Source organism: Stegodyphus dumicola, chromosome 11 (genome assembly GCF_044657685.1).
Source record: "Stegodyphus dumicola isolate Sdum_Otavi_A_Nest chromosome 11, ASM4465768v1".
In the NCBI taxonomy this organism is placed as follows: domain Eukaryota; kingdom Metazoa; phylum Arthropoda; class Arachnida; order Araneae; family Eresidae; genus Stegodyphus; species Stegodyphus dumicola.
This window is the reverse complement of record NC_140778.1, coordinates 116,622,253-116,766,431: the sequence shown is the minus strand read 5'-3', so window position 1 is coordinate 116,766,431 and position 144,179 is coordinate 116,622,253. Positions and strand designations below refer to the sequence as shown.

At 31.3% G+C, this 144,179-nt stretch overlaps 2 protein-coding genes across 3 annotated transcripts; one reads left to right on the top strand and one right to left on the bottom strand.

Moving 5' to 3' along the window:
- Window positions 1–39,911: 39,911 nt before the first annotated feature.
- LOC146994360 (zinc finger Y-chromosomal protein-like) lies at window positions 39,912–98,220 on the bottom strand. Its single transcript, XM_085826345.1, has 6 exons — window positions 92,993–98,220; window positions 81,250–81,467; window positions 73,260–73,527; window positions 68,289–68,395; window positions 61,913–62,027; window positions 39,912–54,659 (listed from the first exon to the last, which is right to left on the bottom strand). Exons 2-6 carry the CDS (start codon window positions 81,329–81,331, stop codon window positions 54,365–54,367), a joined length of 867 nt encoding a protein of 288 aa, XP_085682471.1. The 5' UTR covers window positions 81,332–81,467; window positions 92,993–98,220; the 3' UTR covers window positions 39,912–54,364.
- Window positions 98,221–98,639: 419 nt separating this feature from the next.
- On the top strand, window positions 98,640–130,769 carry LOC118183564 (dual specificity protein phosphatase 14-like). 2 transcript variants are annotated; one of them, XM_085827129.1, is made up of 5 exons: window positions 98,640–98,841; window positions 113,050–113,196; window positions 116,577–116,762; window positions 118,844–118,982; window positions 130,371–130,769. In XM_085827129.1, exons 3-5 carry the CDS (start codon window positions 116,601–116,603, stop codon window positions 130,628–130,630), a joined length of 561 nt encoding a protein of 186 aa, XP_085683255.1. In that variant the 5' UTR covers window positions 98,640–98,841; window positions 113,050–113,196; window positions 116,577–116,600; the 3' UTR covers window positions 130,631–130,769. The 2 variants fall into 2 exon arrangements, with proteins under 2 accessions (XP_085683255.1, XP_085683254.1); XM_085827128.1 differs by lacking the exon at window positions 113,050–113,196 and having other exon boundaries at window positions 98,641–98,841.
- Window positions 130,770–144,179: the final 13,410 nt, after the last annotated feature.

The following is a 144,179-nucleotide window of genomic DNA, read 5'->3' as shown; positions in this document are numbered from 1 at the left end:
TTTTAAATCAGTGCTACGGTTTAATAACATTTATTTTGTTCAATAAATAAATGAACTAAGAATATAAAATAATTTATTATGATTTGATTTTGTAATTACTACACAAACTGTTTCATGTTTATAACTTTTATCACTTCTAGCTGATTAAGTATGCAGAAGCAGCAGACTTGTAAATGTGGACGAGCTGTCTGCTACGTTACACAGCAAAATTCACCACCCTGCGGCAAGTTTCATTTTAGTGTCATTACGCTGTGAACAGGCAAATTAACCATCTTCAGGGCAAGTGGCTGAACCAAGCAAACCCAATGATATTCCAAATAGGAATGTCAGTCAAAATAAAAACTTAATACCTAATCTCAGAAAATCAGACAATTTTAAACTACAAATCTCGGGACCAATTTTTCAGTTGCTGGGTGTGATATCTGGCGACTGTTTGGCGATCAACAGAGCATGCTTGGCGCAGGTAGCTCTTCTTCGAGAAGGGTTAATGTATTTATTAGGAGTTGCATGTTAGCCTCGGAAGAGGAAGGTAGTAGATTGTACTATGCGGTAGGAGCGACGTACTGCTCTGAGTAACTATTATATTATTATTTGAATTATATATTTAATAAATGTTTGTTTCGTCTTGCTAAATGGTGCCTTGTTAAACCACGAAGTCATCACAACACGCTCTCTTACGAGAAAACCAGAGAGGTTAGAAGCTTAGAGCGTTGAAAACGGAAGAGGCGTAAAGTTAAGCCTAACTAACAAAAGAAGTGTTCATTTGCAAAAGAGAGTAGAAACGTGAAAATTATTTAATCGAGAGTTTGAAAGGCTTGATTCTAAAGGAAAATAGAAGAAAATGTTCAAAAACGCAAAGAAAGAGGATTTAGTAACAGTTCTATTGGAAATTGGCGAAGAAGCATCCCCAGATTTGAAGCTGGTAGAACTGAAACACAAACTCCAGAATAGCAAGGAATACATCAAAGATGCTGATTTCGTGAAAGAAATTCTGATTACTACAGTGGAGAATAGAAAAAGAAAAGAAGAAGTGGAAAGAATGCAAATGGAAGAAGAAAGAATAAGAACAGAAAGAGAACACGAAATAGAACTAGCGAAGATTCGAGCAACTCAAAATGAAGGAAGTAGAAGTCCAACACCTTTAATACAAAACACAGAACGAGAAACCGAAATTTCCCTGGACAAGCTGATCAAAGGAGTAGAAACACTGACTATACCAGTACAGAAGAGAGCAGAAGAATGGAATATATTTTTCGATTCTATCGAAAGAGCATTTAAGCACAAGAAGGTTCCTGAAGAATACAAATCAGAAATATTATTGAAATTAATTGGAGAAAAAGCTTCAAATGTTCTTGTTTATATAAAGGAGGAAGATCTGCAAAATTAGGAAAAAGTGAAAACTCTTGTTCTGAAGGAATATCAACCTACTCCTCAAACCTGTTTAGAAAACTTCAGAAAAACTAAACGTTATTCCGGCGAAACGCATATCCAGTTCGCTTCAAGACTAACAGCTACATGGGACTATTACTGCAAGTCAAGAGAAGTAAAGGATTTCGAAACACTCAAGGAGTTAATTATTTCCGATAAATTATTCCAAGCATTAGATGAAGAAACAGCTGCACACGTCGCAATACGCCAAGGAAATAAATGGCTGAAGCCTCAAGAATTAGCTACAGAATGTGATATTTATTTTACGGCCAAAGGAAAATCTTTCGACGAAGTTCGAAATGGAATTAAGCGATCACCGAGATTCCTGGATACAACATGTGCACACGACGAATATATTCCACCACCCATGAGAAAAGAATATCCAAAACACGAAAGATTTCACGCGAGAAGAAAAGAATGTTATATTTGTGGAAATTATCAACACATCGCGAGAGATTGCCCAGACAAAAGAAGAAAGAACGAAACTGCAGTAAATAAGAAGGGAAAGGATGATTCCAAAACTCAAAAAAATTCAAACAGAACATCAAAAGAAGAAGCCATCGTAGCTAAAGTAGACTCATCCCATCTACGATCTGAATTCGCAGAACGCATCGTTCAACCACTGCAAAAAGTAGATATTTTTATTAACTCTGAGAAAATCAAAGCTATCGTAGACTCTGGAACGCAGATAACGATCGTACTTTCATCGCTCATTCCAAATTTAGAGGAGAGAGAAGGAGGTAAAATATTGCTAACACCTGCTTTCGGACAACCAATTGAAGCAAAAGTTTGCCGTGTACCTATTTACCATAAAGATCATGGAAGCAATATATTTAATTTTGTGGATACATTAATTGCAGTGACTGATAAGCTAAATGTGCCTTGCCTAATAACTCCAGAAATATACGAACTGTTGATTAATCCTGCGGCAGAAGAACCAAACACAGAAAGAAATAATTACGGAAGCGAAAACTTACAAACTTTTTTCGCCAATGCACAGTCAAACGACAGCGTCGATTCCCCCCCGCTAATGCTTATGGAGGAGAAAAACGAAGAGGAGGAAGGGAAGAAGGCGAGTGTTTATGTAAACACAGACTTATCGTCTGCTGAACGCCTACGCGAAGAGCAAGTTAACTGTCCCTCGCTGAGAGAAGCATGGAAGCTAGCAATAGAAAAAAAAGGAAATTATTTATTTATTGATCATCTTTTACATCACCAAGAAAAAATATTAGGACAGAATGTTTTTCAGTTAGTGCTTCCACTTAGTAGAAGAGCGCAAGTGTTGGAATTAGCACATAGTTCCATTTTCGGTGCACATCTTGGGATAAGAAAAACAAAGGAGTGAATACGATATTCATTTTATTGGCCTGGATTAGCACAAGATGTTGAAACCTTTTGTAAAACGTGCAAAGATTGTCAGTTGAAAAGTCCAGAAAAGCGATCTGACAAGATTCCCATCACACCAGTCAGAAGGCCAGGATTACCTTTCGAAACAGTTAACATCGACATTATTGGACCTATTGAACCTCCCTCTGGTAGGAAACATAAATATGTGTTATGTCTGGTAGATCAACATTCCCGATGGCCAGAAGCCATTCCACTGAGAAGCTTGACAGCAAAAGCCACTTGCGACGCGCTTTTGGAGATTTTCATGAGAACAGGAATCCCTAATACAATAGCTAGTGACAACGGAAGTAACTTCGTTTCAAAATTAACTAAAGAATTCCAGAAAAGACTAGGTTCTCACCCTAGGTTCTCTACACCTGCTTACAGTGCTTCAAATGGATTAGTAGAAAGATGGAACAAGTCCTTCAAGCAAATGTTACATCATGTCATCAGGACTGATCCTTCGAATTGGGATAAGCACATCCCATACCTGCTCTTTGCATACAGAGAAGTACAAACTGCACCACGGGTGTCTCACCATTTCAGCTGATGTATGGAAGACAACCAAGAGGTCCTTTAGCAGTACTGAAGTCTCCATGGTCAGGAGAAATACCTATACCACCTAATCTAAGTGAATCGGCAGTGGATTACTTACAACTTTTAAAAATAAGGTTAGAACAAGCAGCCAAACAAGCCAATTTAATTGCAAGTGATAAACAACAAAAATATGCTGAGTACTTTAATCGGAGATCAATACCAAAAAATTTCAAAATCGGAGAACAAGTTTATTTACTCATACCAGATTCAAATAACAAACTCTATGCACGATGGACTGGTCCAGGAGAAATCGTGAATCATTGCCCACCTCATTCCTATAAAGTAAAACTACCTGATGGAAAGATCAAACATGTTCATGCAAATAAAATTAGAAAATTCCAAGCTAGTGTCAATGCAGTTGGAGTGATATTTGAAAATGAAGAAGAATTTGGAGAAATTATAACTTTACCAGGAAAAGATCTCTCGACCCCCCTGGAAGATTTTAAAATAGATGCAAATCTGAATTTAGAAAATTTGAATCCGCAGCAGAGAAGAAAATTGATAGCTCTTATCAACAAACACCGAGCACTATTTACCGGAAAGCTGAAAATAGCTAAAGTTGAAGCTCATAAAATTAGATTAATACCCAATATGGAGAGGAAGAAACCTTACTTTTATAGGATTCCTGAAGCATTGAAACCCAAGGTCGATGAAGAAGTAGAAGAATTATTGAAATCGGGACTAATAGAAGAAAGTAATGCAGAAATAGCTCATCCAGTAGTTTGTGTAAGCAAAAAAAAATGGAGATATCAGATTGTGCTTAGATTATCGAGCTTTGAATGCAGTGACGAAGCCAGATGACTTTCCTATGCAAAATGCCATTGATTTAATGTACAGTATAGGAAGAGCCAACGTCATAACAACTTTAGATTTGCCGAAAGGATATTGGGCAATTCCCATGGAGGAACAAAGTAAAGAGTACACATCCTTCAAAACTCATCGAGGTCAATATAAGTTTAAAGTGCTACCCTTTGGATTAAGGAACGCAGCAGCAACTTTTCAGAGAGTAATGAATAACGCGCTGAAAGAATTTCAACAATTTTCAAGAGCCTATATTGATGACATAGCTATATTTTCCACGGATTTCGACACTCATCTCCAACATCTGGATAAAGTTTTTACCAAATTAGAATCACTTGGATTTACTATCAATTTGAAGAAATGTTCGTTTGCAAAACCTCAAATTAAATATTTAGGACACATCATTGGATCAGGAAAACATCAACCAGATCCCGAGAAAATAGAGGCAATCAAGAAGCTGGAAACGCCGAAAACGAAAAGAGATCTTAAAAGTCTGTTAGGACTATGTAATTATTATCGCAATTATATCCCAGGGTATGCAGAGATCGCCTACCCACTCACAGAACTCACGAAAAATAAACAACCGGAAATACTCAAATGGAAAGAAATTCATGAGTCAACATTTCAACAACTGAAGGAACGATTAGCGATGTCAACGGAGCTGATCACCCCAACACTGCAGGATCCGTTTGTCATTCATTCTGATGCATCCCAAATCGGAATAGGTGCATGTTTGTCACAGCAAAGGGGAGAGAAGCAATTTCCCATCTGCTACGCGAGCAAGAAATTATCGAAACCTCAACAGAGCTGGCCGACTATAGAGCGAGAAGCTTATGCTATAGTATGGGCATTGAAGAAGTTTGAACCTTGGATATTCGGTTCATCGGTGAAAATTGTGACTGATCATAATCCTCTAGCCTTTATAGTGAGAAATGCTCCGCAATCATCCAAATTACAACGATGGGCCATAGCTTTGCAGAAATATAATCTTGAAATAGAACATTGCCCTGGAAAAAAACTGTCAAACGCGGATGCATTATCCAGACTTCCCACTTGTGAACTTTGAACATTAATTTACTGTTCATCTTCACGAACATTTTGTATAGTTAATAATTAGATAGTTTTCTTTGCTTTTCATAATCATTTTACAATTTTGTGCAAATAAGATGTTTATGTAATTTGAAATAGATAGAGAAATTATTGGATAACAAATATTCGAGGTAAGTGGTAAATTTAGATATTTGTCTCCCAAGGATTTAAATCATGCTGCAGCATCATTAATTAAAAGGAATGTTAAGAATATAATTTTATATAAGAAACTTAATAATTTTACTGTCATCATTGGAATAATACTAGGGTATATTTTAACATGTTTATAAAAGAAAATATCAACTTGGTTTCTTTGAATTAAGAATTGATAAATTGTTACAATAATAATAAGGTTCAGAACAAGTGAAGTTAAAAATGATTTATCTATGTTTATATATAAAAATGTGTTATCTATGTTTATATAGTAAATTGAGGTATGTCTATAGTAATTGAGATTTGAAAATTAGGAAAGAATGTATAAAAGTATATGTAGTTTTTTTTTTTTCTTTTTCACGTTGATCGCAAACAGTTGCTAGATTTTAGTTTCCAGATTGCTGATTGATTTGTAAATAATATCAACAACAATCTTACGACGGGGGTGTGATATCTGGTGACTGTTTGGCGATCAACAGAGCATGCTTGGCGCAGGTAGCTCTTCTTCGAGAAGGGTTAATGTATTTATTAGGAGTTGCATGTTAGCCTCGGAAGAGGGAGGTAGTAGATTGTACTATGCGGTAAGAGCGACGTACTGCTCTGTGTAACTATTATATTATTATTTGAATTATATATTTAATAAATGTTTGTTTCGTCTTGCTAAATGGTGCCTTGTTAAACCACGAAGTCATCACACTGGGCTTAAGAGCCGTAAAGTTAGATGCCAATAAAGTGAAAAGCTATGACAGGTATTGTATCATATCCTTCAGTGAAATTATTTTTAAAGCTTATCAAATCATAAGCAAAATGATTGCATCATTGGATATGAAGACTATGGTAATGATTGCATTGCTGGATATGAAGGCTATGGTTCCTACAATAAGCCAACTGTAATAGCTCAGTATGCTGTCACTATTAAAATTTTAACTTATGTAGTATTATTACTTCACATTCATCAAGTCAGGTTCCAGAATGAATGCTCTTTTTACAAAACTTTATAAATGTAGAAAATCTGAGAAATTAATTTTATATAAAAAGCCTTCACACAAAATTGACAGCATATTGTTAGTTTCATATATGTTCTGTGACAGTAACTGCTGTTGAATCTAGAATTAATGCATCATCTGAGATTTGAGACAAAATTTGTTAAATCAGAAAATACTGAAACAGATAAATAGGAAATTAAACATGAAATTTATATATTACTAGTGAAATAAAAATAAAGATCTCAGTAAAGTGGCTGTATGCAAAGTATAATGATATATTTTTTGTAATTTTTTGCTAAAATACTAAACTTATATGCTATGAAAATTTTACTTTCATTAATATAATTTTTTACTCCCAAATTTTTTTCAAGGTGTCTATGTTTCAGCTATTTTAGATTTTTCCTGTTTTAATGTTAAAAACATTAAATAAAAATCCATCTCATAATCATTTGGAAATGAAGGAAATTTCATTCTTTTCAAAAGTTTAAGAATATTTTCACAAAATATAACTATAAAAGCCTCCAGATTTTGTATTATGCCCAAAGGGGCATTTTTTTACTGTTTTGTGTCTTTACTTATTAAATATTATGTTCTTCGCACTTAAACCATAAAATTCCATTTAACAATAATATCACAAAATATTTAAAAGAGTATATTTTTAAAATATCCGATACATAGTCTCACATGCTGCAAATAAAAAAAAAGTTTTTTGGTACAGTGTTGCCATTGCTCACTTTGAAATCATTGACTGAATTTGTTAATCAAAAATTCTTTAACATTTGACAACATATAAAATAGCTAATAAAACAAATTCCAAATTTGGGCTTCCAGATGTCCATATTTGAATGGAGGGCTACGTTATTCAAAATCTGATGTCTCTATGTATTGTTGTTTTCTCACAATTCAAAAAAGATACATACATTCATGCAGATTCTTTGTTATTTAACTTCTTTAAATATAATGCAGGGCTCTAACATTTGGTGGCAATAATTTGAAAAGTGAACAGACATTTATAGGTAACCAACACAAAATGCCAAAATGAAATTAATAGCCCTTTTGGGCAAATTGCCCCTTTGGGCGAAATAAAAACTTAAAACTATTTTATGAATTATTCTAAGGGTTAAAAATATCACTACTTCTGAAGTAGATATGTCTTTTAAAAACCATTTATGATTTACTTAAAAGATAAAAAGAAAAAATACAATTACACTACAGCTTTGTTAATACAAGGCATGTAGAAACTTTAACTATGAAGATATTTCGATGCTTTCTGATTAGATTACCCATAAGGCTTATAAATTAAAGAGGCATGCGATTATTTGATAAGTGTTTCTTTTGCTTTAAAAATGTCTTTCTGAAAATCACAGTCGTCTTGTACAAGTATTCGAATATTTAAAAATGCTTTGAAATTAATTATCTCTAACGCCCTTAATCTTTTATACTATAAAAATTATATTATTGAACATTGAAAAATGAGAGACCATAGAGATAGTGCTAATTATTCTAAGGGGTGTAGTCTTTTTTTTTTTTTTTGCTAGTAAGACTTTTTTTCATTGCTTCTCCCCAGACTAAATACTATTATGATCACCCCATAGCATAAGTTGAAGGCAGAATGATATTGATGGAAAGGAAAAGTAAAATTCTAATCCAGTTCCTCTAAATTATGATTTATTAATAATAAGCAACATTCATCAAATGGCTCTACCTAGTAAATATCATTGTAAAAAATATTTTAAGAATAACTCGAAATTTGATTTTTTGGAAATATTTCTCTTCTGTTTGTAATTTCTTAGAATCAAGACTTTCTAAGAATATTATTTAATTAATTCATGGGCTGGCGCGCACTTATTTGTAAATTGTATCTTTTAACTATTGACTCTACAATGCTACGTATTCATATTTAATTCACTTTGTATAAAAATAAGGTCAGCACTATGAAATCTACTTGCTGGGATTTATTTCATCGATTATTAAGAACTGACACAAATAATGCTTTATAACTGAAATAAAGTTTAGCATTAAATATGACTAGAATATTTTCAGCTAAATTTCGCATCATGAATCCTGACATAACAGTTGACGTTATTAATGATGCAATACAGTACAAAGTTCGAGATCCAGATGTCCAATATCCGGAATAATCTAAAATCCAGACCTCAATGCCACCATTTTTTTTTTTTTTTTTTTCTGTATGCTTTACGCATGTGCACTTGATTTTTTTTCCTTCCACAATATAACATGCAGAGAGTTACGATTCTTAATTTCACTTCACTAAATAAAATACCCTGTTTTTCAAGAGACAACCATTTTAGCAAAAAGTTGTGTGATCAATAATTTGGCTCCGTAACTGCTTGGCATTCATCTCAAACTGAAACATTCTACACAGAAACATCATTGACTTTACGCTACTAATATTTTGTATCTCTGATGCCAACATGGCGAATCATTATTATATTTTGCCTTCATCACCACATGACAGCTTGAGTAATGACCCATGCAGTGACGCCCAAACAATTTTTTTATATTAGTAGCTGAGTAACAAAGAATATGGAAACCTTTGATGTTGACATTACGCTTGGCAATGATTACAGATTTAAGTTAAATGCACTAAGTGTTAAAAAGGAAATATTTAACAAAAATTTCTTTCCACGTGCTAAAAATAGATTTTGTTAATGATACTCATAGGTCAAAAGATTACATTTAGTGCTATTTGAATTAAGAATTACAGATTTTTTATTTATATAAACCCAGAATCGACACCAGAGCTCGTATGTCCATACCAAGCAGCAGAATTTAGGGAAGACAAAATTTTTGGAATTTAGAGAAACACTGAGTAACAAAATCAAGGTATGATAAAATTTCTGGAATTTAGGGAAAGCACTAGGACCCAAAATTAAGGAGCAGCAAAAATTTAGAGCTTACGGAGGCACTTGGTAGCAGAATTTAGGACCCGCAGGAGACTGCATCAGGTAGCAAAATATCTAGCCCCTGCACTCAGTAAGCTTAAGTGTATGTGGGAATTTATTTAAGCATGTGCAAGAAATAGACATAAGTATAATAAATAACTAAATTAATAGAATTCATGCTTGATTGTCTCAATGCATTATAGAAGCAAGATAAAATTTAACGGAACAACTTGTCTTTAGTCGGCAATCTTATAAGCCAGTAATTAAGGTAAGCTAAAATTATATGTCACTGATTCCAAAGAACTTCATTTAATGTAGCAGATTGCACTGTTCCTTAACTTTTTGATTTGATACAGCTTATTGTCTTTTGCAGGATGTTATAATCACAGTCATTTTATGAAAATTAGAGTTTGAACTTTTGATTATGTCAAAAAAAAGTTTCTAATTATGGAGCCGCAACATGATCTACAAAGCGAAACCATGTTTCAATATCCGTTAAACAAAGAGTGGAATTACTGCAAAAAATGGATATAGGTATATCCATCTCAAAATTATGTGAGGAGTATGGCATTGGAAAGTCAATTGTATATGACATAAAAGAAAAAGGAACTTTATTAATTTTTTGTGGATTCCGACACTGCACTCACAATGAATAACAGTAAAATTATTCGTTATGCTAAAAGTGATGATTGAATGGGTCAAAAAGCATTGCAGCAAGGGCATGCAATTAACAGATCCAATGCTAATGGCTCAAACCAAAACATTTCATGAAGAAACGAATTTAAAAACTGAGTGCACATGTTCAACAGATTGGCCAACCAAATTTTAAAATTGCTCAGTATAAGGCAATCAAAAATTTCAGATGAAGAAGCTTCAGCTGATATTGAAGCTGCTGAACTATTTGCAGATGAATTCATTGAACTCATTAATAGTAAAAACGCAATAAAGCAGCTTTTGCGTGACATCTTTATTAAAGATTATTTTCTAATAATGAAGGGTCTTTACTAATTTTTATAATGATCAGGCAATCGTTATTCTATAAAATAACTAGTTATTTCATAGAATCCAATAAATTTTATATACTTTAACTGATTCATTATGGTAATTAATGAAATACAGTTATTTTATGAAATGTATCTACACTTTATTGGAAACATAAATAAGGTTCTAAATCTAACTGAATGCTGTGAACAAGTTGTTAGTCAAGGATGGATAAAATCATTTAGTTTCACAGCCGGTAATCATTAATATATTAGAGCCCCTTTGTCTTTTTTTCCGGGTTGGGGGGACCAGCTCTCAAACTGGGTCTGTTTCCAGAAAGACGAGAAACGAATCCATTTAAGAACAAGTGGGGGAGAATATACAGTTTTCCCATAGGCAGCTTGAAAAACCTTTCCAAATGACCTTGAGCTGACCAAGCTCAGCATCTTATGCTTAACACCTCCCTTACAAGAGCTCACTAAAACCCTGCTAGTTAAATGAGAATTTGGCTGCTTTCCATACTCCAATTGGTGAGATTATTTCTTCTGGGTGACTTTTTTTGGGTGCACCTTCTAAAGCATACCGTTAAAATATTTCAAACAATTTACACTGTTACTAGAACAATAGAAAAAACAATTAGCAAAGATTCAATTAGCACAGATTTAATGACAAGAAAAGGTTTAATCCCCAATAATAGAACTATACACAAAAGCAACCTAGTCTCGAATAACTGGCATAACGTCTCTAAAATTTAAAAAAAAAATGGTACTCACCAATTTGAAGATTCCTTTAATACTGGTACCAACTTGGGTATGGATATCACTTGCGAGAAAACTTCACTGCGGCACCAGATCACACTTCCTTCGGCGTTTTCTTCTGACACATGATCACTTTTCTGAAGAGGCCTTACCAAGCGAACTGTCTGTGCATGCAAAATTGGACCATTCTTGTGCAGAAGAGAAAATGTCTTTTGATTACTCACATAAAGTCCTTTACAACACTAACTTTATTGAAACTTCCCTTCGTCGATCCAAAGCACTCACACAACAAGATGTACGGAAAACAAGATACTACAATAGCTAAGTCCAAAGGCGAGATGTTCGTTCCTAAATTCATTTTCAGGAATAATCTCTAAATACTGCCACCAATTACAATATTACTGCTGTGGTGTAGCAGACGAGTCCTGCTACCTAGAGCTCTTGATGTAATCCTGGGTTGAAATAAACTTCTAACACTAACATGAATTTCAATAAAAACAACTTTAACAATTTTGGTTGATGTCAAAGTGGGATACATTCAGTCCCGTAATTTGTAACAAAAATGTCCATATTCCGACGTCGGTGAAACACTTCTCTTCTCTTGTGAACCATTGAAGTGACCTTCAAGGTTGCAACTATAATAATTAACAAAGGGACCTGGTCACAACAGGATTTCTCCTCTGGTGTGAAAGAGGTACCATTGTATTCGGAGAACCAGACAAAGAAGAACTATGCGATCTTGTCACATAACTAAAGAGATAAAGTCTATAACTGGAAGATAAGAACAATATAATTAAACCATTTTGAAGGCGAAAAATACACAACTTACCAACACATAACAATATAAAAAAAAACTGAGCTCACAGAGCTGAGTAGCAGAGCGAGTACATATATTTATTAATTATACTTTTTGTATGGCCGATTGTAACCAAAAAGGAAAGTGTACAACTACAAATTATAGGTTCTATTTAATACAAAAATTCAACATTCTGAGGCTACTCATTTTTGAGTTACAGGAGATATTTATGTATGTACAGATGCCACAAAAAAAATCTCTGTTGAATTTACTTTAAATCGTTTTGCAATCCGTTTTGAGAAAAAGAGTCCTTTTTTCTGTTCTTATGTACAGATGTCACAAAAACACCACTAAATTGTATTTAATAGATGTCAAAATGGATACTTTCATTAAAATATGATACCTGAAAATTTTTTGCAATTACGATACATCCTTTACTTTGTACAAGGAAGTAAAAATGGCAGAATAAAACATGTTATAACAACATACTGACATATTTGCTACACTATACTTGACACAGCTATCATAGTACACAGTCTAAACTTGATTACTATGAGAATTGAAAACATGATATTTTAAAGATTCATTGCGTGTGAAGCAACGAGAACAAATATAACATTTGAATGGTTTCTCGCCAGTATGTAGACGAAGATGCTGCTGCAAATTGCACTTCTGTTTAAATCCTTTGTTACAAAAATGACAAACCAAACGTTTTGGATTTTTGATTTTATCCTTTGAAAAATCATTAGCTGCATACTTTACATTCCGAAAATGACTCTTAGGTGGCTCATTCTTTTGATGTGAAAACAAAGCTGAAAGGAGAATAAATAAATACAAATCATTACATGAAAAACAAAAATTAAAATACATAACAGCCATGAAATAATGAGCATCAATATTGCAAATAACATGAAATCTTCAAATATGAAGTAATTAATCTTTTTTAAAAAACTGGTATGCTTCAGCTATAACCAGTTTTTGATAGATTAAAACTGGTTTAATAATTTTCAATGAGCACAAATTTAGTAATATTTATTGATCACATGTATCCATAATACATTATCAATTATAATGATTATCATCTACCCATTACACATTTGCATAAATATTTATAGCAATTATTAGTATCTATAATATTTATGACTGTTCTAATGATACAAATGTAATTTGTATGGGAAAAGTTATGACTTAAATGAAAGAATTATGGATACTTTTACATTAAAAAAGGTAAATAAATATATATCTATGAAGAAAATTTTAAAAAAATATATTCAACTTTAACCCTAGCAAAATACTAAAATGTTTTAGCTATGACTGGATCTAGATATGTCCATTTCAAAACTAAATTCTCAAGGGAAGGTGATCAAATTGTTTGTTTAATGATTTTAGTAGCATTATTTTAGTCAAGCACAACAGAATAAAATCAGAGGAATTTTCAGTCAAGATGAATTTAAAAAAACAATAAATGAGAAACGAATTTTGTTTCTATTAATGGAAACAACTAAATTTGGAATCCAATCAAAACTACTTATTTAAATAAATCACAAGTAAAGGTTAATAAATAAGCAATACTATGAAACAGATTGGTAACAAAAAAGAAAAATATACGATTCAACTAATATACTGAAATTTTTATAATAATGGGAACTGATATAATGCGACACATCTTGAAACTCGTTTTTAGAAGCAGGGCAAAATCTTAGTAATATGGCACACAATTGGATAAGACATTTTTATAAATAGTTAAATAATTCATTTATGCAGATAATTAACCCTCTGAACAGCATGACCAGCTTTATCCAATCATTAGATTTTTTGTCACCTGGTACATTATTAGCTTATAATATAAGATATTTTGCTTTCTTTAATAATGTAAATGCCATTTTAATAAATGTAAGTTTATGAAATTAGAGAGTAAAATAAACAATCACACAAATTTAGCTAATAAATGCTGTTTAAATATAAGTCTTCATGATGGATCCCAAAACCCTCACTGCTCAGAGGGTTAAAGATAAAAATATAATTTACTTTAGTTATTTTGTTTATTCTAACATGAGAGCTGCACATATAATGGTAATAATTATTAATTTTTAGTCGACATTTTTTCCTGGGGGCTGGGACATACATGTGCCATGTACTCACTACATTAAGTATGGCTAAAAAACTAGTTTTTTAAGATTCAAAATTTGTTACTCTATACAGAACAGGAAATTGCAACCTGTGGATTCCCCCCTCCCCCTTGCTCACTGAAAAGTTGATTAAATGGCTTCAATACATAAACAATTAATCTCTATAGCCCAAGTACAAATGTTAAAAAGATACCCAAGTGAAGACTTTTCTTATCCTTTGTGGTTATCAATAGCAATCAGTAGAAATCACTGCCAGCAGTGTGAAAGTTACGATATACTTTCTGACGATGATTTGAATGTAGTCTATTGCCTGAAGAATCTCTGGAAAGTTCAAAAATGAATGCCACAAAATGAAAAATTCATTTTACGAATTGATGCCTTGAATCCAGGGAATGCAGTGGATGGCACAGCACTTGTCAGCTCTTCTGAGTAAATACATCAGTTACAGGTTACACCACATGTACTTTGAGCACAGTTTTGCTAAATGATAGGTGAATTTTATACAAACTTTTTCTGCTTCTTTTGCAACAATGCTAGGACGCTATGCTTTAAAAAAAGATGGTACTACATGCTGACAGTCTATCTGAGGTACAGTATGTGCTAATACAATGTCATCATGGCTGGCCATCATCATAAATTCAACTGCTGACGTTCTTTAGATTTTCATTGTGAAGCATAATGTCACTTGTTCAATTAGCATTTCAGTTTTGGCGCATACAAGCTGGCCCATGTCTAAACCATCATAACAATACAGCTACAAAATGTCTCTCCTTTGCATGCACAGTGAGTCTGATCAATATCTTATAACCATTCTGCCATTTTCAATAATTCTACTGCTCCTGTGTCATAAATATGATGGTTCGACAACTTTAGACCACCAAACTGCACAAAACTCGATTATTCTCATCACTGCAAATGAACATGACAGAACACTTACTGTAAGGTAGATTAAGTTTTGAAATAATATGTAGTATATGCAAAAACATTGGTTCCATTTTATGACAAATATACAGCACAATTGACAACATTAAAGTTAACTTTAATTTAAGTGAAATATGTATCAATATTTACTATAAATATATTGACAACTGTTCACAATAAAGATTATTTCTGATATGTTTTAAAAAATTGTTAACAGTTGTTTATACTTTTTCATTGAATATAAAATAACGACATTGTTAAGATGTTTAAAAAATGCTTTCCTGCTATTTTGAACTCAGAGAATTATATTCATGCCTTCAGCAGTTTCTCTGTAGGATGGAGTATCTCATTATCTTCTGCAACAGAATTTCCACATTCTTACAACAGGAAGATCAATTGTCGGTTTCTGTTTAAGTTCTGAATGTTTATTTTTAAAATTTTGTCAATAACTGTCTGTTTGAACATGGAAAGACATTTCTTCAGGTAGACAGCAATTCCTAAATGTGATTTCTGTGATAAAATATGCCAAGAAGAATCTATCATTTATCTAGTATCATAATATTGATATTACCGTTCTCAATACAATTTGGGGGGAGGTAGACTGTTACAAACTTTTGAACATGTGAAACTGTTAAGCATTTCTAACATAAGAAGTCTCTAGCAGCAGAAATGCTTAACAGTTTGAAGAATGTCTGAAGTCAAAATAGCACTCATGTAAAATCAGATAGCAAAGCCATGCCTTTCTTTGAAAATATGCTTGACACAGGAATCTCATATTCACAAACATACTTAGCTAGGTACTTACGTATTAACGCAACCAGGCCAAAATTCGCATAAATCGCCAAATTTGGCGACCCTACTTATGGCAACCCTATGTGTTATGAGGCGTGTACTACCACAGCAATGGGTTTTCGGCGGAATTTGCCGAGAAAAGAAAGAGACTTTTTTGGTTACTGTACCTAACAGAAGCACCGTTACCCTCATGGAAAAAATTTGCAAAAATGTCAAGGAAGGAAGCATCATTTATTCGGATTGCTGGAAAGGATTACAATACAAGTGAGTTAGAAAATGCTGGATTTCTGCATAGAACTGTTAATCACAAATATAACTTTGTGGATCCCAACACGGGCGTTCACACACAACATGTAGAGCGCATGTGGGGCTCAGCCAAATGGCGCAACAAAAAACAGAGAGGAACAGCCCGTCATCATCTTGACTCATACCTTATCGAATTTATATGGCGCCAAGCTCAAGCTGTTAATGGCGAAGACGGTTTTCAATCAGTGCTAAAAGCAATAGCCAAAAGATTTCCGCCGAAAAAATAATTCTGCAACTTATTCAAATTCGAAACCGGAAGGGTTTAATTGCTATTTTATATTTTAAAACAAAATAATATAAAAAACTGTATTAAAAATTATCTGCAACTAATAAATGTACATTTTCTTTCTATTCATACTTTTTTACTCAAACTTACAAATCGTGCCAACCTGGTTGTGATAATACGTAAGTACCCTTAGCTAAAGCAAATTTGACTTTTCCAACTTGACATAAATCTGAATTCTACATCTCCCCCCCCCCACTCTGATGTTTAAGTTGCCTTTAAGAAATACGCCTCCCCTCGTTTAAACATTAAAGTGCATCTCACCATTTCTCCCCCTATTTTAAACACTACATTGCACCTTACAAATTTAATCCCCCCCTTTATTTTAGTTTCTGTTGATTTAAACTGAAACTTGAGCTATTTTCAGAAAAAAATTACCATTGAAAACAAAGTTGTTTGACTTTCCTTTTGCTTTAAAAATAGTTATTCAAGCAAAGCTGCAACTGCCAAATGAAAGCCATTTGCAAAGTCCTGTGAAATATTTTTTTCATGCCATAATGCTGAGTAAAGCCTTTATTGAAAAATGTTGGATAAGCCCAATTTTATGGAAACTTTGTATAAAATTATGTTAATTGATATTTGTTTTGTAACCCTCTACAGCAAAATACAATACAAGCACATTCTTCAGAAAAATCGAATGTTCTAAGGGAAAGGATTATGAGGTTCCACTGTAGCGTACTTAAAGCTTTTACTATTTATAATCACAAAGGGAGTAATAGTGGCAATTGAGAAAAGATGGCAAATGTTTGAAAAAGTATACTTTCAAGCAAAAACTTAAAAAGGAGTTTTTAGACAAAATAATAAATGAGAAGGAAACAAAACATTCATAATTTGCAAGTCATTTATTACATTCAAACTTAGTAGCATACCTTTAAACATACGAAATGAATAACAGAAAATATAAGGAAGCAGTAACAAATACATTTAATTCGCATTTACAATTCTTGCATGTTGTCATTCATATAAAAATCACAAAAATACAACAGGTTATCTCTTTTTCTTAACTACTCACACAGCATACATCTTGCTTACCTATTAATGCAATAACAGCCCCAGTTAATAAATTTGTTACATTAAGAAATACAACACAAGAAACTTAAGAAAAATCAGAAAATATGAACCCTAAAAACCGATAAGAAAATACCATAAATGTACCATAAAAAGGGTAAGAAATTATAAAACAGAACTAATTCATTCAACGGTACATCTGATGACTTGTCAACATATGATAGTTAAGGGCCTCTTTATGTTTGAAGTTCTCTGAACAGTTTTTACATTTAAAAGGTTTGTCACCAATATGGATACAGAGATGTTGTTCCAGATGAACTTCATGCTGAAACTGTTTCATACAAAATCCACAAACAAAGAGTCTCACAGGAAGATTTGCTGCCAAATGTGATTTCCTGATCACTTCAAAATGCTCTATAGCTGTGTTTCCTTCAAAAGACTGATGTTGCCTACACGGATTAGAAACTATAACAGAAGATACTTTTAAGAAAGAATATATTGAAAAAATAAATAAATAAAAAGGAAAAAGAAGCAACAAAATTAAATATAACATAAATAAATAAATAAATAAAACATATTGGAAAAAGTAATTAACAGCATAAAAGCAGTTAAAATAGAAAATTTATGAGACTTAAAAACATAAAAACATGCTTGATTTGATGACAAATATCTAAATAAAAAAAATTATAAGATTATCAAATGTAAATGCATAAATGATGTTGTACAAGGTTCCCACTAACATTTAGCTTTCATTTTCCCCGATTTTCCATGATATAATAAGTAATGATCAAATTACATATAAATAATTCAAAAAAATTATGCATTTAGTACAGAACATACAAAAGAAAAACTAATAATATAAAAATTATGAAGCAAGTAAGAAGGGTTTAAAAAAATCAACTCTTCAGAGACTGTTCTTGCAAACAGAACTGATCAAAGTATAATGGTGATTCATAATATTTCTATGGAGTTTCAAAGTAATATAAACACAAAAATATGCCGGCTTGAAAAATACATTTCATAAATATAGTAATTTATGGTAACATACACCCATATAAAATGGTAAGTTCCAAATTATACTATTTATTTTTGCTAAAATATTAGAAGACAGAGTAGAAAAGAGTATATAATGCCTTGATGATTTTTTACATCTTTTTATAAAAATTTTTACTTCAATTCTGTAACTTTCGAGCAGCATTTTATTTCCTTTTTCTAGATACTTTTTTATTTTTCATTTCTTTTCTTTACATTGTACAAGGTTGCTTACAAAAAATCACATATCATTACTGTGATGCTCTAAAAAAATATATTTTCATCAACATTAGGTACACCTCCTATTGTTATTTCATTACAATTATCACATGAACAACAATTCTAATTCTTCACTTGCTTTAATTTTAAGAGCACAACTTTTAATTACTGGTACTACTTAAACCACAAACTAATTATTATTTGAAAGCTTTAATCTCTACTTTTTTTCAACTTCTCTATTATTTTAGGAAAATTTCCAAATTTCCCAGATATTTTGAAAAAATAATTTTATATTTTCCCAGCCTTTTCAGGATCTCCCAGGTGAGGAGGGACCATATACAATTGAATCATATATCAAGAATGCCTCCCTTCATCAATAATCCCTTCATCAATCCACATAGGTACCAAGTACATTGAGACATTTGTCATATCGCTTGATAAGCTTCAAAAAGCCCTCCAGGAAAAAATCGGGGCTTTGCATATGGAAGAAGCGTTGAACGGCTTGTTTCACTTCAGTATTGCTTCCAAAGCGCCTTCCCCCAAGATTTTTCTTCAAAGCCGGAAACAGATGGAAGTCGCTTGGTGTGAGATCAGGAGTGTATGGCAGATGGTGTAGGCATTCCCAACCAAGAGTTGCAATATGGTTTTGCGTTGCCATCGCTAAATGTGGTCTGGCATTGTCATCCAACAGCAGAACGCCAGATGCGAGAAGGCCAGGCCGCTTTTGCCGAATCGCCTCTTTCAATTTCGACAGGGTGCCACAGAACCTCCAAAAAGTCCAGCAACAAAACTCCTTGGGCGTCCCAGAAAACTGTGAGGAGCACTTTACCTGCAGAGGGAGTTGTCTTGAACTTCTTTCGGACAGGTGATGAAGGATGTTTCCACTCCATAGATGCAACCTTCGATTCTGGCGTGAAATGGTGGACCCACGTTTCATCCCCCGTCACAATCCGAAACAGAAAGTCATTACCATCTTCATGGTAACGTACGAGATGTTCCAGGCTGACCCCCATGTGTTGTTCCTTGTATGTCGAGGTCAATTGTCGGGGCACCCATCGTGCTGACACTTTTCTGTATCGAAGAATGTCGTGAATGACGTTTTGAGCTCGCTCATGTGAGATTCCAAGTTCTTCCGCTACTTCATCGATGGTGATACGCCGGTTCGCTCTAATCATGTTATCCACCTTCCCGATATTTGCATCTGTAGTGGCCGTGCGCGTCCGTCCAGCTCTCGGTATGTCCTCCACTTGCTGACGTCCATCACTGAATGTGCGACACCATCTCTGCACCATTTGCTTCGACATCACACCTGGCCCATAGACTTCCACGAGGCGGTTATGAATTTCTGTTCCTGATACTCCACGTGCCCATTCATAGCGGATAACCGCTCTCACTTCCTCCTTTGACCATGAATTCAAAATGCACCTTCTCTCCATACCTACCGGGGCTCAAATGAGAGGCTGGTCTCCGCTTTGTGCAGGCACTGCAACAGTGCCATCTGCTTGATTTGCAGCGACCTCTACCCAATGGTGTATCGGTGACTTGCGCGTTTTCCTGTGTCGCCTTTCGCCCATAGCCGTTCAACGCTTCTTCCATATGCAAAGTGTGAATTTTTTTTTGGAGGACTTTTTGAAGCTTATCAAGCGATATGACAAATGTCTCAACGTACTCGTACGAGAATAATAAAATAAAGGTATGTCATATCTTTAATGATTCATTCTATTTTTTGACTTTCATACACAACTCAGACACAGTCGACAGGGGAAACTTATGTTTCAACTTACCTACGTACATTACTAAAAAAATTCTAAAATAAGCAATATAAAGAAAATAAATAGAAGATATTTATACCAAAAATACTGATTAAAAAATATAAAAAATAGGAAATTTAACTGAGCATTTATTTTTAAAAGAATATTTATAATCATAAGCAATTTATAGAAAATGTGAAATGATAGTATCTTTCTTATTAAAAAAAAATTCACACAAGAAAATAAATTTCTACAAAACAAGAAATTATATCAGAATCAAAAGAATAAATCACACAATTCTAAATAAATTTATTAGATTTTTTAAATTTATAATAAACATATTCTCATTTTAAAGAAATTTTCAGTTTTACAACAGAAAAATAAAATTTAGTTTGGAGCAATGCCAAAATAAATTATGGATCTATATTTATATCAAAGTTAGGAAAATAATATTTTTAAAGAAAGTCAAAATTTGTTTGCTAATCTGCATTTCCTATCCTTTACCTCTTGTTAAATGTCCTTTCAAAAGCAAAGGATGAACTGACTTTTCTCTTGAAACGAGAAAGAGTTTACTTCTTCCTATAAGAATTTCCAATACAATGATGGATCTTCTGCCCATTAATTAGACAATTAGCTATGCAAAAATAAGCTTTAAGTACTATAAAATCAATGTATTGGGTGTTTCATTAAGTGATCATTTTCAGTCTTTCAAAACTGGCTTTGCTCATGCACAGCATGGGAGTACACTAACACATTATTATTATTATTTTGGTAAATATGATAAGTAAAGCTGATTTCATTAAATTTCCTTCACTGACTGCAATTCTGTTACATTTAAAGAAAAAATTTCAAGACAAGAATTTGTAAGTGCTTTATATTACGACATTTCAATAAAGTAAAAGCCTAAATCAAACAAAAATTAAGTCTCTACTATAAAGAAGCTACTGCTAATGCAATTTAGTTTATTCATAAGGATAATATGAATGAAAAATTCATTTTACAAGAAGCACCAGGGATAATAATGGCAATTTTTTTTATACAAAACCATTTCATACTTCTCAGTAAATCTGTTAAAATTAGTCTACTTTTTATAAATTCTCTTAGTGACACATACGAAATTCACTTTAATAATTTACCATTACTATATTTCCATCCATTTTGAGCAAAGAAATAAATTTTAATTCCTTTTTAGCTTTTTAATATCAACACCAGAAATACATCACCAAAAAATTTTTAAAGATGCAGAAATAACAAACCACTGAACACAAAAAACAAAAAGAAATTCTTAAGAAAAGAAAGACAGAATACAAAATACAATTTAATAACCACTTCTATATCTGTTACACATTATTTACCATAATTATTTGCTACATATTATTAATAACAAAATTATGATAGATTACACTTTCTTATCATTAGAAAAATAGTAAGCATCAGTTACAGATCATTTAGTGTAGATATATTTTCATCTTTAAAAAAAAAAAAAAAAATACAGAATATTTAAAAAAAAAACTAGATAAATTCCAGAAAAAATTACAACACATGACATAAGCACCATACAGAATAAGACTTAAAATATACGATGATTCTGAAATATTAGGCAGAAATGTAGAAGGGACCTGAAATAAGCAAACTTTGTAAAGGAACGCGTGGCTACAAATGACACCTTTTAAATGTTAGCATTAAGAAAGATATAAACAAACGATGAGTGAAGAAAAATCAAAAGAAAAACATTTTAATGATTCAGCTTTTTACAAAGAGGTGCCCAAAAGTGCAACCACAAATAGTAATTCAAGTGGCAGCACACATATCCTCACACATTAGCAAAGACATCACTTCCTTATCAAACCTTTCCTCTCCTTACCAAAAACTTATGCATTTCCAATACCAAACCATAGTCTGGCTAATAAATTTTCATTATACACACTGGAACTATTATAGATCATGTTTTTTATTGTATTATTTTATTGTGCATATGAAGTTTGCGGTAGCAAAGGGACAGATCCGTCCGGTCCAGTTCAGTGGGGCCGTAAATAGTGCTAAGGTTACCAAGCTAACCTAAATACAGTCAAAAGTCATTAATTCGGACTCGTCGGGACTTCGGCGATTCCGGATTATGGATCATCAGTTTAAATCTCATAAGATGGCATGCAGAAATTCTAAAATAAAAAATATTAAACCGTAATTTATGAAATAAAGAACAATTATGATCTAAAGAGTATCAAAATTTACAAAAAATAAGCTTAATATTTATTTGTTTACTTTATTAAACATTTCTTTCAATGTAAGTTGTTTAAGTTGCTTCGTTTTATGTGATAATACTTTCTGTTTAATTCTATAAACAGACATAATTTCTTGTTCAGTTACAAAGTTTTGCTGTTCAAGTGGATATAATATAATCAAATAATATGGATACACTTCTTCATTTGAAGCCTTCCAAACAGTTAGTTCGCTTTTAACCAACAGCTCTCATGATTATCCTCCTACTGCAATAGTTCTGTGATATCTTCTCGTGCCCACATGATGCCTGAAACCACAGCTCTCCATTAATTACATTGAATGTTTTTCATTTCAGCAGCTGTCTACTCATGAATTATTTTCTACACATCCTTTAAGCAACTGCTTCATATTTGTCTGCAGACCACTTGTTAAAATACATATCAGTAAGCTACACATTCATGCAATGATGCACATAATCAATACAAAATCTACTCAACATCTACACAGCAATTGACAACCTATGTTAGTGGATAGCATCCGTTTCAACATTGTATCCTCTATTACCTTTGCATGGTATTTCCACTTATTCATTCCATTAAAAAATTGTTTATTTTAGTCTCCTTTCCACTTCTGCCAGATATTTTAGAATCACACTATATTAAAAAAAAGTTAATTCATTTAAAGATGTTTGTTATTTTAACGTATGATTTTTAAGTATATGATATTTCAGTGATTGATTATGCTTGAAACTTAGTAAACAAATTTCACATTTAAAAGGTCTTTCACCAGTATGAACACGAAGATGTCGCTGCAGGTGGCAATTATCACGACATACTTTCATGCAAAATCTACATATAAAACCTTTTCCACGACGAGTTCTTCGCAAATTTGAAACCTTTTCCCATTCAGGATTTATTCTAGCCATGCTTCTTCCAAAAACCTCAGCCTGTATAGGTTGGTTATAAACTAAAAGAGAAGATATTTTTGAAATACATATATGTGTGTATATACATATATGTGTGTGTGTGTGTGTGTGTGTGTGTGTGTATGTATCTGTGTGTGTATTAAAACAATAAGAAAATGACCTAAGCAAATTTAACAAAAGAAAATGCACAAAATTTGTTATAATAAACTATCTAAAACTTTTTAATATGCAAAATGTTTCAAAATTCATTTGAAGAAAGAAAATGCATTAAGTAAACTAACAATACTGAAACAGTTACAGAAGTAAAAAAAAATGATGAATGAAATGCAAAAATTGAGAAATTCACGACATAAGAAGCAGCAAGAACAAATGTCACATATGAATGGGTTTTCTTGCCAGTATACAGACAAACATATCATAGCAAATAGCATTTTTGTTTAAATCTTTTAACTACAAAACTGAAAAAACAGACATGTTGTTAATCAACTAATATGATAATCCTATAGACACCTTTTTTCAGCTAATACATTTATTATATGAAAAATCCAAAATGAAAAACCTGAGCAAAAATCAGAAAAGCAGGGGTAAGCATCATAAAAAAAGATATTAAAATATAAAATACAACTAATTAGTTTAAAACTATGTCTAATGACCAGTTAATATATGATATTTCAAATTCTCTATGTCTGAAGATTAGTAAAAACATTTCACAATTAAAACATTTGCAACAAGTACGAACAGAGAGATATTACTTTATAGAGAAACTGTTTCATACAAAATTGCCAAGCAAATAAGTGCAATAGGAAGAGTTAATGGAAATTTGATTTTTGCTTATTTTACAATGTACTCTAGCTTTTATTCTTAAAATGATTCATGCTACCTATTTATATGAAACTCTATAACGGATAAAATCTCTTGACAAAAAGTAAGAAAAAAGAAAGGAAAAGCAATAAAAGATAAAATCACTACAGTACACAAGTTAAAACTAGTGCATTTTGTATGATGAAACTAGAAAAATACAAGGATACCAAAAAGGGTTATTAGTTTCAAAATGGGACTTTTCCATGCTTGTGTCTAGTGAAAAGTAGGGAAATTAAAGGCATACGACCTTAGTAACGAAGTAAAACATTCGAATATTACATTTTTATTGTTCTTCCAGACGTTCTCCAAAAAGTAAGAAATTCTCCACAAACTTTCTGTAAAATACATCCATTACATTTTGTCACATTTTTCTGGAATCTTCTAGATCATAGGTCTATAAATCTTGCCTTCAAATCCTTCTACACTTTCCAAGCTGCAATGTCTAACAATCCTAAAGAAAAATTTCCTCTACCAATTTTGTAACAGCAAAAAGACAGAAATATTTTAGGGGGAAAAATCAGAGGGAAAATTAATTTTATAGAGAAAGCTGATGCAGATTCTGAGAATTCTGAGAATGAAAAACTTAAAAAGAAGACAATTTTAAATAATTACATAGCTATTTTGCTTTTACTAAGAACTGTTGAGTAAATTGTGCTTTATAGCATTATACCTTGTTTATTTTTCAAATTCAAAATATTGTATAATAAGTGGCCAGAATGGAACTTTATAATATGACAGCTAAAAATAAAAATGTTTTAATTTAATGTTATTTCTTTTATAAAATTTCAATTTCTTACCATTATTTTAATAAAATTGATCAATTTTACAATGTTTGAAAAAAAAAATCATCGAAGAATTCCCATACCTCGAGATTAAAAATTTTCTGTAGAAACTGTTCTTAAAATCACCAAAATGTCGATAAACCACCAAATTTAGAACCATTTAATCAAAGAATTCACATCTCCAAAAGTGAAAAGCTGCTTAAGAGCTCTTCATTAGAAAAAATCTAAATAATTTTAGAATGCTTATTTGCACTTCTTGCTCAGAAACTAGAGTAGCTGACCATTTTATATTAGAAATAGGAAAAAATTATAACCCATGAATCCTTCAAATAATAACCATATTTGTCCGTGAATCACCAAAAAAATGCCTCCAAAATGCTAATTCACACTAAAAATGAGTCGTAAAAACAGACAGAAATTTTAGTTGATTAAAATTAAGGACATTCTGTCAATTTTGGCTGAAATTAAGAATCAAAAATCGATTCAAAAAAAAAAAAAAAAAACCTAAGGACCCTTTGAACCCTGAATTTAGTCATATGAAAAGAACACGGTGAATTAATGCCTTGCATTATAAAAGTTATTTTCTTAGCCAATATATCAGTAATGTTTCTTAGCCAAAACCAATGATGTGGAAATGAGCAGAGGCAACATTGTTGCTTTTCGGAAAAATGTAAGATATTTATCTCTCAATTTTAATCAGCATATGAGTAATTTGTATGAAAGCAATGTCTTATCACTGTCGGAAATACAATATTTAATTTTCCATGCATCAGCGTGTGTTATTCAGTAAAGCCTAAGATACTAGAAATAGCAACAAATTTAACCTGGGAGGTTACTGAATAATATATTAAACAATTTAAAAGCAATAAACACTGTTCTGAAATTTTTCATGTGACTGATTTAAATAATCATGAGATGTCTAAATTAAAAGCATTTAATATTTTTATGAAACGACACTAGTTGGACTTATTACAATCATTATATACTTTTTCTTTTTTATGATAATTTTAGGTGGCTGGTCATGAAAGTGGGAAGTTTTTAAAGAAATAATGTAGCAAACGTAAAAATACTTATGGCAACCTCTTACACTCTATTGTGAATTCTAAAGATACACTGTTTTTAAAAATTTTGTTGAAATGTATGAGGCGTAAGTGCGAAGAAGAAAATGCTTTGTAACAAAAATTTTACCCTTTGTGGTCGTATGTACACTCTCAGCCACCAAAGCCTTTGTACTGTTCCAATCGTAAGTCTGCTCTCAGCCACCAAAGTCTTTTTACCGTTCCAGTCATATGTCTGCTCTCAGTCAGCACAGCAAAGAACTATATGAATTGTATACTGTATGCATTCATGTATCAGTTTACACTTTTCCTATACGAACCTCAATGCCTAAAAAACCTATTCACGAATCAATACGGTGCTCCATCGATTGGATAAAACGTAATTTAATCTAAACAAAAGTTGTGACCCAGTGCCCACCATGCAAGACACAGTCGTCTTTTGAACGTAATGAAATCAACAATGTTCGACAATACCTTGTAGAATTCCAAAGAATATTTTATAAATTGTATTTAACAGTAATTAGACATTCTCTTTTCTTAAAATATTCCAAAATAATTCCCCAAAATTCAGCTAGAAGAGAGAACAGGACACCTATGCCACATTTTATGTTCGTCCGAAAATTGGTGGCACAACTGGTAGGTGATTTTCAACAACGGAGCAGATTCAAAACCAGGAAGACCATCGACCTCCGATAAGGAAGAAAAACTTAATGGAAAACTGCATATATTTCGGCATTGTGAAAATATAAAAAGTAAAGATTGTAATGTATATTCAAACAGAAAGATTAAGGGTGGAACCAAACCAATTATTTTTGCGATACATGCACTCGAAAACCTGACCTGCATGTAGGAGAGTGTTTTGAAAAATATCACATGAAGGAGAATTATAAAACATAATTTTTATACAAAAACATATCACTAGATGAGTGTATTGAATAAAGATATATCTAAAGTTCACAAAAGAATTACTAAATCTTGTTTATCCATCGTAAACATCGTTATGTAGCCCTGCTCTATCGACGGAAATTAATTCCGACCAGTTTATTATGATTTATAATAAAGAAAATAAAAATTTAAATATGAACAAATCAAATTTTAGTATTCAGTATTTGTATACATTTCCTATCTTTCACCTTCTGACACACCATAGATTATAAAGCAAAGGATGAAATCATTTTTAATAATCTTTCGAAATATTCAAAAGAGGAAGAATTTTACTCCCTCCCATATTCCCTCAGAAAAATGAAAATTTGCCAATAAATTGACACACCTTTTGTCCAATCATGTAAAATAAATCAGGATTAGCAAGTTTTTTTTCATTGTAGGAAAAACCATGAAACAAAGCAGCTGGAAAAAGTTATTTTAACCTATTTCATATTTATATTACTACACATACAGTTTATTCATATTTAGTGGTAATGTATTATTCATTTATATCTATTTTCTACATAATTTAATTCACGTCATCTGTATGCTTGCAGAAAACCTTTCTTTTGGGAGGAGCAAATATATATGTATATACACATAAAATAAGATATAGAGTGTAAATTTTCTTATTAAACGCCTGTATCACAAAGAATATTTAAAAAATAAATTCACAGAAGTAAAAGTCATAAATTCAACCAAACACAGCTTTGAACAAATTTACTAAAACTTTCTTACCCTTATAGTATAGTATAAGATTTATTAAGGTCTGCATTCTTCAAAGGTTGCCAGCACATGTCAACATTACAGGTAACAAAAATGCAGAACGAAATCTCAACAATAATAACACAAATGCCATGGCCAAACACAGATTGAAGGAACTTTCAATTCCAATAAAGCATCAGCTCCATCAGTGGAGATCAACTTATAACTAAAACCACTGCCACACTTAGAACTGATCTTTACAGAGTACTGACAAGTGACAGAGTGTAGGAAGACCTATAGGAACTGTGATAACCACCTGGATACTCAACTAACAACTGCACATATATATATATAGAGAGAGAGAATATATATATATATATATTTTATTGTCCGGCCAATTTTGCTAAATTCATAAAAACTGGGGTCTTGTTTAAGAAACTACACCTCTATGATGATAACATTTTGCAGATTGAATTTGAATAGGCTTTGATAGGCTAGACACAACAACAACATAAGATTTAATCTAATTAACTTGATTTCATCTAAAAGCAGTTTCAAAAAAATGACTGAGAAAGACAGAAAAGTGCTATGCCACTAAAGAAGACATTATGCATCTTGATTCCTGTCTGTTTTTATCATTTTTATGAGCTCTGACTGTATGATTTTTCATTGGAGAAACTGTTTCTTAAAATAATTTTAGGATTACGATTTTTATTGCTTATGAATGTTTCCTTTGATTTTTTTGTTTACTGCAGGTGCATAAAATTTTGCTTTCATTCTACGTCTCACTTTGCTACACATTTACTACAGTACTTTGGTACACATTAAATTATTATTGTTGAATTTTTTACCTCTGTATTCTGAATTCTCTTAGATCTCTCTATACTTATACATTCTGAAACTGATTTTCTATTCATATCAATAACAAAAACAGCAAAATAATTATTTAAGAACAAAAGCAAAAACAAAAATTAATAATTAACAAAGAAAATTACAAAACTGATTCTAAAATAAGATTTTATAAGAGTTATGCCATGAAAGCAGATTAAAACTTTACAGTCAAGAAGGGGGAAGGAATGATATTTCACTACAGTTCATTCAGAAAAATGACTTCAACACGTAAAAATAAAATAATTTAAGAATTAATTTCAAAAGAAGCACCAAGAACAAAAAAGGCCAAATATTCGCATACATATTTTTGATTTCTTATTAATATCTTCAGATAATCTATTTCATCAGGAATTCTTTCTTAGTAATACTTGAAAATCATATTAAAAAATTCTTATAATTTTATCCACTTTTTGCCCATTTGAGTTTAAAAGAATCAACATTAACTTCTTTAACCTATTTTTATATCAAGATTAGGTATCCTTAAGCATCTAAACAAATGGAATGTCAGAAAACACACACACAAAAAAAAAAAGAAGTAACATGAAATACAATTTTAATGACGACTTCTATATTTATTGCATATTATTTACGTAAAATTATGAAAACAAAGTACATTTTTCTCAAAACAAAAACAAGCACCTCATTATAAATCTGTAAGTGTAAAAAAATTTCATACACTTATATTTTTAAACTAAAATGTATAATAATAAAAAATACAAAATGAGAAATTCAAATAAAGATTGCAAATAGCATACATATCACAGAGAAAATTCAAGTGCCATAAATTACATAACATTTGAAAAATGCAAAATACAGTTGATTAATATATATAGCTGATTAATTTTAAAATGTGTCTTAATTTTATATATGATTTTTAAATGTATAATATTTACGGACTTACTGTAACAAATTCCACATTTAAAGGCTTTTCACCTGAATGAAAAGGAGATGGTGCTCCAGATAGAATTTACCATGACATTTTTTCATGCAAAATGTATATACATGTTTTACAGAAAACATTGTCTGCAAATTTGATTTACTGCTCCCTTACACTAGCCTTGTATCTTCTCCCCCACCCACCCCCCAAAAAAATCAGCCTGGTTAGGTGCATGAGAAACTAAAACAAAAGATATTTTTGAAAGTGCAATAAAAATATATAAGCATAAATACCGCACCACTACATAATCTAAAAACAAAACCTGAGCAAGAGCAAATGTATGTCATATAACACTTATATTTAAAAAAAATGCATGAAAATTGTTATAGTACTAAAAATGCGATGGATGAGAAGTTAAAATATGATATTTCAAAGATTCATTGCGTGAAAAGCACCGAAAACAAAGATCACATCTGAATGGTTTTTCTCCGGTATGTGAACGAAGATGCTGCTGTAAATTGAACTTTTTTTTAAATCCTTTATTACAAAACTGACAAGCAAAACATTTGAATTTTTTCTTTTTTAGATTTGAAGGGACATTAGCTTTAGAATTTACACTCCAGAAACCTTTGGCTGGCATATCATCCTTATGTAAGTATAGAACTGAAATAAAAAAAAATTATTATAAGAAAATTAAAGATGAAAATTACAACATAATGTTCAGTTTCAATAACACAATCAAATTTTTCAATATGGAAATATTTGAAGCTGAAATTTTTTTTCTACTTTGCTATTTAATAACTCCTCACAGATAAATAAAAATACATGCAATTTTTTAAATAACGTTAAATGGTAATTAATCTGCATTTTGCAATTATTATTGAACTGTATACGTCCTATTTATAGACATTTTATACAGATAACCCAATACCAAAAATTTTGATAATTATATCAACCATAACAAAAACAGTACCATATAATGAATGCTGCTTTTAATTTTTCATACAGGCAAACAAAAATTATGGCTACACAGAGCATATGTTGTGCACTATTTGGACCTGTTTGGATATTTTTCATATAGTACTATATTTCATATAGTATGACATTATAGCTGTACTGAAAAAGTATAGTATACTACATGGATAATTTTTAATATTTATTTTCCTACATAAAAATATATGGAAGTACGGTTAATGGTAATTAATCTGCATTTGAACATAAATATCTTTCTAAATATTTTATGTTTCCAAGGAAGTGGCCAAAAAAGAGCCCAGCGATAATGCTTTTCAGCTCTGAAAACTGAAAGATCACAATGAGAACAAAGTGACGTATAATTTGGAAGATGCTCTGTATCATGTACTTCTGCAGTAATGATGCTAATTCTAACAAGAACGTTTTCAGAAGCGTCAATCTGCATCTTTATACAAGGTCTGTCATTACTCTGATACATGTGTGGCAGTTCCTAGTTGTTCATTAAAAAAAGCTTTCTAAATTTGTGCTCTTCCTAGATTACCCCCCCCCAAAAAAAAGAGAGAGATAAAATAATGAACTGCATGTGCAACACTACAGGTGAAAATCTTAGAACCAAGAAATTACACATACATTATTTTCCCTAAGACTGACATTTTATGAAATTTAATACCGGTTCCTCTACCAGCGGATTTCACACTCTAGTCTTAGCAACATTAATGCTTTATGATTCTAGTGCTTCTTACCAGCATACATTTAAACATAAAACAGCTATGCAAGAATTGGCAGATCCACCCATCATATAAATCTGAACATAAACATTTATTTCATTTTTAAATAATATGATTACCCAAACTTGAATTATTGAACTAGTCTTGAATTATTGAACACAAATATAAATTTTCTTCTATTAATTTAATTAGTAATATGAATATTAAATAATTGCATTTTAAAAATAAGTACACAGTTAGTAACATATCCCTAAAAAATTATTTTCGACGGGGACAAGAGTAATGAGGTCTGCAGAACATTCTAACTTTTAGAAGTGGCCACCACTTGAAAAAAGTTCAAGAAATGCTGATTTAAACAATTCTTGTACATATCAATTACTATTTTTCATAAATATTCGTGATTAAAATGACTCTCCCCTGTTCTTTGTATTTACTGCATTTCATATTCCTCTACGCACAGCATTAGAAAAATTGTTATTTTTGCCACGTTCTATCAACCCAGTTGTGAATATCAATTCTATTACATACCATATATTACCTTTTACACAAGTCACTATTTTTGAACCCGTATCCCATCTACAAGCTACCCTCAACAATATGTCGAAAAAACCATTTCCCAGAATTTTCGTTTTCAGGCTATCTGATGGGTTGATTAATGCAAAAACCAGTTCTTTGAGGAAATCATACGAGGAACAAAGCTTCACGCTAAATATTTTCAGTTGTTTCAAAAAGTTCTATGTAACCAAGCAAGACAGATTTCAACAAAACATGTTTCAGCTAGGAACCCTCAAATGGTATGTGACGGACAAGCTTGTACCTTAGAAAAGTTTCTTTTAGCCTCCGGAGTCGTTAGATGTGTTAACCCTGTAAAGGAAAAAACACTTAAACTAACCAGTTTTTGCTGACTTACTTGTTTTTTCTGTCTTCCCTCATTTCCATTTCCTGCCGAAATGATATTTCAGTTTTACGTGTTATGCAAAGTTAGGACAGGAAAATAGCATTTAAGCTGGTGTCTGAGTTACTTCAGGTAGAGCATGTTCTGCTGTTCGGCCAAATTGTTTTGCTGATTTAAGCTTGCTATTTTACAGCCAAGCATATTAATTGATGTATGTCAGTGGTATGATTTTAACTCGCATTAATTATCTTTGTGCAGCTTCGATTGATTATTTAATTTAGATTTAGTTTTAATTTTATATTTCTATTTTCAGCTCCAACCAAAAGTACTGGCTGCGTTTGTATGCACCAAGAGTGTCATCTGTAAATTTTTCAGCTGAATAGGGTTTTTTTTTTCACTCTTCTCAAATCTTGTCACTGATATAGCTTGAACATAGCAAATAGTCGCTTCACAGTTCAAGTACAGATCTAGCTATCAAAGTATAGCAATTAGCAAAGTATATCAAAGTATAGTAATTAGATTGTAAGATCCTAGCTAAATTATAGCTAGGATCTTACAATCTAATTACTAACATGGAATACATGTAATTTAAGATAGTTAAGTAACTTGAATATGGAAAATTTACAGAGTGGCAAGACACATGGGAAATGCATATATAATCAAAATCATGTACCCTGCTAACATCCACTAGCTATAAAATTTTTGGAAACAGTTTTTAACTGGTTCAAGCACTAATAGATATTGTGACTTCAGAGTTGATTAAGTTCTCCTAGAATGATAACAGGAACTCTGTGTGTTCTATTCATTTATTTTTATATATCTTATATGAGATGCCTGAAAAAGCTGTCCAACACTAGCAATGACTTATTATGTAAAAAACCATCTGAAAAATCTTTCATAAAGTTGATTAATATCCAGAGTTTTCGTGTACCCTAACTGTGACATCACTTGGGGATTTTTGAGTCATGGCAGTGCTTTCAGTTTAAAAATTGCAAAAGGCAGCAGTTTTTTTACTGTCAGCTGTCATGACTAATACTAATTTGCAGTGCAACTTTCAGTTTATAAAGCTGACTGTATACTTCATTACTTTTAACATGTTACCATTGTTAATGAATAGAAAGAAGGTTCCATGCGACCTTTGTAGATAAGTTGTGAAGGTTTGTCTTTGTTAGTAAGACCAAAACTAACACTATATGAACAAATGTATTTGAAATTTTGGGGAAAGCTTGGTTTCTGAAGACCTTGAGAAAGAGGAAATTTATATGGATATTTTTGAAATTTTCAAACCTTCTGCTAAAGAGAGAAATTATGTGAGCAAGTAAATATGGTATAAAAAGAGGCATGCAATACACACACATAATTTTGAGATTAAAAAAACTTTTTGATTAATAAACACTTAGAAAAACTGAATTGTAAAGCAAATAAATAACTAGTACAGAATTTGGAAACTGATGTGACATATAAAGCAACCCCTTTAAATTCTCTGTATCTTAAAAATACATTTGATAAATTATAACTTTATACATTTGCTCACCTTTTCTACAGATATTCTGCATGCTAATTTATTTACAAGTATTTACATATGAAATGCTGAAAATTATTTAATTTAAAAAATGCTGAAATAAATTTGTAAGTTTTCCATATTGATAAATGCAGATGAAAATTCAAATATGAGAAGTGCAAATGGCTGCATAAATTCCAAATCAATTCTCATACTAAATATTAAATAAGATATAAAATTGTAGTAAAAACCCAGAAATATAAACAAATTTTGAGATGAGAAAATCATGATCAGGTACAAAGTCTACATTCACATACAAACTGTGCATGTTATTTCATGAAGAATTATTTGAGAAACTAGTTCCATGATGATTTAAAAATTTAATGGTAATCAAATCTAATATTAATTTATAAAGTCTAATAATTTTTCCTCCAACACTTCTAAAGCATATATAACATCAAAATAATTTAGCTATCTGACTTTCTGTACAGTTTTTACTAAACACTGTTTTTTAATTTAATTAGTTTTGATACAGTAAATCAGGTAGTAAAACATTGATAACAAAATAAAAGAGTATCACAAAATGGCATTAGAAAAATATTACAAGCCATAAAAAATTATCAGTATTACAGATAAATATAGGCACAAGGAGCAAGATTTTTATTCAAGAAATTTACATACATAATCTACTCATTAATGTATGAACATACACAATGTAAAATAATTCCAAAATATATACATATATATTTTGAATACAACATAAAAACTAAAATGTGCCAACACAGACTCTCAAGAGATACTACATTAAACTTATGCAATGAAAGAATAAACTGAAAGTTAAATTCTCCCATCCATTTATATTTCAATATTTCTTAAGTAATTAATATAAGCAACAAATCAATACAAGAAATGATTCCAAATTTAATATATAACATAAATAACAAATGACATTCATGATCAGAGGAATATTTTGCAGGTGATCAATATAATGAACCAAATAAACATAGAATATCAAATTTCTACATCTACTCTATAAAAATTAAGTGATTTTAAAAATAATTGTTAAAAGTTAAATAAACATTTACACAAATTGATAAAAAATTCCTTACATTTTAAAGCATAAAACAAACTTACTAGAATTTTTATCTTCCATACTTTTTTTCTGAAACCTTTACAAAGACCATATACATATATATGTAAATTTCACAACACAGATAGATAAATGATAAATTATAATAAAAACAATACAGATAAGTTTCCATATAAGATGATACCGCTAAAACAAGGTTTTGCTCTAACATGATTCAAAAAATGGGGAAAATCGCCCCTACAACACAACAGTCCTATCGCATTGTTTTGCTCTAAGCCTATTTTTACAGCTAAGGATATCACCGAGACTAAATACCTCAAACAGAAGTGACAATACATCAAATTCATAGCATAGTATGATTAAGAGAAATCTTTGTCACACACAATAAATAATTATTGAAAAGAAACAGTTAAAAAGTAATTAATAATTTATAACTGAATAATCGGAGGAGCCTCGAATTAAAGCATTTTTCAAGGTCTTAAGCAATCAGTACAGTTCACATCCTTCTTATATTAATAATTCAAAATGTCTTTAATTAATTGTTGCTTATGAGAACAAAAAGCACTTTTACCAGCACTGCTCATCTATGCTAGCAACCAGCCTTGAACTACAGTTATGTTTTCCAATTAAGATATTACCACAGAAAGAAACATTCCTTGCAAAAAGTAAAGCATACAGGTTTCAAGATTTTGCTAAAGGAAGCTCAGAGGAGAAGATATTTGACTTTTGAAACCTAATCCTGGTTTTTGAGTTGGTTCTTTGGTTCATATAAAATGAATTTATATAACATTGCAAATTTAGAAACTTAAAAATCATATTATACAGGGGTTATTTTAATTTGAGATGTTATTAAAAAAATGTGTAAGAAAGCTAATAAAAGTCTTGCTTACAAATTATTAAAAAATTCAAACCAATTTCAACCCTCTTTATTTTTATTTCAATACCAACAAGTCTTACACAAGCACAACTGTTATGATTATTGTAAGCATGACTTATGGCTTGTAAATATATGATACTTCAAAGATTCATTGCGAGTAAAGCACCTTTCACAGAGTTCACATCTGAATGGTTTTTCACCAGTATGTGTAAGAAGATGCTGCTGTAGATGAACTTTTTGGCGAAATCTTTTGTTACAGATCTGGCAAAGAAAGCGTTTCATAGAAGGAATATTGCTATCTTTTGTTGAATGTGCTGGCATATTTACTTTTGGATTTGAATGTCTCCGATATATTCTGGTAAAGTCATGTTGCTTATGAAGATAGGAAACTAATAAAAAAAAAAGAAATTCAATGAGGACAAATTAAAATTTCAATGCAAATTAAAGAAATATGGTAAAATTAAATGCAATGCACACTAAGAAAAAAGGTAACTTTCCTTCAAATTTATGTAGCACATATTGAAATCCATCACCACTGATATATATATATATATATATATATATATATATATACATACATGTAGTATGGATAGAAAACATTTCCTGTGCATAATGCAGAGATATAATTTATAAATATAAATTAAGTTGAAACTAAACATGCAAATGAAAAACAAGTAAGAGAATAAACAATAAAAATTTTGTTTATTAATTTTCTTTTGCCTATTTAGTTTCATCTTTATATTTAAACAAAATACATAAGAATATTACAGCATTTAAGTTTAGATCACAGTTTTCAAAATCATAATGAAAATTATCCTTATAATCTACACTAACCACTAATCAATCTGCACTAGAAAGCTTCTTTACCATTATTTTGATTTTTGAGTTAAAAGTTCACAAAATACATTTAAACTAAAAACTTTCATGTTAGTTAAAATTAAATTAGTTATTGGTTAGTTTTCATCACTTTCTTATATTATCAGGATTTTTGTTATGAAATTATATTTATAAAGAATACTTAGATTCTTAGAGAGATAAAAAGAGTGATTTCTTTAAATAGTCATGTTTAAAGAAATTACACTCTTGATGATACATTCAAATCTTAAAACATTAAAAAAATAAATAAATAAATAAATAAGAACATGATATAAATCCAATAGTAAAAGGGGTAAATATATATAAAGTGGTAAATTTTTAGCCTCATACTTTGAAGCTATGATAGTTTCAAGTAAGATCTATCTTTACTTTTTAATCGGAATCATGTTCAATAAAATTTATTCTGTAAGCCACTGTACTGATAAATTTATCTTGCAATTCCTAATATTTATTCTGATATCACGTTTTTAGTGACATACTACTGTGTTTATCAAACTACTTCAAGACTATTTTTAAATCATGTTCCTGATTTACAATTTTAATATTAAAAAATATATACTATTGAATTATATTTCAATCACTTTAACAATTTCTAATTTTCAATGCACCACTTTCTGCCCTTTTACTGTTGCTGCCGAAGACAACTTACCTTCTATTTAATACATTACACAGTACAGATATTTTTTGACTTTTGATGAAGACTTAAATATGTGACTGGAATTTTTTTTTAAACAACCAGTTTGTTTCACATATTTTAGATTAATATTCTTCATGCTTTAATGTAACTATCTGAAATTTATCTCCTTCATCAGCAGTAGTGTATTCAATTAATGAAGTCCAAACAGAACATAATTCTTAAACAACTGAACAATTACATCTCACTGGTATAAATACCTAGAATGAACTACCAGATCTTAATAGAAGATAATAGTCTTTTATGGTAATTCAGAAGTCAAACAACAAAAACCAGCGTCAATCTACAAAATTTTCACAGGACTAGTTTCGATGGTTTTACCGAACCATCATCTTCAGCTGCAAAACCGCAAATGAACCAATTTATTCGTTATTGTATTATTCAGCGTGTTATTGTGTCTTAGTCTTTTATGGGTTGAAAAATAGTGTATCAAATATTAAGCATGATCTTTTAAATGAATTTTATCAAAACAGATAAACATACACATTTATTATACAAATTACTTGGATTTTGTATAATAATTTTCATCCATTTCTTTATTCAATTCACTCATCATTCAATTTTCATTCTCCGTGATATTAGCCTAACCTAAATGTCTTGTATCTATCTGTCATCAATGTGAATATTAACAATTTGTAAATTCAATGTTTAATAACTGGCCTAAAAGATAACAGTCATCAAATATTTAAGATAGCTATTCAAATGTTAAAACTGTTTTTTTTTATGCAATACTTTTGCATGGCAAAAATTTATAAAAATTTTCAATTAGTTTAAAAAAACGTTAATGTCAATAAAGAGATAATTTTCTATTAAATGACTATTTAACAACTGTATTAATTAATGAGCAGTATTTACTTTCCAATGCAATAATATACAAAATGAACAACCTATGAAAGCAACTTAAAACCTGTTTTAATAATTCTTTAAATAAAAGTATTTCCTCATGAGTACACAGCTAAACTATTTCAGTCAAAAGTCGTTAATCCGGACTCATCGGGACTTCGGCGATTCCGGATTATCGATTTTTCCGGATTATAGATCATCAGTTTAAATCTGGTAAGATGGCATGCAGAAATTATAAAATTAAAAATATGAAACCGTAATTTATGAGATAAAGAACAATTATGATCTAAAGGGTATCAAAATTTACAAAAAAAGCTTAATATTTATTTGTTTATTAAACATTTCTTTCAATGTAAGTTGTTTAAGTTACTTCGTTTTATGTGATAATACTTTCTCTTTAATTCTATAAACAGACATAATTTCTTGTTCAGTTACAAAGTTCCGCTGTTCAAGTCCTATAATTACTGTGTCGAGAATACCGACTAATTTTTCAATCAAAATTTTTTTGTTTTCAATAACCTCTGTGTCACTTTCTTCACTATCGGAAGCGAATTATAGTGACGAGGAATTTGATTTAAATCATATCAAAGACGGAGTACATTGAGATGAAATACTACATTTAGTAAGGAATTATAAGCCAAATAAAATAAAAACATCTGCCCTGAAGATAAGGATAGTGCTGACAGATCAACTTCCACGCAATGATTTTCCGATTTGGGTTTACTTTTGAAGGTATTAAAAAGGGGATAGGGATTATTGTAACAAATTAGCCACTGAACGAGTCCAATGAAGTGGAATTTATTGCTGAACTCAGTTTTAAACACTAAAATAAAAACTACAATATCGCATAAAAATGGAAGAATATAAAATTTAGCGATTTATTTCCGCACTGCCTTCATTACTTAACAGTTCCTATAAAGTATTTCTCGTGAGTGACAATGTGTACCCAAAAAACAGTTATGGAACATATTAGTTACAAGACATATATTTCTTGAACCTTTCCAAGCACATTCAGATTAGCTTTGTTTCAAATATACTACACGTAATAAAATAGGTTAGGTTCTGTAATAATAATGCAATCAATTATTAGGTCAAAATATATTTGCAATATCAAATCCCCCCCCCCAAATTAGCTACTGAATGAGTTAAATGGAATTTAAAACTTTGTTCAGTTTTAATCATTAAAAAAAAATATCATATAAAAATGGAAAAATATAAAATTTTATGATTTATTTCCACACTGCCTTCATCAATTAAGTTTCTTTAAAGTATTTAGTAGTTTCTAGTAAGTGAAACTGTCCACCCAAAAACCAGTTATGGAATTACTTACCAGATACATATTTCTTGTACTTTTCCAAGGACTTCAGATTAGCTTTGCTCCAAATATAATACACATAATGAAATAAATGATGGTTCTTTAATAACAATGCAATCAATTATTAGGTCAAAATATATTTGCAATAAATATCAATGTGGCCACTGAAGTTTACCTTTGATGATAAAGCATCAAAGGAAAAAAACAACGGTGGCTTCCTCATAATATGGTTATTAAGAGATTTTAAAACAAAGAGATTTTCATTATCCAAGCACAGTTAAGCAAATTATATGCATGATTCATATTACTCTAGAAACATACATTAATTGTAAATTATTATTAAAAGTTTATTGAGTATATTATATCATCCATAAATTATAAACAAATATTTACTCATAAAATAGATATTATCAAATGTATTTATTATTTTTAAAAGTGGATTACTTATTTTTAAATGCAGTGTATACTTTTTTGGTACAATTTAGCTTAATATATTTTTTTAAATACTGAAAGAAACGTATGTGGTATTTCAAAATCAAAAAATGCACTACTTATGAGGTAAAGTATATGATTTTTTATTACTGCATATTTAACTCAAATACAGGCTTAATATTAGACACATAATGAATAAATATCAGATATTCTTTTAAAAACATATGCACATGTTTTATTTTACTCAGTAAGTAAAGATCATCAAACTTTTATACATTTGCACACATAAAATGTAAAAAAAATTCAAAACATAGTTACTTGATATGAAAGGAATATAAACTGAAATGGCAAAATATTCCACATAACCTTAAGCTTGTGAATGTTTTTCTTAAAATCGAAAACGCGATAATGTATGTGAACATAATGCACTGCTGGCCAACTAAAATGCAACGCTATGAAGGAAGCATCAAGTAAGCTTGAAATTTGTATGACGCTCTCTGGAACATCAACAAAAAGCCTTATTAAAGAGAGAACAGTAGGCTGTTTGGAGACAGCAATGGTGTATCTTCCCACTGTTAATTTACTAACTGTCTTGAAAACACAAAACAGGAATTATGCATTTAAATTTCTGAGTTCAATACAGGACAAATCTGGGCTTATAAGACTGCACACTTGTGTGCATAGCAGATTAAACAATTTGTTTAATATAGAATAGGTGAATGTACAAGAGATGGACTGACTGACAACAGCTAATTGCACCAGTTTCACTATATATCTCCAAGCAAAAAAAGTATGCTGTGCACACGACAATGATGGATGCAACTATCAAAAACTCTAGCATGAATGATATACTTCATAACAAACTATGTCAGTATACATCTGCATAGCTACCAACTTCAAAATATAAAAAACCAGGAGTTCCCATATTACACAGCACCAGCATTAAAAAAAAAAAAAAAAAAAAAAAAAAAAAAAAGACACAAATTTGCTTATAATGCAAGGTTCATATTATTCAAACATTTATAATATAATTTGGTTGTAAAATAATATTTAACTATGTACTCTAAATTTTATCATCTTTGGTTAATTTTTTAAAAGAAAATCCTGAGTAGAGAAGGAAAGCTTTATCAAAATACTTTTAAAACAAGATGAAAATTAACAATTTATGCAATATGTATATATATAAATTAGTAATGTTCCATATATTGATAAAACCATATTGTGTTCCATACTGCCCGGTATTCATGGAAATCTTACAGAAAAAAATTGCAACAGGCACAAAATTGTATCCTAGGCAGATTATCAATTCACCCTGCCGGCTCGCCTGGTACTTCTATGCTAATCTTGTTAATACAGTCAAATACCGAAACACCACCGACCTGAAATCTGCCAACTCCTGAAATCCGTGTTGCCTCTCAAAATATAAACATTCAGTTTATAGGTTCCGGAAACCACAACACTGAGTACGAAATATCGAAGAAAATATACTTACCTAATAATGAGTCATAACAGAAATACCAAATTATTGACATCATAATAAAAGTTTTTTCCCCTCTAATCTGCATCGAGGTAAAAAAGCAGATGATTCACTCAACTCTTCTGTCAAGTTTACGATTCATGTTGATGTATTTTCTGAGCTTTGTTATTTCACGAGATTATTTAGTGCTGCCTTTTTTTAATCCAGATATTTTGTGGATAAATTAAGAATATTTTAAATTTCAGCCCTTTTTAATACAATGACAGATAAGAAATGCACTCATGATTTTACTGCTTGCAACATTGAAAAACATAAACACGTTGCAATGATGGTAATGCAAAAAGCGCAAATTCTGCAAAAGATGGAGGCAGGTTCCACTCCTCAGTTTATAGCAGAATCATATGGAATTGCCATGCGATTGTGTATGTATACAGAAAAATAAAGAAAAGCTGTTGAAATTTTACAGAAACAGTGATTCTAACACCAGAATCCGAAATCGGAAATCTTTGCATGAGGCGAAATCAGTAAACCTGGGTGCTGTGTACATATAATACAGTGAATAATATAATCAATTTATATATGCAATAATAATTTAATGCATATAATAAATTATTGCAATAATGTATATAATAATTTAATTAAATGTATCTAATACACCTTATTTATTTTGCACTGTGAGTCTGAATATTATGTTTTATCTTTTCTGTCCTGAAATCCGCACAACCTCTGGTCCCAAACTCTGCAGATTTCTAGACTTCTACTGTATCAACAACCCAGTTATAAGGATTTACGATTACGACTTTAGTGACCCAAATAATCGTAAACGGCCTATGGCCATACTAAGTACCTATATTGTATAACTTATTTAATCTGCTATGTACCTCTTAATATTGTGTTGTAGATTTAAGGTTTAATTATTACAAGTGCACCAAGAGACTCGCACTACTTAGCCTATTATTTATATGTATGTTATAAATGTTTTTTCTGCATCAGGCTATAGCCAGCTCATTCCTCCTTTTTCGGCTTTCCCAGATAGCAATTCAGGTGTATTGAAACTTGACCCACACTTTAGTCTTTTTATAAATTTATCTCTTATCTTATTCTTATAACTTTAAAAAATGTTAAAAAACATGATTTAATTATATATATAAAAAAATTCTAAATATATACTACTCACTCATGACAGTATTCAAAATAACATATCTGTTCTACAAGGAGTAGGGTCCTTGACCCAGGCACCCTGGTGCTACACCGTTTCCCCAGTGTGACATATATTGATAAACAAAATTAAATGCTAATATTTACAGATACCATTGATTAAATTTTCTAGCAAATGTCTACAACTGATCATGACAACACAGATCAAATAAAATTTTATAAGAAAAAACATGCTAAAAATCACAATGGGGGAGGATAAAAATTGCACAATTTAAATTTCATTAATTCAATAAATTTAATTTATTCTTAAAAAACATTTTCATTAGTAAAGACTAAATTAAAAACTGGGTGACTGAGTGACCCACAGAAAGACTAGATGTGATGAGAAATGAGAAATGATAATTGAAGTTATCTGTAGAGGAGAGGAATCTCAGGTGTCTATTGACACTATTACCACTAACTCTAGATCAGCGGGTTTTCAACCTTTTGACTGACGTGAATCATCTAAACAAAAACTGAAAAACTTTAGTACCACCAATGCAATTTACAATAATTATTTTCCAATTTCTCAATAGAAATATTTTTTAATATATTTCGTCATTTGCACAATCTATTGGTTACCTGTATTCAATATGCACAAATAAAAAAACTTATTAGTTTAAAAATTGGTTACCATATTAATTATTAAAATTTAAGTTACAATAATTCTAAAATTTAATGTGAAATTTGGGCCTGTTTAAGAGACATCAATTTCTATATGTCTCGTCTTATTTTACGTAGTTTACCATAAATTAGGATTCACCTTTAATTTTATTCTGTATTTATTTTTCAAATATAACAAAAAAGGAAATCCTTGTTCACATGCAAAAAAGGCAACAAAAAAATTTAACAGCTTTATTTGAAATGCCTTTAAATTTGTTTCTTTAGTTCATTCAAAAGTTAACAGGTGCATTTTTTTTTTTTTTTTTTTTTTTTTTTTTTTTTAAATTTGCAGTTAGAGCTCAATCACAGAAAATTTCTAGCAATTGTTCTTTTTCTTCATGAGATAAAATTTCAGTTACATTCGCAAAAAATGGGTTTATAATTCAATTATCTTTTTCATACTCTTTACAAAAATACACCATGAAATTATCAATGAAAAACAATGATTTTTAATGTTGGATGCTAAATCTTTTACTTTCAAATTATTTTGTTAGAAAACTTTCTGAAAGCGGTAAAAAGCTCAAAATATTATTATCCAATTCTTTGCTTATTAGCTCGAGTTTTTTATTATTGCATTTATTTTATCTCAAATAGTACACAAATTAACACTTTGTCCTTGTAACTCTAAATTTAATTAATTTAACTTTCCCCAAATATTAGCTAAATATGCTAAACACGCCAACCATAACTGGCTAAATAAACAATTTTGCAATTCAAATTTTGAACGACAGAAAAAATTTTGAATTTTTTATCAAACTTCGAAAAGACAACTTAAAACTTTTTATAACCACCTTACTTTGGAATGAAAAAAAAAAAAAAAAAGGTTTTATGTACATTGCCCATCTCTCTGCATAAAACTGTAAATTTTCTTGAATTTAAAGCTCATTTTTTAATAAAACTAATGGTTTCCAAAGCATGATTCAAAATGATTTTTAGGTTTTCAGGGGTTGTTTTGACCACTAAAGCTTCAGGTTGAATGGAGCAATGACAAAATTTAGTTTCAGATGTTACTTTATTGGAGAAATAAAGCCCAAGAAATTTCATGTTAAAGTCCAAGCTCCAATTCACACTTATTCCAAGAAGTATCATTCTCAGACATAAAATTGTCAATTACTTTGAAAATTTTATCTGCAGTTACTCTATCATGAAGAGATTTACAAAATAAATAGCCTTTGGCAATTCGAAAATCTTCTTTTTGTTACATTAGTACTTTCATCCAATTGCAATACGAAATAGTCGCTGTGTTTCATTTTTTGAATAAGTGTCTCTTTTATAGAATCTGCCATTCCATGAATTCATAGACTTGTAAAGGAATATTATTAAGTTTATTAACCATTTTTTCATTGAATATTGTTAAAACAATATCTTTAGCCACTAGTGATATAAGTTTTTCTCCAATAGTGTGAGCCTGCCCAGTCTTGGCAATTCTTAGCCTTACTAGGTAATTAGTTTCGAAAGCTTTTTCACTTGAAGTAAAAAAACCTTTCATTATTTGCTTACTATTTTTTAACTCCGATAATTTCCTCTTAAAATATTCTTCAGATTTATCCTTTAAATGGGCATGCTTACATTCAAGATGTCTTTTAAGAAACGATGGTTTCATACTTTGATTGGATAGTAGTTCACCCCAAATAACATACTGAGACTGAGAATTCATTTCATCTCCATTCCAAGTAAACTCAAATGATAAATAGCTTTCATTATATTTTCTACAAACACATTTTCTTTTCTTTTAAATATTCTTAGTGGTAGTAGATTGTCCTGGATTATCACCTGTGAATCCTCACTTTTCCGCTTAGTCAATCCTAGCCATTTTTTCATTTTGAAAATCTAGGTTTGTTTTTTAATTTTTTCACAAATGTTTAAATGCACAATATATTATGAGCTCTTCAAAAACAAATGACGATACTATCAAATTGCGTAGGAAAATAAGGAATACAAAGCAACAAAACGACAAAATACCTGCTGTAAAGAGATCGCAAAGCAACGTAAAAAAAAAAAGATTCTAATTGAAAATAGAGCAATATGAGCCCAGAAATGATGGCAACATAAAGTGTAGACATACTAGTAAATCGATCCACACTAAAAGAATCAATGAGATGCTATTATATTTTTACCGGAACTTTTTTTCATTTCTGATTAAATACAACATCCATTTCTATTACTCCTTTTCAAACATCACTTATGACAAAGTTTGATATCTCTACAGCTAAAAGAATATTTGTGAAAAGAAAAACAAATTATTTTGTTTAAAGTCTATGAGAGGCTGTTGACCTTGAAGAAAGCTCAAATCGCATACATTTACGAGTGTTAGAGAAAAAATAGGATGTTGGGGATACTTAATTTATTAATTTAATATTTAAAATACTTTGCTTCTTTTTGCATACAACTTATTTTTTTATTGTGTAACCACCTGTGGTACGCATACCAGTTAACAATCGCTGCTCTAGATCATTGGCAAATACAGCTACAATGGTGCATTGAATCCAGGACACAGACATTTAAATGAACCAATAATGTTTTTTCAGAACAATCTTGATTCTACCTAAAACACCATAAGTCTCTAAACCTGACAGTACCTGGAGACAAACATCTTGAGTCCTGAATTATGCATCATCATACCATTCTGCCAGCTGAAGTTACTGTTTGGAGTGCATTCAATTTTATTCAGTACCTATGCAATACATATTATATGTATTACTTGTACATTCAATATTTACTGCTACACTTCTGAAGTTGAGCCTGCTGACCTTGTCTGATCTTTAAGACCTGCCTATGTCCAAGTTTCAGCAGGACAATATATGCAATTGCACATGGCATGCAAGATTCCACTATTTAGTTCCCACAAGTTTGTAGAGTTGCCTTGGCTTACCCTTTCTCTTAATATGTTGTCCATGGAATATGATCAATGAGCAGCCCAACCAAAATACATCCCCTGCATCTTTCTTTCGATGCTGAGGTATGTTACAACAGTTACTGCCAGCTCATTCCTGAAGTAAATACTAATTTCTTTTATATGCAAAAAGATGAATGAGGCTGTAATTTTAATCAATTCACCGGTGAATCTTACATTATTTATCCAGAGAATATGACTTTCATATCACTCGTTCTCCATGGTGCTGCATTCTGGATGGCCAACAGCGTAGTAACAACTGTGCTTTAGTGTATGTTTGATAGCTTCATTTTATGTGTTTAAATTATAACCTACGGAGAGTGAAAGGCCAGAAGGATTGGGGGCAGGGAATGCTCTTAGGTAGGTATTCAAAGATAACAATAGCAAATGTACAGTGTGAACTTGAGAATTCTAAACAAACACCATGGCACATGAAAATAGGTGTCCATAGATCTTAAATGTGAACACAGCATGAAATTAGGTTAATGCCCAAGATTATTGCTGGTGGCATATAAGCCACCATCTGATCAGTCCCAGTGTTTTCACACCTAAGTTTATATAAGAATTACAAACAGAAAATAAAGTACAGAAAAAAAGTTCTATGGTAATGACTTGCGGACACCTGCTACATGATACCTCATCACATGATACTTTAAAGATTCATTACGTGAAAAACATCGGGAACAACTTGAGCATTTAAATGGCTTTTCCCCAGTATGTGATCGAAGATGGCGTTCTAGATCAATTTTCTGGTTACATCTTTTTGAGCAGAATTTGCAAATAAGCCGCTTCAATGCTGAAGCAGTTTCAAGTTGATTTCTTGATAAGTCAACTTCAGGATATAAACCAATCAGTCTTCTGGAATATCCAGCACTTCTTCCTGGAACATATGCCAAAAGGTAAGGGAAAATCTCAAAATAATAGCAATCACTATTCAAAAATGAAAGTATAAATCATGCTCATAAAAATTTATACAGATGTGATTCAAATTTAAAAGATACATTATTAAAGTGATACAAAATCAGGAAACCACTACACAAATCATAAGACAGCCAGGGAAAAAAAAAAGAAACTTAGAAACTTTCCTTAAGAAAAATATTTCAAGATCATATTCATTATATATATACAGACTAAGAATTATCAAATAACTGTATTTGATTTTAATACATATGAATAGTATAAATTATACATAAACACATATGAATAGTCAAAATAAGTCTTGCACAGTTTTAGCTACAGAACTGCAATGATTATAATATTCCATATCTAAATGCAAACATACCCACATTCGCAATACAATTTAAATATCCTTTTCAAAAACTCCTAGAAAAAATTAATGTTAATTACATTCTGTAATTATTTGTGAATTACATATCAAAATCACACAACAAAAGCAGGTTATCAAAGGTTATATGAAATTTATTACATGCTGTCAATTCTATTATTGGCTCAAGTTCAGATTCCTAAGAAATCACAGACATATATAATTGTAATGCTTTTTAAAAATGTAGATACAATACAAAGTTTGAGATCTCGATTCTTCGGGGTTTTGGAATTTTCTAGATTTCAGATAAGTTTAAATCTAGTAAAATGGCATGTAGAAATTATAAAATTAAAAATGTGAAATATTTGTTTATGAAAAAGTGAAGCATTTACGATCTTAAAAGAATCAAAACTTACAAAAAAGAAAAAAAAACTCAGAATATGCTTCACTAAACATTTCTTTCAATTTGTTTAAACTGTTTCTTCTTTGTGTTAATGCTTTCTCTTTAATTTTATAGATTGACATATCTTGTTCAAAGTTCCTCTGTTCAAGGCCCTATAATTGTCGTATTCAGAATTCCCACTAAACTGCCAAATGAAATCTTCTCATTCACAAAAATCTCTTAGTCACTTTCTTCACTCTCCGTAGCAATATTTTCTTCATTTAACACCAAAATAGAGATTTTACCACTTGTTAGTTCATTGCTGATAATGGTACTGTTATTGCAATGGAAATCTTCTGTGATATCACTTACATTTAGCGTTTCCCCATAAATTTTATTCATTGGAAAATTTTGTTTTTTATGGCCATTGTTTTGCTTAATTTTGAAGTCACATGCCTGAATTTTGAAGTCACATGCATTTAAAGCTATTTGCTCTTGCCAAAGTCGCTATGGAAGCAAGTGCCAAAAATGCTTTTGTTTTGCAGATTTTGCTAAAGTTTCACAAGAAACTCTTTTTGACATAATCGAAAAATAAAATTCTAATTTTGTCAAAATAACTGTAATAATAATAGTCTGCAAAAAGTAATAAGCTAGATCATACGAGAAAATTAAGGAAAAGCACAATTTCCTATATTATATGAATGCAAGTTCTTTGGAATCTAATTCTTTCCCTTTCTCACCGCTACATCAATAAATTAAACTAGTATGAACATTATATTCCACTTCAAACAAATGTGTCTTGAGGCTTGTGTGACTAAAAACCATTAAACCCCCAGCAGAACTATTTAAGGGCCCTGGTTCTGGCAATGTCAATAAGTGTATTGCCATTGGCCATACTTTGACTTTCTAATCAGTAGGTGTCTGAAACAGGAATTTCAGTTAATGAAGAGAAAAACTGCTGCTTTTACACTGCATTTGCATTTTCTCTCTCTCTCTCTTTTTTTTTTTTTTTTTTTTTTTGTAAAAATTTTTTTAAGGGGGAAAAAAAAATGTGCTGGCAGTTAGAAGATTTACATATTAAGTCATTCTGGATACTGGAAATGGGGATTTTTGACTTTGTACTGTACTTAAAATCTGTCAAATCAGAAGTCTGGGTTGACAATACAGAGGTTGGTAATACAAAATATGAAGTATAATACCTCTGGATTCTCTTATTCTGTGTATGCTCATGCTCAAAACAAGACTAGAACTTACACAGATATCTTTAGTGGAATGCTCAAGTAATATAAAACAAAGAAAAAAAATCCAAATTTATTTTAGCTTATTCTGAAAGAAACTTTCAAAACTAAATTTTAAATTTGATGTCTAGTTCATAAATTTGCAGTCAACATAAGTTTATATAGCAAGCTATAAAAGTCACTATTATTTTCTTTCTGAAATTAAGTTAAACAAACACATAATCTAATTCTAATTTAATGCACTTCCCAGCTGAATAATTAATCTGGGATTTAACTTTTCAAAGAGATCAATCAAGGCTTAAAACTAATACATTTCTTAGCCATGAAATATAAGAAAATTTAATTTTGCACAACTGAATGAAAATTAAAATTTTAGGATTGGTGGAGATTTTAAATGAAACTCTACAACCACTTTTGAAAACAATAGGTCCTCTTCTTCATAAACAAAATATTTTTGCTTCTAATGAAGACAGAACCCTGCTAGTCACCTTCAAAATAATTTTATATTAAATCTGCGCTAATTTTTTCATTTAATTTTATGTTTCTTTCATGCACATTTAATTAGATTTTAATCTCAATTAATATCTACATTAACATCACAGATCCCATTAATGGAAAATGAATATTTTATATATACAGTGCAAATCAATTATCCAAACTGTGACTATCCGAATCGTTTTCAAACATTAAGGCTAAAAAAGTTAAGAGTGTGGCCACATGCAACTTCTAACTGTCAAGAAGATATGCGACTTGGCTGCCTGAAAATGGATGAAGCAGTCAAACAGCTTACTTTGAGCGAGATGTTTCAGCACTTGTAATTACTGTTCAGTACGCTACATAACATGTACATAAAAGTGTTACCTTTTCATTTTAATTAATTATAACCACCTTTAAAAAAAATATTTTTTCTCCCATTTTCAACATACACTAATTAATTAAAGTATACAAAGACCCTTTCTTCAGAAAAAATCCAATTATCCGAATGGGGTCCCATCCCAACCGATTCGGATAATTGGAGCTCTACTGTATTTATTTATATGATTAAATAAACAATCTTAGTGGAAGGCATGCATAATCCAACACAATACCAGCTGCAATGCTTTTGCTAAACAATATTTTTAAACTTCCACATATACATAACATTTTTAATACTTCCCAATATGGTAAATAATTATTAAAATAAATAAATTAATAAAGTTTATTTCATAGGTGTAAAACACGTGAACATATACAATTACTAAAACTTGATGTAAGTATAGGACATGTAACAAATTGATATATAAAATTCAAAAATAGAATTTAATAAATTATAAAAAATAATGTCAAAATTCACTGAACAAGATGAAATCAAACAGAAAATTATGTATGTGGGTGTGGGGGAACCATAACCTCTTTTTAACATGAAAAGCCTAATAAAAAAAAATCTCACAGAAAATAATGTTTATAACAAACTAATTAAAATTAGAAAACACAATGGAAATATAAAAAAAAGGATTTAACTTTTTTCTTACAGAATACATAAAAAAATTGACTCTTAAATAAAGTCATAAGAAAGCTACGGTAAAATTTAAATTTCCTAAAATATGGATAAAACTTTGCACTGAATTTAGAAAAGGATTTGGAGTAAAGAACATATTTACTTCCTTTTTAAAAAACTTTCTATATTTCTCAAGAGGAATGAAATGTCTGAAAACAAGCATTTTATACTTCTGACAATTAAATTTATCACTCCTTTTGTGTGTGTTGGGGGGGGGGAGGGCAAAAAAAAGCTTTTGGGACACAACATATTATTTGTGTAGTCCTTACCTTTTGAATCATTACTAATTAGCAGATGAGATGAGTCTCCCCCCCCTCATAAAAAGTTTCTTTCATTCCTATTACTGCATTTTCTGGCAGTTACACTTCAACAAAAATTTCGACATCACAATATGCAAGTAATATTTTTACTTTTTATTTGTAATGAAAAAATTTTCCAAATTTAGTTTGATTCCACATCTCAACAAAAAACTTATCCTCAGACTCTGGCACCAGATCACAATTTATTTTACTGCATTCTGGATAGAATTCCCGATTCAGTTAACTTTTTTGAATTCCATGCAGCATGTATAAAATCCAAAGTGCATCTCCACATTGCTTAAGATTATTTTATTATACATGTTTCACAATAAGCTTTTATACTGGCAAAGAAGCTGCAGCTGAGAAGCAGTACTTCATGATAAAATACCTTTTCTGTTTCTTCATTTCTTAGCCTCATTCTCTCAATTTCAGTTTCGAATGCAGAAATTAATCAGGTGCTTTTACTACGTAAGCAATCTGCAGATACTTATATAACCCATCTAAAACACATAAGATTTATTTATAATACAGTTGATATACATTTAGCAATGAGAGCTTATTTTAAGCAAGAATGGTCATGTACGTTTACTAGTTTTTCCCCTTCTATATTTTTCACTTGTAGATGCATAACTTCCCTGGCATCATTTGGATGAAAGAAAAACAATCTCATTAACAAGCTCATGTATCATCTTTTGCAAAGACTAGCTTCTACTGGGTTGTCCGCTCTGAATACTGAGGAAGAATATTAAAAATTAAGTTGTCCACTCATGAATATGAAGAAACAACACTTGTTTAAGTCAAATCAGACTAACCATTCAGCTGATGGCAAATGATATCAAAATGATCTATTAACCTGCTAATTTATCTGCTAGCACTGAAGTGAAGTATTAAAATTCAGATGTACAAGTTCTAACTTTCTCACCAAAAATAAATATGTTGATTTTTTGACTGATTTATTTCATTCAAACATACTATGTTCAATGATTTCAGACTTTAAATCTTTGAACTACAAAAGCAATGTTTCTTCCAATGTTCGTATATATAAGGATACAAAATCATTATCATCTGTTTCACGATGCCAATGATTTTCTTCACACATACTTAAGATTATAAAAAATGCAGAAGTTGCAATTCCAAACTCTGCAGCAACAACCATCTTTTTACAATTCATCACCACTTCTGATAAATATTATTTTTTGCTTAACTAACAGAGCTTTATACTGTACTGTTATATTGCATGCACATAATGTTGATCAAACATTTCTAACTAAAAATAAGCATAAATGTGTCTGGGAATAATACTTGTTAGTTTTTATATGAATTGGTGAAGTGCTGATTAATAGATTGGTTAAAACAAAATACATGATGGTTATTTACCTATAGGATGGATAATTTTCACTAGGAACAATGCTTTAATGCAAAAACTATCACATGGAAAAAGCCATCATACTGCATAATGAAAACATCAAGACTATCATTAAATCTTTATCCTATATACTGCTATTTCAGCGACAGATATTATTTATATATATTTTTTAAAAAAAAGAGAGAGACAGACAGACAGAAATTTGCTTTTACTGGTTACTATGCACTTTCAAAATACTTTCACCCCTGCTAAAATCACTGAAAATTTTTTCACCAAATTAGCTTTCCACAACCTTCTAAATTTTTAAACTTCTGTTTATGGTTTATGCTCTAAATGCCATTCTTAGTCTAACAGCATTAAAAGATTATTACTCACATTTTTTGGAGAAAGGTCTTTGTTTACAACTTTCCTTTAATTTTCCTTAGCACATTATGTCCCAACTGTCTTTGCTGGTTTTATATTTAGACTAATAAAAACTGATACAGCAATGGCAGACTTTTGCACTTCAAAAAAGAAAAGGACTCTCTGATATTTCACAGAATAGATGTTTTTAAGGGGGATGGACACCATATTAAAACTCAATTTGTCCCTTCTTTACTACTTCCAATCAAAAATAAATTAAAAGTTGAATTTTCAAGGGCAGAGGGCCATATTTAATTCATGAAACCTGCAGGTGAACTACTTTATATTTTTAGAAAATTATTACATAAAAATTCTGTAAAAACTTACATGTTGTAAAATTTATTTTTCCAGTAATCAATTACGAATAGTATGAAAAAGGGCAAATCATGATTTCTCATTACAAAATAATATATTTTATTTAGCGTTTTCATGCGATTTTATAGACAATATTTTTCACACAGTAAACAATGCAACAGAATTTTACATGAAATTATTTCATTAACAAGATACTTTCTTTATTTAATTACATTAAAGTATTACAGCACATATGTTGCCTACAATGGATGGAAAAATAGAAATAAAAAATTCAATTCATAACCTTAAGAACTATGAACTGAAAGTATAAACCATCTTTATTCAAAAAATAAAGTAAAATGTAAAAGGTTTATAATTCAATAACCAAAAAAAGATTCAAGATCACTTCACAGATCAGTTTAATAAGTATTGGCCTATGATTTCCAATATTTGTTTCGCATGACGAGCATAATACACTGATTGTAAAGGTAGTTTTACCCCTCCCCCCCAAAAAAAATTTGATTATTGCCATCATATTCAATAAAACAATTTTTCAGTAAAATAAATCAATTTTATATGGGCAAGAGAACAGTTTTGTTGAAAAAAATTCCGTAGAAATTATCTGATCAATATGATGCATATTAAAAAATAATATGAAATATATTAAAAAAATAGTTACTAAACACTAAAACCAAACCTTTCATTAGTGAATACAAGACTAAGACTTTTGTTTATCATTAGACAGAATTAGATAAATAAGAGTGCATTTTTCAAGGGTGCAAGGATTAAAAAATTATTCATTAATCCAAAAGAATGTCTGCTAAGGTGGGGGAGGCTCAAATGCACGTTCAAATTATACAAAAAGGTTGAGAGAGATAGATTTTACTGTAAAAATAAAAAGTGTATTATTCTAAGAAGTGCAGCAGCTAATTTCAGATTTATTTTACAGTACTATTATGCTAAAAAAAATTAGCAGTTTAATGTGCACAGAAATATGTGTGTAAATCATAGCAAGGTACATATACTAATGCTAGTACATAAATCATAGCAAGATATATATTAATTTTAGTAAAAGAACACACTTTTAATAATTTAGACTGAAATGGCCTTTGCACAAGTGCAATGATGAAAAACATGATTTTATATAATTCTTAATTACCATTTTTCAAAAAAGATAAACTAAAATTGGAAGATTTTATTCAAAATATTTATTGCTTTGTTTCTATAATTAGAAACAAGTAACTTCTGGATGAATGCATGAATTAAAAATAAAAATATATGTAGATCTATTTTTATACAGTGAAATAAAAATAAATTAAAGATGCAAGGGATATCAAAAATTCCACAGTCCCACAAAAATCAATCAACTATAATATAAAATAAACTTTCAATGTTATAAGCATTTTGACTCAAAGCAATTAATATGTGTTTGAAATCACCATTCAACAATTTAAGTTTGAAATCCTGAAGTCCTTCATAAGAGCTTGTCAGGACAAGATCTCACACAACTTTGAAACCACAGTTATGGAAAAAGTTGTCAAGAGTTTAATGACTACCTGGGGCATTAAAAGTTACTCTTAAAATATGCCTCATGTGAAGTAAGCTTATGATACTTCAAGGATTCATTCCGTTTGAAACAACGGAAACAGATTTCACATTTAAATGGTTTTTCTCCAGTATGAACACGAATGTGATTCTTCAGATGTGTTTTGTGATTAAATCCTTTAGGACAAAAATGACAAACAAAACGAGGAACAGAAACTGTTTTTGTTTTTGGCATTCTTGATACACCAGAAAATACTGCAAGCTGACTTCTTCCATCTGATGTTTGATATCCATATGAAGAAGCTAAAATTTTAAAAATATATATATCAATTTATGTAAAATATCAGCATAGTAGAATCTCATTAATTCGAAGTTACAGAAGCAAAGCAAAATCATTTTGAAAACACTTACCCCCCACATTAGCTCATGCTAAGGCTAGTTTTCATTTCAAGGAGAGTAAAGAAAAAAATGACCCACTGCTTTGTATACACATATTTTAACAATACTGTAACAAATACTACACTGAAATTATTTATCACAACTTAATATATTAAATAGGTTACAGTACCCAAATATTTATGCATAAAATTAATGATATAAATTAAATCCCTATGGAGAGGGGAAGGAAAGAAAGAAAGAAAATAAACAAAACAACCAAAAAAGATTATAAAGAAAATAAATAATCAGACTTTATAAACAATCCACTTATTCTAAGGGTAAAAAGAATGCATTTTAAGCACATTACACCATTAATTTTAACTGGAAGGTAATAAATTATAAATTGTTGACAATGTGTGTATAAATCATAATATCATGCAAAGTAAAAACACATTTCAAATTTCACATTCAAATTATCTTCACACAAAGATAAAAATAGAAATTGATGTCCATAATTACCAACTGCTGTTTATCAGCAAATACAAACTATCTTTTTGGGTGACACTTTAGTATTAGGTTTATAAGATGATTTATGGGAAATTTATATTCTGCATATTTGCCTTTTTTATTGTTGATGTAATTTTATGTGATAAAAAATTCTAATCATCAAATGCTTGTGGGGTTATATGATTTCATCATACAACAAACATTTTGCAGACAAATGGTGATTAGAACTTTTTATGAAAAACAGTTGCTTCATAATTATGATTACGCAGCTCTCCCTCTTTACAAGAACACAGGAATTAAAAATCAAAACATCTGCATAATCATTTTCTATAATAGAATGAAAATGACTACATTTCAGTATATTTAAAAATGTTTTTTTTCGAATCTATTATATCAAAATATACAATTCTAATCATCAAATGCTTGTAGTCAACCAATATTTTACAGAATATTATTTTGTTAATGCATCAGTATTTATTTCAGATTACAAGATTCGGTTTATTATTCTTTAAATGCCTCCTTTCATACTAATTTTTTCGGTATAATTCTTAACAGCTTTAAACTTTAAAGCAAAGTACAATACAAAGATTTAAAACACTGCTACTGAGGAAACATCAGATTTTATAGTTACTTGAAATATCAAAATTTAACAAAATGTTCCGTGCCTAGTAAGCAAATGATATTGCAATGATTCATTGCGTTTGAAACATCGGTAACAAATTTCACATTTAAATGGTCTTTCCCCAGTATGAACACGAATGTGGTTTTCCAGATGTGATTTTTGATTAAATCCTTTAGGACAAAAATGGCAAAAAAACCGACGGGTAGAACCTGCTTTTGTTTTCTGCATTCTTGACTTGTCAAAAAATATTTTAGGCTGATTTCTTCCAGTCAATTTGCTATATTCAGATGAAGAAACTAAAAGTAGAAAAAATTAACAGATTTAGTTACATAATATTTAAAAAAAAATTTTTTACTGAAACAGCTTGATACTTAAACATTATTTCCATTCAAACACTATTTATTCAAAACAATACAGTTTTTCAAGTATTATAAATAGTAACCAGACTTAACAAATATCATAGAATTTTTGCTGTTTTGAACTTTGAGTACTAACTTCAAAATCATCAGATAATTAGGACAATCAAGAATAATACCTAATTATACCCTATAAATGGACTGCAAAATTATTTTAAAAATCTTTAGGTATTTCAGAGCTATCCATAGTCTGTAAAAAATTTATATGCATAGGGACAAACATAATATAAAATAGCAAAGAAAATATTAATATGTGAAAAATGAATACCTTCCTTTTTACAAATAAGATTTGAAAGTTGTTCTATACATAATACTACAGTTTTCTGCTTACCATTATCATCATTAATAGTTTTGAATACAGAAATAACAGTTTTTGTAACACTCAAAAACAAATCTTTGTTTCATGGCTTAGAAATACAATTCCACAAAAAATTACTTAATATATTAAATATAATAATAATATAAAATAAATAATACAAAATAAAACTAAGTTATAAAACTAAATACACTAACTAAAGTTTCGTGAAAACAATTTACATAATTTATTACTTTAGGACAGTTGCTTATATATTTATTAGGTATTCATATAAAAGTGTTTCCCTCACTACATTCTACTAGTGAGGGAGTTCTACTACTGAGGGAAAATTTAAACTTTGTTTTTTTGTTGCTGTTATAATAGTGAGTGTTCAGCTCTGGTTCATCTCAGTATGGACGAGCAGTTGATCTTACAGCTATTAATGGGAAAGATAGAAGCTGTGCAAGAAATAGCATTTAAATACTTGTTTTTCCTTTTCAATGTTTACAAAATGTGGTGTCAAGAAAAGAATGCTGTTTTCCATGAAGAAGATACTTCTTTACAACTGAAACATCGTGTTTACAGTCCTGACCCTCCAGAAAAGATAATGAAATTTTTTATTATTTTTAAACCAGATTAAAAATTAGAACCTGCATATGTCAGTGGTTGCTGACAACTTCAATCAACAGCAGTTGATTCATTACTTAATATTGTTATTGTTAATTCTAAGTTGTCAATAAGAACATTACACTTTGGATTTTCTGCTATAATACTACAGAAGTTTTTGATACAAAGTAAGTATCACTAAAAAATAAAAGCGACGTTATCTTCTTTGAAAATAATTGCCCAAGTATTAGGAAGTTTATGTTTCATGCTCAACAGAAATTGAAAATGTGTAAAACTAACTTTTTTTATCATAAACTCTTTCACTGGTTTAACTAGTAAGAAAAGTGCAAACTCTACATTATTTCTATCAATTCTGTGTCTACTCTCATCAGCACTTTCTCTAAAAGCTGAAGATTTACTTAAAAAATACTTTGGGCAGTCAGGCAGTTGTGAAGGTAAAGCATCCTTTCGAAACCTCGGATGAACCAAATTTTTTTTTATAGAAGTTTCTTTTTTCTCATCAAAATTCTTGATTACTCTTTGAACATCTGGTTCAAGGCAATATTTCCCCCAAATTTAAAAAAAAAAAAAAAAAAAAAAAAAAAAAAAAATCGACTACCACTACAGATTTACAAGAAAATCTCACAAACCGATCATGTGAAATGAAAATGCAGTTTTCATGCAAGACCTTAAGGTTTCCATTCAGGAATAAATTTATGGAACTGGAAAATGATATATAGTTGAATTCAACGATATATATATATATATACTATCCTGCTATTGAAAGTATATCAGGATATATAATTATCCTGATATTATGAAAAGGCTACAAGTATTCATGAAATATTTATGAGTTCCTTCTTATATATTATTAACCAAAATGTTATACTTTAACTAATAATATATTTCTCTACAGATTTAAATAAAACTTACATTACATAACATTGATGACTAACTGTGATCTTATTTGTTAGCACATAATTCATTTCAGATTTTATTGAATTCAAAACATTACAGAAATTTAGTAATTTTAGATTTTACGTACCTTAGAATGTTTTGATGCATTGAAATTCGTCGGATGAAACTCTGTTTAGCACACAAAATCCCTTTTTAGACATGAAGGCAAGTCTAATTTTTCAATATTTGCGTAATTTTCTGTGAAATTAGGTGCACAACACAACAGGTAGAAACCATTCTTCAGCAGATTATCAGTAATCACCAAAGAAATTACTCATAAATCCTGCCAGTAGCAGAAGAGAGGACTTGTTCTTCCAGGGGTGATGATTCAAACCGTAATTTCAAACTCAGTGTTTGAACACCATACAAACCTTAAAACCTAGGTTGAATTACTAGTATTTAGCAGCCTTAGCCATTCAAATATTTGTAGGGCACTACAGAATACGAAAATGATTTTCTTTCATTGTTATAGTATCCAGATCCACTGGACACGAATCCAGTCTTAGTCTCAGAGGTGAAAAAAGATTTTAAAAAATCTGAAAGCTTTTAGATTCTACATTACACCCAAGGGACTTCTTTAACATTTTGTATGTTACCTTTATTTATTAAATATCATGTTCTCTGTGCTTAAACCATAAAATTCAAATCAACAGCAATATTGCAAAATAATTTTAAAATAAGCATATCTTTAGAATTTTTTATACACAGTCTTGCACGCTGAAGATAAGAATGCTTTTTTTTTTTTTTTTTTTTTTTTTTTGTAGTGTTGCCATTGCTTGCTTTGAAATCATCAAGTTTGTTAATAAAAAATTCGTTAAAGTACTACAAAATCTGAAATCAACAATAAAATAAATTCCAAATTAGGGCTTCCACATGCCAATATTCAGTGAAAGAATTACGTTATTCAAAATTTGATGGCTCTAGATACCATTGTTTATCACAATGCGAGAAACATACATACACTTATGCAGATTCTTCATTATTTAATTTCTTTAAATGTAAAACAGGGCGATAATATTTGGTGACAACAATTTGAAAAGAGAAACGACATTTACAGTGAATCAACGCAAAATGACAAAACGAAATTAATAGCCCTCACGGGCTAACACCCTTTGGGTTAAAAACAGTTGTAAATAGCATTACACATTAATCACAAAACTTACTGGAACTGAAGAACCTCCCTTCATAATACCGAACAGCATAAGCATCTATCAAAATTTTGATGAACCTGTTTCAGCAAGTAAAAGCTATTCTGGTGAAAAGAGAAGGATTTACATATTATTACACACGTGGTTTTGATACTTTGGTTAGTTAGTTACAGACACCTTTAACATACAAATATCTATTTTATGCATATATAATTCAAGAACTTGATTTCATGGGCATAATTAATACTAAATTCCTGTTTTATAAAATGAACCTATGCAAATCAATATAATATTAAATTAAAACCATATGGCTTTTTATGCATGCATTACTTGCAAAAATTTTTTTATATTATTTCAAATAAACTTTAAAACATTGCAAAAATTACATACTTCTTGACAAAATTCTGGCATTAAACCTATTTCATAGATTTTGATATTTTTAAAGAGATGAAATCAATATATAAATATTAAGTGTGTTTAAATTTTGAATTTGTATATACCATATTTGACAGCATATAAGACGCACTTTTTTTCCTAAATTTGGTCTCAAAAAAGTTATCTGTGTCTTATACATGAAGGACACAGTCTTATACGTGAAGGTAATTGCATTCAATAATTGTTTATTTGGCTTTTATGAAACGTAAGAACTAAAAGAAACCACGCTATTGAAACTTTTTTTCCTTGTGTGTGGACGTCTAAATAAGGGTGCATCTTATATGCCGTCAAATACGGTAATTTTAATAATTTCTTAGGAATTTATATTTTACAAACAGGAAATTTGAATTATAAAGACAAATATATATATAAAACACAGCCTTTTCCGAAGTAGATCTAAAAAATCTAGTAAACAATTTGAAAACGGTAAATATTTATTACCGAAACAAAGAACACTTAACTTTTCAAAGCTAAATTCACTCACAAAGCCACTGTATTTTCAATGATGTGAATGCCAGTTCTGAATGTGAATCAATAATGATCATTCTGAGGATTTTTTCACTGGCCATCATTTCAAAGCAATCTTACTGCACTGACTAATAAAAGATATTAGTAGTAGGAAACATTAAACTAGAACCTTTTTTACTTGATATATAACACTAAGTTTTAAACGGTTTCCATGCATATATAAGACTTCAGATACTTGTAAAATATAATAATAAAAATTGCAGAATTATTTCAGAGGCAAAACTAATTTATTTAGAATCAAAATATATACAATAGACTACACTTACAAAGGCATCCTTGACTGGTACACTTAAACAGAGAGCAGACCAAAATTTTAATTACAGAGTACAATGAGGACAGCTCTTAGCATCACACCCTATTTTTGGTAATCATTAAAAAACTTACCTTTTTTTCTGTCTGTTGCAAAATATAATTATAAAAATATTCAACAATACACATCATATTTTAATAGGAAAACTGATAATCAGGTTACAAAGGTAATCATTTATCCTTTTTGACACACTTATTTACAAAATTGCTACTGAAAAACAAGCTACTGTGTTAAACCTCCCTAGTTTGCAAAAACTGTAAAAATGGTCATATGCATAGTTTGAGAATTTTACATATTTTGACAAAATCCATCCATGATTTTTTTAAAGGTCTGTTGTAAATGTGGAGCCTGCACTGCTTACATGATCTTTCCTGAATGTTGAATTTTATGTGGATGTCGATATCTCTGGCCAAAATATACATCCACTTTTCCTTGTAAGTGGTTGTTGTAGTAGTAACAGTAGTATACATATTTTTTCTGACTTTTTAGACAGCTTAAAGGGACTGAAATATTACATTTTTGCTGTCGTAATTTCTGCAAGTTAGAAAGCAAAGAATAAACCACCAACTTCATACCCACAAATGTACATGCTGCTGTAGAATCACACTAGATTGACTAATAAATTAAATTATGATTAATAAGTTAATTCAAATTTGCCACATGCAGGTCACAGCAATGCAGAACAGAAGAATTTCAGAAATGTTTATAAAAATTCTTTTCATTTAAATGCTTTTAAAATTACTGGTTCACGAATATCAACAATACATTGAAATTAAGCTAATCTTATGCAAGAACTTTGCATTTTATGATAATTTCAGATTTAGAAAGACAGGATTTGATCTAGAAAATTACATATGTCTTATATAAAATACCTAAAAACTACAATATTAACATTAAGCTAAAATAATTAATAATAACTAATAAAACCTTAAAAACACAATAATACTTCTGATTAAATATGCATAATGTGAAACTGCATATACTTTATACATAATGTACAAAAGTAGCTGCACAAAATATAACCAATGATAGAACCAAAATAGAACTTATTCCCTCCTTTCTCCTAAAATTTATTGATCTATTTAAGTCTACATTGTGAACATCAGTTTCTAGTAGACTAATTTTACACAGTGATAAATTTCAAAAATTGAATTTGAAGTAAAAGGCAGAGATTTTAATTTATACAAAATAAAAATATTCTATTAGTTATGGCTGTGGTAAATATGGATCTGCAAAGATTCTTTTCGTTTAAAAGTTTGGCAACAAAACTGACATTTAAATGGTATTTCACCAATATGTACAAGAAGATGTCGTCTTAAATCATTCTTATGGTTAGACCCCTTCTTACAGAAAGGACAAACAAACCGAAATGAGTTGGTAATCATTCCACTCATTTCTACATTGGAAGAGGCATGAACAACTTGATATGCATCAGAATTAGATCTTTCGTTACACAGAATTTGTCCAAATGAAAATACATCTGAAAAAGATAAAAAATTAAAAAATAAAACATACAAAACATCAGTCTGCTTAATAAACAGAACAAAAAAATTTAAATCAAATTTAAATTAGAAATTTTGATAAAAATACTACATTTATTAAATTTTAATATTTAATACTGACAACAATTTTAGGGCAAATAAACAAACTAGACGATTATAATTTTGCCAAAACGCATAAATAATTTTTTTTTTTAATTATGCTGAAACTCATTTCAGAAATGAAGAAACATCAGAATAATTTGAAATTTTATTTTGCAACTCTAATTCTACATCACATAAATTGAAAAAAATTTCAAAGCAGTATATTTACATTTAAAAAAAGCACAAAAATGTATTTTGAACAGTGCTACTCTGCATAATACATAAAACAAAATAAAGTTCAAACTTATATTACTTATAATCACAATTGTATAATAATATTAATTTATTAATATTACATGCAAAGAGGAAGACATCATAATATACACACATCTATCAATATAATTACCTATTAATAAAAACTAAACTGATATTTGATCCCAAATGTCATGGATTCAGAACACCATCTAATGGCATATATATTAGAAAATAATAACCGAATATTTAAGCAAAAGTAGTTTCAGGAGCAATTAACAGTCAAATATTTATGATACAAAATTTTAGGCTAAAAAAAAACAACTCTGATAACAACTAGTTAGGTGACAATAAGAAATAAATATTTCCTTCATAAATAAATAATGCAAACCTTTCAAGGTAACCGTCCCTGAAAGTGAACACCACTTCGGAGAATATAAACCTCCATACTGATAACTATATCTTCAAAGAAAAGCATTTCCTAATCTGACCAAAGCAAACAAAAATTTACTAATTCAGAAGTCAAACAACAAAAATCAGCGTTATATTTAAAAAATTTTCACAGGACTAGTTTCGATGGTTTTACCGAACCATCATCTTCAGCTGCAAAACCGCAAATGAACAAGATAGGAAATAATGTTTAGATAAGATAAGAAAGCCTGGACAAGAATAAGCAAGTGGCGCCATCTGTTGGCGAAACCAGAACTAAAACATAATTTCTCTAAAAGCCGAAGGCAAATTTGGATTGGAATTAGGATCGTTAACTAGAACAGAAAGATTTTTATGAATGTGAAATGCCTCTAGAAAATCCAGTTCTCCAATGGAAGATGTTTTTTGAATAATTTTGGCAGCAGAAAAATTGAAAGTGTGATTTTCGGACCAACAATGCTGAGCAACAGAAGACTTCTGTGTTTCCTTTTTTCTAACATATGCTTCATGTTCTTTGACGCGAAATTTTAAGGCTCTCTTAGTTTGGCCAATGTAAATTAAACCACACTGGCAAGGAATCCTATAAATACACCAGGAATTCATATCCGGAATGGGGTCCTTGAGTATAGAAGTTGGAATTTTATTGATGGGAGAGTAAACAACCCGAAAGTTAAATTTCTGCAAAATATGTGCAACTTTATAGCTAATTGATGGAAAGAAGGGAATGACAACAGAATTTTTATAATCTCCCAAAATAAGAGTGTGGCTTTTAGTGTGTTGAGATGAGAATTTTTTAACTGCTTCATTAATAATGTTGGGTGAAAAGTCCCTGTCAATAGCTATTGCTTTTAAATAATTTAGTTCTTCATCAAGGGCTAGTTTGGAGGAGCAAACTTGAAGAGCACGGAAAACATAGGAATAAAATGAAGCTAACTTTTGTTTATTTGGATGACATGATTTAAAGTGTGGTGGAAGGCAAACCGATGAAGGTTTACGGTAAACTGTAGTACTGAAGTTGGATATGTTACGTGTAACCAGAATGTCGAGAAACGGAAGAGAATTGCAAGTCTCAAGTTCAAAAGTGAACTGAATAGCAGGATCAATAGAATTCATTGTTGAAAGAACTTTATTCAAGTCATCTTTATTACCTTCAAACAGGGTAAAAGTATCGTCTACGTAGCGGAAGCATGCCGGGAATTTTAAAGTTTCAAACAATTTTGATTCATAATAATGCATGTAGATATCAGCCAGGATGGGACTGAGGGGGCTTCCCATGGCTAATCCCTCAGTTTGCTTGTAATATTTATTTTGGAAAACAAAATGTGTTTGTTTCAAACAGAGTTGAGTGAGAGAAATTAGCTCATCAATTTCGATGCAAGAGAAATGAAATTCGCGAAGTCTGGTTTCTAGACATCTTAATGCACCCTCCACTGGGACATTGGTGAATAATGATTTTACATCAAAAGAAACCATGAGTAAATTACGAGGAGAAATGTTTTTAACCTTTTTTACAAACTCTATTGAATTTTTTATGGTGTAAATGTTATTGTCTAATAGAGTGGAAAATCTACAAACTAAATATTTAGCTAATGGATACGAGGCAGTACCAAAATTTGATACAATAGGGCGGAAAGGAATACCACTTTTATGAATTTTGGGAAGAGCATATAATCTGGCACAATTCGCAACAGATGGGATAAGTGAATGTTTTAAGTTTGTTTAAGTTTTAAGTTTGTTTGAAACAAACACATTTTGTTTTCCAAAATAAATATTACAAGCAAACTGAGGGATTAGCCATGGGAAGCCCCCTCAGTCCCATCCTGGCTGATATCTACATGCATTATTATGAATCAAAATTGTTTGAAACTTTAAACTTCCCGGCATGGTTTCGCTACGTAGACGATACTTTTACCCTGTTTGAAGGTAATAAAGATGATTTAAATAGAGTTCTTTCAACAATGAATTCTATTGATCCTGCTATTCAGTTCACTTTTGAACTTGAGACTCGCAATTCTCTTCCGTTTCTCGACATTCTGGTCACACGTAACACATCCAACTTCAGTACTACAGTTTACCGTAAACCTTCATCGGTTTGCCTTCCACCACACTTTAAATCATGTCATCCAAATAAACAAAAGTTAGCTTCATTTTATTCCTATGTTTTCCATGCTCTTCAAGTTTGCTCCTCCAAACTAGCCCTTGATGAAGAACTAAATTATTTAAAAGCAATAGCTATTGACAGGGACTTTTCACCCAACATTATTAATCAAGCAGTTAAAAAATTCTCATCTCAACACACTAAAAGCCACACTCTTATTTTAGGAGATTATAAAAATTCTGTTGTCATTCCCTTCTTTCCATCAATTAGCTATAAAGTTGCACATATTTTGCAGAAATTTAACTTTCGGGTTGTTTACTCTCCCATCAATAAAATTCCAACTTCTATACTCAAGGACCCCATTCCGGATATGAATTCCTGGGGTATTTATAGGATTCCTTGCCAGTGTGGTTTAATTTACATTGCCCAAACTAAGAGAGCCTTAAAATTTCGCGTCAAAGAACATGAAGCATATGTTAGAAAAAAGGAAACACAGAAGTCTTCTGTTGCTCAGCATTGTTGGTTCGAAAATCACACTTTCAATTTTTCTGCTGCCAAAATTATTCAAAAAACATCTTCCATTGGAGAACTGGATTTTCTAGAGGCATTTCACATTCATAAAAATCTTTCTGTTCTAGTTAACGATCCTAATTCCAATCCAAATTTGCCTTCGGCTTTTAGAGAAATTATGTTTTAGTTCTGGTTTCGCCAACAGATGGCGCCACTTGCTTATTCTTGTCCAGGCTTTCTTATCTTATCTAAACATTATTTCCTATCTTGTTCATTTGCGGTTTTGCAGCTGAAGATGATGGTTCGGTAAAACCATCGAAACTAGTCCTGTGAAAATTTTTTAAATATAACGCTGATTTTTGTTGTTTGACTTCTGAATTAGTATTTATTCGGCGTGTTATTGTGTCTTAATTAAACAAAAATTTATTTAACCCTCTAAGCAGCATGGCTCATGAAAAGCTACATTACCGGCCCAGAGCGCAGAACCACTACACCATGCTAGGAAAACGGAGAAATACCTTATAAACACTTCAATAAATTAGAATGTTTTACAGACCACTCTAATATCTTTTCCTTCAGAAGAAATTTTTTTAGCATCATTTACTATCAATATACTTTTAAAACACAAATTATTAAAATTTATTTTTTATTTGTATTTAAGAAAGAAGTTTGTAGAAGAAAATTTATGTTAATTTTTAATAATGTAAGGCTACTGAGAATTCGGATAGTCTTTATATTAAAACTAAAAATTATATAAATGTTGGCACTTGATTAACAACACAGATGAGCCTGTTGATTTTTATGCAGTTGTTCAGATGAATGGCAATAAACTTAAGTCTGAAATCGACATATTAACAAATTGATTTCGCCATTTTGTTTTCACTTGATTAAAATTTTATTTATAAAATGTTAAGTCTTTACGTAATTTCCAAACTTTCAAATGCACACCTATAGATGGACCACAACAGCATGCTTTAAGTACCACAAACTACAGACTGAGAAACACTGGTCTAAATGCTTTAAAGCAAGGGTTCCCAATAGGGTTAATAATGATCCCCTGAGGGCACTGAAATTTTAAAGGGGATCAATGATGATCAAGTAGTTGATAGCTGAATATGCACAAGTTATAGATTAGCATAATCAAAATCCCATCGATTACAACATATAAGTACTTATACATTAATGAAAAAAAAAAAAAAATAGACACCAAGAAAAAAAACTAATGTAGAGTAATAAAATTTTGGCAATACATTTGTCTAGGTAACATATTTAATTGATTCAATACAGTCAAAGTCGTTAATCCGGACTCGTCGGGACTTCGGCGATTCCGGATTATCGATTTTTCCGGATTATAGATCATCAGTTTAAATCTCGTAAGATGGCATGCAGAAATTCTAAAATTAAAAATATGAAACCGTAATTTATGAAATAAAGAACAATTATGATCTAAAGGGTATCAAAATTTTCAAAAAGAAAAAGCTTAATATTTATTTGTTTACTTTATTAAACATTTCTTTCAATGTAAGTTGTTTAAGTTTTGCTTCGTTTCATGTGATAATACTTTCTCTTTAATTCTATTAAACAGACATAATTTCTTGTTCAGTTACAAAGTTCCGCTGTTCAAGTCCTATAATTGCTGTGTCGAGAACACCGACTAATTTGTCAATCGAAATTTTTTCGTTTTCAATAACCTCTGTCACTTTTCTTCGCTATCGGAAGCGAACTATAACGACGAGGAACTTGTTTTAAATCATATCAAAGACGGAGCATATCGAGATGAAATACTACACTTGGTAAAGAAATTATACGCCAAATAAAATAAAAACATCTGCGCTGAAGATAAGGATAGTGTTGACAGATCAACTTCCAATTCATTACGTCGCGGCGTTCCCCCCGCCGAGCAGCGTGAAATTGATAAACAGATTTCGGATTTCAAAACGTACTTTCGCTTTAGATCCTTTACATATTAACAAATATATATCGGAAATTCTATTTGATATAATCGAAAGTTTAAGCTTACTTTTATAAAACTACTCTTACAGTCTGCAAAAAATAATAAGCCGGATCCAATTCGAAAATTAATGAACAACGCAATCATCAACATTAACTGAAATAGATAATTAGATAATTTTAGCTTATACGTCCATTATACATAAAACGCGCACGCGAAAACGTATTCTGCACTTGCGCACACTCATATGCGCAGTCGTAAAAGGTCTTACGCGCACGCGCAAACGCCTATGCGCATGTGTCTACGCGGCGCATGCGCAGAAAGTTTTTAGTTTTGAGGTCCGGATTATAGATCATTCCGAATTATGGGTGTCCGAATTAACGACTTTTGACTGTATTACAGGTTAATGCAAGCACAAGAAGAGCCATGAAATGCTGGTACATTAATAAATGGTGTAATGATTTTTAATGCGAGCATGTAAACATGCATGCACAGTGTTGTACAGGTGATGGATGTCAGTTTGGGGGTTGGTTGGTCAACACAGGAACGGTTAATATTGGTTGTGGATGATGCTGGATTTGTCGTCCAGTGATGTTCCATGCTTACTCAATTGGAGAAAGATCGGGTTATCTGGCAGGACAAGACAAAACGCTGACACTCTGTACAGCATATTGAGTTCAACAGCGGGTAAGATGGTGAACATCATCCTGTTGGAAAACACCCCCTTGCATGCTGTTCATGAATAGTTGCAGAATAAGTTGAATCACCAGACTGAAAAACAAATGTGCAGTCACGGTGTGTGAGATAACCACAAATGTGCTCCAGCTGTCATACGAAAGTGTGTCCCAGACCATAACTCCAGGTGTAGGTCCAGTGCATCTAGGCTGCAGACAAGTCGGTTGCAGGTGCTCACCTGACCTCCTAACAAAAGCACGGCCATCAATGGAACCAAGGCAGAACCAGCTTTCATCAGAAAACAAAACAAATCTCCACTCCGTCCTCCAACAAGCTCTAGTTTGACATCACTGGAATTAATGGCAATGGTTTGGAGTCAGTGGAATGCATGCTACAGTCTGTCTAGTTCAGAGCTGTCCTTCAAGTAACCAATCTGTAACAGTTATGCCAACTACAGCCTGAATTTCCACTGGAGATGCAGTACAATGTGCCAAAACCATATGCTAAACATGGCGGTCTTTCCTCTCAGTGGTGCTGCGTGGCTGTATGGAATCCGATCTTCTTGAGCCAGTACCTTCCCTTGACCACTGCTGCCAACAATCCTACACAGCGGATATATTCCTGCCACAGCTTTCTGCAGTATCACGAAATATAAAAAAAATCCATCTTCTCATAGGTCTATTACACGACCTCATACAAACTCACCAAGATTTTGTCTTAAACACATTCTTGGCTAATATCACCTCACTACATCAAATCACAATGATAAATAATTCACATGAACTTTTACAGCAAATATTTAAAGCAAACCTGATTTTGTTCATAGTGACACAACTAGCACCACACTTATACACCTAGCTCAAAATCTGAATAGACATCATCTTTCAGTTGTATAAAGACGACTATTAAATTTCACTCATCTAGCAGAATTCTTCTTAGAGTTGGGATTTCCTCCCCCCCCCAATCGGTGTATATATTAATGAAACTGATACTCATATATAGCTGTATCATGTAAGGAAGAATTCCTATGAAGTAAAGCCAAGGGAAAAATATGCTAAAATTAATTAAAATATTTTTAAAAATCAAGATTTTTGTGCAGTAAGTGGATGAAAAAAGTAAAAGGAGGAATACAAGAAAACATAACCAAAAAATATGAAGAATACGATTGTCAGTTATTGAAAAGGACTTACTTCTCGAGATGATCTATTGTTATACAGAAGCAAATTACAGAATTTAAAAGGTTTTAATGCTCACTTCCAAGACATTGAAAATTTTAATGTACCAACATGGCTTGATAGCAGAGCTGATGAACTGCAATATATGATTTTGATATTAAGCAAGAAGAGTTAATTGAACTGAAAAATGATGTTAAAGTGCAAGTCTAATTCAAAACATGGTAAGTTTTGGAATTTAAAAGTCATCCAAGAAAAGTAACCCAAAATAACAGTTGCTACTGAATTTTCCTCTTCTTACCAAGTAGAAACAGGGTTTAGATAAGCTAATAATTTAAAAACAAGAAACAATTTGAATATTTCTGAATAATGTATTAAAGAATTAAGTTAAGCAAAATCATGCCAAATATTTGAAAAAAATTGCATCAATATATTGAGTGCACCCATCACATTAATTAAAACTGAAATTTTGAACAATTTGAATATGTGATTTTGTTTCTGAAAACTAACTTGTTTTTAAAATTAAAAAATGATAATACAAAAAATAAAAAACATAAATCTAACAAAGCTTTCCCCCCCCCCAAAAAAAACTTTTGTTCATGTTCTTAGCTTGTTACTTTTAAGTTATTTATGTACAATTATTTGTATTATCACATTGTATGCTGCATATTCCTAGAAAAAAATGTACGGGTATCAACAAAGAAACCTCCCTTTGGGGGGGGGTCAATACAAGAAAAAAAAGATGGGAATCCCTGCTTTAAAGGTATTTGTATTCTATTATGCAACATCATGCAAGTCATTCACTCAATTTATTTCTAGAAAATTCACAGGATGTTATTTTAGTAGTTTTTAGCATTTCAAGTAACTATATATCATACAGAAAGAAAAAACATACAATACAGCTTATTTCTAAAATAAGAAAATATTTATTTTTATTCTGCTTTAACTTGCATAATTATTCAATCTTTTTTTAAAAAAATGGACTAAAATGGAACAAGATACTATGCATATATAACATATTCTACAGAAGGTATCGAATGTATTCTACAGAAAGATATATATTCACTTCAATTTACATGAAGGTAACTTTTTACAAGTTTATTCATAATGAAAATTCATATTTTCATCCAAGACAATTCATGATCAACTATTAACATTAAAAGGTTAACAAAGAAAAGATCTTGATAATCAAGCATGCTACAAATATGCTGCTTGTAAACTAAATGATGAGGTTAAGTGTCATGAAAACCATACACAAAGGTCATTTACTTCGATAAAGCTACCTGCAGGATATAGATCCAATGAAAAGATACATTTTGTATCTATGTAACAGCAAATGAGACAAAAAACAACTTATTTGCTAGCTAATAACTGAACCGCAGGGCTCTAAGGGACTAGCATGAGTCCTTTGTTAAACTTGTGACTGATTTTTTAACTGTTTGTTCCTTTTACTTGCTTATTCATTTATTCCAGGAAAAACAAGCCTTGATTATCATAATCATACTTTCAATAACACTTTTTTTCCTAAAAGTTAGGGTGCAGTTGGATTTAAATTTGGTCAAATGCATTGTACATAACTTAACGTTTTAGCAATTGCTACAAAAGGAATTTTTTTCCATAAATTCATTGCTTTATCAAATTGGCTAACATCAAGATGAAGGAATTAAAGTCCATCATTTAGTTTTCTATTAAAAACTAAATGATGTTTTGACTAAACTAAATGATGTAATGACTATTTTTCTTTGTGGCTATTTTCTATTAAAAAATGTTGGTAGATTATTTTAATTTCAAAGATTTAATGACAATATTTTTAAATCTCTAAGAAAATTTAATCTTAAATATGAAGTAAAAATTTTCTGAAGAATTATTGCTTAGAATTTCTTCCAAGATCAAACGATGTAAAAGAACAAAAAAATACAGGTGGCAGCTTCTGATATAATTGAGCCACAAAGTTAAATTATTTTACGTAATTTCTGTATATTTCGTGTTTACTTCTATTTTATTTTAAAGTATTTCATTAAAAATATTTTCTCGTTCATGCAGTTATTTGTATTCTATAGTTGTAAAAAGTAAAATAGTTCAATAAAATTTTTAATTTTGCATTAAAAATGTGAGCCATCTGTTAAAAATTTCATAATTAATCAATGACCTAAATATAGCACACTGGCTGGAAAAATTAAATGAACTACCACAAAAAGGTGCCTTCTGTTTTTCTATTAAATGAAATCCGCAAAATGTAGATGGGTGACAGCTCAAGATCAATGTTGTCAGAGTCCAATGGAGTTCACCTTTGCTACGCAGAAATACACAAACTTTTGCACATGTAGAAAAGAATGAAAGGGAGGCTTCAAATTCTAATTTCAAGAATACTAAGAGAAGTTGGAAAAAATTTAACATCTAGAAGGTGGATAACATTTGATGAATTGTGATGAATGGCATACAACAGAAAGAATGGAAGATGACAACTACTCATATAGGTTTATAAGAATTTAAAAATAGCTAAAAGTGTCCTGTCAAATATCTAAGTCTTAAAGATACTGGTGATGTATGAAGACAACAGATCAAAGTCGAAAAAGTGCCACATCAGACTATCACGACCATTCTTTGGTAACAATTGCTAAAAGAAATAGACAACTGACATCAACCCAGATTGCAAGGGAGTTTTGGGCAGCTACAGGATCTCATCCAAATTACAATGCGAGTGGCAAGCTGCACATAAAAGGCTATATGGAAACAAACACATGATTTATGTCCTGCTGGACTGGGCTACAAAATGAATCTGCTTGTAGTACAGCCAAGATTATCGTGCTTGGAAAACCACAGACTGGAATCGAGTTCTATTTACTGATGACTCATTATTTGGAGAGTGATTTCAGATATGTTACAAACTAAAGGTTACTCAAGTTTCTATGGTTGTTCTTTTAATTTTTCTCGACAACGTACTTAATGATTTTTGCAATTTGACCTAACGTGAATCTTGCTATGTACTGCTGCTAAGTTTATAATTTGAAAAAACAGGAAGTTTTTCACTCTGCACTCTAAACTAATTTCAACAGAATTTCAAACTGATAAATTTGATTTAAAATAGACCCAAAAAAAATCATTAAAAATTTATTATTACATATTTATGTAAAACATACTAATTTGAAATTTAATAAAAATTTAGATTAATTTAATTATTCCTCTTCTGAAGGGATAATTTCATTACATTTCATAATTTTCTTAACATTTTACACTAAGAAAAAATTTTAATCTAAATACTTGAAAAAATAAAACTTACTGTATAAAGTTTTTATTTTATTATGCATGATTTTGATACAAAATACATTAATTTAATGTTTAATACATTATTCTAAATATTAATTTTCAATTAGGCTTTCTGGCTGAATTTATAATATTTAGTAATTCTCTTAGTTTTATACTAATACAATCTTAAGTATACAAAGGAATTAACAGTCCTTAAACCTGATATAAACTAAGTAATTAATATACCATAATCTTTTAATCACATGTATAAATAATGTATACTATTTAGAGAATTAAAGCAAGATTAAATATGAATATTTACCTATTTAATATTATTTAAGTCCTTACACAAAGACTTTTAATCAGTAAAATTATACTGAAAATCACAAAAAGTGGGAACTGGAGTTAGAATTATTTGTTTCATTAAAAGATGGTAACAGAGCATTTTTATAATTTTGCTAATAAAATTTCTTTGCAGAATTTACTTTTTCTTTTACACCTCATGATCAACAGCTGTTCAAAAGCCACATTTTAAAAAATGGCCTAAAATCAGATAAATTAAAAAAAACGGCAGATTTAGTGGCTTATTGAGAGGCCAGAAGAATTGATCAAAAATCAATCTTCCTGTTTTACTGAGCAGGTTAGCAGCTCTGATATTATGCAAAGCCTATAAAACTTAGAATTATAAAATAGAAATGTAAATTTTTTTAAGTACATGCACCTAATTTTAATTACAATTTTATGGAATATGACTAAATGCAAACTGCAGGCAACTTTATTGATATGTTTTTATCACAAAAGCTTTTTGTGACGAGAGACTATATGATACTTCAACGACTCATTACGTTTGAAGCATTTTGAACAAATTTCACATTTAAATGGCTTTTCACCAGTATGTACTCTTAGGTGTTGTTGTAGATTGATCTTCTGATAAAAGCTTTTGTTACAAAATTCACAAACATATCGAAGGAATGAAGAAACTTCTGCATAATTTTTTACATTTGAAAAGCAAATTCTGCGTTGTTCAGTTTGCATGAGACGTTTCTGCTGATACAGAAGAAATTCTAAAACAGAAAAAAAGTAGTTAATAAAAATGAACTTGCTGCTACACTACCTTTAAATTAATCTCACAGAAATAAAGTAAATAAAATCATTTACATAACTTAATATATAAAACACAAGTAAACAAGAATGATAAAATAAATTCATAGTGTAATTAAAACTACGAAGAACACACAAAATTAACCTCCTTATATACACACTGCTTGGCAAAATTTAAATCTAAATTAATAATAAAAGTCATAGGCACATATCCCCTTTCTCCCCCAAAAATGTAGAAAAATTATCTTTCTTACTTGAAGATTGAAAGCATTCATATTTTTAATAAAGATGAAAAACTTATACAAATCAAAACTATTCAAATGAATCAACACGAATATTCAAGAAGCCAATTTACTGAAATAAAAGGCTTCCAATACAAAGCTCTATTTTCCTTCAAATAAAACACTTGGTAAATTGTCAATTTGGTTAGCATTTTGATTAAATATTGTTTCATATAAATAAAAAGAAACATAACAATATTAATAACACTTTTATTTGTTTAAATTAGTATATTTGTTGTTTAATCTAACATTTGTTAAATGAGAAAAAAAATAGTTTTTTTTTTCGCCTTCCCCAAATCTAAAACTTTATCAAAAAGTTGTATGCTCAACAGTGATGTTTACCAGCATTTTTACTATAACACAGAGATTCTTGGAACCAAGTGAAACACAGTATTACTACTCATGCATAAATAATTTTCCTGAAAAGTCCTTTAATTATACATATGTATAATATATATTTAAAAAGTTAAGAGATATTTTTAATTAATTATAGTTAATACATCATATATGTCGTAGACTTCATAAAAAATGCCTCATAATACAAACGATCATATAAGATATCTAAAAAGCTAAATATCTAAATTTTTTTAAGTTCCAGAACAAATTACAAAATCATCTGAAAATCATGATTGACATCTAAAAACTTTCAATAGAAATAAAGTTACTCAAGCAAAAAAAGCACTACAATAACTGACAAAATATTGATTCCATAAGCTATATATCCTTTCCATAATTTAAAAGCTTTTTAATGTTGATCAATCTTGTGTAATTTGGTATTAAAATTTTACAAATATTATTTAATTTTTCTTAAAAAAAGTTAAAAATGCACATTCTAATGTCATGTTTTTATGCAAAATGCTACCTACATAACAATATGCTCAAAATTATATTAACCGATAAAATTTAATGCGTGTACATTATAAACATAAATATTCCTTGGATGCACACATATGTACATCAAAAGAATAAATATTTCAATTTTGAAACACCTATACAAATGCCAAGTTTCTCCCTTTTTACAAAAACTGCAATGTTCCTCTGAAACTTCTGAAAGACAAAATGGCGTCACACTACGAAGTAGTTGTCATCATCACATTAAATATTAAGTATTTTTACGATCCTTTCATTTAGGCCCTGCAGTAGAGCATGATGTTTTCACCTGATGCAACAAGACTAATTTGGAAAAAAAAAAAAAAGGAGAGGTCTGATACTGATGATTTCTGATTAGAAAATACTGTAAGAAATGTGATGTATATAATGCAGCAATATTTCGATGAAATCATGCCAAAAATCTGATTAGAAAAGTCACAAGTTATTTATTACATTACCTAAAAGGGAAAAACCACATCTTTGCTTTTAAGATTTTAAAACTCATTGAAATAATTTTAAACTCTAGTTAATAAAAGTAATATAAATATTTTTTTTCACATTACTGAAGCCTTCAATTTATAATGAAAAGTTATTATTTATTAAATTTTATACCATCAGTCATCAATCTCAGACAGAGGAAAACAAAAAGTTCATTGTTAGTCACTGATTTCAAATACAACAGAACAAAATGTATACTGGCCACCAGAAAACACATGGCCTGAACTCTCTTATTGGTCACTGATGATCATTGCAGCACATAAAGTTAACTTATATGCAAAAATTTTTTAATCAATCATCTGTAAGCCTCCCTCTTTCCCCCCCAAAAAAATCTGCCAAACCATACCAAGTAAATCTTTAGATTTATAAAAATACTTAATAGATGCATCATGAATACACAGTGTATATAAATGAAAAAACTTTGTAGTGTAGTTTAGCCTTTAGGAAGACAACTTATATATTGAAAGACTGGATAGCTGTGATCTGGAGTGCTTAGTTATGTTATGCCAAAAATAGGAACTAGTTTACAGGATGAGAAGAAAGTTTGTTGATATTTGCCTTATTAGAAAACATCAGACTGCTATAATTAGAATTTAAGACTTACGGCCTCGCTGCTAAGTCTACATTTATCATATGTGCTCTGTAGCACATATGATAAATGTAGTCAGACTGAATTTTTTTTTTTTTTTTTTTTTTTTTTTTCTGTGGTGTAAAATAACTTTTAGCAAACTGAAGCACCTTATAAAACTATCTTTAACAATTACATTATTAATCATATGTTTTTGTCATAAAACATATGCAGAACAATATTTTAATTTTTTATAAATGCAAATATCTTCATTTTTTTTTAAATTTTTTTTGTAAAAGGTACACGTGCAAGTTTCATAAATGGAGGAATACTGCACAAAAAAAGGGTACAGTTCCGTATCTCCCATTCTACTGGGCCAATTGACAAAATTCAAATTCTAATACAGTCAAAAGTCGTTAATTCGGACACCCATAATCCGGACCTCAAAGCTAAAATCTTTCTGCGCATGCGCCGCATTGGCACAGGCGTTTTATGCGTGCGCGTAAGACCTTGACTACTGCGCATATGCGTGTGCGCAAGTGCAGAATACGTTTTCGCCTGCTCGTTTAATGTATAACAGACGGTGTAAGCTAAAATTATCTAATTATCTATTTCAGTTTCAGTTAATGTTGATGATTGCATTGTTCCTTAATCTTCGAATTGGATACGGCTTATTATTTTTTGCAGACTGTAAGAGCAATTTAATAAAAGTAAACCTGAACTTTCGATTATGTCAAATAGAATTTCCGATGCTGGAACTTCCAAAGGATCTACAAAACGAAAGTATGTTTTGATGTCTAACAAACAAAAAGTGGAATTGCTGCAAAAAATGGATAAAGACATGAAGAATGTGACAGAGAGGTTAGTGAAAACGAAAAAATTTCGATTGACAAGTTAGTCGGTATTCTCGGCACAGCAATTAGCGGGACTTGAACAGCGGAACTTTGTAACTGAACAAGAAATTATGTCTGTTTATAGAATTAAAGAGAAAGTATTATCACATAAAATGAAGCAACTTAAACAACTTACATTGAAAGAAATTTTTAATAAAGTAAACAAATAAATATTAAGCTTTTTTTTTTTTTTTTTTTTTTTTTTGTAAATTTTGATACCCTTTAGATCATAATTGTTCTTTATTTCATAAATTAAAGTTTCATATTTTTAATTTTAGAATTTCTGCATGCCATCTTACGAGATTTAAACTGATGATCTATAATCCGGAATCGCCGAAGTCCCGACGAGTCCGGATTAACGACTTTTGACTGTATAGATATTTTGATACAAAATTGGACTTTTTCTGAAATGGCATGCCAAACGTTTTCCACATTTCTATTCCAAGACTCAAATTATGCCTAAATATTAAATTTCGTAAAATTTAGTTCAAAATTTATGGAGAAATTAAAAAATTTTGTTTGCTACGTTTTTTTCAGTTTGTGCCAAGAATAGTTCACTTGGCAAACTTCTTAATTTATAGCAACATATTTTCCTTTCCTTTTTTTTTCATTGTAAAGGAGCGGGGAAAAAAGTCATTCATTATTTCAAACAATTTTAACAAAGTGCATAAATCATATTTGGCGTTATTGTTGCTTATAACAAATATGCCAAATTTCAAAACGCAACAACGTATATCCTAGGTAATTTTGAACAAAAAACTAATTTTTTTGTAGTTAAACTTAGAAATACATCTATTTTAAGATGATGGTAAACATTTTAGAGGTTATAATTCAAAATGTTTTTGAAAAATTCATAAAAATTATTTAAAAATACAAATTGCAAAATTAAATCATAAAAAAAGGGCGAATTTTATTTGGAATGAATCTATATTTTGAATTCTGAGAGAAGTAATCAAGTAAGTTTAATAAAAAAAAAGAGATAATAAATATATATCATATTCAATTGACATTGAGGAGCTAAAATTTTGAGAGCTAATTTTTTAAAAATTACTTCCATGATTTTTACAAAACTTGGGAGTTTGGCATAATTCGAGTTGTTGAATGAAAATATGGAAAAATACATATATTTGAATAATACTATATATAAATGTAATACATGTCCTATCTTTCAAGACATGAAAAATGCAATTTGAATTTCGTCAATCGACCCAGTAAAACAGGAAATATAGAACTGCCCCCCTTTTTTAGAGCAGTATACATTAGGATGGAGCGAAAATGAAAGTTGAATAAGTTCTGTACTGACTAGTATATCCCCCTGTGAATTTTTCAAAATTTTTCCATTTCATCTTCATTTTCCATACAACCTTGAAATTTAGCAATTTTGTAGAAATACGGAGAAATCTTGAAAATTATCGAATGAAAATGCACTACTTTTCAAAAGTTGGGCATTGACTAATGTATGTCATGAATTTTTAAAAAAATTTTCTACTTAATCTTCATTAGGGTTTGTACGTATTTCTGCACGTGACATTTAAGCACTTTTAAGGACCACCAATGGAATTTAAGGACTTTAAGAAACTTAAAAAGATGTATCAGCAAATGGGAACTACATAAACTAATTACCTATACCTGAACTTCTCATTTCCTCATGTACTTGCTCAGCCCAGAGGTTTATGTACATTTTGTCAAGTGACATACGTTAAATTAAGAAATTTTAAAAAAATAGAGAAATATTTAGAATTTAATAAGGCACTGATCAATAAAATTAATGGCAGAATTTTTAGAATTTAGCACAGGCTCTGAGCAACAGAATTTAGGACCATAAAGATTGCACCAGATGGCAAAATGTCTCATGCTAGTCTTGCGTATAGTGCACTGGAAAATATAAGATGAATTTAAAAATTGCCAATTTTCCAGTTTCTTTTTTAACAGAAAAATTAATTTCTACAGATACCTGGATAGCTTAATATGGACAATAGAATTCTTTGAGTTTACATAAGTAGCATTGATCCATCTGCCACCTTGAAGAAGATATATGCTCTAGCATGGTTTAATATTAAATGCATTTTAACCATTAAGGATGCTTCCATTAAGCTACGGCATATTCTTTTGTTCTCCCAGTATCTTATCTCAGTGATAATCTAAAAGCCATCGGTGATGGTACAATTCAGTGAAATGGCTGCACTGCATATCCAAAGGAATCTACTAGTAACTGTGCTTGCAAATGAACAGAAACTCATGCGACAATTAGGTATGCAAAGACTTTTTGCAAGACCACTGTCAAAGGCCCATCCTAACCAGTATGCAACACTACACTGAAATCATCGACTTGCAGCATTGTGAGGTTACAAAACCACTCCTTACATTCTTATGAGCAAAGATTTGAAACAGTGTATTGAGAAAGGTTCCCCAATTCTTCCAAGCAGTTTTCAGTTTGCATGCCATACTCAGGTGGTTGAGAGGTGCGTTAAAGCTCTTGCGGAGGTTTACGGATAAATATGCAGGGCTTAGATATGAAGATGGAGTAATCAAAGCAAAAATTCTGGACAGATTAATCACGCCATTTCGGCAACATCTGAATTCACAGTCACGAAGTAAAGACTGAGGACACAGTCCCCAAAATGTAGCTGGTTGGGATGGGCACAGGTGGAACTCGCTATGCCACCTTTGCCTTGTGATCTCCGAGTTTGAAAGCCTTCCGGGTGTTTGGCCCTACTGTTACCTGTCATCTCTAAATGGTTTATTGAACCGTCCAGTTGCATTTTTGTTAAGTCCTACAACAGCATTATTAATTTGTTTAAAATTAAATTTATTAAAAATTCTAAACTGTACCATACCACTGAAAATTTTCAAGACTCTTGAGAAGAATGAAAATGAAGCAGAAAAATTCTGAAAAAATTCGCAAATGATATATATTAGTCAATACACAACTAGTTGTGTATTGCACATTTTCATCCAATAACTTTTCAAAAATTTCATGATTTTCTGCTTCATTCTTTGTACATATTGTTCCTGTTTTTTACAATGAAATGTTTAATAAATCAATGCTGCTCTTTACAAAATGTATTAAAAGTTCAATATTTTACACATATGCATGTACTAAATGATAACATAGTTTATAGCTAATTTAAATTGGAATAACAGAAATCACATTTTGCTACATATTAATTTATTCAAAAAATGTCACGAGTACATAGCATGTTTTTTACAGATTTACAACTAAAACAAAACAAAGCAATATATATATATATATATATATCTTCATTAACTTGGCACACATCTGAAGTTCTCAGAGACAAATAATTAAGCGCTTTCAAAACCTGACAGTCATCTTGAAAAACCTAAGCATAAGGGGAAAAAATTCATTTGATTAGCAGCCTACCCTAATAAAAATTTAGATTTTATACTGCACATTAACATTACTAAGATTCAAAACTTCAGCTACTTGGCACTAGAACCACATGATGTTAGACTCATTTATTTTACACAAAGGTAACAATTATACAGGGCCTTAAAGATAATATATTTATTTATTTAGGCTTAAAATAAATAAAAGGCAAGAAAATCAAGATTATAATCTTAAATACAGGCAAAAGTCGTTAATTCGGACACCCATAATCCGGAATGATTTATAATCCGGACCTCAAAGCTTCAAACTTTCTGCGCATGCGTAGCGTTGATGCATGCGCGTAAGGCCTTTACGGCTGAGAATATGATTGTGCGCGTGCGCAAAATACGTCTACGAGTGCGCGTTTAATGTATAACGGACAGTATAAGCTAAGCTAAAATTATTTAATTATGTATTTCAGTTAATGTTGCAGATTGTGTTGTTCCTTAATCTTCGAATTGGATCCGGCTTATTATTTTTTGCAGACTGTTAGAGCAATTTTATAAAAGTAAGCTTGAACTTTCGATTATGTCAAATAGAATTTCTGATATATATTTATTAATATGTAAATGATCTACAAAGCGAAAGTATGTTTCGAAGTTCATTAAACAAAAAGTGGAATTGCTACAAAAAATGGATAAAGGCATATCCTTTGTTTATCTTTAACAGCGCGGCGCGGAGCCGTGCAATGAATTGGAAGTTGATCTGTCAGCACTATCCTTATCTTCAGGGCAGATGTTTTTATTTTATTTGGCTTATAATTCCTTATTAAATGTAGTATTTCATATCGATGTACTCCATCTTTGATATGATTTAAATCAAATTCCTCGTCATTATAATTCGCTTCCGATAGCGAAGAAAGTGACAGAGGTTATTGAAAACGAAAAAATTTCAATTGACAAATTAGTCGGTATTCTCGACACAGCAATTATAGGACTTGAACAGCGGAACTTTGTAACTGAACAAGAAATTATGTCTGTTTAAAGAATTAAAGAGAATGTATTATCACATTAAAAAACGAAGCAACTTAAACAACTTACATTAAAAGAAATGTTTAATAAAGTAAACAAATAAATATTAAGCTTTTTTTTTTGTAAATTTTGATACCCTTTAGATCATAATTGTTCTTTATTTCATAAATTACGGTTTCATATTTTTAATTTTATAATTTCTGTATGCCATCTTACCAGATTTAAACTGATGATCTAGAATCCGGAAAAATCGATAACCTGGAATCGCCCAAGTCCCGGCGAGTCCATCAAAAATCATATAATAACGTTCTTTTGACTGTAATATCTGAATTTCCTGCTGACTGAATTTCCTGCTGAGCTACAGATCAAGACTCCTCAGTTTGACTTCTGAGGCTGACATGTTTTAAAATTAATATTACTAACTTTCACTAATTCTGAAACGAAATTTACTCATTAAAAAGCAGCAACACAAAAAATAACGCAACCAAAAAATTTTATAAGAAGAAATTTTTAGTTTTTGTTTTCATTATATTTATTCACAAATTTACATTATATTCATAATTATATTCAACATGTAAAACATTCAGATATTTAGCATACCAAGCAACACATTCAAAATATTTTCAGAACACCTTTTCTTTCAAATGAAATACATTTAGCATATTACAGAAATTTATGATATGTATGCACTATGAAATCAAAAATTAATTAGAAACATGTATAAAGTACAAAACGCAAATACAAAAACAAATTTTCCCCCCCTAAAATAACTAAATTTAAACTTTTATTTAAAAACTCATAAAATGATTGTACTAAAAGAAAAAGAGAAAAACTTTACCAAACAATTTAATGGGAACAAGAGATTAAATAATTATCTAAGAAATTCATCTACAATTTTATATTATGAATAATAAATGCTTGTAGGGTACCCAGATAAATATATAAACATAATGACTTATACTTTTGGCAATGCAATTTGATTATTCAACTGCATTTTTTTAACAATTTCAGTAATTTTATTATTTGTAATATAAAACTGGGGATTAATTTTATAATGAGAATAATTTAATCTACTGTTCCCAGTAAATTACATGAAAAATTATTTTTCACCTTTTAATTCCTTCATGATTTGATTTTATGAGTTTAATTTTTTTATTACAAGGGCTATCCCCCCCAAAAAAGGTCTCCTATTTTTTGGGGATGTAGAGAAAGTTTTAATACAATGGCAACACTGTTGTGAGTGGCGCCTTATCCGCTACCACATAAGCACGCAGGCACTTCGCTCGGATGCTCAGACATGGCTTGGCAGCCATTCGATATGGAGCTCCCGATAAAGACTGCCAAGTGCGAGTGCGCGCAGTTATTTGATTTTTGAATGCAAAAGGCGTTTAACCGTTTGAAATTCACCCCCTATTGACAGAAGTGTATGGACAGTGATGCATGGATGTCAAAAACGTTCGCAAGTGGTGTAGAGAGTTTACAGCCGGTCGTACTGAAATTCATGACGAAGAAATGAGCGGGAGGCCGTCAATTGCCGACGAGACAATCGCGAAAGGAACTCATGTGTAAAGATCGGAGGATCACTCTGGATGCTCTCTGCATTTTGGTTCCTGAGGTTTCCAGAAGCACCATCATCAGGATTTTAACGGAAAAGTTGCAATATCGGAAGGTGTGTGCAAGATGGGTGCCGCGTATGCTGATAGAAGACCACAAACGGCAATGGGTTGATTCTTCTGAAGATTCAACTGTTGATTCAACGCTTCCTGAAGGGCATGGCGGCAAGCTGGTATGACATGGGCATTGTAAAACTGCCACAGTGTCCACAAAAATGCATCGACCAAAATGGGCAATTATGTTGAAAAATAAAGCATTCTTCAATCTTTAAAGTGATGTAGCAATTATAGAAAATAAACAGTTCTTTGTATATCTAAAAATTTAGGAGACCTTTTTTTTGGGGGATTGCCCTCGTATATATATTTTCATTTTTTTTAGTTTTTAAGACACATTATAAATCAAATTATTTAATGGAATTTTTTTATTTTTTTTAAATAATAAATAAGTGCTCTTTTACTTTGAGTAATTCTTTTATGTTACATGGTTCAAAAATACAGTGATGTTACCAAAAAAAAAGAATTTCAGTGTTTGCATGTATTTTTGCATTACGGAAACTAAGAACTTTTACAGACTTCAAAATGGCATCAAGAAAAAAATTAAGGGCCTATCAACAAATGGGAACTGACTGAATTTACGTAATTACCTGTGCAACCAACTTCACTTTTGTAATACCATTTTAAGAATAAAACAGATGTAGAATGCATTATTACCAAATATAATCTAACATTTTAACATAACTCTGAAACAAGCAGAATTAAATTCTTTTATAAAACTTATCAAGTAATAAACATTAAATTAGGAATATAAGTTCTTGAATGTTTATTTTTAACACTTTTTAATAGTCACACATATTTTAAAGGAGATTTACATTATACCCATTAAAAAGTTTTTAAAATATTCATTAAAAAGCACCATTAAAATACTAATTGAAGGAAATTTTTCAGTTTAAAACAGCAGATAATTACACATATAATTTATTACAGATGTTTTAAAAGCCATAAGAGGAAAAATACATTAAAAGCTACAAAATATCCATAATTGTAAACTGTATGCCTTTTTAATTTGCAAATGTCCTGAATATTATTAAATAAAGTAGTGGAAGAGAAATGGAAATCAATACCTCTGGAAATTTTACAAAAAGCCCTCCCATCATGAAAATCATGATGCATACTTAAAATTTAGAAAAAAGTCGATCAGATCTAACAGTTAAAAAAATACTCTTTACACATTACTTGAATGGTCTTGTAATTATTCTAAAAATATAAATACCCTCTATAGTGACAAACTGGCACATTTTTGCCACCTTATTAGAAACTGAGAATCAAAAAATAATAAAATAATCTTATTCATAGGATCGTAAAATCAGAGCACTTTTCGTAAAATTTAACACAACTTTTAAATATTCTAAGCTAAATTCTAAATTAATTCTAATTTTTTAGCTCTATAGCTGGGGCTGTTCAAAGTAATATGCAAATACCCTCCACAGATTGAAATCATTCTAATGCCAGGAAACCGTTTCAGAATATATCCCCCTTTTTTCAATAGTGTCTTGTTTGAACAGAAAGTATAGTTACTACTTAATTATCATACACTATACATTGCCAATGATATATCATGAGACTGCTGAAGACGTGATGTTCTAAATTTTGTCAGTCTTGTTATTTGCTAACTTAATGTGACTATTACGAATCGTAATTTATTATGTTCGGTATGTTCAAAGTCCTATTCATTTTGCAGAAATCTACAGCTGCATTATGACATTACATACTTCAAAATCGGAGGGATTAGTTTCTACCAGGGCTGTGTAGTCGGGCAGATTTTGGGGTAAAAGAAGTCGAAACTGGAATCTCTAAAAACAGGCTCTAAACACATGTTTTGTGTTTTATTCCATTATTCCTTATAAAAGTTTCAAATTTCCCCGATGTGAACTGAGGACCATTGTCACTCAATACTACTAAAGGCAGTCCGTATCTTGAAAAACAGTCTGTCAAACATTCAATTGTCTGAAAGGAATTTGTTGACTTTAAGGTATACATTTCTAGCCATTTAGAATGTATGTCAATGATAATCAAGAACATTCATTCAAAAATAGGGCCTTCAAAATCTACGTGAATGCGTTCCCAAGGCGCACTTGGATACTCCCAGTGATGGACCCTTGCCCTGACTGGATCTGATTTGAACTTAATACAACCGAAACAGTTCCTAGAAATTTCTTCAATATCATGACTAATTATCTTCCAAAAGATGTAGGATCTGGCAATTGCCTTCATTTTAACAATTCCTAAATGCCCTTGGTGTAAATCTTCGAGAATTTTAACTCGTAGTTTTTTCGGAACAACTACCCTCTGACCACTCATTATACAGTCATCTTGTAAGGTGTACTCTGCTTCCCTACCTTCCAAACTTTCTCTAGATTTTAATTTCATATAAAGACTATTTAATTCTTCATCAGCTTGCATTTCCCGAGCTATCTCCCTAGCTGTTACCAAAAGAGTTTCAATTTGGGAGAGTTGGAATATTTCAACATCATCCTTAATGCTTAAATCTTCGGACTTAAGAGGCAGGCATGACAGGCAGTCAGCATTACTGTGTTCCTTGATGTTTTGATGCACAATATCAGTGCATAATGTAAAAGTCGGCTGGCTGTGAGAAAAGGAAGTCCTCTTTTCGATTTGAAAATAGCCACTAAAGTTTATGATCTGTCACCAGAGAAAATCGTTTCCCCTTTAGATATAGATAAAACTTTTTAACAGCCCAAACAATTGACAGTGCTTCTTTGCCGATTTGGGCGTACTTCTGCTCTGTGTTAGTCAGTGTCCTTGATGCGAATACTATAGGCCTTTCTGTTCCATTAGACAACACATGCGAGAACCCAAGACCTACCGGAGATGCATCAGTAGGTAACGGTAATGTGGGATCATAATGCATTAAAACTCTGTCTGAACAAATTTCCTTTTTAATTTTTTCAAAAGCGATTTGACAGTTTTTTGACCAACTCCATTTAACATCTTTTTTTGTTAAATTATTTAAGAGATGTGCCAAAGTTGCCAAATGAGGGCAAAATTTGGCATAAAAATTCACTAATTCCAAAAAGCTTTTGATGTTTTGGACACCTTTCGGCGTAGGGGCATTAGCAATTGCCGAAATCTTTTCATCCATTTTATGCAATCCATCGGCATCAATTTTATGCCCTAAGAATTTAATCTCATTTTGAAAAAATTTACTTTTATTTAAGTTTAATTTTAGGCCGTGCTCCTTGCATTTTTTGAAAAATATTTCCAATGCTTTTAAATGAGACTGATCATCCGGTCCTGTCACTCGAGCATCATCCATAAAAATTTTAATTCCTTTGATCTCCTGAATTAATCCCTCAACATAGCACTGCCAAATAGCTGGGGCAGCATTTAATCCGTACATTAAGTGGTGGTGTATTTAATTATGGCAAAGCACACTAGGGCTATCTGCTTAAGGGGAGGGATGCCTTTCGTGGAGGACTTTCTAAGGGAAACTGGCTCGTATACACGTTACACATGGGGAAAACCACGAAAACACCCATGCAGCCAGCCCGTTCGTGGGATTCAAACCTCGGACCGAACTACCAGTGTTCAGCGACTTTACCGCTCGGCCGCTGGTGGGCTTCCATACATTAAGCGTTTACAAATATACAACCCCTTATGCATGTTTATTGTTAAATAATCGTTGGCTCTCCGGATGCACCTTCAGTTGTAGATAAGCATGACTGAAATCAAGTTTCGAGAAATTTTTACCTCCATTAAGGGCATGAAAATATTTCTTCAAGTTTTGGTAATGGATGCTGTGGCACTTCCAAATTAGGATTCAGAGTCACAGAATAATCAGCACAAAGCCTAATGGAACCATCAGATTTAACAATTAGCACAACTGGTGTTGCCCATTCTGAAGTCTCAACCCTCTCAACGATACCTTCTTTCTCAAGCCGATCAATTTCTGATTCAACTCTATTTTTTAATGCAAAAGGTAACCGGTCGTGACCTACAAAATATTGGTTGAGTATTAGGTTTCAAATTTAGTTTTACTTCGTGATTGTTAATTTCACCTAATTTACCGTCAAAAATTTCCTTATACTCCTCAAGCAATTTTTTTGAATTCAATTCACTAGAATTTTTAATGTTTTGATGGCATTCCAATCGAGATTGATTTTATACAGCCATTCTCAGCCGAAGATTGTGTCCAAATTTTCCTTCACAATGTATAAATTTAAAACCAATTTTTGACCTTGGTATTCAACGTTAACAGGAACATATCCTAAAGGTACCACCATATCAGCCCTGTAAGTTTTAAAAACTAAATTTGTAGGCTAAATCCTTTTATTGGAAATTTTTCTAAATTTATTTATAGACATTACCAAAACTGTTCCCCCAGTATCAAGTTCCATGCTAACTGGTTTGTTTTCAATTTTAACTTGAACCATTATTGGCGGTCTTTTCGGCTCTTCCTCTCTTAACATGTACAAGTCTGGAGCTAAATCCATAGTTGGGGACCTCATTTTTCGAATCATAATCATTATTTGCCTCAACTTTCTTTTGTTTAACCTGTCAGTTTTTCTTAGACAAATAACACGCCCTTTTCAATATGTCCAATTTTTTTTACAAAAGCAGCATTCACTTGTTACAAATCTACAGTTGTTTTTGTTGTGATTTGCTCCTAAGCAACGCGAATAAGTTTCATTTTTACCTTTATTATTCTTAGCAACAAAGTTTTGTTTGTGCGGTTTGGACTCATTTTTCTTGGTTTTAAGTACTTTCAGTTCAACGGAATTTCCTATAATCTCATTTGCACCCTTAACTGCCTTTTACATCGCCAAGGCTATCTTTAATGTTTTCTCTAAATTGATATCATCTTCCTGAAATAATCGATCTAAGATATTACGATCTCGTAGACTGGTAACGAAAACATCCCTTAACATTGTATTTAGCATATCCTCTTTATATTCACAAGGAATCGCTAACTACTAATCCCCCTCATGCTGTTTTCTATTAATAAGCATGTGCCGACTAAGTATTATTAAAGCTTTTGAATTTAAATGATCCTTAAGAACCTTTTTTAGTTTGGTAAAATTTTTATCTCAAGGATTATATGGAGAGAGTAAATTTTTCAACAAATTATACAATTTCGCATTCAAGCTTGAGATCAGAACTTTCCCACGTTTTGCCTCTGGAACATTTTGAATGTCCAAAAAAGCCTCAAATTGTTCTACGAACAAATAAAAAATTTCTACCATTTCATCGAACTTACCAAAAGAAACAGAAATTTGTTTATGTTCCGATTTCACTTGCAATGCGACCATTAAAGCTTCATTCTGCTTTATTAATTCTTCAATTAACTTCTCCATCCTTTCAAAATAAAAATCAAATAACTTTCCTACCTTTTGCAGTTTTCGGGGAATTTCCTAACCCAAGTTTCAGTTTTGCTACTACTTATGCATGTAACCGAGTACGGCGAGTCGAGAACGATTTTCTTTTCACACACCTTCGTCGTCAAAATGTTGTGTCTTTACGGTATGGGTTCAGTGAAGTGCATGACGCAACCAAACAGACTAATTCACGGCACAAACATTTATTTCATAAGACAGCAGCGATGCGCTAGTTACGCAGCTACATTACATTCTCCTCTACTCTCGTTCACAGGGGTTCTCAGGTATAAGAATACTGATACTCTCGAAAATTCATTTATTCATTGAAATAGATTTTGAGAAATATTTTTGGATAATATTGAAAAGGCAAAGGCAAAGCGAGTGAAAATAATGAACCAGGAGCCTTTAGATATAAAAATGAAAAAATACAAACAAGAATCCTACACGACCTCTGAAGAAATGGAGAAATATGATTGTGCTTGCAAGACACCTCTTTTAGAACTTATAAAAATCTATCCAGAAAAGTTAAAAGAAGTAGCCCTAACAATAACAGCTCTTCCTCCTACTCAAGTTAGTGTGGAAAAACTCTTCTCAGCTTTGAAGTTTATCAAATCGGATCTATGGCCCTTCAAAGATCTTGAACCCCCCCAAAGATCTTGCCGAAGCTATACTGTTTCTTAGAAATAACTGCTGCCAGTTTTTCCATTTCATAATAAATGCTAATTAATATAAATAATTTGCTATGCCATCAATTTTTTTTCTACAGCATCTATTACTTCTTTTATATTAAAAAAATACGCTGTAACCCAAGTGTACATGTTTACACAGGGTGCGACAGCATTCATAGTAGGATATTAAAAACACACCATAAGGCAGTAACTGTAACTTATTTATTACGTCTTATGTCAAAATATAGTTAAAGGTATGCCATTTACTAATGTGTAAGTCATTGTCCATTGCGTGAATTACTTTTTGAATACGATGCCCCCTCTGCACAACACATTCATCTAGGCACCGTTGGAAGCTTGCCATAACTCGGCGTAACATATTCCCTGGGACATTGATGACAGCAGTTCTGATGCGATTATTCAACTTGGGAATGGTGGCACAACATGTTCGAAAAACTTCTTGCTTCAGATAGCCCCAAAGGAAAAAGTCTGCACATGAAAGATCAGGTGAGCGAGGCGGCCAGGAAATGTCACCAAAACGGGAAATCACTCTACCTGGAAATGTCTGTCGCAATGGTCCGTCCATTTGGAACATTCCATGACGTCCCAAGTTGAAATGTTTTTGAAATAGACGCTGGGTAGCAATAACAGAGTGGTTATTCTTGAAATAACTTTCAACAGCAAAGGCACGATGCTGTGCATGCCACCGATCCATATCACTGTTGCACTCGAAATGGCAGCTCATTAGTACTCGAATGTGGGATGAGCTAGCGCGCATTCATGCAGTATGTCATTGTACTGCACAAGTCAAATTACACTATGAACCCTGCCGCACCCTGTATATATGTAAGAAAAATAAAGAATACGTAAAAGATTAAACTAGCAGCTTAAAAGTGAATTTCCCTTCTATATTCTAAAAATAGCAACCTCTATTTGCACTGTGTCATTTCAAGAAAAATCTATGTCATATGATTCTTACGTAATTCTGGTGATGTAAATGTTAAATACTCAATAGGTTATGCAAAAAGGCAATAAAAATTTAACAGCTTTATTTGAAATACCCTTTAAATTCTTTTTTATTGGTACAGTCAAAAGTTAAACTCTATGTTATTTTTGAAATCTTCTATACAGTTCGATCACAGGAAATTTCTATCAATTGCCCTTTTTCTTCACAATAAAACATTTCAGGTACACGATATGACATTTGAACAAAATGCATTCCTAATCCAATTTTCATAATTCTTGGGAAAATACATGTTGAAATTATTTATTAATGAAAAATAATGGTGTTTAAGGTCGGATGCTAACTCTTCTTTTATTTTCAAATTATTTTTGATTAGAAAACTTTCTAAAAGTCATAAAATGCTTAATATACAAGTCTTTCATTAATAGCTTTCATTAATTTCACAAATACGTTTTTATCATTGCATTTATTTTATAACTAATGGTAAACAAATTAACACTTTGACCTTATAATCCTAAATTTAATTTATTTCATTTTTCAAAAATGTCATGTAAATATGCTAAACATGCCAACCATAATTCACTAAATAAAAGATTTTGCAATTCAAATTTTGAACGACAGAGGATAATTTGAATTTCTGATCGAAGTTCAGAAAGAGGATTTATTACGATTATAACTATGATAGGAGTTGTTTTCGCCACTAAAGATTGAGATTAGAATTTACACAATCTGGATTAAAAGATGTCTTTTTTGGCAGATATTTTGCAGCTAAATGAAAGAAAGATATCTATTTAATGATATTTTTTAAATAAATCCCAGTATTTTATATTTATTTAGCAGCATACATAAGCAAAAATTATGTGCATTAAATTTCGTGATAGTACGTCATCATAGTGCTAGAATTAGTTTGAGGATTATGCCAGAGAAAATTGCTTGAAATTTGAAAGTATTATTAACTAATAATAAATAAATTTAGAGGGAAGAAGCATCATACTAAAGAACCAATGAACATAACATTCTACAAAATAAGAACAAGGATAAAATAAAATGCACTTACCATGAATTAATGTGTTTTCGAATAGCAGAAACATAAATTTCATACCGCCTTTAACAAGCCGCCACGTAATCACTATCGTATTTACATGACAGCCAGACACACTATCCAGAAAATTTATACTATGGTTCACAAATAAATAAAATCACAAATCCCTACTTCTATCACGCACTGCCATTAAAAATAACTGCCATTAAAAATAATCTCCCAGACCCTCTTTCCACACTTCCAAATACCCACTACCCCTCAACAGGATAGCCACAATCATATTTCCTTTTGCCGAACTTCAATTCAACAACTACCATTTTATCTTTCCCTCCCATCTTCTCAGACACAGAGGCGAACAAACGAGCTCCAGCGAAAGATTTTTCAACGTCAACAGGGTTGCCATAGAACACGCAATCGCGCCAAAAACCAGCGCAGAACACATATCGCCACATTTGGTGAAATTAGGACGTATATTAGAGTTGTACTCTCATTTCATTTCCCACATATTTGACATTCATACTTATCCGCAATTAAGCAATTCTTTTCAATTACACATAAACGTAATAAAAATTTCGGATTTACTTTATATACGGCCATGGGATCCAAATATTAAACAACACTGTTTCACAGAACATAGAATGAAACTACTCCTATAAAGTACAGCAGATATTTTTACAATATACCCCCTTTTCCGATTAAAAAACAGTGATTCGTCTATTAATGACATATCTCATGATCTCTCATTTCCCTCAAACAAAATAATGCGTAATCAAAACTGAAAACTTCTCACATTATTCCCAAAGTCCTAGGTAGTAACCTTTATCGCCTCCAAAATGTCGCCAAACTACCTGTTACCATATTCCAAAGATCAGCCGCACATTAAATTATACATAAAACATTAAAATAAAGCTAATTACTTAAAAATTGAATTACAATAATCAGCAGTATTTTGGCGACTAGTTATATTAAAAGGTTAGCCAAAGTGACCGATTACTATTTTTTTATTTTACTACAAAATAACAAATAAGGCATTTATTAAAAAGAAAAAAAAATTCAAAGATTTTGAGGTAAAATCCTAGTATACGCTACCGCATTGGGATGATTTTGAAAATTGTCGCTAACACCAAAATAACCCATTTACTGCTCATCAAAATGTCGCCACATCCTGTGCATACCATATACAAAGAATATGTATTGTTAAGAAGGAAAACTTCACCGCAACAGGAGTGGTTCCATCCCAATGTAGAGGGAAACAGCTGCGCATGTGCGAAATATCTGTTGCCAAAGTTCAACCAAAAAGTTGCCAAAGTTTCACGTTTATCAAGAGTTCATAAAACGAATATCATTTTAAATTTCTTTAAACTTTATAAGGAAAGGAAAATATTTTTTCACACAAGTAAATTAATTAACAGGTTAAATATTTCGAACAAAAAAAAAGTACGAAAATCTGAGTTTAAATTATCCTGAAAAGTCAAACAGCGTTTCTTATTAACTTGTTCCTCATTTTCCTGTACACATCACAGAAAGATATCTTACTGCCAGGTTCCATCGCCAAATCCCTCGGCAAATTTTTCCCTCCGCTTCCTTCTTTACATAGACATTCTTTGCTGTCTTAACATCTTAACATACACATTCTTTGCCGATTAAACTGATTTTGTTTTATACGAGAATGGGAAGGTATTTTTAGTTCAACATGCACTCGCATGCGAGTCTTTAGATTCTCGAGGTTACTGGAAACCAAAGTTCCTGGAAATTTGCTTCATCTTTCTAAAAGACAATCTGACTGGAGCTGCGGAAAATTGGTTCTATGCCAGCTGCCCGAATGAAGCTCAATACATAATTCACCAAGAATAAATCACTTCCAATGTAGGCAAAAAAACTCACTTTTTTAGGGATATCCATATAAAATTTGCTAATTTTTTGGGTCAATTTTTGAATTCCGTGACTTTTTCCAGTTTTCCAGGTAGCATGGCAAGCTGTTTTGAGATCAAACCCCATTGCTTACTGATCTATTTCTCTTGCAGAATTTCATGCCAGTGATCTTCAGCTTGGAATTCGGAAAATTTCATTGGAATTCATTAATGGCACTATCCACACTTTCATTTTTACATAATATGGGGCTACTTTAAGCTACTTAACAGCTACTGTGCACTAATCAACAAAATAAACTAAAATAAATTAGAATCAATTCAAAAAACAACAATAATGACAGAAATTCATACTAAAAAAACAATGAACATAACATTCTACAAAATAAAAACAAAATAAAATGCACTTACCATATTGAATGCTTCTTTGAACAGCCGAAATATCAAGAGCATACAAAATCCAGCATACATTTGTGTGAATAAAATTTCGCTAGTCACACAACATCTGTGAACTAAAGTGCCACGATTTTGCTATATCACAAGTCTTTCTGCAATTTAAAATTCTGAAGGTAACCATAAAAACTTCCTCCAAAGTTGATTTACTATACGAAAACCACGATCCAAATCTTAAACTCCGCTAACAGCCACATTCTTTATCAGCAAACACTTGCCTGCAAACTAGCACAAGTCTATCAGAAACGCCCCTCTTCGTACGACTTCTCATATCAGCTCCGCATTTCAGACACGCCAAATTCTGCTTCAAAAGTCCTGACTCCCACAGAAATTCCAAAAACACACTTCGATCCACATAATCACTAACGTGAAAAAAAGACTCGTTAACAACTCCAACATCGTACCTTTTAATACTAAATTTACTTTGCACACAATCTAAATTACATGACTGAAATTTTCCCACCACGTCTTTCATTGCAAAATTCCATTTCAAAATGCGCCTGACACGAACCAAGGAGCAAATAAAACCACTGCAGTGAAAGAGTAATACGTCAAAAGGGTTGCCATACAAACAACATCGTCTCCAAAACCATCGCAGTACATGCAATCGTGCCAAAAACCAGCGCAGAACACATATCGCCACATTTGGCGACCTGAGGGCACATATTAGAGTAGTAGTACCTTAATAGCCATTATAAGTTTGTTGGAAGGAAATGTGTATGGTCGAAAGTCGGAGGATGTTTTTTACTCTTATCTTTGTGAATTTATGTGCCAATGCCAGTATATGGATTCAGTTAAGAGTAAACTGAAGGGTACCCTTGTATTTGCGAAGTTATTTCATTCATCGGCAAGTTGTTGTTTCGTTTATGGTAACCTGAGTACTGTCTGTCTACGGTAAGAACACCTCCTGCCACGGTGTCTGGCGGGTGGGGGTCGCTATAGCAACAGGGCTAGTATATTTCAAATAGGGACGAACCAAGGGTTACTTTATTGTCATTTTGTTTTTGGCGACTGTTGGCTGAAGGGAAAAGAGTTTATTATTTGTCTTCTCAGTTTCTTTCCAGCTGCACGCATCTTTTCTTAAGCCTTATATTATTACTACTAGCTATTTTTATTCTCGGTATTATATCTTTTGTACTGGTATTTGTTCAAATTTGCTTCTATTTAGCTTGATTTTCGTAGTGCTTTGTTAACTGCCAATTTTTTTAAATGCCCTTCCAGTTTAAGAAAGGTCAACCTCTAAAGTCTCAGGCACGTCAAATCATGTACAATGTCGCAGAATTTTGCGCTTCGGCGAACTCTTTACTCTTCCTCAAGTTTTGAGGAGAACATCGCAAGCTACTGGAGTATTGGAGTATACAATTAAAAAAATTAAGCGCAAAGTACCAACAACGGGTGAAAATAAACTTCTGAATACGCCTGGAAAGAAACGTAAAAGCCCTGCTAATAAAAAGTGCGAAATTGACGATTTTGACAAATGCGTTATACGGCAGACAATACAAGACTTTTATATCAAAGAAAAGAAAGTGCCATCTGCACAGAAATTACTGCCTGTCTTGAGGCAAAAAATAGACTTCCCGTGGCAAAAAGACACTTTGTGCAAAATTTTGCGTTCAATGAATTTTCGCTGGAAGAAATGCGTTAACAAAAGAAAAATTCTTATCGAAAGACCTCACATTATATTTTGGAGGAACAATTATTTACGCAAAATGAGGAAACTCAGAGCAAGTGGAAGTCACATCGTTTACATGGACGAAACATGGATTGACAGCAATTTAACTTTTAAGAAATGTTGGCAGCATGATACGGTTTTGGGCACGCAGATAACGAACGAGCATTTTACTTGAAACTAAAACAAAATGTGAATATCGGCAAATCATCTTTAAATGCGCCAAGGTGGCATACTGAGAAGTAAATCTTCAAGACACCCCTACGAAAAATAGGTCAGGGCTCATTTCTACGGCAACAGACAGTCGGAGACAAACTGGCGAGAGCTGTTCTTACCATAGACAGACAGACAGTAGTTGAATGTTATAGAAACCCTATTATGACGTAATCGATTGCATGATTGCAGTACATTTTGAATTTTGGGATGTTTTGTAAGGGCTTCGGCTGTGTGTTGGTTTGGAAGTATATTGCTTATTTTGTTTTTTAGACAGTAAAATGGTTGAATGCAAGATTAATTTGAAGTTTCTGTACAATTTGGAATGAAAGGGGAAAAGAGCATTAATTGACTGGTGTGTAACTGAAGGTTTACTCAGTAGCCATTTTCTGGACAGTCCGGAACTACTTGTTATTTTTTACTCTTATTTTTGTGGATTTATGTGGCGACGGCAATATATGGGTTCGAGTCGAGATAATTTTAGGAAGTTTTTGGATGCTGTTAAGGAATTTTATGTGCCACACACTGAAGATGAAGAAATTTCTAAATAAGGTAAGTGGACATTTGCTTTGTGTAGCTGCTTAGATCTTTTTCCTTTTCCATAAGAGATTTTTCCTTTTTTATGTTATTTTATTGTTTGGTTTAAAATGTAGTTTATTGAGATCATGTTTTGTTGTTGTTGTTGTTTGCCCCTACTGTAGAATTGAGTGCTCCTTTGACTTTTTAAGTAAAAATATGTGTGAAATATATTACATGAACAAAGGAAGTGCACAATGCCAAGTTTGTGCAATTCTCTGATGTTTTATGTGAAAACAGGTCGATGTGTACATGGATAAAGTCAAGGGAGTGCGCAAATCTGTGCAATTCTGCGATTTTTTTTAAAGCAAAAATAGGTAAATGTGTACAAAGATACCGAGTTTGTGAAATTCTTTGACTTGTTATTTTGTGTTTATGTAGGGGCGATTTTTGGCACTAAAATCACTGCTACATAAAGCCAAAATAACAATTTAAAGAATTGCACAAACTCGGTTTCCATGTTCCACCAAAAATCGCCAAGGGTTACCCCGTAAATATACTTTTACCAGAGATTCTAGTTCAGATAATTTTAGAAAGTTTTTGGATGATTTGTTAAGGAATTTTGTTTGACTGAAGACAGGGAAATTTTTAAGCAAGGTAAGTGGATATTTTCTCTGTGTAGTACTAAGATGAATTTCCTTTTTTTTTTTTAATTTGATTTAAATGTGGTGCACTAAGATATATTTTTATTGGCTGCTTTTACTTTTTAAGTGAAAATAGATCATTGTGTACATGGATAAAGTCAAAGAAGTGCACAATGCGAAGTTTGCGCAATTCTCTGTGTGTGTTTTTTTTTTTTTTTTATGTGAAAACAGGTCAATGTGTACGTGGATACCGAGCTTGTGCAATTCTTTGACTTGTTATTTTGGCTTTGTGTAGCGGCGATTTTTACGCAAAAATTGATGCTATACAAAGTCAAAATAACAAGTCAAAGAATTGCACGAAGTCAATAACCATATACTGCCAAAAATCACCAAGGGGCACCTGTAAATATATTTTTATCATTTTAAACAGTTTTTGGATGCTGTTAAGGAATTATGCATGTAACAAATGGAAGAGACAGAAATAAACTAAATAAGGCAAGTCGACATTTCCTTTTTGTACTGCGCTGATTAGCTAATCCGCATTTCCATTTTTATGTTATTTCATTATAAAACTTTGAGAGATTAGTTCAGAATAAATTTTTTTAACCTACAACCAGATCTTAGCTTTTCAGCCATTACTCTCAGCTGGGCTGCGTAATAAAACCTTGAAAAGTAAAATGTTAACACAAGTACTGCCTGCAGTGTCACTAGAATACCATTACAAATACGACACTGCTTGCATTATTATATTTGTAGAGGTGGTCACTAGTTATGCTGCCAGGCCACATAATAAGCACAATGGAAAGTTTACTAGTCTCATATACTGGAATGTTTTTACAAAAGGTCATGGCATGAGTTTCAACATCAATATTTCATCATCAGAGTTTCAACATCAATATTTCATCATCAGAGTTTCAACATAAATACTGTCATCAGACCATTTCCTGTTCTTTGGGATCTGTTCCCAGTCTAAAAATTTTTACACTGTGCTTTGCAGTAGCAACAAAATATCAATTCCAGTAATAAAATAATGTAATCTTTACAAAAAGCGAGTTTAGTTTTTATTAATTTTTAACTTTTAGCATTTTTTATCCCAGAATGTTATTATTGTTCTATGTAAAAGGATTTTTTACAGAATCTCAAAAGTACAGTTGAAAGAAATCAGTCCAGTGAGTAGTTTGATTGATTCCACACCTCCTTAGATTCTTTCTGCTTTTCTCCCATCTTTGCACACCACTCTTGATCCATGCCTATTCCAAGCGTATTCGTCAAGGCCATTGTTTGTGAACGGTGCATAGTTAAAAGAGAATGAGAATTATTCTGATCTTATCCCTTAAAGGAGTGGTTTTGCCTATCTCTATGAACTAGAAATTTGATAAATATTAAATTTTAACACAAGAAACGTAAAAAGCAGGAAAAACTAATCAGTCCATAACTGATGTATATCACAAAAACTTGCAAAGCACGAGTTACATTACAATCATTTGCGAATTTTTAATTTGGAAAAAGGGTCAAGTGCAGAATCGCCCACTAATTTGCTTGGCGTTTTGTAAGAACTGTATTTTTGTCAATTTTCCTTTACTTTTTAAGTGAAAATAGGTTGATGTGTACATGGATAAAGTCGAGGGAGTGCGCAATGACATTTTTGTGCAATTCTGGGATGTTTTTTGAAGTGAAAATAGGGCGATGTGTACATGGATGTACAATTCTTAAAAACGCGCCAAGTAGTGGGTGATTCTGCACTTTCCCCGGGAAAAATAATGCGTCAAAACATTCAAGACGTTTCAATTCAAATTTCAGTTTGCAATGAAAGTCTTACATTAAGGCAGGCTACATTTAAGGTCTTTGTTGTATATTTTTAAAAATTTTAAGAAAGCAATTTTATCTACAAAAACAAAACGAATGCATTTGAAACTCAAAACACTACAAACTATCTAACCGCCTACACATCTTCATATCTTTATATGAACACTTAATATATCATTTATGTATTGTCTTGATAAAATACCAATTTCTTATCACAAAAAGTAGAACACTGAATCCTGACTGACCTATAACAAGATTAAAACACCGGTGCAAATTATACATACAAATATCATCACGCTTCAGTGAGAAAACCATTGATGCCAATTTTACATTTTTGACTCCTGCAAACAAGTTATGCCATGACACATTCTGAAAAAAAGATTAAACATAAATAAATATCAATTTCAATTTAGCAGCATGATTTCAATTATAATTTTATTATTTCTAACTTTATTTAATATATTATTGATTTTTTTATAAATAATAACTGTTTCTTTTTCATTATTTTATTGTTTCATTTCATCAAAACCAAAACATCGAAATCTTTCTGTTATTTTGAATCAAAATATGTTATAATCAGAGTATGAAATAAATATGTCATAAATATAAACACTTACAGTTTATAAATGTTTATTATTAATTTAATATTTTACAACGTGGACATTTTTTAAATCTTGTAATCATATCTTGTAATAAAACATGCATTTCTCTTTTTGCTCAGAACAATTTTATGTGAATATTGCATGTTTGGCAACAGTGCAAACGTGGTCCTATCCATTCGCTCTCGTTAGGGCATGTGTTTATGTTTATGTTCTGTTAAAATGATGAATTCTGTGTATTAGGTTAAGAACGCATGGTTTGGATAAATTAATTGTTATTATTCGAAATATCAATTACTAAATTAAGCATTTCGGAACGAAGTCTTACTCACTTTTCATTTGTAATATAAAATATCCAAGGTAATATTTTCTAGCAAATTTCTTTCGTTAATAAATTTGCTACTAGATTTTTTAAGTGTAATTAATAAATTTACATCTTTATAGAATATTTTGGTGTGTCAGCGTGTGAATATCATCCTTTTAATATTATTTTGGAATATCTATATTGTGATTTCATATTATATAAATATAATCCTGAAATGGAAATATTTAAATATAATCAGTGCTTAGAACGGATGGGCGCTAAAGTGCAGAATCGCCCACTTATTTGTTTGGCGCTTTTTACAAGGGTAAGAGGAATTGGATTTTTGTCAATTTTCTTTGACTTTTGAAGTGAAAATAGGTCGATGTGTACATGGATACCTAGTATGTGCAATTCTTAAAAACACGCCAAGCAGTGGGCGATTCTGCACTTTCTCCCTGATGGGTTTAATCCTAGTATCCGGTGAACAAGGGATTTGACTACTTTTGCCGACTTTATGATGAGCAGTAAACGCGACATATACGATGAGTAGTTAAACGGGTCATTTTGGTGTTAGCGGTAATTTTCAAAATCGTGCCGAGGCTGCACCTTGTATTAGGATTTTACTAGCATATCTGCCAAACGCACAGCGTTGGTGAAACGTTTTGGCGTTTTCGCTGGCTTGTTACATTTAAAGTACGGAAACAAAACATGTAAACCAAGAAACTTAAAGAATTAAAACAATATAAAAGCAAATGCATTTACCGCTCAACAAGGGAGAAACCACGTTAAAAAATTTAATAATGTATAAAAGATTAATTTTTGATGAAAAGCTAGTATCCGGTGCATCCGGTTGATCTTTGGATTATGGTAACTTGTCGAAAATTTGGCGACCAACTCTGCTACAGCAACTCCCTATTTTTTCCCCCCGCCGCCATTTTGTCTTCACGAATTAAAGACATGTTTCTTTTCTTTTTATTTACTCAACACTTTTTCCAACAATCTACTAGCCGAATTACACTTATGTTAGAAATTTTATGTAACAAAACTGCTTAATCATGACAAATATTAACTGCAAAATTAGGAAAAAGTGCACAATCGCAAACTCCTTGCGCGTTTTTCAGAATAGCACATACACATAAACCATTTACACGTCAACTTATTTTTACTTAACAAAACATCCCAGAATTGCACAAAAATGGCATTGCACACACTCTTAACTTTATCCATCTACACTGCTATTTTTTCATAAATTACAAAAATTTGCACGAAATGCAAAAAAAATCTGTGAATCTTTAAACTCGGTAAAAAGCACATATATGAAATTACCTGATCACGAAAAAGTATATACCCTTTCCAAGGATGAACATTTCCACGTATAAAATAAATAAAATATCCAAAAACTTTTACCTCTAAATTATCTATTATATTATAAACGTCACCAACGAATTCATACCGCAAACATTACAAATGGTTACAAATACTTAGTGTCAAATATTTAAAGTATTTCCATGCACGTTTACTTCAACTGAAATGTATACCAAATTCCTACAAACATAAAATTCACAAAATAACTATCATTTAATTAAAATATCACTAAACCATGTTTCCGTCGACTTATTTTTACTTGAAAAAACACCCCAGAATTGCATAAAAATGGCATTGCACACACTCTTCACTATATCCATGTACACTGTTTTTTCTCATAAATTAGAAAAATTTCACGAAAATACATGACAATTTTGTGAATCTTTAAATCCGGTAAAAAGAACATATATGAAATTACCTGATCGCGAAAAAGTATATACCCTTTCCAAAGATGAACATGGTTGATCATTAGATTATGGTAACTTGGCGATTTTTTGGCGAAAATTTGGCGACCAGCTCTCCTACAGCAACTCTATTTATTTTTTCCCGCTGTCATTTTGTCTTCACGAAGTAAAGACATGTTTCTTTTCTTTTTATCTACTCAACACTTCTTCCAACAATCTACTAGCCGAATTACACTTATGCTAGAAATTTTATCTAACAAAACTGCTTAATCATGACAAATATTCACTGCAAAATTGGGAAAAAGTGCACAATACCATACTCCTTACGTGTTTTTCAAATAACACATACACATAAACCATGTACACGTTGACTTATTTTTACTTAAAAAAACATCCCAGAATTGCACAAAAATGGCATTGCGCACACTCTTCACTATATCCATGTACACTGCTTTTTTCTCATAAATTAGAAAAATTTCACAAAAATGCATGAAAATACTCAACGTATACTACTCAAACGTATTCCAAAATACTACAAACATATAACTCACAAAATCACGATCATTAAATTAAAATATAATTAACTATATAATATAACACTACTTAAAATCTAAATAAGCACATAAATTAAATTAAATTAAAATTCAGATTACAATCCTAATTACTTTAAACTAAATCATTGCTAATAACAATTTTCAAATAATACCATTTTAATTTATTTATTCCTTACATTTAGAAAAATGCATAAAAATAATATCCTCAAATGATTAAAAATACTAACTTACCTAATCTTCTTCAGAATCTTCATTACGTCACTGCAGTACTACTGCTAATTTCTAAATCCTAAATCCAGTAGTCAACTGGAAGTCTATTCACCAAGTAATAAAGAAATTAATAAAATTTCAACTATACTCAAACTACTTTCAGCAAACCACGTACCCTTCCTTACACTCCTTTTCACAAAATGTCCATTTTAACCATATTTCTTGCACCGCCATTTAAACTTGTAATATCCTTCCTTTCACACAATCTCAAGTTATTATTATTATCAGATAAACGCATTAAAAATTTAGAATTCACTTTACATAGCGCCATTCAATCCGAAAATTAATCAACACTATTTCACACAACACACAATGAAGCTTTTCCAAATTAACCCCCTTTTCCGATTAAAGAACTGTAATTCATCCATTAATGTCACGTTTCACGCAACACAGAATATAGCTAAATACGAAATTTCCAGATTTCCCCCCTTTTCCGATTAAACAACTGTAATTCGTCCATTAATGTCACATGACATATCTCATGATCTCTCATTTCCCTCACCCAAAATAATGCGTAATCGGAACTGAGTGCTTCTCACATTATTACCAAAGTCCTAGGTAGTAACCTTTATCGCCTCCAAAATGTCGCCAAACTACCAGTTACCATATTCCAAAGATCAGCCATTCGTCCTTTAATGTCACATGACATATCTCATGATCTCTCATTTCCCTCACACAAAATAATGCATAATTGGAACTGAGTACTTCTCACATTATAACCAAAGTCCTAGGTAGTAACCTTTATCGCCTCCAAAATGTTGCCAAACTACCAGTTACCATATTCCAAAGTTCAGCCAAAAGCTCTATAGAAATAAGAAAAATATCCAAACAAAAATGTACAGAAATGTCTAAACTTGTTATATGCCATGCAGTACAAACAAAATCTCCTGGTTACTGTGCCAGACAAAAAATTGTGGTAAAAGTATAATTTAGGATACCCCTTGGCGATTTTCGGCGGTACAGGGATACCGATTTTGGGGAATTCTTTGACTCGTTATTTTAGCTTGTGAAGTGGCGATTTGTGCGCCAAAAACCGCCACTACACAAAGCCAAAATAACAAGACAAACAATTGCATAAACTCTGTATCCATGTGCACATCAACTTATTTTCACTTTAAAAAAAAATCCCTGAATTGCCCAAAAATGGCATTGCACACTCCTTTGACTTTATCCATGTACACGTCGACCAATTTTCACTTTAAAAAAAAAATCCCCGAATTGCACAGAAATGGCATTGAGCACTCTTTAACTTTATCCATGTACACATCGACCTATTTTAACTTTAAAAAAATCGCAGAATTGCACAAACTTGCATTGTGCACTCTCTTTACTTTGTCCATGTGCACATTGATATATTTTCACTTAAAAAGTGAAAGGAGCATCAAATTCTGCAATATAGGCAAATAAAAAATACCTAATCTCAATACAATACATTTTAAACCAAACAATAAAATAACATAGAAAAGGAAAAACACATTATACATTTAAGCACTACCAAAAGCAAATATTCACTGACCATGATTTTCGAGTTCGCTTTGTATACTCAGAGCCACGTAAAAATCAAAATATCAATCATACTCAAATGTTATCAACCAGGTACTCTTTCTGATCAAAAGCTTCACATAGTGACCATCTGAACCTTTCTTCCTACAAACTCATTCAAATCCATCTAAACGTTTTTTACGTTCAACTAGACGCGTATCCTTCCTACATACAGGACACTTATAATGTCTACTAAGTAAACCTTCATTTACACACCAGTCAATCAAAGCTCTTTCCCCCTTTCGCTCCAAATCGTACAGAAACTTCAAATTAATCTTACTACATTCACCCATTTTAACGTCTAAAGAATCAAACCAACACATACCACAAAAATGCTTACAAAACAACCCATGATTCAAAATTCCCCAGAATCATGCACCCGATTACGTCACAATAGGGTTTCCATAACATTCAACTACTCAGGCTACCATAAATGAAACAACAACTTCACGATAAATCAAACAACTTCGCCATAATGCAAGGGGTACCTCAAAGTCTACTTTACCCAAAATCGCTTCATTTGGTGGGCTGTGTGTGTCAGACATATCTGTACCTTTTAAGTTTTTATCCTGACGCTATTTTGTTGCGACTTAAAGATTAATTTCAGTATTATTGATACATTAAAATAATTCTCATTATTGTATTAAAAATGCCAGTAACAAATAAACATAAGACTCTCCAGAGGTGCTTGACGCATTAGAAAGATTAATTCTGGTAAAAATAAGAAATCGTAGAAAGCTTTATTGATATTGTTACAATATTTGGTAAATTATTTTTAAAATAAAAAAGTAAAAGTTTACAATTCGGTGCCCCATGTTTTTTGTCGATTCTTTTTTGACGCCAAAATTGGTGCCAGAAAGGCACAATTTCAAGAAGGCCGCTGCACAAAACCAATAAAAACCAAATAAGAAATCAAAGAATTGCACAAACTCTGTGTCCATGTACACGTCGATCAGTTTTCACTTAAAAAAGCATCCCAGAATTGCACAAACTAGGCATTGTGCTCTGCTTTAAATTTGTCTATGTACACATCAATCTATTTTCATTTTTAAAAAAATCTGGAAGCTAAAACAAAGTTTAAACTATCATGGTAACCAAAAATGTGATTTCATCACAAAATTTTTTTAAAAAATTGTCACTAATCGAAGAGGCACCCAATTCTAAAAATTGTTACTAATCGAAGAACCATAAATCTGTTGATAAGAAAGTTGACATATCTTGCTATTAAATTATACTTGGATATAAAATGAGAAATTTCAAGGAAAGATGTTTTTTTTTAATCATATCTAGAAAAATTCTCTTCTGACAGTGAATTTACTTCAGGCTTATAGGGAAAGAAGCTTTTATTGTAATAATACATGTAAATTTTGCATATCTGTTTTTTATACTTTATTACAATATTTTAAATACATCCAAGATTTGGGGATCATTCTATGTATTTTGAAAATGCTTTACATAGTAATATAAATGACAGTTTTCTTTTTTAAAACAGCTACTGTGCAGAGTTTGGCAACCATAATTGTCCAATTTAAAATGTGCAGGTTCAAATGTCATCAAAAGTTTATTCAGAGGACATTTTAACAGGAGAGTGTCAAACTAATGTGTGACTATTTGATATGCAGGAGAAAATAACATTCTCCAAGAAAATGTACATAAAAAAAAATTATTTGTTCTTTCCATTCTCGCAAGAAAGTGTAACTCAATTATTTTTTAAATAATAACCCAATACAGTACAAAGTCTTTAATCCGGACATCCATAATCCAGAATGATCTATAATCCGGACCTCAAACCTACAAACTTTCCGCACATGCGTGGCATTTATGTATGCGCATAATATGTTTATGCATGCACGTTTAATGTATAATGGATGGTATAAGCTAGGCTAAAATTATCTAATTAGCTATTTCACTTGATATTGCAGATTGTGTTGTTCCTTAATCTTCTAATTGGATCTGGCTTATTATTTTTTGCAGACTGTTAAAGCAATTTTATAAAAAGTAAGCTTGAACTTTCGATTATGTCAAAAAAAGTTTCCGATTCTGGAGCTGCCAAAGGATCTACAAATCGAAAGCGTGTTTTGATGTCCATCAAACAAAAAGTGGAAGTGCTGCAAAAAAATGAAGAAAGTCACAGAGAGGTTAGTGAAAATGAAAAAATTTCAAATGACAAGTTAGTCGGTATTCTCGAGTCAGCAATTACAGGATTTGAACAGTGGAACTTTGTAACTGAACAAGAAATTATGTCTGTTTATAGAATTAAAGAGAAAGTATTAGCACATAAAATGAAGCAACTTAAATAACTTACATTGAAAGAAATCTTTAATAAAATAAAAAAATAAATATTAAGCTTTTTTTTTTTTTTTTTTTTTTGTAAATTTTGTACCCTTTAGATCATAATTGCTCTTTATTTCGTAAATTACGGTTTCGTATTTTTAATTTTATAATTTCTGCATGCCATCTTACCAGATTTAAATTGATGATCTATAATCCGGAATCGCCAAAGTCCCGGCCAGTGTGGATTAAAGACTGTACTGTATTTACTTAAACATGTGACAAGAATTGTGGCTGCACTCATTAGTTATTTAATTATATCATTACTGAGAGTATTACTCAGGATGCATTTGCAAGGGAAAATGGTACTTTTTTGTTATCAGGATCAGATTCAGAAATGTACATGTGTGTATGTATACATGCTTAGACTGTAGATCATCAGTTTATTTGGAGGTTTTCGACCTTTGCAGGGTTTTACCAATTCCTATATGTATTCCTTTGGGAGAGTCTTAAAATGAAAAAATTAAATTCAAGACAAGTGGGAAGTCCAAGCGTCTTTTGAACATTGAGTCTTTAACTCATATAATGACATCTAAGCAGATTTTAAGTACACAATAGCAATTTTTCATAAAATCTTAAAACACACTTCTTATAGCATTTATGAGCAATTAAAGGCAAATCTTATGTAGAAAATATCTTGAGTACACAGAGAGTGAATAAAATAAGTAAAAATAAAAAATAAAATATAATATGGTACTTTTCCGTTTCGGCAGCACAAATCTCGCCAAGCAGACTTTATAGGCGACAACACGCAGTATACACATAAAAAAGGCTAACAAATGTTAGTTCTAAGAACTTTTTATTTTGAAGGCATAAACATTTTAATATAGTTTAAAATTGTGTAAAAAGACAATAAATTTGTAAAACAATAAATTTTGTAAGACAATAAATTTGTAAAAAGGCATTAATTTAAGAATTTATTATGCTTTCATGGTACAACATCCTGATTCCTCAGTTCATATTACCTGAACCCAAGTGATCTCATCTCATGTAAACTACGCTTCAAAAATCTAATTCTCTTGGTATTTATCTGCATTAATTTCACGTTAAATCTGAATATGGAATACAAGTTTAAATGCAAGAATTATTTAAATTCGTACAAATAGCTTACTCAGAAATTATGTAAAACTGCAGTGCTTTACTTTACTACTGCATTCTTATTAGAATGGATGAATTTAACCCTTAACTTTGCCTTTTTACTTCCTTGTATGAAGTAAAAAGGAAGTATTGTAATCGCAAAAAGGTCAGGCAGCATATTTCAACGAAAATATCCATTTTGACCGCTATTGAATGCAATTTAACCATGTTTTTGTGTCATATCTTTACGTAAGGACAGAATAAAAGGCTCTTTTCTTCCAAAAAAATTATAAAACTGCTTTAAAATTAATTCTGAAGAGAATTTTTCATGGCGTCTGTACGAACGTATGTACGTACGTATCTCGCATAACTCAAAAACGAGTAGCCTCAGAACGTTGAAATTTTGTATATAGGACTGCTATAACATGTAGATGTGCACCTCATATTTTGGTTGCAACCGGCCGCACCAAACGTATATAAATATATTTATATATATATATCCACTCTGTTACCCGGCTCAGTGATCTCAGTTTCTTTACTCTTATATGTTTGTAAATTGTACATTTTTTGCTTTAAAAATGATTGAATTATGTTATTTTTATCTTCCGGTTAAGGTTTTTATGCCTTTAGTAAATCTGTATGCAATATTTTTAGAATTATCAACAATTTTAAAGTTGTTTAAGTGCCGCTAAGCCTTTTTTTATGGCGGCCATTGATTGTTTATATTTGAAACAGCAGACTAGTGGATTTGTTGCCTGTCTAGAGAAACTTAGCTTCGCAACAACAAAGATAACGCCTTCATTTATTATTGCCAATTAAATCATGCTTAATCCTTTCTGGAATTTTTTCGAGGAAATAAGTGTTTAAGATTTACTTCGTAATTTTTAATATACAGTGGTGGCCAAAATTGTGGACACTTTTGGAAATTTTTATGTTTTTGAACTTTGTATGCTTATAGAAAACGTTACGTTTCACAAAATGCAAACTTGTATACAGTCAAAAGTCGTTAATCCGGACTCGTCAGGACTTCGGCTATTCCGGATTATCGATTTTTCCGGATTATAGATCATCAGTTTAAATCTCGTAAGATGGCATGCAGAAATTCTAAAATTAAAAATATGAAACCGTAATTTATGAAATAAAGGACAATTATGATCTAAAGGGTATTAAATTTACAAAAAAAAAAAAAAGCTTAATATTTATTTGTTTACTTTATTAAACATTTCTTTCAATGTAAGTTGTTTAAGTTGCTTCGTTTTATGTGATAATATTTTCTCTTTAATTCTATAAACAGACATAATTTCTTGTTCAGTTACAAAGTCCCGTTAATTGCTGTGCCGAGAATACCGACTAACTTGTCAATCGAAATTTTTTCATTTTCACTTACCTCTCTGTCACCTTCTTCATGTCTTTATCCATTTTTTGCAGCAATTCCACTTTTTGTTTGTTGGACATCGAAACATACTTTCGTTTTGTAGATCCTTTGGAAGTTCCAGCATCGGAAATTGTATTTGACATAATCGAAAGTTCAAGTTTACTTTTATAAAATTGCTCTTACAGTCTGCAAAAAATAATAAGCGGGATCCAATTCGAAGATTAAGTAACAACAATGCAATCATTAACATTAACTGAAATAGATAATTAGATAATTTTAGCTTACACCATCCGTTATACATTAAACGCGCAGGCGAAAACGTATTCTGCACTTGCGCACACGCATATGCGCAGTAGTCAAGGTCTTACGCGCACGCGTAAAACGCCTGTGCGCATGTGCCAACGCAGCACATGCGCAGAAAGTTTTTAGCTTTGAGGTCCAGATTATAGATCATGCCGGATTATGGATGTCCGAATTAACGACTTTTGACTGTATATCATTTTAAAGAGAATTTATTACTGAATTCAATACAAAACACAAAATTAAATTATTTGCAATACAAAAAAAGTTAAATGATAATAGTTATCGATATGCATTAGATAGTGATGATTGCAGTGAGTTATCAGTACTTAGTAGGGAACCATTTATTTTTTATTACAGCTTCACATCGACGTTTCATTGAGCTAACAAGAGTTTTAATCTCTTCTTTCGTTATTACATGATGCCAGGAAACAATTATAGCCTCAATTAGTTCCCTTTTATTTGATGGGCGCCTCATTCGGACAAGAGTTTTCAAACGGTGCCACAAATTTTCGATAGGATTGAGGTTGGAACTGTTTCGTGGCCATGACAACAATTTAATGCTCTTTGTCATTTTGGCCGTGTGGCAAGGAGCAGAATCCTGCTGAAAAATAAACGAAGCATTGTTGGGAAAGAGATCTCTGATGGAAGGTAGAAGTTTTGGTTCTAGAATAGTGTCAATGTATTTTCTGGCATTCAGTGCCCCATTGATGACATGAAGGCGACCAATACCACCTGCTGACATGCATGACCAAATCATAACACTAACTGGGTTTTTCACAGTTGCTTGAATGCAGTCAGGATGTAGCTCTTCTCCTATTCTACGTCTTACATATTTTCGCCCATCACCACCGAATAACGATATCTTAGTTTCATCACTCCATATAACTTGTGGCCACTGATCATCTGTCCAATTAATGTGTTCCTTTGCCCACTGTAGTCTTTTTTTTCCATTGCTGAAAATTAAGATAAGGCTTTTTTCATGGAATTCTATCTCTCAGTCCAACATCTGTTAAAAGTGTTAAAGTGTCAACCATACGATCGGGATTTATAAAAGCCAGGATCGTTAGTGAAAGCGAGGAAATCACTGACAGTGAAGATAGTGGTGCTGAAAATGAACTTTCGGACACTCTTCCCGAAAATATATTAGAACTGTTTAATTCTGATACCGATGAATCGGACTTTGAAGGTTTTCGTGATTGTAGTAGAATGTGTAATTAATTAATATATGATTAATTAGTAAGCACTGTTTTTTATTTGTATTTAGCATTTTATTTCTGAAGGAATATTAGTAAGTAAGTACTTTTTTTCTATTTATACTTAGTTCTTTGTTTCTAAAATACATTAATATTGCCATATTAAAAAAACGTAATTTCGGACGTATAGTCCGTGGACTATCTGACAATTTTTGAAATTTTTCTTATATAAAATCGTGTCTGCGGACTATACGTGTGAAATTACGGTACATATGATATTTTACTTTTGGTGGGAGATAAAAACAATTCACGTTCTAGTCATGGCTGAAAATACTGCTGCATAGATGATCGCAAATTGCAAGGTAGGGGAATAACCCAATGGAATTTTAGAAGAAGCATGACCAGCCTGAGAGTTAAACACCTTTTGTTTTTGGATAATGAATTTCTTACCACATAGCTTCATCACCGGTAGAAGATTAGGGAGTGCTAGACACGCCTCACAATTTTAAATATACAATTACATTTTAAATAATGGCGAATAGCTAGCGAAAACTGAGCAACACGCTATCAGCAGACAGGCGAAAGAGAGAAAGACTATGCAGTTAGTGGCTATTTATGCTAGATAGATACTATAGGTAATCTGTGATTGGTTGCTTTTGGGGTTTTAGTTCCATTTTTTAAGCAGTGTTATGTAACATGGAAAAAACTCAAATTTGGGAGAACAGATGAATTTAGGATGGAGAACACCAAATTTAGAATAGTTAATTTTGAGATTGCCGATCATTTCTTAGGGCAGCCATTGTATTTTGTTATATCTTACATATGTAAGATTTGTTTGTTATATCTTACATTTACATTATTACATTTAAAAAAATATGCACATTTTCATTCTGAGAAGCCATTGTACAGAAAAGTATGCTTTGAGATGAAACAACATTATAACTGAATTTTGTTTCAAATAAAGTAAATCTGCTACTGAAATATTAGAGATGAAGATTATACAGAGATGCATCGTTTCAAGAAAGAAGTATATGAATACTACAACTGCATTAAAACTGGACTGAAAGCATTAAAGATTAACCAAATGCAGAGTGGCCTTCAACTTCAAAGAATGAGGAAAATGTGGAGAAAGTTCGTTCTTTGGTAAAAGCTGACAGATGTGTAACAATTCAGCATATTTAAGACATACCTGGGATAGGCAAAGAAAGCTGTAGTTTAATTTTAATTGAAAATCTGAAAATGAGGAACATTTGTGCTTCGGATTTTGACAGAAAAGTTTGTTGTGAAGTTTTGCTGATTGCTGCAAGACAAAACAACAATTTCTTAAAGTGTATTACAGTGGGAACTGAGATTTGGTGTCTACAATATGACCCTGAAACAAAACACAGTGCACAGTGGAAAGGATTATCTTTTCCCATACAAAAAAAAAAAAAAAAAAAAAAAGCATGGATGTCAAAATTCAAAGATCAAGGTTGGATATTTTTTATTATGAAGGACTTGTTGTCCATGAATTTGTCCCTGAAAATCAATCAGTTAATCATTATTTTTAGTGCTATTTTGATTAAGAAACAGAGTAACACGAGTTAGGAAAGAACTTTTTGATCCTGAGCAAGAGTTTCTTTTACATGATAATGCTAGGCTCCACACAGTATTGTCTGTTAAATGATATCTTACTAAGCAATTCAGTTGCAATGATAAATCTTTCACCATATTCTCCTCCACTTATCGCTTGCTCTTTTTTCCTTTATTCAAAGCTTAAGATGTCCATGAAAGGACGGAGATTTGAAAATATCTTGGATATTAAATTAAATGTTATGTCTGTTTTGCCAGCGACTGTAAATGGTGTTTTCTGATGATCTGAAGAAATGGTTGAAAAATTGTATAGGCTCTCCTGGCTATTATTTTAAAGGAGATAATTTTATTTGTAGGTTAGTTATCTTTTTTTTTATTTATTTATTTAAAAGAAATTGTTTGGTTACTTTATGGACACAACATGTGTTTGCTATTTGTGTAATTACCAGTCAAAATTTTTTAGAGTAACTGTTTTAAAAAAAAATTGTATTACTAAAACAGAAGAACAGTTAGTTTCTGGTTTCCTGATCATAAACCGAATTTTCTGTTACCCATGTTGCTCTTAAAATTACCTTAGCACTGAGGATAAGACATTCAAGTTCTCAAATTCCATGAAGCTAAAGAAAGATGCGAGATTCAAAAATGACGCTTTTCATTTATTTCCTCATTAAAATACTCTTGAATTCTAATATAAAATACTTAAAAAGTGTGTGAAGATTTCAAGTTTTAAAACGTTTATTTTATTTTAAAACTTTACTGCCCCCTCTTATTTTCCACTTCTGGCCAGAATAAACACCGTTAGTTTTAGTTATGCAAATTGAGCTTGCAAACTGTTAAGTATTTAAGTTGTGGCTTTTAGCCAAGAAGGAGTTAGAGAGAAAGAGACTTCTTGCTACCTTATCTCGGGCATGCTGTTTAGTCTGTTGCTGTCCACCTTTAAGGCCAGAATTTAGTCTTCTTGATACGGAAAACATATTGTAGTTTTCCTGCAATTTGCGTACTACATACGTAAAGATTGAAGGCCAATCTTTGTGTTACTAGTCTTTATAAAGCATCTGAGTTTAGTTCTTACTTAATTTAGTTAGTTTGTAGTTCTTATTTTTACGTTTCAGTACTGGTCTTTGTATCCTGAAGTGCAGGAACAGCTGTAAACTGTGAAGAATAAAAGGTAGTTAAACCCTTCCCACTTGTGTTGTATTTTCTATACTTTAAAGAACATAGTTTTGAGTAAACTCCCTGTTCTTGCTCAAGACTCTAGTTATGTAGCCAAAGGCAATGAGAAGAAATACAGTCAAAAGTCGTTAATTCGGACACCCATAATTCGGAATGATCTATAATCCGGACCTCAAAACTAAAAACTTTCTGCGCATGCGCCGCGTTGACACATGCGCATAGGCGTTTACGCGTGCGCGTAAGACCTTTTACGACTGCGCATATGAGTGTGCGCAAGTGCAGAATACGTTTTCGCGTGCGCGTTTTATGTATAATGGACGTATAAGCTAAAATTATCTAATTATCTATTTCAGTTAATGTTGATGATTGCGTGGTTCCTTAATTTTCGAATTGGATCCGGCTTATTATTTTTTGCAGACTGTAAGAGCAATTTTATAAAAGTAAGCTTAAACTTTCGATTATATGAAATAGAATTTCCGATATATATTTGTTAATATGTAAAGGATCTAAAGCGAAAGTATGTTTTGAAATCCGAAATCTGTTTATCAATTTCACGCTGCTCGGCGGGGGGGATCGCCGCAGCGGGCGCGTAATGAATTGGAAGTTGACGCCGCAGCGGGCGCGTAATGAATTGGAAGTTGATCTGTCAACACTATCCTTATCTTCAGCGCAGATGTTTTTATTTTATTTGGCTTATAATTCCTTACCAAATGTAGTATTTCATCTCGATATGCTCCGTCTTTGATATGATTTAAAACAAGTTCCTCGTCATTATAATTCGCTTTCGATAGCGAAGAAAGTGACAGAGGTTATTGAAAACGAAAAAATTTCGATTGACAAATTAATCGGTGTTCTAGACACAGCAATTATAGGACTTGAACAGCGGAACTTTGTAACTGAACAAGAAATTATGTCTGTTTAATAGAATTAAAGAGAAAGTATTATCACATGAAACGAAGCAAAACTTAAACAACTTGCATTGAAAGAAATGTTTAATAAAGTAAACAAATAAATATTAAGCTTTTTCTTTTTGCAAATTTTGATACCCTTTAGATCATAATTGTTCTTTATTTCATAAATTACGTTTTCATATTTTTAATTTTAGAATTTCTGCATGCCATCTTACGAGATTTAAACTGATGATCTATAATCCGGAATCGCCGAAGTCCCGACGAGTCCGGATTAACGACTTTTGACTGTAGTAGTCCTGATAAGTGTAACTCCAGAAGTTTAGTTTTATTGATTGTGTCCTGTAAGTATTCAATATTTAGTGCCTGTATTAAAAAGTTACTTATTTAAAAGTAACTTTTTCATGTATCTAATTTTCTGATGCAAATTTAGTGTTGATGTTTCTATTTCTGTTTGATGTTAGCTTTTGAAATAATCTATCTCCCATTGCATTTGCCGTAATGTAAAAAGATTCAAAGAAAATGTAAAAAATTTAAACTGTTGCTCAAGTGGTTTTTCAAATTATGTTTGGAAAATGAATCTCAAGCCTGCAGATTTGAAACCTGTCTGTAAGCAAAAGTTTATAATGTTAAGTAAATGTTTTTCATTTTTCCCAGTTCATTATTAGTTTTATCTGAAGGATTTGAAAGTTTTTATATCTTTTACATTACTATCATTATTCTTAGTGAAGGATATAAAAAAAAATTAGAATTCGCCCCTCCTCCTCTGCGTGATACCTGTTGGAAGTTTTCAGTAATATTTACTACACAAGTTTCTTACATAATATTCATGCCTTTAATGTCTATTATTAAAGTGAGGATTCTTAAAACTATATATAAAAATATAATTAAGTATAACTTCCCCTCACACACACACACCCCGATTGCTGTAGTGGTTACATTGCTGGCTATGTGTGTAGTATTTTTTCAGCATGGAGGTGGGTTTAAAATATATGACAAGCCTGAAGTCCTGACAGGTAGTTTGCTGGGAAAAAGAAACTCTTGTGCCTATCTCCCAAGGTCCACACTAGTAACAGATGCAATCTTGGGCTTCTCGCCACAATAAAATTCAGGCTTGTTTCTGATGTTCTATCAGATAAGTGAGCTAAGTTGCAACATATTTATCTTCAGTACCATTACAAATAGCATAAGATTTTGTACAATAAAATGTTTCTGTCTGAAGTCATGATTTCATATCTAATACAGTACAAAATCTGAGATCCGGACTCATCGGGACTACAGTATTATTAGATTATTACTTTAAATCTTGTAAGATGACATAATTAGAAAATTAAAAAACATGAAATAGTGATTTATGAAATAATGGAGCATTTATGGCCTTAACGGAATCAAAATAATAATAAAAAAAACCCTCTATTTAGTTGTTTGCTTTATTAAACATTTCTTTCAATATAAATTGTTTAAATTGCTTCATTTCGTTTTTTTTGGGGGGGGTTCTTTTAATTCAACAGATAGACATAATTTCTTGTTCAGTTACGAAATTCCTGTGTTCATGTCATGCAATTGCTGCATTTAAAATTCACACTAAAATATCAATCAAATTTTTTTCATTCTGAATTTCTTCTCTGTCACTTTCTCCTTTATCAGTAGTGATATTTTCTGGATTTAAAACCATACTACAGGTTTTGCCATCTGATAGTTGATTGGTGATTAGGGGAATGTCATCACATTCTGTGTTATCATCTTCATTAATTGCCACCTCTCCACATTTCTTCACGAATTCCATTAATTGGTAAATTTTGCATTTTGCTTGTGATATTTGAAAATGTTCAAATCCACAGCTATCATCATAAAGCTTAGCTAGCATCCGTTATGCACTATTGCCGATGTATCAATAGATTAGTAACTAAAGATATGTTGTTCTGGTAAATTTTATCTTGCTTCTATCACATGCGGACAAAACCTGAATTGTATTAGTTTAGTTATTTATTTTAGCTATACTTATGTTCTATACGTGGCTTATGTCTTATCTGAGTCCTGACTAAGTAAATTCCCACATACACTTAAGACTTATCCAGGGGTACTGCTAGACATTTTGAAATTCAGTGCTGTCTCTGCATGTCCAAATTCTGCTGTCAAGCTAATCTCTATATTCTAAACATTTTGCCGCCCCTAAATTTTGTGTTCCATTGCCTTCCTTAAATTTTAAAGATTCTGCCATCCTTAAATTTTCGTTCGTGCTTTTCTACATTCTAAAAATTTTGCCTCCTCCTTTGTCACCGGTCCTGGTCTAATCTGCATAACAAATCAGTTAGTTTCAAATCAAACTACATTAAATGTAATCTTTTTGACCTATGATTATTATTTACAAAATATATTTTTTGCATATGGAAAGAAATGTCTGTTAAATTTCTACTCATCAACACACTCAATACTTTGGAGTTAAGTTAGCTGAATAATGTAATCATCACTAAACGTAATGTCAACATAAAAAATTACCATGCTATTTGTGTTCAGTTACTAATGCTTAAAAAAATTAAATTGTTTAGACATTTCTTAAGTCACTGTTTATTTTTAGTTCATGTGGTGATGAATCAGAAAGTAATAATTAAGGATTTACCAGGTTGGTGTCAGAGATATAAATTATTCAGTAAGAGTAAAATCAGTGATGCTTTGATGTAGAATGTTTCAGTGTGAGTTGTATGCAAAGCTAAAAGTTGACTACAAAACCAAATTATTGATAATATAGATTTATGCACTTATAATAAATAATTGTTTCTTCAATATGGAGATAATTTATTTAGGGCTGAAGTGAAATTAAGAATCAATACTCTCCACATGTTTTATTATGAAAAAATATCTGTGCAAGCATAAAGCATACACAACATTTCTAAAAAAAATGTGAAAAAAGGTTGCTAGTGATTTGGAGGCCCAAATTTTATATCAATTTGGATATTGGGTACCTTGATTTCAGACTTTATACTATATACTACAGTATCAAAATTTCTTGCATTAGCTATGTAGAATGGCAGTGAACAACAGTGGTGGGTTGTGCTTTTAGCCATAGTGACATTCAATCAATAAGGCATTGTCCCAAGAAACATTACTACTTTAGCATTTGGAATTATAATAGTGTTTTTGTAATTACATAATGTAATAGTGTTTTTGCAGTTACATATGTATGTGTAATAATCTACGTTTACGTAATGGATCAAAAGGTGAAACTGTAAGCTAGCATAAAACTGCACTAAATTGCTACGACCATTGAACATGCTTCATCAATGAGCCGTACACAATGTTTTGAGTTGCACTCACACTTCAGAGGTAGAATAATGTTCCTTGCTAAAAAGTTGTTGTTTTCATGCCAAGGTCCAGCAGGAATAGTTAAAAGTTATGTAAAACCACTTCAAGGTTACATTCCAGTGGTAGCAGAAATGTTAGGACATGTGATTTGCTCCACAATGTGACTATTTTTATTAACATGATATTTAGATTTAGGTAAGTAATGTACTCTTTTGTCAACAGGAATAGTCTGACTGCTTTTCGATATACCCATGTTATTATTATGACATCAGAGTCGTAGTATGAAGTTAATAAGACTTGTGTTGCTATGTGAGTTATATCCCAGTCTTTATGTTTTGTTATGTCTTTAAATTATACTCTTCAGAAAATACATATAATTTTTTTTTTTTCTTTCTTTCTTTTCTCTTATTTCTATTATTAGGTAAGGAAAAGAGATTTTTTTGAAATGTTGTGTGAGCTAAATGAAGTGAATGACCATCTCTACATTGGAAGTGCAAGGTCTGTTACTAACACTTCCCTTAGTTTGAAGGGCATAACATGTATAATAAACTGTAGTTTGCTGTCACCCTCTTACAGTGTTCAGAAAGTGAAGTACATTCCAATTATGGTAAATCATCAAATATTTATATATCATTTTTGTGTAACATTTGGTTTTTCAGATTTTTCAAAAATGTTTTTGCATTGTCTGTGTGCTAAATTTTTCTAACCTCTTACACATTGCTTTATTGTTGTCCTTATTTCATATATTCTTGAATGGATATTTCTTTGTCCTTCATACAAAGAGTCAAGAAATACTTCTAAAATCATACATTCTCATAGGTTTCTGTTCAATATGCTATAAATTTTTTTGCCCCTTATTTTGTAATTGGTTGCTCAAAACCTTCTGGATTTGTTTACTTATTACATATTTATAAGTTCAAAAGCTAATTTTAGTTATAATAATAGCCTAAGCTTACATTTAAGCAGTAATAAAATTTAGATCAGACATGGGCAAACTGCGGCTCGCGAGCGACTTGCGATCTTTTGCCATCTGAAATGCCACTTGTTTTGAGTAAATATAGTTCAAATTTTTTAATACAAATGGAATTTGAAATAGAAATCATGCAGTGCCACATTTCATTATTAATCACTAATTTAATTTCTGATATTATGTACATAAAAATTTGATAGATTTCAAACTATCCAGTTCTGACTTATCATCAGAGCAACAAATTCGTAAAATTACAAATAATTCCATACCTCTGGTAATTACTATTCTGGTTATGTTTCTTCTTGAACAGGTAATTGTCATCGGAATACACTAATAATACGAGGTTAATCTAAAACGCAATGCAAAAATTTTTATTTAATTATTCTCCCTAATATTTTTTTCCTCTAGTTTTACTTCAGGCAGTATCTGCTTGCATTCCTGCGTCATCCCATTGTTCACAACAGTTATGATCCACTTAGAAGTTTTGCTATTCTTTGTAGGGTAACACTTTTATTCAGTTTCAGGATAATACTTTTATTCATTTTTAATCAAATTTTTAATGTTGGATGTTAATTCTTTTATTTTTAAATTATTTTCAGTTAGAAAATTTTCTGAAAGTGGCAAAAAGCTTAAAATAAAATAAGAAATGCAATTCCTTAGAAATATGCTATTTTGCCTAACAGTAGAAAATGCAAAAATTTGCATTCCATATAGTTGTACTTCATAAATGAAAAAAATTTTATGGATCCAAATTTGAGCTCTGATGTGGAATTTGTGCAAGTCTGGGGTGTTAAGTGGAAACTGATCACTGTGCTGCCGAATTTGTGCAGTCCTATGATAGTGGGTTTTTTTTTTTTTTTTTTTTTTTTTTTTTTATAGATCACTGTGTGCATGGGAATATAAAAAATATGGACAATACCAAATTTATGTCATTCTGTGATTTTTTTATGCAAAAACAGATTACTGTGTACATAGTGAGAATGATAGCATGCATGGATTTCTCTGATGTACTGTTCTTCTCTGTCATTATGTCAATAAAATTTGAGTCTGACACCTCCTTTGTTATGGACTAACTTCATTGTCCTTATTTATAAATGAAATAAATGTTACTTAAAACTTGAGATTAATTTCTTGTTTTCATTGTTTATAGTTAAGAGTTTGCACTCTCTCTTTATATTCATGTGTACTTGAAGGTACTTTTTTTATTAGGCTTAATTTTGGGCAAAATTGGTAAGCCTAGTGTCTTACCCCTCTTGTATGTAATTTTTGTTGCATTAATATCAAAACATGTATATACACTAAATTCCTTTGAAAAATCAGTATCATAAGATTATATAAGGTGCTGTTTTCATAATGTGTATATGGAAATAATAATAGAGGCATAGGTGATGAATGATTAACATCTAGTATACACATACAGTCATCATAGCTGGCAGTGAAGAAGCTAGGAGCTCTTTAATGTATTCTGTCTTTAGGGTATGATTTTAAAATTACTTTTGGTCCTTAATGTGCACTTGTTAAAAGGAGAATTAAAGGGAGAATTTGCACTTTTTTATCACTTATTTTCAATTTTTATTCCCAAAATTTCTGAATGTGATCTGAAGAGAAAAAGAGTGAAAGCAATTATTGTATGTTTCATTAAAAGAAAAAATAGATTCTCCTAAATATAAAATTCAGTGTTAAATAATTGGCATAATGTATGAAAATATCTTTTATAGATTGAAGATAATGAACGGGAAAACATAGCCTGCTACTTTGATGAAGTTGCTAATATTATACATGATGAGCATGTTGCTGGTGGAAAGACACTTGTGTATTGTGTGGCAGGAATCAGCCGATCTGCTACACTCTGCATAGGTATGTACAATTGTGTTTTAATTAAATTGTTCATCCAAAATTAAAAATAGAAAATTTTAACTAATTTACATGAAAAAATTACAATTTTAGCAGATATATTTCAGGAGTATCAGGGATTGTATGCTCATTCTCTAATTAAGGTTTCTATTATTCATTGATGTTTAAAAATTTGCTGAATATTCGTCTTTCATGAGACCATCATGTTTTGCTGTTTAAATTATGCACATAAGGAGTTTTATTTATAGTAGAAATAATGTTCCACCATTCCTTTTCTTAATTACCATATTTTTTATATAATTCAGCAATTTTCAAAATGAAATTTTGAAATCTAAATTCATTTAAAAATTTTAAGTACTTAAAAATCTAAATTGTTCTCAATTTAAAATTTCAAGTACTTTAAAATGTTTTAATTATTTAATGATTTTCCTTTTTTTAATTGCTTTGTCTTTTCTTTACCCAATGGTATTGCACTTTATTTATTTATATGCGGTATGAAGTTCAAAATCTGGTTGTCAATTGTCCAGAATGATATAGCATCCATATCATCAGCTCTTCTTCTTCTTTTTTTTTTTTTTTTTTTAGCTTAAATTCACATGATTGATAATTTGACCCCATAGTCACATTTTGTGTGGCATAGATAATAAGCCAAAACATTCATTGCTGATTTTACTCCTATTGAGCAACTTATATCTTGATGCCAACCTGGTGAATAATTTTTTTTTTCCCCCATCATTACGTGACTGTTATCTCATGGCAGCTTCAGAAATGATTCATGCAGTGATTTCTAAAGTACTTTGTATCACAAAACTTTTTTGTATAATTATTAGTTATATATAATTCATCACTTTAATTAAATTTCTATTCCTTGAAGATGATATATAAAAACCTTTTCTAATAATAAATTATGTGTATATAAAACTTCACTTATAAACGTTACTAGTGCTGATCTAGCTATTAAACTACATTTGAATTACATAAGAAAAAATAATAATTGTTACATCACAGGTCTTTATTCATCATTGTTCATGCATGCTTATCTATATTGCCTGGGAATACAGTTACAGTTGCATGGCCATTTTCCTCATAATTCAGCCATCGTATGTTATCATCTGCCCTTGGATGACAAGAATAAATAGTGAAATGTAACATTTAAAATACACTAAAATTGAAAATACTATAGTAATACAGGTAAATGAAAATAGTATTAAATCAGGATCTTCTAATAACAGTGCCTAGAAAAATAAAATTAAAAATTAATAATAGTATAAATTCAGCTGGTGTGCTTGTTTTCATAACTTCATATTAAGAAACCACATTTTTCAGCATTATAAGTGTCATCTGGCTTGATTTTTCATAATCCTGTATAGTCCGAGAAACTCGGGTTTTAGATTAAGACCAAGTTCATTTTGTATATGCTTGATTGTGATTACATTATACTGGATGGTTTATATTGCAGATTTTACAATTTTCATCCTGCACTTTCAAAATCTGTTTTTAGCTTCTTGTCAAAGATCATCATGATCACTGATGAAATCTAACTGAATCTTTGCATTTAACAACTCTGTAATTTTGTCATGGTTAGTAGATTTCATTTTAATTCCAAACAGGAGTTTGAATGGAGTTGTATTCACACTTCGTTGGTAGGTTGAATTAATCACTGTCTGAACTTCAGCAATCCATGCATACCATTTTGTCAGATTTTGAATTGATAATTTGGACAGAACAGAAATTATGACAGAATTCAATCTCTCAATTTGTACATTCACACAAGTAATTTGAATATGCTGGATATTGTTGGTTGAACAATAATCTTGAAAATTTTTAGAAGTAAATGTCCTTTATTGGAAATTATACACATACGATTTCCAAAGACAATTTTTTTTATTTTCCTGCTTAAATATTGCTTTGATGCTATCAGTAGATTTTGTTGGGTCGGGTGGTCCTAAATGGAAAATGTGATATGTGTGAAGTAGTACATCTTGCTTGGGATTTTAAAATGCAACAATACCTTCTTCTAATCCACATTTATGATTAATTAATATACAAGAAAAACAATTTGCAATGTAGTTATCAATTTTGTGTTCAAGTTTAGGTAGATAAAATTCATATTTGACAAGTTCTTCAATTCATTTAGAAGCAAAATGGTCACGAAGAAGGCAAGACTTTGATTATACTGATTTGCAACGATTCAGGAACAGCAAGTAATTCATTACCATCTAGAGATTTATGAAGCATATCAACTTTAACACAATAGTCATCTTTTAAGACTTCTTTGATAGCTTGAATATGATCATCTTGCACTTTGAGCATTTTCTATTTTCAAAATGAGGCTGTCTTGAGTGATGACTATAACAAGAAATCTGCTCAGTCCATTCACTCACTATGTGTCATTCATGTTCCCATTCTTGTTCTATTTCGTAGTTGAAATCGTCTAACATCAATGCCCAACATGTTATTCATGAATAGTCAAAAGTCGTTAATCCGGACACCCATAATCCAGAATGATCTATAATCCGGACCTCAAAGCTACAAACTTTCTGCACATGCGTCAATGCATAATGTGTTCACGCATGCGTATAGGAGTTTACGCAAGACCATATGCATGTGCGCATGCGCATAATATGTTTACGCATGCGCATTTAATGTATAAAGGACGGTATAAGCTAACCTAAAATTATCTAATTATCTATTTCAGTTAATGCTGCAGATTGCGTTGTTCCTTAATCTTCGAATTGGATTCGGCTTATTATTTTTTGCAGACCAGTCTGTTAGAGCAATTTTATAAAAGTAAGCTTGAACTTTGGATTATGTCAAATAGAATTTCCGATGCTGGATCTGCAAAGCGAAAGCATGTTTCGATGTCCATTAAACAAAAAGTGTAACTGCTGCAAAAAATGGATAAAGGCATATCCTTTGATTCTCGAACAATTCCAAAATATGTTTCTCAATTTCATGCTGCTCTGCGCGGGGGGAAAGGGGAACGACGTGGCGTGCAATGAACTGGAAGTTGATCTGTCAGCACTAGCCTTATTTTCAGGTCAGATGTTTTTATTTTATTTGGCTCATAATTCCTTACTAAATGTAGTATTTCATCTCGATGTACTCCGTCTTTGATATGATTTAAATCAAATTCCTCGTCATAATAAATATCATGAATACACATCAAATAGTTTTCTGGTTGCAATTTTCTAATTTCGACTATGCGTAATGTATGCTTTACGCATGCACACGTTGAAAGAAATGTTTTAATAAAGTAAACAAATAAATATTAAGCTTTTTTTTTTCCAAGTTTTGATACCCTTTAGATCATAATTGCTCTTTATTTCATAAATTACAGTTTTATATTTTTTATTTTATAATTTCTGCATGCGATCTTACCAGATTTAAACTGATGATCTATAATCCGGAATCGCCCTAGTCCCGACGAGTCCGAATTAGAGACTTTTGACTGTATATAATTCTTGCATATTCATTGTCATTTTGAAGACAATGTAGTCAGTAAGAATTTTAAATTGTTTGCCCAAAAGAAACAGTCTAATTTTTTTCAAAACTTGAATTAGAACTAATACTTCAAGTTCCTAACTAGTAAATTTTTTTTTTGGCATCAGATGTCTTTTTGCTTATGTAATAAACAATATGTAGTCAATTATCAGTCATGGTTCTTTGCGTGAGAATACAACTATTAACCAAAGAGTTGGCATCAGTGTGCATTTCATTATTGCTGCACTGATTATAAATGAGTACATGTTTCTCCCATAAACGTTGTTTCAAAAGATCAAAAGCTTTTCTTTTACTGTCACCAGAGTAGAAATCATTACCTTTCTTAATGAGGTCAGTTAATTGTTAAACATTTCTGGAAAAATTTAGAATAATTTTATGAAAATATCTGGCAAGACCAAGAAAACTTTTCAAGTCTTTGTGACTTTCAAGTTCAGGATAATTAATAACAGCAACTGTTTTATGAGGTTATGGGAACAGTTTACCATTTTCGACGACATGACCAAGAAATTCAATTCTGCAACTTAAAAATTTAGATTTTTTTTAATTAATTTCGAGTTCATAATCAGAAGCAACTGAGAAAACAGACCGCAAACACTTAATACTTTCATCTTCATTTAGTGGGAATTATGATATCATCTAAGTAGAGTAAAACATGACCTTGTGAATTCCTTGAAAGCAGAATTCACAAATCTTTGAAATACAGAAGACGAGGTACAGAGACTGAAAGGTACATGTAAAAACTGATATTGTCGATTGTGTGTGACAAGCGAAGTGTAATGTTGGCTGTTTATATTGACATTAGCATGTAAGAAAGCATTTTTTTAAATCGATTGTTATGAACATACAAGCAAATTATAGTTTATCCAGTAAATCTTCTATTAATAGTAAAGGATACCAATCTTTAACTATCTTATTATTTAATTTGCGATAGTCTATGAATCTTTCTTATTTACTACTGTGACTTGGCTAGCATAGCATATATTTTTTATCTTTCCCTTGAATAGTCATCTGAATGTTTGCAGTTTTGATTTTGTGAGGTTTGTAATCGGGGAAAAGATCTTTGATAATAATAACCATAACTTGTTGTAGCAGTAGGACCTTTTTCTGTTTCAGATGTTTGATTAAGGGAAATATTATTGATGTACACATCTTCCAGATCAGTTCATTTAATATGTTTAAAAATATGAACACAATCTTTGTTTATATTAACTTTACCTTATTTAAGAACATCCATGCCAATAATTGTGTTAAATGGCATTATATTGCAACATAAATGTTAATCATTAATAATTCCACACCTATTAAAATGTCACTTGTAAAATAACCTATTAGTTCAATTTTGTCATTACCAAAGGCAGTCAACATATTATGAAATACTCTTAAGGAAGGATTTCCTGTTTGTTTATAAATATCCATACAGATAATTATAGCTTCACTTTCAGTATCAACTGGAGCTGTGAGTGATACATCATTAATTTTGATTACTTTATGGAATAAGTTTTGGGCATTAAATTTGATTATGTGACAGTGTTCATTTTTTCAGATGTCGGAGTTTTTTTTTTTTTTTTTCATTATTTTGCTTCTGAGATTTTTGTAATACAACTAAAGGATTTATGCCCAAAATTTCCACAAGATAAGATGGTTCTGCCTTGTATATTGGTTGGGACAAAATTTAAATAAATGATCAAATCCATTACAATTATAACATTTGGATATCCGGTAGTTATTAGAAATTGTTGAGAAAATTTTCTATCATGAAAAAGGCTGATTCCTGATACTCAGTCTCACATTTTAAAGAAGAAAGATCAGAAATTGTAGCATCATATTTTGAATTTTTGTTTCACTTAAAATCTAAAGCAACATTTTATGGTAATAAATTTAGGACAATTGAAATCAAAACTAAGCCGTAGGATTTTGAATTCTTTTGCACTGAATCTGAATTTCATATAGCGATAAGAAACTCATGATATAACTTTCTCAAAGCTGAGATATTCGAAGAATTTTTAACACTTTGCAAGTTTAAAATTTTACTCATAAAAGAATCAATGATAATATATTTATGACCAAAACACTCTTTAAGTAATTTACTCAGTTGTCATAATTTTTATCATTTAACTGAAAATCAGCTACTACATTTAATGCTCCTGCAGTCAAGTATTGATTCATAATAGATTGAATGCACACAGTACTGATGATAGCTTGATAAAATATATTTTATCAAAAGGAACACTTCCCAATTCTTGATCTTTCTGCAGAAATACTTATATAGCTCCTTACAGTATCACAGAGTGCAGTCATTATTACACTTTAAACAACTAGAATGTTAAATACAATGCAATGCAAAGCGCATCTTAAGAGCACAGCTAACCCAAAGATATCTTAGTTTCAATTAAATGCTTAAATTTGTTACTATACCTAATACTTTTTTTAATCAATACTAGTGCTTACTTCTTCCTCAGTTAGGTTAACATTAATTAAATGTTCATTTGATTATGTAAGGATTTTAAGTTGTTAATGTTTTCAGCTAAAACTTCTAGATGTTCCTCTAAGGTATCACATGTACCATTTCCATCTGTTAAGACAACATAAATTCTTGAAATTAATTTAGTAGTATTGCTTCTTCAACTGTGCATTTTCGTTTTAATTTTCTTCAGAAGCCATGCTTTTTGTATTGTAAAGATTTACGGTTTCAAAGTGAAAGTTATAAAGGTAAGATGCTCAACCGTAATCTTTTCAAAAATGGTTGAATGTTGCTAGTCCAAATCCGATGGTGATAAAAGTCCAGTCGAGATCCATTGATAATAAGAGTTAAGCACAATCTATGAAATCAAAAGGAATTTTAATGCTTCTGCCACCAAAATTCATGAAAGAAAAGCATCACTAATTAACATTACTAATACTCACTGAGTTATTAGTAAAATATGATTTATTTACATGAAGTAAAAAAAGATAAGAGAATTAATAATTGTTACATCGTGCATCTCCATTCATCATTGTTCACAGCTAGTTTTCATGCCGATCTAGATGGCACGTGAAGTTATATAGTTACAGTTGCATGGCTATTTTTCACATATATATACTATATTAGTAACTGAATATCAAACTCATTGGCATGTTACCCTTTTTTTGTTGCTGATAATTACAGACTTTAGGCAACTGTGAAGTGTTGAGTGTCTTAATAAGGAGAAATTTAGCAGAGTTTTTTATTTCCATATGCAAAAAATCGATTTTGTAAGTGATATTTATAAGTTAAAATTAGTAATGTTCGGATTGAAAGTAACTGATTTGTTATTCAGATAAGCCTTAACTATATATGGGAGTTTATTTGCCTAAGACTTAGGTAAGCTTTAAGCATATGCATGAAATGAACATAAGTATAATAAATAACTAAAATAAGGTAATTAAGGCATAACTTCTTCAGCATACAGTAGAAGCAAGACAAAATTTAGAACAACAACATGTCTTTAGTTGCCAATAGTGATGATTCTGTAGTCTCATAATACATCACCAGTAGTGTATAGTGGACACTAGCTAAGAATTAAGTTATGCTGAAACAATACACTACTGATTCCAAGGAATCTAAGTGCAATTAATATAGCAGATTGTGCTATTCCTTAACTTTCTAATTTGATCTAGTTATTTTTTAAGACTGTTATAATTATCCCAGTCGTATGAAAATTAAAGTTTGAATTTTCAATTATTTCGAAAAGAGTTTCAAATTTTGCAGCAGTATCTACATGTACCATAAAATACAACCTCTAGAGAAAAGCCTCAACTGGAGTCAAAAATTCCAAACTGAGATATGTTCAAATGCTGCAGAAATGTGTACAAATGTAAACTTTTCATAACTGGAAAAAATACATGACCTCAGTTTAAAAGAGGAGAGATTTTCTCAATCATCTATCATTCAAATGAAAGAGCATGGATGATACAAACATTGCTGAATGATTGGTTTGAAAAGTCATTTCATACCCAAGGCTAACCAACCAACCTTATATACTTCGCCTTTTAAAGGACAACTGGGGATTTTAGGGGACCCAATCGCCAAATCCTTGGTGTGGAGAATCATCATCCAGCACCCTTTTAGTTTGGGCACCACTGTAGAGTCATTAGGATTATTTTTGAAAGCAGGAAAGATGAAAAATTAGCAACGCCTTCTCTGGGAATTGAACCATGGACCTCTAGAATATGTGCCCAGCTTGCAGACCACTACTCCAGGAAGGCATGCGAAGAAGGCTGGAGAAATACCTTATAGTTTATAAAATTCCTTACCTCCAAAGTCAAAAAATTTCCTCTGTTGAGGGGAAAGAATCTGCCACAAGTTAAAAAATCTTAGTATAGATAGTGTAATAGAGCTTCTTATTAACTAGCGGCAGCTGGCTGTGTTACATGTAATCATTCATAGGAATAGAATTTCTTGCTGTTCATTTTGTAATCATTAAGTGGAAGGAAATATTCAGTCTAGTTTTGACATCCTGTTTGATAGTAGGACATCAAAGAGGTTGTAAGAATGTACTATTATTCAGAAATTACCTTCTAAAATCACAACTTCTAACATATATAGAGAGAGTGAGAGAGCTTTTTAAATAGCAGCATATATATTAATTACAGAGTATACTAATTATGTTTGAAAAAATACTAAAATAAAGCTGCCATATTTTGTTAAATATATTTTTTTATATAATGAAAATAGAGTATACACCAAAAGTTTGTTACGAGTTTAAAAAACATAAAAAAAAAAGAACAAATGAGGAAAAATAGTTCACAGAAACAACATTATGTAAGAGATGGGGTTTTTATTAACAATATATATATATGTATATGATGTGTGACGTGAAAGCTTTAATAATAAGCTTTCCAGTATTTAGTGCATCACTTCAGAAGAGAAGGGGGAATACAGTGTGTTCAGACTGTATTTTAGCTACAGGTATTCAGTATGGCATCTGAATACCTGTAGCTAAAATTGACACAAGTCAATTTACTTTCAAAAATAATTGCAATGTATGACACAAGTCAAATAAGTTAGATACTTATGATATGTCAAGATGGGACAAATGTACTCCTCACTCAATGACGACATTTTTAAGTTTCAATAATGTGGAAGGCCTTGATTGTACACTGAACCAAAAAAAAAGGGGGGGACAGTTAGATATCTCCCATTCTACTAGGACGATTGATGAAATTCAAATTACGTTTTTCATGTCACGAAAGAACGACTTAGGATATATATTAGATTTATATATTGGCATTGTTCTAATATAGGTATTTTGACACACAAAGTCAGACTTTTTCTGAAACGATATGAAATTTTTTTCCATATTTCGATTCCATGACTCAAATTATGGTTAAATATTAATTTTTTTTTAAATTGGTGTGAAATTCACGGAGATATTCAAAATTTTATCTTGCCGCATTTTTTTAAGGTTGCGCCAAGAATAATTCACTAGGCAAATTTCTTAATGTAACCTATTTTCCTTTCCTTTTTTTCATTGTAAATGAGCGGGGAAAAAGGTCATCTTCCATACTTTGAAATAATTTTAACAAAGTGCCTAAACCACATTTGATGTTTTATTTATTTGAACAAGCATGCCAAATTTCAAAACGTGCCAATATGTAAATTCATGTATATCATAGAAAAATTTTGAATAAAAAACCCTTAATTTTTTGCAGGTGTGCCTAGAAGATCTGCTTTAAGATGATGTTAAAAATTGTATGGGTTATAATTCAAAATGTTTTTCGAAAAATATAAATTTTAAAACTAAATCATTAAAAATGGGCAAACTGATTTGGAATGAACCTAAATTTCGGAATGTGAAAGGAAGAATCAAATAAGTTTGATTTTAAAAAAAAGGAAGAGATATTAACAAATATATGCCAAATTCAATTAACATTGATGAGCAAATTTTTTAAAAACTACGTGTGTGATTTTTATGAAACTTTGCAGTTTGGCATAATTTGAGTCGTAGAATCGAGATATAAAAAAAAAAAAAATTGGCATGTCATTTCAAAAAAAGTCCAATTCTTTGTCAAAATATCTATAGTAGAACAATGCTATCTGTAAATCTAATACATATCCTAAGTCGTTCCTTTGAATCATTAATCGGCCCAGTAGAACAGGAGATATCAAACTTCTTCCCCCGCAGTGTACATTCATGGCTTCTGCTACCTCCCCTCTTCAGCCCCAAATTCACTGGAATCAAATCAGCAGACCAAGCAGTCAGATCTTATTTCAGCCTTATTTGCTGAATGAATTCATGTGAACTTCGTGTTTGTGTGTTTTTGTACTCTCTTTTTGGATTAAAACAACTCCCATTTAGATAATTATGTTACTACAAACTGTGCTATAACTTCTTCATTTCATAGCATCAGGGTTGCTGTTAGAGTCCGAATAACTTTTCAAATGTTGCCCTTTTATCGACAGATATTATTTTAGAAGAAAAAATATAGTAAATGTGAAATATATATAAATAAAAGGATGTTACCTCCAAATGTATTATTTATATTTTATATAGTTTGTTCATCACAAATATACCACTCTGTGTATTATCTTTAAGGAAATAATGCAGTGGATATTAAGGAAAAATGTATAGCAACACAAATGAAAGGTTGTAGCAACAAAATTTTAACAACATATGTTATTTTTAAAGAAATAATATGGCAAATGTTAAAAAAAATGTATGGCAACATTAACACTTTATTGGGAGTTCTAAAAGATACTGGATATTAACTATTAACTAACATATGCAGGTTTGTTGTCATTTGACAAAGTATAAATTATTTAATTTTTCTTTTAAATTTAATCTGCCTGTCTTTGATTGACAAAGTAAAGTAATTTCATTTATTAATTATTAGCTGGACTCATAAAATGAATGGTAGCTGGATTTATTAAAAGCATTTTCTTTTTTATCATAACTGTTTTGAGCCACTGGCCAGGCAAGCAGCTAGTTATTTGAAAAGTGAAATGGCCAACAAAAGTGATTTGACACAAAAGCTCAAGAATAATAGCTTTTCTGGGCTAAGAAATGTGCGGTAACAACACTGTATTAAGAATTCTAAAAATATGCTTTTTTTTAAGATTTTGTGATTTTGCTGAATTTTATGGATGGAATTGCAAAGAAAGTGATTATTAACTCTTTCACATCGAAGTCGCCCCAAACGGCCGTGCATTCAGACAACAGCAGGTTGCCCGAATGCCTGAATAATTTCCTACATAGTGCTCTTTCTCCCATCATGTTACTGCATTGCTCATTGCTTTCAGGAGTTGTTAAATGACATGTCAATCATTCTTTTGAAGTGACTAAAAGTAGTTCTGTTATTTTAATGCACATTCTTTTTCCTTTGTTTCCTGTTAATGTTTACCTATTGATGCCTGAAGTTGCAACCCTATCCCAAGGGAGAACTAAACAGGGTGAAATCATCCAAGAAAGAAGTTGTCCCTTTATTTAAGAAGGTTATTGTTAGCGCTGTAGTATTCAATTTGTCATGGGAGAAGGAAAAGCATTCCAAGAGGAATTCGTATATATGAGCATTTTAGATATTTGAGAAAAAGAGATTTGGTCCTCTATCGATGCAAAAGAGTTAATAACATGGTTATAAAAACAAAAAGAGTTGTATCAGCAGGAGTAAGTCTAAGAGTAGATAAGGTAAAGTGCAAGCTCAATGAAACTTAACAAACCCTTAGCTGCAGTGTCAAAACGTAAATCCTTTCAGATTATTGTTGTGATTTTTTTTCCAAAGTTTTAAGGCATCACATATTAGTTAAATTTAGTTTGATGTAATCTTTGATTTTAGATAGCCAAATGATTTCTTCATTATTTTAGAGAGTTTGCTGTTTAATTATTCAAGGCACAATTTTTCAATTTGTTAAAAAAATCACTTTTTTTCCAGCATATCTCATGAAATTTGGGAACATGACTCTGCGAAATGCGTTTAGATACCTTAGATCTAGAAGGCAAATGGTCCGTCCCAACAATGGGTTCTTCAGGCAACTCATTGATTATGAACGTAGACTCTACTCTCAGACTTCAGTACAGATGATCCGTGTACCTAATGCTGATTCCCCAGATTGTGTTGTCCCAGATGTTTTTTATGAAGTATGTAAAGGCATTGTGTGGCTGAAAAGTTGCAAGAACTTATTAAAAAAGTGAATATTTTAATACAAGATGAGAATATATTTGTTATTAAACAATGTATATAGCATTTTACCCTGTGAATAAATTATCTATATTATGTATTTGATACTTTTTCGTGCGTTAAACTAATTGAATAAAAAAGATATCTTTTAAAGTTCTGAAGCATTTTATTTTCTTTTAACTTGTGTTTAATATTTTTTTTTATCCATGCTTGACCTTGATATCTGATCACATTTTCTATCTGTATGACAGCAAGTCTTTAGTAGTGGTAAAAGTAGAATATTGTAAGTTTCAGAAAAGGTTATATGGTGAGTCAAGAAAAAGACAGTTGTATATCTCTCTTTCTAGTTGGCCAATCAAGAAAAAGACAGTTGTGTATTTCACTTTCTAGTTGGCCAATCAACAAAATTTAACTTGTGTTTTTCAGGTAGGGTACGAACTGTGCGAAATTTGATCGAAAATCCCCGTCCTTTTCATATCTAATCCACAAACTGCACAACATTTTCTGTCCCCTCTTTCTTTACAAAGAAGATTGGGTGCTACAAAAAGTCATTTATCGCCATTCATGGGACATTTTATTGAGACTGCAAGCCTTTATTTTCGTTTATCAATATTGTAAAAATTGTGCATGCAAAACAAATATTAATTTAAGTTAAATTAAGTCTGGCGTGTGCTAAAGTAAAAATAAATTTCTTTTACACTCATTTTAAAGTTTTATGATGCTTAAAGAAATGATGAGCCAGATCTTTTTTATTCTCTGTAAGAATTAAAAACTTTCCAAGTTGTAGATTTTAGTCACTGATATATATGTATACAGATTTGAATAGTAAAATTGATAGATTAATGACATACACAAAACTTATACGTAATCAACCTATCAAATATCAGATTTGCAGCGCACCTTAAATAAGTTTCTTGTCTAGATAAATATTAACAAATCTTCTTAGATAGCAGAATGGTTTTCAAATTAACATTTTTAGGTAAACAGTTCTAATTGAATTTAAAAAATTCTCTTTATTAAATCTAAAAATTAGACATCTTAAGTCGTTCTAAATTCACACCAATATTATTGCAATATATTCCCATATTAAGCTTTTCATTTTTAGTCATTGAAGTTATTTTAAAGTTATTTAACTTTCTTACATATTCTTACATATTTTAATACTAGAAATGTTTAAATATTTATTCTGTTTTCCACCTGATGTACTTTGGCATACATTTAATTTCTAATACACATTTAATTAATAAATTGATAATTATGAGCGTCTACAGAATTTTTCATAATCAACAAAAAAAAATTCAAACTCCCTTATATTCATATCCTGGGATTTTCAGTTCCCTTTTAATCCATTTCTGTTTCACATATTGTTGCACTGTACTCAAATTTTCATGTATGTAGAATTTATATATTTTGTATTGTATTTATGCCAGTTTATATTTAAATGATAATTTTTACAAATTCTTGCATCATAACTCTAGTTAACAGAAGATGTTTTTAACACCTTGGCAAAGCTTAATCTTCAGCATGTAGCATATTTTCTAACCTAGTTTCAGGCTCAATTATTTTTAAAATTAATTACTTGAAATTATTTGTTATCAAAGATGGTCGCTAAATCACGCTAATAATATTTCAAACTGTTGTAATTTATAATGCAACGAGTTCATGCGATTTATAATATAATTAATTTATAATTTTTTCAGCAGTATTGAAATTAATAGCAGATACTGATAATGTTATACATTTAGATTACAATGATTTAGATTGCCATTGCCTTCGTCACCCATGCTTTTATGCTACATTCCTAATATTTCATAATTGCATACAGGTAAGTTTAACTCATTCATTAAACATGTAAATCTCTAATTCAGCCCACTTTTTTTCTTACGTGTGCTGTATCTTCTATTTTCTTTCATATATCGTTCAGCCTAATTTCAAAAGGTCTTATGATCAAGCGGAAAAGTCACTAAACATTGGTAGTTCGACCCGAGTTTCTAGTCCCAGTGAACCCCCGGCTCTTTCTTTTTTTTTTTTTACTTATTTACTGTGTCAAAATGTAGTATAAAAATTTCACTTCATGAAGTAAAAATACTTTTTTAATTTATTCTTTAAAAATATTGTAAAAATTTTCACCTTTGCATATCTTTTTACAAATCCTCTAATAAAAAAAAAAAAAATAAGGAAAAGAAATTAGCTCAGTTTCGGTGATTGATACCTCGATGCAAATTATATGTAACATTTTCCAAAAGCATAGAGTTTATATTGGATATCAATAAATTAAGGATTATTTCTCCATCTAATTTTCTTAACATGTTTATTCCAGAATTTTCTTTTCACACTGTAGCACTTAACTTGAGTTTTCTGTAATCATTCAATTTCTCTAGCTATGGCAACTTTGCATACCTTCTGACAAGTATTCATATTTTTAACCACTGTTATTTTAATTCCTGTTGACTATCAGTACATTATTCACTTGTTTCACAAATGCAAATATTAATTTTATATGCAAATCTACGTAAAATAGCAATAAAACTTCAGTTATGCGAAGCTCCTGATCGATTGCTTGTTTTAGATTGAATGAAATTAAGCTTAATTTTGTTATTAATTTAATTATGTGTTTCTAATTAATTATGTGTTCAGATATTTCCAAGTATATTACACAAACTTTTGCATCTCAATTTTTAATTTTTGGTTAAAAAAATCAGCTTTTATTTATTGAGGGGCCTGATTGATTATATTAATTTGCAGTACTGTTTACTTAATTCTTTTCTTCTAGATAAATTTTAGAAAACTTGTTAGCATAGTAATTTAAATTTATTTACAATTTAAATGTCAGTGTTCAAACACATAGTAATGTTGTTATAATAGATTTATAATAATAATATAATTTGTTATAATAGATTTCATACTAATCTTTTTTTTTTCAATTTAACTATTAATTTCTGCAAATATTTATATGATTACTTTTATTAACAAAAAATATTTCCAGCACACTTTGATACGGAAAAATCTTTTGCACGCCACTGAGCTATACTAAATTTTCCAGTCTAGTTTAGACATCTTGACTATTATTGATGTAATTTATAAAAAGTATAATTGGTATGCTTTACAATTATTTGATTTATGATATTATTGTAATACTCCTTCCTCGAAATTATAATTAATGAAAGATGTTTGTAATGCTAATATGTATGTTTACCATTTCTTATACTTTTATTTTCTTTGTTAGTTCTCACATTTATTACTGTTATTCAAGTAATTAGCCTGCTTGTTAGATATTCTTTACTTGTTCTTGTGATTGTGATATGTAATTGTAATTCGTTATTTTTATTTTCCTCTTGGCTACAATCGGCTTCGAAAAGTAAAATTGTAACCCTGTAGGCAAAGGGAGGAAGAAATTTTGATTGCCGCAGTTGGACTATACCGGGACGAGGGGGGGGGATTTTCATTAGCGCAGTTGGAGTACACCGGTTTTTCATGTCTCAAAAGCATGATTTAAGCATTGCTGTAACATACATATTTTGGCACAAAATTGTTCTTTTTCTGAAATGTCATGCTGAATGCATATTTTGACACAAAATTAGACTTTTAATTAAATGGCATACTGATTTTTTTTTCCATAGCCTGATTCTGCAGCTCATCTTATCAAAGTGCCAAATTTTGTAAAAGTTGCAGAATCAATTTTTTTGAGTTAGCACTCCAAATTTCAGTTTCACATTGTTAATTGAAGTAGGCATATGTTTAATATCCATTTTAAGCAATAGTTCATTCACCTGTGGCTCCACTTGACATTAGAAAAATCATAAATTCACGGCCAGTGTCAAGGGATTTTAGCGATTTTCATTGTGTCTGTCACCAAACCTCTCTATTTCATGGAAGCTGATGGACCAATGATCCTGTTGCTCCTCTGATATCGTTTCAACTGTAACAAATCAGAGGACTTAAAGTACAACTGAAACATTAAGAGGGCATGACTAATTCAGTCTGCAAACTGTTTTAAACAAAGCATAAAGAATGCTTCTAAACTCTCGATTAGACAGACACTTGTCACTAGCAAGATCTTCATATAATGGGGACAGTAACTTACAATAATCGTTTCCTCACCTTCAGTAATATTATGTACTGTTAACAGAACTTCTCATATATTTATATTAAATGTATTTTTTTAGTTCAGTATGCAATATGTAATATGCAAGCAACACCAGTTACCACATGTAGTCGCACCATCAGAGTAATGTACCATCATCACCCCACATCTGTTCTGAATTCCCATAAAATGCATATTTTATGAGAAGGCGTCCCAAGGAAAATATGAAATGAAATTTTCAGGACACAACTGAGGAAGATACATGAAAGTCAACTTACGTTATTTTTTCTGTCTTTTGCCCGAACCAATGAAATTAACATGGGGTTGAGAGATTAGTCATTATTTGCATTTAATTTCAAGAATAATAGCCAAAGTTCTGAATATATGTGAAGATTAAAAATCTAATTTAGCTTTTCCATTATCGATTACATTTTAAAATAAAAGAGCAGATAGGCACAAAGAATATTACTAAATATCTGGAGATTTTGCTTTTTGATTTATAAATTGCAATGACTTTCATCTGTTACATCTGTTAATTTTTAATATAGTTAATAATGATTTGTATAATTTAATTCCATGAAGAAGCTATTTCTTAGATCTTCAAAAATTCAGAAATGTCTTTTTAACCCTATCTATTTTCAGTCTCCTTTAATTTTTGAAAGAAATATGAATCATAATCGAATATTCTTAATTATTTTGCACGCGTTTTTAAATGCCGTTAGTCAAGTATTAATAGTTGTAATATCTATTTTATATAGACATAATGCTAAACATGCTTGGTTTCTAATTTTAAGAAATTCAGTCAGTTTCATGATTATATGACAAATAAATGCAACATAAACTCATCAATGCATTTAAGTCTACTTTTTAAAAAAATGATTTACAAACTTTAGATTTAAGTAATGTATATTTAATAAGAAGAGAGAGAAAGAAAGATATTTAATTTTTTTGTGAATAAATTGTAATAAAACTATATGCATAATATATCTATAATTTTAAAAGACAGAGAGAAAGATCGCTAATCAAAAAGTTTTAAGACTTATTCCGCAAAATTTTTTTAAAGAAATCGCTTATTTCTTTTTTTAAGGCTAAAGAAAAAATTTTATATTCCTTAGTTGCTAGCAGGAACCTATTTTTGTGGAAATTTTAAAAGCAGAATTATGAAAAACTTGTCTTGTTGCCAGTTTTTCCCGCTAAATAAAGAAAATACAATCATGCTGATTTAAGATTTATAACACCTATCCTAGCTTTCCTGGAATTTAATGGGCAGTTGAACCGTATTCTAAAATAAAATCAATCTCTAATTATTAACGTGGAGACTGTACAGATGGCAGCACCATACCAAAGCAGAGAAAATCTTAAATGTTAACTTAGGAATTTAATAGATGGCAGCACTATGCATTTTCATAGATTTTTACAAAGTTCGCATTTTTAAATGCATTATATTTGAATACAGTAGTAGGAGTCTACGTACTTTAAAAAACCCTTTTGCAACTTATAAATAAAGAAATGAATATAAGTACAAAAATTAAGATTATGTATTATTAAGTGAAACTGTGTATATTATTCAGGGCTTACTGTTTGGGTCTCCTCATAAAGCATTGTTCAACAATTGCTCCATACATTGTTCAACAAGCAAATCGCAATATTTGGATGAACGTTGTGTAACTAAAGCAACATTTTTTTTAGCAGTTTGTAGAATTAGTATTAATATTAGGTACTAACACTACATCTCACTTTCTTTAGCAAGCACAGATTACACAAAAAATTCCGTAAAGCTTTGGGGGTGGCACTTCATATCGACACGATATCCTTTTCGGAGCAGAGATATCGCTAAATTGAACGCATCTAATTAAGAAAGCTTCATTAGCTATTCATTAAAAGTTCTATTATCCAACATTCCATGTCATATATCATTAGTTTACTCACCTTAAATTATTTTCATTACTTCATTTCATTTTTAAGATCTATCATTTTAAGTTAAATAATTATTTTATCAATTATTTTCTATTCATAATTTATTATTTATAATTATTAATTTCATTTTGCATAATTTTTATTTATACGTTACCGTATTTTGATTCTTATTAGTCCAAAGGGGCAATTTAATTGCCCAGAAGGGCTATTAATTTCGTTTTGGCATTTTGCATTGATTCATAACAAGCGTTGTTTCACTTTTCAAATTGTTGCCACCAAATATTATCGCCCTGCATTATATTTAAAGAAATTAAATAATGAGGAATCTGCATAAATGTATGTATTTATCTCCCATTGTGATAAGACAACAGTACCTAGAGCCATTAAATTTTGAATAACGTAATCCTCCTGCGAATATGGGCCCATCTGGAAGCCCAAATTTGGAATTTGTTTTATTATCGATTTCATATTCTGTAAGACTTTAACTAATTTTTGATTAACAAACTTAAGGATTTCAAAAGCTAGCACTGGCAACGTTGTACAGAAAAAAAAAAAAACATTTTTATTTTCAACACCCGAGACTGTGTATCAGAAATTCTAAAGATATGCTCATTTTAAAATTATTTTAGGATATTGCTCGTGGACTGAATTTTATGGTTTAAGTGGGATATTTAATAAATAAAGTAACACACAAAATGTTAAAAAAACGCCCCTTTGGACATAATTTAAAACCTGAAATCTTTCGGATATTTTTAGGATTAATTTAATTTAATTTCATAATGCTTTAATTTAATCTTAATTGCTCAATACTTATTGATTCGTATTTTTTTTTTCTTTATTAAACACCTTGAATGAAATCTTTTCCAACCTGTCAATTGTTTTGAATAGGTAAATTTCAAGTTTTGGGTAAAATACTGATAGCTGCAGGAATGTCTGCAGCAAGTATCCTGCGCAAACATTCAGGAAATACATAAATGCATATGACCTTACGTAATGATAATTTATGCTAAAGCAATATCATGGGACTTTTTCTCTATATATAATTGACTTTGCACAACTTACTTTAAATATAATATTTTATATCCTATATATTTCTAGAGAACAAATTTTTAAACTAAAAACACTATCTATCTATCATAATTGCCTAGCTTAAAATTGTTTCAGGTTGTTGATTCGCAAACTGAAATTTGCATATGAAGGCCAGATTATATTTTCTTTTTAATCTTATGATTATAAGATTTTTTTCAGCATTCCAATTTTTTTCCTTTAATTTTTAAATTTGACAGCTAAATTATTCGAAATGTTAATTTGTAATTATTAATTTGTCATTATTTTTTTTCACCTTTCCTGGCGAATTTTCATGCCTTTTTCTGCATTTCTAATTTTAGAAATTAGGCCTTGGTTTCATAAAAAAAAAAAATTGAAGCTTTATCGTGTCATGTACAAATCCCGAAATTTTGTATAAAAGTAATCGTATTTAATTATGAACTGAACACATATGCAAATAAAAGTGATTATTGGAGTAGATTGGATTATTTAATTATGGCAAAGAACACGAGGGTTATGCCTAAAGGAAGGGATGCCTTCGTGGAGGACTTTCCACGGGAAAGTGGATCGTATACACGTTACACATGGGGAAAACCACGAAAACGCCCATGCAGCCTCCCTGTTAACGGGATTCGAACCTCGGACCGAATTACCAGTGTTCAGCGTCTTTACCGCTCGGCTGCTGGTTGGCTAAAAGTTATTAATAGTACAGCTTATAAAACATTTTAATGTTCTCTTTAGTTTGTTTATGACCGAGAAATTATAGCGAATACTGAAACTGTCAGGACTAGGAGGTAATAATTTTGAAATTTTTAATCATAACCGTTATTATATGCCAACTTTTGATACGTCATACGTATTAAAAAAAATGATCGAGGAAAAAATGGCAAAATTCACTTTTCCGCCCTTCCCCCCACAAAAAAACTGTTCACTCTCTCCCCCTGATAGGGTGATTCAAAAAGTGTGTTTGTATCCAGATTGTCTTGCGGAAACGTTCTACAACATATCTTAAGCACGAAGAATTGAAATTAAAATTAAATAATAAATTAAATTATTAAATGTTCTCGTGTAAATATACTTATGATTCAATTGCAACTTGAATTAACGAAAAAATTGCAACTTGAATAGCTCAGATGAAAATCTAATAACTCAAAAAAGAAGTTTACCATTAATCCAAAAACAAGGAAAAAACATAAGGGGGGGGGATTGATGTTAACAGCGCATGACGTCCCGCCAATCCCGTGTTATAAATAACAAGGAACTTATAAGGTATTTCTCCCGCCTTCGTGGTGTAGTGGTTCGGCACGCTGGGCCGGTATTCCAGAGGTCCGTGGTTAGATTCCTGGAGAAGGCGGTTGCTAATTTTTCATCTCTCCGGCTTCCAAAACAATCCTAATGACTCTACAGTGGCGCCCGAACTAAAAAGGGGGTGAATGATGATTCTTCACTACCAGAATTTGGCGATTAGGTCCCCTAAAAACCTCATGCGCCGTTTAAAAGGGGAAGTTTATAAGGTATTTCTCCCGCCTTCTTGGCATGCCTTCGTGGTGTAGTGGTTCTGCACGCTGGGCCGTGTTCCAGAGGTACGTGGTTCGATTTCCGGCGAAGGTGGTTGCTAATTTTTCATCTCTCCGGCTTCCAAAAAAAAAAAATCCTAATGACTCTACAAACTTTAAATAGCGTTTCCACTTATTTGTTTGCAAGCGAAATCTAATTTGTTGTTTCAGTAAATAGAAAGGTCTATAATACGAAATTTTGGATTATATTGTATTTTATTATATATAGTTAGTCATACGTAAAAACTGTTTTTTTTTTTTTTCCCCTTCTAATTTAATATCGACATAATCAAATGTCTACCCATTCTTTTTTTCTTAATTAAAATTGTATTTGATTGTGCAGTACAATAACATATAATGTAATTTTGGTTTTTAATTACAGAAAATTAAATGTTTATATTGTATTTAAAATAAATACTTTTATAGGTATATTTTAATTTTATAACAGTTATTTTAACCTTTCCTTTCAATTCTTGTTTCCGCTTACAACTCCCTACCAGAATAAGTTTTTAGAATCGCGTTGAATGCAAATGAGTTAGAAGAATTATTTAAGGAAGGTTCAGCTAACTTCGATAGAGACAGCCTAGAGTCCTTAGTGGCGGGGGTTTGGCTTCTGGCTAAGTCACTCTTGAAGCTGTTACGCTCGGCCGTATTATACGTGCCTATTAATATTCGCCGGCTAGTTTAATTTAAGAGCCAACTACGTAAACAACTGTGTCTAGCTTTGGCTAAGTCTCGGTTAGTTGAGTTTAGTTCTTATTTATTATTCTGAGTTAAAGCTCGAGTAGAGACTTTCCTGTAAGCCCGAGAAGGGGGCTACTGTTATTCTTATTTGAGTGAATAAAAGGGTATTTTAACCCTTCTCGAGTCTACATCTTAGTTGTTTGAACTCAGAGATAAGTCGCTACATAGTTCGCTAGGTTCCTCGCCGTTTTATCATAGACGAAGGGCGAGGAACCCTACAAAACAAAAAGTATCATGATGTTTGCATAAAAGCTGTTGAATTATATTAGAAGTAAAGCATACGGAAATGACGACGTTGGTTGTTAAAACTGAAAAATTGTTATGCGCATCATTGTCTAAACAGGGTTTCTTTTTTTCAGTCGCGACCCCTTTTTATCACTGAGATTTTTTCGCGACCCCAAGGACGCGTAATGGCAGATCGCACATTGAGTTGAACAGTGTTAAACGAATGTCGCATACTGCACATGCCCAGAAAATAAATTTGACGTAATTATTATGTTGGCGCGATTTGAAAAGAAGATAAATACAGTATATGGTAGATGTACTGTAAGGATCTTAAGTTTTACTAACGTTTATTTTATTTTAAATCTTTACTATCACTTCTTATTTTCTACTTCCGGCCAGAATTATAAGCGTGAAGGAGTTTATGCAAAGTTGTCTGGCGAACGCCAAGTATTTAAGTGTGGCCTTTTTGCCAAGCAGAAGAGAGGAAGCCGTGAGTTCGAAGCAGGCCGCTTACCTTAGAAGTTACGCAGTTGCTACTTTGCCTTCCAGGCCAGAGGTTTTAATCCTCTTGATAAATTAAACGTATTGTAGTGTTCACAGTCTCTGTGCTACATACGCTTCCTGTTATTATAAGGCCAATCTTATTCTAAAGTTAAATTAGAGTTTAGTTTTATTTTGATATCTTTTAAGTTAGACCCCGAGTGGAGGGTCATTGTATTCCGAAGTACGGAAGTCATTGTACATAAAGAAAAAATAAAGGGTTTTGTATACCCTTCGTCTGTATCCTGTCTACTTACTACAATTAGTGAACATAGCTTTAGTAAGCTCTCTGTTCTAGTCAGGTCATTGTATGTTTCCGAAGAAGGTTAGAAGAAACATTGAACCTGATAGTGGCGCCCGACGAAAAATAACCATGGCCGAGTTTCAAGAAGAACCTGTGCTGCCTGCAGAAACAGCTCAGAATCCAGAAATGCCAGCTGCCGCCCTGGAAGGATTTGGGTACATCGTCCAGACCATGCGCGCTTCGATGAAACCAGAAGCAACGTTTAATGGAAACTCACAGGTAACCAGTTTTTTGGAAAAATTGGATGACCACTTCATGCTCTACCCCGGTGCACGAGTTTCAGAAAGTTACCTTAGCTACCAGCGCTTTGAGGGGCCAAGCGCTTAACTGGTTCAAATGTATCGGCAGAAGTCTCTTGGGTCAAGCAGGAAGTCCCACCTATACCTACGAAAATTTCAAGACTGCCCTACTAAAAGCCTTCCCTGTTGTAAGGGATCGTGCGAAATTAGAAACAGAACTTTTCAGTATATATCAACAAAGAATGGAAAACCTCTCGAGTTTTATTTTAAGAAAAATTCACGTTTTCAAGCTCTTGTATGGAAACCGTCCGGATCCTGAAATAATTCAAGTGATTTTGCCGAGGTTACTACCCCAAGTGCAAGACTTTATTGAATTACGAAATCCGACTACACTGGAAAAGTTATTTCAGCTAGCAATCCAGTTTGAAAGTAGAAGAACGGCGGACGTCGAAAGAAGACGCCAATATCAACAGCGAAACCAATTTGGTACGCCAAGACTACAGCAAACTCAAGCACATGGCTACGGAGAAAAAGCGAATCAGTGGGCAAGGAAACCCGAGCATTCAAAAACAGCCGGCGAACGTCGACAGTTCAATAGCAACCCAGGAAAAAAGTCTCAAGGCCAGTGGAGAAAGAAGGAAAGCACCGAAAGGAAAAATAATTTAAACTAAAACGGATTTCTGCTGACGAGAGGGTGCGGAAATCCGAAGGCCACGAAAACCCCTCTTCCTACAAGTTAAATACAGTAATGGTGAAAAATTTAACTCTTCCGAAGATTGAAGTCTTGGTAAATAATATCCCGGCCACCGCACTCCTGGATACCGGCGCGCAGTGTTCCTGTGTGGCAGAAGTCTTTTTTAGAAAGTATTTTCGCAAATACCGCATATATAATACGGATAATACAACAGTATTAGCGGCGCAAGGAGAACAATGTAAGTGCGTAGGTAAAGTACCTTTGTACATCCGTATCAAGGACGAACAAGTAAAGGTGATGTTTTTTATAGTAAAGAATTTGCAAGCACACTTAATCCTAGGAGTAGACTTTCTTTCAGACGCACAAGCTACACTGGATTTTAATGAAGCGTCTCTTAAGCTGACGATGAAACCAGTGCGTGTAGAAAAGGTTGAACCGCCAAGGTTAAATCTTGACCACCTGCCTAATGACGAGCAAGATAGAATCCGACAAGTGGTAAGTGAATTTGCTTCCTTATTTAGTGATATTCCAGGATTTACCCAGGTTACTAACCATAGTATTGACACCGGAGATGCATTGCCGGTTCGTCAAAAACCATACCGGTATGATAAGAATAAGGAAAAAATTATAGAATGGCATATTACCGATATGCTACGTAAAAAGATCATAACGCCTATCTCAAGTAGTTATGCTAGTCCGGTGGTTTTATGTAAGAAAAATAATGATTATCCTTTGGAGCATCCAAAAAGGTGGAGATTCGCTATTGATTACCGTAAATTAAATTCCATAACGAAATATCCGGTATATCCGTTACCGATTATAGAAGAAATTTTAAGGAACATAAAATCAACCAAATTTATGACGACTTTAGACTTAACGAATGGTTATTTTCAAATAGGGATCAGGCCTGAGGACGTGCCTAAGACTGCTTTTATAACCAAGTCTGGCACTTATGCATTTTTGCGAATGCCGTTTGGCCTTTCAGGCGCCCCAGCAACATTTCAGCGATGCATGGACATTGTGTTAAGACCTGTTCTCGGAAAGTCCACATTTATCTATTTAGACGATTATCATTATTACTAGTGATAATCTAGACCAACATGTACAGGATTTAAGACAGGTGTTTTCTTTATTAAACGAGGCCGGTCTAAACGTTAATGTCGAAAAGTGAAAATTTGCAGCCCCTGAATTAAAATATTTAGGTTACAAAATATCTCAAAAAGGGATCGAGACAGATGAATCAAAAATAATCGCTGTACAAAAGTATCCGACTCCAAACACGGCAAAGAAGCTCTCTTCTTTTCTAGGACTCTGTTCATATTATAGGTCCTTTATAAAAGATTTTGCGGCTATCGCTGAGCCATTGTTAAAATTAAAAAGGAAAAAGGCAAGATTCTCGTGGACGGCCGAAGCCAATAGTGCTTTCGAAAAATTAAAACAAGCATTAACGCAAGCCCCTGTGTTGAAATTTCCTGAAAAGGATGAGAATTTAGAAATTTCAGCGGATGCTTCGGATTATGCGGTAGGAGCGGTACTTTCGCAAAATCAGCAGCCAGTGGCATTTTTTAGCCGAACTTTAAATCAAACACAAAGAAACTATTCCGCGACCGAGAGAGAGGCACTTGCAGTTCTGTTAGCAGTGCAAAAGTTCCGAGTCTATTTTGGAAAGGCGCCGATAACAGTATATTCTGATCATGCGGCGGTAACTAGATTGTACTCTGGGAAAAATTTATCCCCAAGGTTAATAAGATGGGCACTCAAGCTGCAAGAATATAATTTGGTAATCAAGCATACCCCCGGAAAGGAAAATATCGTAGCAGATGCCCTATCACGAATTAAATTAGACGAACAGGGTAATACCGTAAAAGTTGCAATGCTGACAGCGTGTACAATAAATTCCCGAGAAACTGTAATAACCGAACTGGGTAAGGATCCTGAGTTTGGAAGTATTTATGAGTATTTGAAGGATCCTGAAAATTTTAGCCACCAAGATATTGTGGCGATAAGAAATAGGGCGGCCCATTACGAACTAATAGATGGTCTATTATTTTATACAAAAACTACGAATTCCAACAACGAATTTCGACCTGTTATCCCAGCTAGTCTTAGATTAAATATCCTGCAAGAGCTCCATGACAGCCCTTTAGCTTCTCATGCTGGTACTCGAAAAACTACTCAACGCGTACGCGAGGCAGTCTACTTTCCTGAACTGC

What these genes read in the sequence shown, in the direction of transcription:
- LOC146994360 (XM_085826345.1), bottom strand. Translation starts at nt 81,331, where the DNA reads ATGATTTTTGATGGACTCGCCGGGACTTGGGCGATTCCAGGTTATCGA. An exon ending in GGCCGTGCTTTTGTTAGGAG is followed by an intron (nt 62,028 to 68,288) that starts GTCAGGTGAGCA and finishes TATCTTTTTCAG; the next exon opens with ATGTATTTTCATTTGGACAA. An exon ending in ATGATTACCAACTCATTTCG is followed by an intron (nt 54,660 to 61,912) that starts GTTTGTTTGTCC and finishes TATATATATTTT; the next exon opens with TAAAATTTTAGCTTCTTCAT.
- LOC118183564 (XM_085827129.1), top strand. Translation starts at nt 116,601, where the DNA reads ATGTTGTGTGAGCTAAATGAAGTGAATGACCATCTCTACATTGGAAGT. An exon ending in TGAAGTACATTCCAATTATG is followed by an intron (nt 116,763 to 118,843) that starts GTAAATCATCAA and finishes TATCTTTTATAG; the next exon opens with ATTGAAGATAATGAACGGGA. An exon ending in ATCTGCTACACTCTGCATAG is followed by an intron (nt 118,983 to 130,370) that starts GTATGTACAATT and finishes CTTTTTTTCCAG; the next exon opens with CATATCTCATGAAATTTGGG.